This window comes from Saimiri boliviensis, chromosome 19 (assembly GCF_048565385.1).
Source record: "Saimiri boliviensis isolate mSaiBol1 chromosome 19, mSaiBol1.pri, whole genome shotgun sequence".
Taxonomy (NCBI): Eukaryota; Metazoa; Chordata; class Mammalia; order Primates; family Cebidae; genus Saimiri; species Saimiri boliviensis.
The window spans coordinates 38428253-38550705 of NC_133467.1; the positions used below are offsets into that span (position 1 = coordinate 38428253).

The window sequence follows — 122453 nt, forward strand, 5'->3', positions numbered from 1 at the left end:
GCTGGTGCAGCTCTCTGCCCTTCTCCCTGCTTGAAATGTAGAGGGCGGCTGAGAGGGCAGCAGCCCTCCTGCGCTGATGATGGAACAGGCAGAGTGAGGATGAGAAAAACCTGGTCTGGGTACTTGTCGACATCATTGAACCTTTGACTCTTGCCTACTGCTGAACTTATTAGGTGAGAAAAATGACCCTATATTTAAGTCAGCGTACATTTGGTTTTCTGGGCCAGGCACAGTGGCTAATGCCTATAATCCCAGGATCACATGAGGCCAAGAGTTTGACACCAGCCTAACCAACATGGTGAAAACTTCATCTCTACTGAAAATACAAAAATTAGCTAGGCATGGTGGTGTGCACCTGTAATCTCACTAGGTTGGGAGGCTGAGGCAGGAGAATCGCTTGAACCTGGAAGGCCGAGGTTGCAGTGAGCCAAGATCACGCCACTGTACTGCAGCCTGGGTGACAGAGTGACACTCTCTCAAAAAAAAAAAAAAAAAATGGCTGCACAGTTCCAGACATCACATTTGGGTCCAAATCAGAAACAGGGGGCCTACCCCAACCCAATCTGTTGCCCCTGACTGTTTTTTTTTGTTAAGAAAAGCAAAGGTTTTTGTAGAACCCCCAGCTCTCTTTTACCTCTAGCTCATGAACAAATGGCTGCCCCTAGCTGCAAGGAAGTCTGGGAAATCAGGGAAAGCCACTGTTATAGTTATAAGCCATTGTTATAGGCCCAGATCAAATTCCATCCACTACCTGGGGCTGAACCCACTGCTGCCCGCAGCAAAGAAGAAAAGGATAAGGTTAAGCAGGGGACAAAGACGACCTGCCACCACCATCCTGCTCGGCAGAGTGGAAGCATCGAGGCGCTCCGACTACCCTCTTCCCAGGTCTGCCTGGCAAACCCTTTCTAATCCATCACATGCCAGTTCTCACGGGATTGCCCTCACTCTCCCAGGCAAACCTGGTGCTTTTTCTTCTGTCTCCATCAGAGGTATGCAATTGCCATTATAGCAACTGATGTAATGTGACTGCTCATTCGGTTAGGCAGACACGCATTCTCACTGCAAATGCTTGCTGAGTGCCTGCTATTTGCCAGAGACTGCTAGGAGTCAGGAATTCAGTAGTGAACAAATTAGACTTGCAGGTTTGGTCCCTGCCCTCATGGAGCTTTCAGTCTAATAAGTGAGCTATTCAGACAGGTAAAGTTATGGGGAAAAAGAACCCCATCTCCTCAGACTATAAATGACTCTAAAGTGGGACTGTCTTTATGTCTTGCCCCAGGACATAGCACAGCATCTCACGCAAAGCAGATGCCCTATGAACATGTGTTAAATTCATTCTTTACTCAGGAAGGCATTGAAATGTACCTTAAGTATAAATATTTTTAAAGAAATGTATTTCTTATTTCTACCAGGAAAGCCCCCAAGAGTGAACCATCATACTCTCCCAGTATTAACACCATCTTGGAAAACGCCTTGCTCTCTCCTCACATTGTTCCAGGTCTCTTACCCCTGGGAAAGTTCTCGCGGTGTCTAACACAGCACTTCACATCAGAGATCCTTAGTAGATGTGTGTTTTTTGCTGAACGGTTCGTTTGAATTTTCTAAAGAAAGATCATCTTATTGTCAGTGCCACAGCTCCCAAAGTGTGATTCTGAAGGCATTTAAAATAACTCCTCAGGTTCCTGTTCCGTAGCTTATTATGTGTAGCTTTAATAGTTCTTTAAACACCCTGTTTCGTTGCCCTTTCTACTACTGCAGGGAATGGCAGCTGGGAACGAGGCCGACAGAGACAAGGGAAATACAAATAATACAACCCCTGCTTTGGTCTGGGCTTCTGTTGCCATAGTGATGTTGACAACTAACGCACAGGTGAGAGACTCTTTCCACAGTGGAGCCAGTGGATCATGCAAGCCAGAGGGGTAGGACAGAACCACGAACGACCCCCACACCTCCTGGGCCTGAAAAGGACTTCCTGAGGCCATCCGCCCACTCCCATACCTCTTACCTGAGATCAAAATGGGCAGCAAGTGCCCAAAAATCCTCAAGAACAAAGCCTACAACTCCCAAATCCCCTGCTGGGCACATATTTCACAATATTCATGACCCTGAATGGGTTTTCTGTGGCTAATCTCACATTTTCTTGATGTCCTTCCAGCCCAATTCCTCTTACAATTGCTTCTATGGAAATCAAAGTTAATCATCACCTTACACTCTGTACGGTAACCCAGGAAGTAAGATAAACAAGAAAACAAAACCACAGCTGAAGCGTGGACTCGCTTCTTTCTGTGCTCCCGTGGTCAGCTGTGTTCTTCTCAGGGGGTGGGCTCGACAGCCCACTGACCCTGCAAGAGGCCCCTGGCCGCCCTGAAAGCGGAAACAGGCCTGCTGCCTCACGCGTCAAAGTGGGGCAGAGCAGCCCTCCCATGAAGGATGGCTTCCTCCCCCTGAGTGAAATAAAGCAGGGAGAGCAGGAAGGTCTGTGTTTAATGAATATCTTTAAAAGCGTTTGCGACAGCAGACAGAACCCAAGGCAGCTTGGAAACCCACAATAATAGCAGTAGGGCTCTCATGCCTCCAGATGACCCTGCAAAACAGAAATGGTTCCACTAAATTAGGAGTGTGGCCTTTTCCCACCTCACTTTTTTTTAATCTTAGCTTTCAAAATCATTTCAGCAATCATTCTGCCTGAAAAACGTGTGGTGGCCTTAATGGCACAGCCTGGCTCAAAGGTGAGGCCGGAGTGGGAAAGTGGCCAATACAAGACGCAGGGAAGAGAAACTGCTCCCACCCCTTCCAGAAGCAATAGCGCCCTCTTCCCTCTCACACCAAGGTCACGCGGCCACCGGCAGGAACGTCATCTTAATGCTAACGGCCCCCTCCCCATTTCCCTGTGGCCATCTTTACCCCTGAACTTCGTACTCCCACTTCCGCTCTCTTAATCCATTCCACATTAAGAAGCTTCCTGCTACTGACAAGTTAGATCAACCTTGGGCCTCTCTTCACAGTCCCTAATTCCGCAAAACAGTATCAAGAAAACTCAACATGTGCATTAAACTTCTCTTTACATTCTCCACTTGATTTATTTCACACCATGGACCAATAAACCAGAGCTTATTTTCACAAGAGTAAAGAAGCCTCTGTAAGTGAGGTTAACACCCACCCCGAGGCTGGATTCTGTCTGCTCTCTCCCAACAGCTGAGCATCATGGTTTTGCTAATTAAGCCACTCTCTTGTCTTTAATTAGTTGCATGTGAATCTTGTTGGGAAGTCTTGGATCCGTGAAGTAGTCTGGGATAAAAATCAAAAGACATCATCTATATCCAAAGGCAAACGACTTACCCCTGGAAGGAGACAGCTCACTCCACCAAAAAAAGTTAGCCTGGCTTGGTACTAGCAGGACTGCTAAGGTGGCCCTGCTTTACGGTGCAATATGGTAAAATGAGCGGTCACTGCCCCCGCCCAAGCAGTTCTGAGCCTGCCAGCTCCAACGTTCCCAGGAAGGGTTCGCAGAGGCTGGCTGCCGCCCCTCCAGGCTGTGCCTGCCCCCACCCGCCGACCCCCACCTACCCCGTGCCGCACCGTTTGCTCCTCCGCCTGCTGACGCACAGAGAGCCATCAGAGGGCTCAGGGATTCTCTGGGTTTTCTGCTCCAGGCCCATCTTGGGGCCCAAATAAATGCCAAGTATTATTCTTGTCTCAGCTCAGCTTGCCAGCTCCTGTCTCTGAGCTATCACGCCTTCTCTGAGAATACCCTCTCAGAGGAGAGCCAGGCTCTCGCAGGATGACGCCAGATGAGGGTTTTTATACACCCAGCATACTGTGAATCAGAGGCAGCATCTGCTGTGCTAGCAAAGGCGTATTGAGATTCTGTTAGCAATGGTTTGAGGTCTGGGATGTAACCAATTCTCAGGGCTAACAGGACTGAAGAAATTATCCAACCCATCCCTTTCCCTCTAAATACCATTGACCTTAAGGCATCTCGGGCAGCCCGTCCATTAGAATCACCGGGGGAGTCTTTAAAGCTACGGATGCTAGGCCCCACCCCAGACTAATTAAATAAAACTCTCTGGGGGTGGGGCCTGAGCATCAGTATTTCTAAAAGCTCCCCAGGTGATTCTAATGCACAGCTAGGGATGAGAACCCAGCTTTAAGATTCCCAAGGGAAAAGCTGCCAATATGTTCCTTTGGGAATCTCAAAATTCTTAACAATCCTCACTATGAGGAAGTTCTGCCTCATTTCTTACCTGTCCTCATTTTGAGGAAATGATGATGGAGGAAAGAAAAAGCTGAAAAAAAGCTCCCCTGGGGGACATCAGGTGAAGGAGTACCCCAGACTCTGCAGGGAGAATCCTGGGCTTATTCAAGTGTAAACTCACAGTAATGCTCCCTGCCCTGGCTTTGTCAGATACCCAAAACTGAGGCTGCCTTACTCACCTGCAGCAAACTGTAGGATGTTGTCTGGTCTTTTCAAAAAGATTTCTCTGGAAAACATGAAGGGATAGGATGGGAGGTAAAGCAGACTTTAAGGCAGGCTGTGCCTACTGCTTCAGGTCCTGTGCTTTCACATAGACGAACCGAGACACAACCATCTTGGCAGTTGATAAACCCACAGGTTTCTGACAAAACACCCTTTCATTCGTGATTTTCCTTCAACTCCATATCTAAGGCAAGGAGCAAAGCATCCTAAATGGCAATATCCTAGGATATTGCTTACATCACAAAAGAGTTGTGCTGCAGCCAAGTGGGGCTTGCCATTCCTTCAACAACCTTTTCAGAATTCATTTATTTATTTATTTGAGACAGGGTCTCACACTGTCACCCACCCTGGAGTACAGTGGTGGGATCAACCTCCCTGGCTCAAGAGATCCTCCCATCTCCAGCCTCTCAAGTAGCTGGGACTACAGGCATGTGCCACTGCGCTGGCTAATTTTTTTTTTTTTTTTTTGAGACGGAGTTTCGCTCTTGTTACCCAGGCTGGAGTGCAATGGCGCGATCTCGGCTCACCGCAACCTCCGCCTCCTGGGTTCAAGCAATTCTCCTGCCTCAGCCTCCAGAGTAGCTGGGACTACAGGCACGCACCACCATGCCCAGCTAATTTTTTGTATTTTTAGTAGAGATGGGGTTTCACCATGTTGACCAGGATGGTCTCAATCTCTTGACCTCGTGATTCACCCATCTTGGCCTCCCAAAGTGCTGGGATTATAGGCGTGAGCCACCGCGCCCGGCCTGCTGGCTAATTTTTTTGTAGCAACAGGGTCTTACTACGTGGCCCAGGTGGTTTCTAACTCCCAGGTGCAAGCGATCCTCCTGCCTCAGCCTCCCAAAGTGCTGTGTTTACAGGAGTGGGCCAGGATACCCAGCCTCAACAACCATTTTCACTGAACCAGATCTCTGGCCAGGGGCAAGAAGCAAAGATGAAGAACATGCTGCCCAGTCCTTGAGGGGCCCACGAGTGGTGGGAGATACGCACCCTCACGATGTCCTGAGTAAGCTTAGCCGTGAATTCAAGGGCAGAGGGAGATACAATAAACAGAGCTAAAAGATGGACCTCAGATGGCTGTTGGCCCCTCAATCCAGAGAGGAGACACCTGCAGGGCCAGTGGCGCTGGAGAAATGAAAATGCCTTATATCGCACAGTTTTATGGTTCATAAAGTATGTTCACACATATTGCCTCACTTTACAAGAACCCTGTGAAACAGCAATTATTTATGCCCATTTTACATCCAAAGAAATCAAGCCTTCAAAAGATGAATGATTTGCCCAAGTTCACAAACTTAGTAAATAAAACAAAAAGGCCCCAGGGTCGTGAGACTCCAATGTCAGTGCTCTCTACAATATGTTCTCTTGGCCAAGGCCTCCCCACTCCCCAGGAACCCCGCCCTCCTAAGCTTCGAGAATTTTGCCCCCCTTCTCCTTCAATTCATTTTTTGTTTTTGAGACGGAGTTTCGATCTTGTTACCCAGGCTGGAGTGCAATGGTGCGATCTCGGCTCACCGCAACCTCCGCCTCCTGGGTTCAGGCAATTCTCCTGCCTCAGCCTCCTGAGTAGCTGGGATTACAGGCACGTGCCACCATGCCCAGCTAATTTTTTGTATTTTTAGTAGAGACGGGGTTTCACCATGTTGACCAGGATGGTCTCGATCTCTCGACCTCGTGATCCACCCGCCTCGGCCTCCCAAAGTGCTGGGATTACAGGCTTGAGCCACTGCGCCCGGCCCCTTCAATTCATTTTGATCATTGTTGAGCACAAGTTACAAATACGTCATTGCAACTAGATATGAGGGATTGCTTTTTTCAAAATAAAAATATAGCCCTACCTCAAAGAACTTACAGGCAAGTAAAAAGGAACAGGTTAGTTTCCAAATGTCTAAGAGGCCAAGGAAGCTCTGGCCAGTGCTAAGGAGGGGTCTGAAACAGTGCTCTGGGAGATCAGAGTGGGGAGAGAGGTTACAGAGCGGGAAACCCCAACAGTCTTCACAGAGCAGTTGGCATTTGAGAGGACCCTTGAAGTTCACATTGGATTTCAGTCAGTGGGATGAGGGTTAAGGGACAAGAACATTCCAGATCCAGGGAAAGAACAAGAGCAAAAGGCCAGAAAGAGAAACTGTATGCTGAAGACTATGACTTCCTTGAGGGTAGGAAGTGGGTTGTAGACACCTTTTATCTCAAGTGCAAAGAGCACTCAAGAGGTATCTGTGCCTGAGCTCCATGGGGTCAGCGGAATGATCAGAAGTGTGGTCTGGCTGGAGTAAGGGAGGCATGCAGGGAGTAGTGGGAAACAGAAGAGGTTCTGCTATGGAGGGCCTTGAATGCCAGGGAGAGACATTTATACTCAATTCAAAAGACGATGGAAATAGACAAAATACGGTATAACACGTGATGGAATATTACACAGCAGTTAGAATGGAGGATCGAAAAGATGCTACAGAGCGAAAGGAACCAGGCACGAAAGAGCACACGTTGTAGAATTCCATTCACATAAAATACAAAAGCTGGTAGAAGTCAGCACACTGGCTACTGTTTTAAGGGGAGTGACTGGGAGGGGCACAAAGGGTGTGAGGTGCTGGTAAGGTTCTATTTTGTCATCTGAAAACAACAGAACCATGTGTATTTTCAGCCTGTGAACGTTCATCCAGCTTAGGATATGTCATTTTTCAGCATATTTCAATAGAACGTTTAAAAACGAACCCAAAAAGGCAATGTCGTGGAACTACTGAAGATTTTTCCAGCCAAGCAGGGACATGATCACTGCTGTATTTGGGGAAAATTCACCTGCTGAGGTATTTACAAAAACAGATGTCTAATAAAGACCTTATACAATTTCTTACCTGGCTATCATATCTGCAGCATAAAACCTGAGCTTTCTGGGTGCCTTAAAATAAATCAGATTCCTACTTTTTCCATTTTTCAGATCCAAAACTTAAGGTGTTAAGCGTTTGGTATGGGCCGGGCACCGTGGCTCACGCCTGTAATCCCAGCACTTTGGGAGGCCAAGGGGGGCGGATCACGAGGTCAAGAGATCAAGACCATCCTGGCCAGCATGGTGAAACCCTGTCGCTACTAAAAAAATACAAAAATTAGCTGGGCGTGGTGACGTGCACCTGTAGTCCCAGCTACTCAGGAGGCTGAGGCAGGAGAATTGCTTGAACCCGAGAGGCAGAGGTTGCAGTGAGCCGAGATTGCGCCACTGCACTCCAGCCTGGAGCCTGGTGACAGAGCAAGACTCTGTCTCAAAAAAAAAAAAAAAAAAAAAAAAAAAAAAAAAGAGTTTGGTACACTGCATTTGCCAGTATAGGCTGGAGAAGTGTGGCTGAATGCCATAAGTCATTAGGATCCAAAAAACCCAAGTGGGGAGTTTGCTTCCCACAAAGAACGCTTCAGAGTTTCTTTCGGCTTGAGATGAATCAAGAGCGGAGATCTGCGCAACAGACAAGGACAGGCACAGTGCTCAGGACTCTGCTCTCGCTTCTCCCTTCCTCTTTTCTCACAGGAAGGACCGTGTGAGGTGGCCAGCAGGGACAGAGGCTGACTCTGGTTCATCCTGGTACCAATCAAAGAAGACAATGACGCCAAACAAACAAAAGTAAACCCTCAAACTTCAAGCACTAAACGCTCAAGCTCCACCCCGGAAAAGGGGTCAGGAGGATTTCAAGTAGAGTAGCTTTAGATACAGCAAAAAGAAAAGCCTGGTGGTGTAACTGGCCTTGACAGGAGCATGGTAAGAAAGGAAAGGTAGTATCTGGGTGTCCCCACAGCAGCCAGTCCCAGACACCCAGGCTGCTCCTGGAAACTGTTCCTAGACAAAGGGAGAGGCAACGCCATCCCTGAGAGGAGACTGAAACAACGCCTTCATTCACCTCCCCCAGCGTTCTAACCCTCTTGTCTGTAAGCAGTGCAAATATTGATTTAGTTCCAGCTTTCACCTTCTTTCCCCAGTCTCTCTGCTGGAACTGCTTCTAACCTGGAGTGCAAGGTCCCCAGGATAGGAACGATTATCAGCTTAATTCCCTTTAGAAGAAAAGATGCGGCCGGGCGCAGTGGCTCAAGCCTGTAATCCTAGCACTTTGGGAGGCCGAGGCGGGTGAATCACGAGGTCGAGAGATCGAGACCATCCTGGTCAACACGGTGAAACCCCGTCTCTACTAAAAATACAAAAAATTAGCTGGGCATGGTGGCGCGTGCCTGTAATCCCAGCTACTCAGGAGGCTGAGGCAGGAGAATTGCCTGAACCCAGGAGGCGGAGGTTGCGGTGAGCCGAGATCGCGCCATTGCACTCCAGCCTGGGTAACAAGAGCGAAACTCGGTCTCAAAAAAAAAAAAAAAAAAAAAAAAAAAAAAAAAAGATGCAAAAGGTGATGGCCTGATCCTCAGGTCTGATATTGACAGAGGATTCCTAAACTATCTTTTGCCCAAGCCACATCCCTGGCCAACCTTCAGAACTGGAAAGGTTTCAGTTTTCTGTCTCCTTCCCCTATCTGCCCTCTGAGAATCTGCTGCCACTTGGAGAAATGTCTATAATATGAATAGTGAGTTTAAAAAATTTTTATTTTATGAGACAGAATCTTGCTCTGTCACCCAGGCTGGAGTGCAGTGACACAATCTGGGCTCGCTGCAACCTCCGACTCCCGGGTTCCAGTGATTCTCCTGCCTCAGCCTCCGGAGTAGCTGGGATTACAGGCATGCACCACCATTCCCGGCTAATTTTTGTATTTTTAGTAGAGACGGGGTTTCCCCATGTTGGCCAGGCAGGTCTCAAACTTCTGGCCTCAAGTGTACCACCCTCCTCAGCCTCCCGAAGTGCTGGGATTACAGGTATGAGCCAACGTGACTGCCAGGCCAACTTCTGAGAAGACAAAGGCAGGCCCTGCGTCTGGCTAAGCCCATAGCCCAGGGGGAAAATGGGGACGGAGTGCTTACAGCACAATACAATGGAAAAACCAGGGGTTTGAATCCTGGTTAAGCAACTTCGGGAAGGTACTTCACCTTTCTGAGCTTAAATTTACTCACTTGTAAAATGAAAATGACAATAAGCTATCTTTTGTGGAGGTGCTGGGAGGATCAGCAAAAGTGTTCCAAGATGCCACACACGCGTGGGCACCGAGAACACAAACACGATTCCGCCAGCTCGGAGCTTTGGACCAGTAACTGAAGATGGAAGCGCAATTACAGTAGAGTGTGGTAAGTGCTAATGTAGGGAAACAGAACAGTGCCTGGAGATGGGTGCCATTACAAAATCTTGTCTATTTGTCTATAGCCAAACAGCATTTGAGATAGCGCTATTGTTTTCACCCACTGATACTCTGTGTTTTTTTCTTAATTGTCTGCCTTTCATCCCATTAGGTTATGTTTCCATTCAAGCAAATGCCAGGTTGAAAGGAGGGTTGGAGGAAGGGAAGAACATATTCCAGGATCCGCTGGTAAATTGTCTTCTCTTCCCCAAGAAAAGAGTGGCTTCCGACCCTTGGAATTTCTCTAAAGTAATGTTTTCAGGTAGGGAAGGGCCGACCAGACAACTGATTTTTGTTTTAAGTTCGACGAGTGATTTCGTTAAGCTCCTATGGTTGAGAACAGTGTTCTACACCCAGTGGCTGCCTCTTGGGTTTCTCAATGCCAAATTCCCTCTTCCAAGTGTCATAAGGTATATATTTATCCTTATGTCTTAAAAATAGGCATATTTTTAAGAATTTAGGGATAACTGAAGGAAACCTCTAGAGATAACTAAGAAAACTCCGGGTACCACAAATCCCAGAGCCTGGAAAACCACCTACCTGAAGAAACCACTTATAAGCCACTCTACTTCTTTGTGGGTCCTTAGATACTTTTCGTTAGCAATCCGAATCTGGATCTGGGGGGCAAGAGCAAAGGGTCACCTCCATGAGGGGACAGATTCAAGGTTCAGCCCTGGAGATGTGACAGGGCTGCGAGAAACAGGTGCGCATTTAACCCACGTCTTTCCCCAGGATGCTTGAGAGTTTAAGCCACCCATCTTCTTACAGGTAAAACATCATTCCGCCGCCTGATGTTCAGGCTGAGGGGTCTTAACTATGGTCGGATGTGACTGGCTGTAATTTCGGCCCATTTCAAAGGCCACGTCCCTGAGGTTGTTCTTCCTGCGCTCTAGATGCTCGTGGGGCTCTGCGCTGGGCCCAGAAGCCCAGAAGTCCGCCCGGGGTCTCCCCTGTGCCCTCCCCACTTTATAACAGGCTCCCGCTCCCCTTCTCGCGGGCGGCCCTCTTCTCAGTCTGGGGCCCTGGTACTGGGGAAGCTGCACTTTGGTGGACGCCGGGTAGGGGCGCTGGCGCACCCACCTTGAATTTTCTCAGCCGCTCCAGGTGAGCGGGGCTAAGCACCCATGGGTCGAGCAGCGGCTGCGGGTCCGAGGGCGTCGCCATCTTGCTGCGGTCGTCAAGGCGACGGGCCGCGGGCTGGCGAGGCCCCGCCCCAGACCCCGCCCCAGACCCCGCCCTGCCCGCAAGCCCGGCCCCTTCAGCGAAGCGGGGGCGAGGGGCTCAGGGAGCTGGGGGAAAGGGAAGGTCCTTAAAGGATCGCCTTTCCTGGATTGGAGGACTGATTTATGGACTTAATTGTATGCGGAATGAGCCCTTCTTGACCCCACCCAACCTCCGTTTTTTTTCTTAGCTCTATTGTAAAACAGGAAAAAAAGGTCTCCCAGAGTCTAGTTCCAGACACCCCCACCTGCACAGAAGCTAGAGGAAGCCTAGAACCTGGGAAAGAGAACCCAGGCTTCTTCCCTTCCCACTAGCCCAGAAGCCAACCCGTCCCTCTGTCCTGTAGGCATTAGACGTTGGAGCCGTGGATTCTTCAAACAACGTGGAAGCACCCCAGAACAGAGAGAGTGAGAGAGTGAGCTGAGTTCTGCAAAGGAAGGAATGTTCTCTCCCGCTAAAGATGCTGGAAAGGACCCGGGGGACATTCTGCCAGAATTTCCCCTCTTGGACTGACTTTTTTGTGTAGATTAACTTTCTCTTCACCCTGGGCTCCTCACAAATTCTAAATTATTTTCTTCCACTCCCAACTGAATACGGGAGGAGAAAGGGAATTCGATCTTCAAGATTTGTTCTTCTAGTATCTAATTAAGAAGAGAAAGTGAAACATAAAGCCAGAGAGCTGAAAATAGCCACGAGAAAGGGCATGAGCCTGTCTGTCAATACGCACATGCCGAGCTCCTAGCCTCGCAGAGATCGTGCTCAGCAGAGGCCTTCCGAGATGCAGGAGAAAAGAGGGAGGCTGTTTTTTCAGATTTGTGAACAACTGCCCCAAGGAGCAAGAAAATAGCATGAGAAACAAGCTCAGCATTCTGCCCCAGCTGTGGTGGGGTTGTCATTGGTCTGCCTCTGTCCTTTCCAGCAAAGACTGAGGAAAAGAAAGTATTGGCAGTTCCCAAGCCAGGGAAAACCACAGGAAGTAAATTAGGTAGTGGGCTACAAGCCTCTTCCCAGGAACCCTATCTTGGTTAGAGATCATGTTGGTTGCTTCTCTTTTTTTAGGAGAGAGAGTTAACAGAGTGAGAGAGAGACAGGCTGCCATCTGTCAGAAGTGACTTTTTTTTTTTTTTTTCCCAGCGGGAGCAAGAGGTTAACCAGAGATAATGGTTCCTGTTGGCCAAGATCTGTCTCTTCTCCCTACACTCCCTCCAGAGAAGCTAATGGTGGTGGCCCTCCAGAGCTGTGCTAGCCAATACAGTCACCTCTAGCCACCTGTGGCTCTGGAACACTTGAAATGTGGCTGTAGGTGTTAAATGTGCAGCAAATGTAAACTACACACTGGATTTTGAAAGCTTAGTATAAAAAAAACTCATCAATAACATGTAATTGATTTACATGTTGAAATAGTATTTTTGATACATCAGGTTAAAAAACATTGCCGGGCGCGGTGGCTCAAGCCTGTAATCCCAGCACTTTGGGAGGCCGAGGCGGGTGGATCACGAGGTCGAGAGATCGAGACCATCCTGGTCAACATGGTGAAACCCCGTCTCTACTAAAAATACAAAAAATTAGCTGGACATGGTGGCACGTGCCTGTAATCTCAGCTACTCAGGAGGCTGAGGCAGGAGAATTGCCTGAACCCAGGAGGCGGAGGTTGCGGTGAGCCGAGATCGCGCCATTGCACTCCAGCCTGGGTAACAAGAGCGAAACTCCGTCTCAAAAAAACAAACAAACAAACAAAAAAAACATTTATTATTAAAAGTAATTTCACTTCTTTATTTTTGCTTTTTTAATATAGCTACTAGAAATTTTTTAACCATATATGTGGCTCATATTATATTAGACAATGCCAGAGCCTGGACCAGCAGACCTACACACACAAACACACACAGCCATGAACAGTGTTCTCTACCGCCCCACCTCCAAGTATAAAATGATTACTATCCTCCCTCTGTAAATCTATGATCTTCTTGTGCTTCAAAAATCAGTCAAGCCTTTCTTCACTGATCACATCCTATAGACCAAATACCCATATATGAGAGGGGCTACTTTATTTATTTATTTATTTTTGAGATGGAGTCTCACTCTGTTGCCCAGCCTGGAGTGCAGTGGCACAATCTCAGCTCACTACAACCTCTGCCTCCCAGGTTCAAGCTATCCCTGCCTCAGCCCCCCTAGTAGCTGGGATTACAGGCATGTTCCACCATGCCCAGCTAATTTTTGCATTTTTAAAGTAGAGACAGGTTTCGCCATGTTGGCCAGGCTGGTCTTGAACTCCTGACCTCAGGTGATCCACCCACCTCAGCCTGCTGAAGTTCTGGGATTACAGGCATGAGCCACCACGCCCGGCCACTTTTTATTTTTTTTAACAGCGTCTCAGTACTCATTATTAAGTACTGTGTTGGCCTGTTTTATTTTCTACTTGAGGTGGAAGCCCCTTGAAGGCAGAAAGGTCATAGAATCAATTCTTTGTGCACTCTCATCAATTCTGCTGCAGATGTCTTCACTCTGTATTCAGTCAGTGAAGCCAGTTATTTGATGCCCACACATACCGCCACATTTTGCCCTTTCTGAAAAATATCCCAATCATCCGACATTTCTCATTTCCTAAGAATCTAAAACCAGGATCAGAGCTCTACCTTTATAAATTCAATAATCTTTGTATGTAGGGCAACCTAGCTTTGACTGCAGAGGAATAAAAAAGAGGGTGAGCTTGCAGGTGGTGGGCAGAGAAAGTAACTTGGAAGCCTCTCTCCCTCCTATACAGAAACTCCCCAGAATAGGCATCTGAGTCTCAGGGTTCCCCTGTCTTTACCTCACAGGACTCCCATCCCATGACCTGAAAGAACACCAGATATGTGTTCACAGACACTCAGCAAGGAGAGTCTGATGAGAGGTCCCACTCTTCTCCCCTAAACCCTGCCTCTTCTCTCAGACTGACACCTTCAATCCGGAGACCACAAACTAAGCAAAGGACTAGAGGCATTTTGCTGCCTGCAGCTGTCTCCCCAATAACTGACTGGGAGGAGGAGTGAGGGGAGTTCACTTTAATTCATTTTTGCGAATGTTTAATATTTCAATTAATATGATTAGCCCCAAGGCTGAATGAGCAGCAGGGCGGCAGATCTGCTGAGAAGACATAGAGTAATGAGATCAACAGGGCCATAGGGTCTTCCCCTTCTCCATCCTCAGAGGGCATGATCTGTTTAGCATCTCCATAAATACCAAGATCAGATTAGAAGGCAAGGAAAGGAGCAGTGGGGGTGGGGTAGGTGAGTGGAAAGTTACTTTCAGGATGTGTTTGCCCTTTGTGATTCCCTGGCTCTGCCACCACTCGTTTCTTCTGAGCACCCACCACTGAGTCCTGTAGCACCTACCCCCACTGCTACCCCATTTTAGGGGACCCTGCAGGGGGGGACCTGAGCATCCATGTGATGAAGTGTAATCAAGTCTACACCCACACACATTCCCTCAAATGCAAGCACCTGTGAGAGTGTGGCTCCAGGCCACAACAAAAAACCAGGCCAAGGAAAGATGAGAGGTGATAACAGAATCAAGCCAAAAAAAGAAGGGCTCTCTCTCACCCAGGGCTTAAATGGAGACAGAAGAGGAAAAAAGGCCAGACTTTACCACTGCCCCCATTCCTCAGAGGAACGTTTGATGTAGGAGTTAAATGCGTGGACACAGGAGCCAGACTGCCAGGGCTCCAATCTCAGCTAGACCTCTTTCTAGCTACATGGCTTTTGGCAAGTTATTTCAGCTCTGTGTCTTGGTTACCTCTTCTCTATTTGGAGATAATGACAAAATCTACATCATAGGGGGGTGGTGAGGGTTTAGGAGTTAGTAAATATAAAGCACTTGGCACAAAGCCTGGGACACTGTAAGAGCCATGTAAGCACTGGCTGTTACTATTATTTCCCTTCCAGAAGAGAAGCCTGCCTGCCGTGATAGCTCAGGAATGGAGGCTCCTGGGATTCGGCTGGGACACAGTTCAGAGACAGGAGTGCCTCTGTGGAAACAGCAGCCCCACCCCGGGTAAAGAAGGGAATGACAGGAAAGCAGGGTGCTCTACAAAAGCCTAGAGCCCCAGGAGACCCCCCCATTGCTGAGCGCTGACGAAAGCAAGGGCTGGCACCACTGACAAGGTTTGATGTCTGCAGATAATCCCTGCACTGAGGGCATGCTCTCAGTGGGCCCAGTGCATGGAGGGGTCTAGCTCCCTCCAGGTCCTGGAGCCCGCCCATCATAGAAGTATCCATGTTCAGGGGAGCAATGGTCCCCGAATGTGCCTCCGCTGCTCCTCTGTGCTACCTGACTCAATTCGAGTCCCACTCAAGGAACCCCACTGAAGAAAGAAGCAAAGGAAAGAGTAATTGGGTTTCTGCATCCTAAGGGGGGGGCTTGACAGCTGTGGTTCTTCCCACTGAAGGAATCAGGAATCCACTGTGTCAAGAGGTTTTTTGCATAAAGTGTTTGTTAAGCGCCTGTGAGCAAGACAGGGTGCTAGACACTGTGAACAGTAAGATGCTGAATTAAACGGTGTCCTGGTCTTCAAGGAGCTTACAAGTGAGAGCGCCTGCCGCGCCGCCTCCACGGCCTTCCTGCCCACGCACTTATACACACAAACCCCCCAGAGGGAGAGAAGGGGGCGTCGGCAAATGCCAGAAAGCTATCGTTTTTCTTGATTTCTTTTCTGGAAAATATGCAGTTCTCTTTCTGCATTCGTCTCATCCTGCTCTCTCCTTCCCCACCTCACTTTCCATTTTTCCTCTCTGCATTTTTTTCTTTTTCCCCCAGACTCTGCGACCCGTTTCCCTCTCCATCTACACCTCCTTCCCCTTCAGCCTGCCCAACCGTCCTATCCCATTTTCTTTCCCCTGACTTATTTCCTTGACTCTTTACTCTCGGGGCTCCCCAGATGCCGGGCTCCCCTCTTTCCCCCCAACCCCCATCTCCCGAGTCTTCCAGCACCGGGGACAGCTCCAGCCCCCGGAACAATGGACCCCACTTTAGGGTTCCTCTATAAATTCTCCATCTCAGTGCTTTGCCCAACTCCTGACTGGGGAGTAAGATGGGGGAAGGGTTATTATCAACAGGACCAGCTGCTCTTCTGGGGGCGGGAAGGGAGTCAGGAAGGATGGCGATAGAAAGAGGGCGTGGCTCTTGCCTGGATTGTGCGTCCCTCTCTAGGGTAGAGAATTTGTATTCGACCCCTGAGACTGACATCACTGATGTCAGGGGAAAGGAGGTGGGAGTGGGGAGGGGGGTGTGGAGGGGGGAGGTTTTTGTTGAGGAGAGCGCGGCCGGAGAGCAGAGCTCCGGGACCCAGGTGACCGGGAAAGCAGGCAGCCCCAGCGGCGGGAGCAGCCGGCAGCAGCCCAGGCCCGGGGACCGGGGTGGGGGTGGGAGGGGGGCTGAGGGGAGGACCTGAAGGGGGGCGGCAGGGCAAAAGGGACCCCTGGAGCCCTGCCGCCATCAGAGATCAAGCATCTGGCATCAGGGATCTTCGGACCCAGCAGAAGGATCCGCCACAGGGGAGGTGTCCTCCCCAGGGAAGCCAACGAGAGATTCACCTGCCCCACATCAGGAGTGGGCCCCCGTCACTGACGCTGCTGGCAACCATAGCAGGCCCCTTAACCCCTCAGCCTCCTCCCCATCACCCTCCTCAGGCCCTTTCCCCGCCTCCAGCTCCCATCTCAACTCCCAGTTCCCAGCTCTCTAAGCCCCAGCGCCCAGGCTACCACCTCACCCTCCAGGTCTTGGCCACACTCACCCCCATCCTGGGACATTTGCCAGATCTCTGGGAGGGAGATCATTTGTTTGGGCTATGCCCCCTGGTGGCATGACAGCATCTGCCTAGACCCCTGACCCCTAGCCTCAACTCCCTGGGCCTCCTTTGTGTGAAGAGCCGCCCCTCTGCTCAGCAGCGTGGTTGGGGGCCAAAGGGAAAGCCAGCCCTGGCTGGGCCCCCGGCCCCCACCACTTGTCTCCTTGCTGGGCAGCTCCCCTTGGCCTTTGGGCCTCTCCCTGCTCCCCTCGGCCCCTCCTCCTGGGCCGCCTCAATGAAGGAGCCGGATGCCATCAAGCTGTTTGTGGGGCAGATCCCGAGGCATCTGGAGGAGAAGGACCTGAAGCCCATCTTCGAACAGTTTGGTCGGATCTTCGAGCTGACTGTCATCAAGGACAAGTACACCGGGCTGCACAAGGGTGAGGGTCAGGCAGGCTGAGAGGCTGGGGTGGGCTGGGAGGCTGGGGGTGGGGAAAACTAGGCTGGAGGGGTGGAGTGGCTGGGAAGGGCTGACGTGGAAGGAGAAGAGTTCAAGGCTAGGGGAAAGTGGATGGAGGAGCTGAAAAAGAACTCAGCTAGAGTGATCAGGAAACCCGGGTGAAGGACTAAGGAGGGCCTCTTTTGGGTGAAGAGTTGTCAGGAGGGCTGCAAAGATGTGGATCCCAGACATGGTGGCGGGGGGGGGGGCGGTGTTGATGTCGTGTGGGATGAACTCAAGAAAGAACGGAGGGACAAGAGAGCTGGTTTGGGAGATAAGATGCTGGGCAGGGGTGTGTGTGTGTGTGTGGCAAGACTGAGAATCTGAGCAGCCCTGGATAATATTGGGATGGGGGTCAAGACCCAGGGTCAGGTGCTCAACGTGGGAAGCATGGAGCTGGACTGGGCAGGGAGAGAGGGGACTGGAGAGAGGGACTAGGAAGAGCAGCATGAAGGCTGGAGATTGCTAACGATCTGGAAAGTGTGGGAGGCTTAGGAAGTTAAGAGAGTGAGGAAAAAGGGAGGGTGCTCCTCAGGCCTATCCGAGGGAGGGCCGAGGGCGGAGGGCGGAGGGCCGGGCCATGTGGCTAAGAAGCAGGGGGTTGGGGGGGCGGTCGGTGTCAGCACTTGGAGATCTCCATGCACCAGGGATCCCAGGGGCCACATTAGCTCCCCCTCCACCTGGCACAGGGAAGCAGCACTTGTGTGGCTAACTTCTCTTCCCTTCCCTTCTCTATTTTACTCTCCACCCTCCACCTGCCTATGTGGGAGTGGGGGAGAACTGAGGAAATGGGGAAAATGGGGGAAGAGAGGGATGATGGTGACCAAGATGGAGGGAGGTGGAGGTGAGGGAGAGAGGGAAAGGAGAGCAGCTCAGCAGGAGAGAAAGTCACATTACTGGTACTTGTCTGGCGGTCACATGCCCCTTCTCCTCTCCCCACACAAAGCCCATCTCCTGACAGCCCAAGTGTCCTCCCTCTTCCATCACCACCCGTATTTAGGCCTCCGGTGTCTGCCTCACTTCTGGGGCAGTGTGTCTACCCCTTGGAGACACCTCCCCACCCCAGCAGGCAGAAGACGACAAGAAGGGAAAGCTTCCCAGTCCTCAGTCTTTGGAAGGGAGCCTTTCAGAGAGGGGAGATGGAGAACTCACCCCCCCACCATGTGTCTCTGCCCCTGCCCCTCCTCAGGATGTGCCTTCCTGACATACTGTGCCCGGGATTCAGCCCTGAAGGCCCAGAGCGCCCTGCACGAACAGAAGACGCTTCCAGGGGTGAGTCCCACCCTTTGCAGGGCCGCGGGCTGGGAAGGGCCATGGAAGTGGCAGGAGGCTCACCACCCTCCCAAGACACTGAGTATATTTTCCACCTCCTCTCGTCACCAGGAAGTCCTCCTCTCGCTCTAGCATCCGTCTTTCTTGCTGTAGACGCATGTATTTCTTGTTACCCAGAGAGAAGGAAAGCAGCGATTAATGGAGTAAACGCGACTTTTGCCAGGAGCAGATGATGCCCCTTCCCCAGTTCCCACCCTGTCCATGAGGCTACACTAGAGGGAGGACTTGCTGGTTGGAAGGTGTGGGGAAAAGTCTCTGGATACCAAGTGTGGCTCAGGGTGAGCAGCAGGCACCCAGGCACTTTTTTGTCACTCTGGAAAGGCAACCTGGTTGGCTATGAGATGAGGGAGGAGTGCCTGCAACTTGAGAACAGGCGGCTGGTGCTGACTAGATTGGCATCTCGGTGCTGGTTCTTGAGCTCGGACAGGCTCCTTTCTGTCTCCCAGGAAGAGCCCCAGGAACAGAGCCACAGAGCATCAGGGCAGAGCAGGGCCTGAGCAGGTCTGGGCTGGAGGTAGGCCTGGGAGTAGCTGGCAAGGGCAAGGACAGACGTTGTAAAGGATCAGGCCTGATGCCACCAAGTATGCCCAGGGCCTCGGAGGTGGCCCGTCTCCTGCAAGATCCTATCTCTTTGTGTCTTCTTCTTCCCAGCCAGCCTTGCTGACTGTCCCAAGCCTGGGCTGGCAACTGAGGGCAGGAAGAAAGAACCCTGGACTGTCCCCCTCCCCCAGTCACAGAAGCTGGGGGGAAAGGATGCCCCCACTCCCTTTGCTCTCTGTCTGCTATGCTTTCTCCCAGACTGTAAATCCCCAGCAAGTGCCTTCCTGCGACCTAACTCCGTCCCCACCTTCAGCAAACATTTGCTCAGCAGGGTCTGGGTGCCAGAGACACATCTGTCCCAGCCTCTACTCCTCCCACATGGGAAGTGGAGAATGCTGCTGCTTACCCATCTCTTTCTAAGAGGGAAATAGACAAAACAGATGGGGAAAGGGTGGGTGGGGACCTGGGAAAATTAGAACCGCTGCAACCAACCCAACTTCGAAGTCCACCCCCCGGCCCTTCTGTGGCCTCAACCTTTGAGTACTGCTAGGAAAGCAAAGCCAACAGCGGCAAATCCACCAACACCTCCACCCCCAATGGTCTTACCCCAGCTGCTGGCAAGTATAGCCATTGCCTGCCACAGCCAGGGTTAAGAGCTGGTGCATGTGTGTGAGCAGGCTACAGGATCCAAGGCGAGCGTGTGTTTGTGCGCAAAGGCACGTGAGCTCCTGACAGGTCAGATGTGTGGGGTGAGGGCACATGCATCCCTGGGAAGACTGGTCCCCATCCAGTCCCAAATTGCCTTCCCTGCTTTCCTCTGTGGAGGCCCCTCACAAATCAACCGTTTTCATCTCCATTGCTGTTTGTCTTTCTCTGTTGTCTCCGTCTTGGAACCCCTGCAGAAATGAGAGAGGGTCAGAGGAAAAGGTAGAGAGGACGGGAGTGGGGACATGGATGAGAGACAGCCTGGGGATGGGCATGAGCCCCAAGGGCCATGTGTGCCAGCTGCAGGCATCTACCCTGGCAGCTCACGCAGAGCTCCATCCTGGGTGTGGAGAGCCGCGGCCTGCTCTTCTTGAGGAAGTCCAACCCAGGGTGGGGGTGAGGAAGAAGGGCACCCCAGTTAATGATTGTCTAGCCCTTCTCCAGAGTTCCCAGGTGACACTGAATTCTCCACTTTGGCCCTTGCCCCAGGGGACAGAATCCAGAAGGACCTAACAGAGCTTCCAGTAGGACACATGAGGGGTCCATCCTCCAAGAGGGACCCCCATCCAAGGGGTTTGAAGGAGCAGACCCAGGGCAGTTGTGGGGACGTCTGTGACCCTTTGTCTCCCCCAAGTTGTCTCCTGCCACCTGCATTCCCCCCTCAGTGTGTTTGCACGTGCGTGTGAATGCATGTGTGTGCACACACGTGTGTGCAGTGTGCCAGCTACTGCATAATTATGTTCTTCCTGTGTTTAGTCTCCACGCTTTCCTACTGCATGTTTTTTTTTCTAATGGGAGACATTTAGCCCCCTCTCCTTGCTCCCCATCTCTGTCACCCCAAAATCTAGGAGGCACCACAATGCTAGGGTGATATATTGGGCTGCAGAGAGAAAAAGCGTGGGGGCTGGGCCTATAGCTGTTGAGCCCATTTCCTGTTCTCTCCCCTAAAACTCCCAGGAGTGGCTCTGCCGCAGGTCCCTGAACTTGTCCTGTGAGCAGGGTGTGGCCTCCTGGAGGTGGTGGAGTGAGGGTTGCCCTCTGTCCAGCTCTTCCCTCTTCACCCTGAACCAAGATCCTATTTGGGGGACACAGGCCTTCCCTGTCTGCCTGCAGTCAGGAAGTTGGATTCTGGCCCATGGAGAGGGCCTGTGAGTGGTCTGGGACACCCAGAACAAGTGTGGAGCCAGGAGTGGCAGGACCCCAGCCTATACCCTCAAAAGAATTGGATTTTGTGAGAACCGTGAGCTCTTCTTGGAAGTGGGGTTTTTACTATTGGCGAGAAAGATGAGGGCCTTAAAAGTGACCATGGTGGAGTAGCTCAGCGATACTGGTTTGGGTATAAATAGTCCCTTCTTCTTTGGGAGGCCCGAGGGAGGGCTTGTCACCTGGTGGGTAGTAGCTAGGGAGGAGAGGCGCTGAGGCTGGTTGCCAGGTAAACAGGGCACAGCCGGACTCAGGGGAGGGGGCAGGTGTGCCCGAGCTGAGCTAACAAAGCCTGAGCTCCCCGCAGGAAGTGCCAGGCCACAAAAGAAGGAGGCTGGGAATGGGACACTGGGGTGCCAAGGGTCCTGTCTGTGAGGGTGTCAGGGGAGCCTGCTGTCAGCATAGTCCTTGCGGTGGTCTGTACACTTGTGTGTCTCTTTGTGAGAATCCACATCCACGGTGGGTATTTCTCGAGATGCTCTTTTTGTGCCTGAGTGCCTATGCTGGGAGGGAACTGCATCCTTTCTCTCTGGGTCCCAGGTTCCCATCTCCATCTAGAACAGCAAATCCCCAGGCCTGCTGGGAAGGGGCCAGCACCAAGTATAAGAATCCTGCAACCCTGGTTCTGATTCTGCTTCTTGTGGGGTGTGGGTAGGGATGAGTGCCTGGCTGCGGAGGTGCCCATGAGGGAATTTCCTGAGAGCTTTGGCTGGAGCACAGGAGAGAAGGAGGTGAAAGCCCGTGCACCCCGAGCGTCTGGCCCCAAGCTTTGCCTGCGCACGCGCACATGCACACACACGCCTAAGGAGATTGAGCCTCGAATGGGATAATCCCAGATTGACGGGCGATAAAGCTGGGGGCAGATTGGCTGGAGGATTTGTGTGACTGTTACCCTCCCTCCCCACCAGCTGCTCTCAGATCCAGAGATTTGCGGTGGTGGGGCCCTTGGAAAGGGGTGTCAGTTGAGGTGGGGCTTCGATTTGGTCCGAGGCGGGGAATACCTAACTGGTGGAATCGGCCAGACTGACTGGTGTGATGCAACACTGGGTGAGGATCCAGGGTGAGAAGGGGCAGGGCCAACGGTGGCCTCTGCACTTCTTGGCACTAAGTGATGCCACACACAGGATCTCCACATGCTGGAGCCCTGGAGCTGACGGGAACCTGAGTAGACATCGCCTGGCCCATCCCCTTGTTTTACAGATGGAGAAGCAGAGGCCCTGAGGGGACAAGCAGCTTGTCCAGGGTCGCCCAGCTAGCAAGTGGCATGGCAGGGCAGGGTAGTCCTCAAACTCAGGTCTCCTGACTCCCCGTCCAGTGCCTTTCCTGAGGATATCTCTAGCCTCACCCTCAGGATGTAAATGGATGGTTTAATTTTTTTGGTCACTGGAACTACTGCCCCACGATCAGATGAGTGGGGCAACCAGGTGTGGTTCCAGCTGTCAGAGTCCTCAAGAGCAAAATATTTTCAGACATTAAATACTAAGTCCTTCTCCTCTTTCTCCAGTTCCTATAATACTCCCCACCCTGGTTAAGAAAATCAACCTGCAGGAGTAATTTCCAAGTCCTCTCACCAGACAAGAACATGGAGAATGGAACTAGGAATTTCTCCATTTCCACTGAAGACTGAACAAAGGGAGATACTGCAGGGGTCGGGGAGAGGTTAGAGCTCTGGAGGACTTCCGTGCACAGGGTAAATTGTGAAAGAGCACGGGACAGCAACTCCTCCTTTAGAGCCCTCCAGACACCAAGGATTTGCTCCGGAGGAGGCAGAAGGGATGGGATGGTCCCTGCAGGGCCTGCGCCGAGAGCCTCCCTCCAGAATCAGGAAGCTTTTCTGGGCCCCTCCCCCACCTCCCAGCCCCCACCAAATCCTCCACCCCCAGCATACCCTGTTCCTACCCCCCACCCCACTCCTTCTCTGGGTGTGTGGAGCAGCAGAAGTGATGACGTCACCACGGTCGCCAGGGCGACGGGGACGGATAAATCAGGCTGAGTGGGCGGTTGCCATGGTGCGCATTCTCCCGTTGCCACGGAGACTGGGCATCTGCTCCCTTTGTGCTGCCCGAGTGCCTTCCCCCTGGGGTCAAGGGGTATAGGGGGGCAGAAAGAGAGGCAGACACACCTCTAGGGGTCGGAAGGAAGTCCGGGCCTCTGTGGGGTTTCCCTCAGTCTCCAGTCCTCCTTGGGGCTTCTTCACAGAGTGGCCTCTGTTGTGCCCACTTTGTAGGATTGAGGCAATTCTTATTAAATCACCCCTTGGTCGGGCTCTCTCTCTCAGACCCTGGGTCCTATGCCCAGGCCCCCTCCTCCCACTCAGGAGAGCAGCACCCATCCCTGGCTAAGTCACCAGAAGCCCCACCTGAGCCTGGAGCTGTGCCCATGAGCATCTCCCTCCACATTCTCTCTCTGCGCCTCTGATCCCCTCAGGCCCTAATCCTGAACAATATTAGGCCCTGTCCCTTCCTTCCCATCAGAAACTTAGAGGGCCTGGGGCTTGCCCCACTAGTCTCTCTGCAGGGCCTGGCCTGGAAGGGCTCTTGGGTGTTCAGAGGAGGTCCCCAGCAGCTGCCTTCTCTTCTCTCCTTCAGATGAACAGGCCGATCCAGGTCAAGCCAGCCGACAGCGAGAACCGAGGAGGTAGGTTCTATGTCTTTGGACTCTGTCCCTCTCCTCCCACCCCCGGGCCCAAGGCCTGGAGTCGTCAAGGGGTAGCCTTTCTTGAGGGAGAAAGCCTGATGGCTCTGAAGAGTCAGTGTGGTCAGAGGGGGTGAGATCTGGGGGGTAGAGATGTCCAAACTGAAGCCCAGGTTGGAGTGCAAGTTCTTCAGAGCTGGGATGAGCACCCTCTGTAACTGTACCCCATTCTCCAACCATCAGCCCCTTCACACCCTAGAGCCACCGGCCCCTAGGGTGATGAAAGTAGTGTTAGGAGCTCCAGGGAAGGGCGGAAGGAGAAGGGCTGGGAAGGCAGCCGGGAGGCCCCGAACATGCCCTCCTCCTGTGCCCTACCCCCCAGAAGACCGGAAGCTCTTTGTGGGGATGCTAGGGAAGCAGCAGACAGATGAGGATGTCCGCAAGATGTTCGAGCCCTTCGGGACCATAGACGAGTGCACTGTGCTCCGGGGGCCAGACGGCACCAGCAAAGGTAGCCGCCCACTGCCCCTTCCCCACCTGGCCCTTCCGCTTCCCATTCCGCCATCAGCAAAGGTAGCCGCCCACTGCCCCTTCCCCACCGGGTCTTTCCCGTTCCTGTTCCGCTCCCATGGCTCCCTGAGCATGGGGTTCCACCGAGGGGACCCACGGGGATGGGCGCTTACCCCTCCCCTCCTCCATCTCAACCTCTCCAGGCTGCGCCTTCGTGAAGTTCCAGACCCACGCAGAGGCCCAGGCGGCCATCAACACCCTTCACAGCAGCCGGACCCTGCCAGTGAGTCCCGCTCGCCTACCCCCTGGCCTCTACTTCCTACCCCGCCCACCTGCCAGGCCCTGGCCCAGAGGAGGAGTCCACTCAGGATGGGCTATTCGAATTTATTGGAAAGGATGTTCTGGCAGAAGAACTAAGCTGCCTAGGAAGGAACACCCTCACATTTCAAATGACATTTTCCCACCTCCCCCTCTTCCCCTATTCCCCACCTCCACCTTCAGCCAAATTCCCTCACATCCCTCTCCTGCCTGCTCCATTCCCCAGCCCTCCCTTCACCCCATCTCTTCTCCAGCCTTCCCAGAGCCCCCACCCTCATCTGCTGGGGCACCAGGATGCTTGCTTAGAGGCCCCACGTGCACCCCTTCTTCCTTGCCCCTGCACAGCAGCGTTAGGTCAGTGACCACTCTAGGTCAGTGACCCCAGCAGAGCCCACCTCTAAATTTGAACTGGATGGCTCAGAAGGCTATGCATTTCCCATAACTCACAGCTCTTCAGCAAAGGCTGGGCAAGCATTTCACAGGGACTTTGAGGGGACACAGCATTGGGTAGAAAACTGTGTCCAATGACCCTATGCCCCTTCCAGCTTCGAGATTCCGGGATTCTACCATTGGAGCAAATGCTCCAATTTGGTTTCTATTCAGCTCAGACTAGTACTAAGATTTGAGGCACACCATGAGGAGTGGGATGCCGGGGCAGGAGCCGTGGTCAGGCACGCAGGGCAGCTGCAAGGGAAGACGAACCTGAGATGAAACATTTGCTGCAGCCACCCACGGTGGGGATGATTTCCAGTTCAGAGTCCTCACAGAGAAGCCAATGGTGCCCTTTACATTCCAGCAGGCCTTTCACTTTGCAAGCCACGTGCCTTCACAGACCTCGTTTTTCTTCTAGCCTCTTGCATATCCTACCACAGAGAGAGGGTGGGATTAAAATCTCTCCATCTGTCATATGCAAAATGGCGGCTGCCCTCTCAGAGAGGCCAAGCCATGCCAGGGGGTGGGATGGAGGAGAGGTCCTGAGGAGAGACCCTGCCTGCGCCTCTGATCTGCATGTGGGCCTGGGCCCAGGGTGCCTCGTCCAGCCTGGTGGTGAAGTTTGCTGACACCGAGAAGGAGCGAGGTCTCCGCCGCATGCAGCAGGTGGCCACCCAGCTGGGCATGTTCAGCCCCATCGCCCTCCAGTTTGGAGCCTACAGCGCCTACACCCAGGCCGTGAGCATGCCCCTGATGCCAGGCTGGCCCTCCTGACCCCTGTATCTTGCTCCCACCCTCCCTATGCGAAGGTCCAGGTTTGGGAGGGAGCAGGTGAAGGGGTACCGGGGGCCTGCCCCACTCTCCTCTCCCCTCCCACCAGCTGATGCAGCAGCAGGCGGCCCTGGTAGCGGCTCACAGTGCCTACCTCAGCCCCATGGCCACCATGGCTGCCGTGCAGATGCAGCACATGGCTGCCATCAATGCCAATGGCCTCATCGCCACCCCCATCACCCCATCCTCAGGTATGGCTTCAGCAAGGCCGGGCAAGGGTGCTAAGCATGGTAGGAGCGGGGAGGGGCACAGGGAAGCCTCGGGGTCTGGGAGGGACTCAGGGGTCAGAGTCCCTGCTTCCTCCCTTCTGCCTGCTGACTTGCTGACTGGTCCTCTGCCTGTGTGTGTGTCTGCTCCTCTGCTCTGTCTCTATCGCTTTCTCCTCCCCAGGAACCAGCACCCCTCCTGCCATCGCTGCCACGCCTGTCTCTGCCATTCCGGCTGCCCTGGGTGTCAACGGCTACAGCCCAGTGCCCACCCAGCCCACTGGGCAGCCTGCCCCTGACGCTCTGTATCCCAACGGGGTCCATCCCTACCCAGGTGGGACTCTCTGCCTGCCCACCCCGTCCCAGCAACCAACCAAGCCACCATTCCCACTGGGGAGACACGACACACCTTCCCTCCCAGTTTTGGGGGTTACAGATGCTTCCTCCTGCCCTGTCCATCCTGGCGGGGATGATTGTTCCTGTTGGGCTCCACCAGGAAGCTGAGGTATAGAGCAGTGAAGCAACCTGTCCAGGGTTGCAAGGCAGTCAGACTCAAGTCTTCCTAATGCTGGGCTCTTGCCCCTCTTCCCACTGCTTTGTGCATTTCCACCTTCTCACTTCATACTCCATGCCCAGAGAAGCTCTGCTCCTCACCTGCCTGGTCTCGGCCCAGAAAAGCCCTGGGGGCTCCCACTGTGTGCCAGGCCCATGCTCACGGTCTGTGCTGCTCTCCCCAGCCCAGAGCCCCGCGGCCTCCGTGGACCCCCTGCAGCAGGCCTACGCGGGGATGCAGCACTACACAGGTGAGGTGCCCCTGCCCAGGCCCCTGCTCAGGTGGGAGAGGAAGCAGGAGGGAAAGCGGCCCAGTAACTGGGTGTGGGCTTCTTGGCTCCCTGCCAGTCACCCTCTTCAGGCTTTACTGACAAGGTCAACTGTGAGGAGGGATCTTTAAGGGTGGCACATCCAGGGGTCTGAGGCAGCTCCTTCCCCGACAAATTCTCAGCCCTGCAGGTGCCACTGGCCTGGGCCAGGGGAAGGGAGACAGGATGGGCTGGGAGGGCCCAGGAGTCAGGGAAGCTCCATCAGCCCTCTCTGTTCTCCCCACCCCAGCAGCCTACCCAGCAGCCTATAGCCTGGTTGCGCCTGCATTCCCGCAGCCCCCAGCCCTGGTCACTCAGCAGCCCCCACCACCCCCTCAACAGCAGCAGCAGCAGCAGCAGCAGCAACAGCAGCAGCAAAGAGAAGGTGCTGGCTGGGGCCTTGGGAGACGGGAATGCCCTTGTTATGGGCTCGGGGACTCCCTACTGCCCTGCCCTGAGCCCAGCTCTTGGCCCGTGTTGGGATGAAAGCAAGTGGGGAGGGGGTGGCTGGAGCCTTGGTCCACACTGTCGGGGGATTGGGACTGGAGGGCCTTCCCAGGATCTGCTTTCCCCGGGACCTGTGCTCCTGGAGTATGTGCCTCCCAGGCACTGAGCTCTTCCATCTCTGCTGCCACCCAGGCCCTGATGGCTGCAACATCTTCATCTACCACCTGCCCCAGGAGTTCACTGACTCAGAGATCCTCCAGATGTTTGTCCCCTTTGGCCACGTCATCTCAGCCAAAGTCTTTGTTGACCGGGCCACCAATCAGAGCAAATGTTTTGGTAAGAACAAGATATGGCCCATCTTTTGCCGAATTCCCCATCGGGGGAAGGTCTAACACATGTGAAGGCATTTATGGTCACTGTGGACCCAGTATTTGAAATCCTGATTATCCAAGAGTACAAAAGAACCATTTGACACACCCAACATCTCACACCAGCTGTTGCCCAGGCCCATCTCGTCTTCCTTCATCTTTTCCCTTAAAAACTGGCCAAATTCATGCCCTACAAGGTCTGAAATAGGCTCGTGGTCTGGGGGTGTTTCGTTTTCAAAGGGGGCGCTTAGGGAGTAGGTTTTAGCGCCTTCGCATATTTGAAAGGCTGCCTCAGGGGAAAAGGGAATGTTGCCTGCTTCAGAAGCCATTTAGGGTCTGGAAGTGGCTGTTTTCAAAGGGCAGGCTCAGAGCTATCCAGGCCAAGGAAGGGGTCACCAACACAGAATGCTGGGAGGCACGTGGTAGTGTCAGCGGCTGGATTGGATTAATCCATTCAACGTCAATTGAATTTCTACAGCATGCTGCTCTGTGGCAGGCAGCTTTCTAGGCATTTGGGGGACACTTGGGAGACATAGGGTGGTGCTGGAGGTCTCCTAAGCACAGGAGAGCAAGATGGGGCTGGGCCGGGCCTTATGCCCCTCTCACCTCAGGCTTTGTGAGTTTCGACAATCCAGCCAGTGCCCAGGCTGCCATCCAGGCCATGAATGGCTTCCAGATCGGCATGAAGCGCCTCAAAGTCCAGCTAAAGCGGCCTAAGGATGCCAACCGGCCCTACTGAGGGCCCCCAGGTGGGTCCCGCGCCTCTGTTGTGGCCTCCTTCCCCAGCTCCACACTGCAGCCAGGGCCCTCGATCCGACTCTCCAACCTCAGGAAGCCCAACCCACCCTTGACTCTAAGCACTTGAAGCAGGGGATTGGGGCAGCTCTCTCAGCTGTTTTTCAATAATCTGAGTCACTCTTTCTCTCTCTCTCTCTCTCTCTCTCTCTCTCTCTCTGACACACACACACACACACACACACACACACAAACACACACACACACACACCCTGTGACCCCAGAAAGAGCCAAGTCTTTGTCTGTATCTGTGTCCACTCCCTGGACCTTCCACAATATCCGGTCTTGTTCGTCTGGTCAGTGTCCATGTCTCTGTGTGTCTCTGGCTTTCCTTCGGGTTGGAGTGGAATTAGGGGAACAGGACTGGAGGATTAACGGGGCTGGTGGAGAGTGCCAGAGGGCCCTAGAATTCTTGGTCCTAGAATCTCTGTTGTCCTGAAAAGTAAGGACATCTGGCCCTTGTTGCCCTGGACTGCAGGTGATTTTTCCCATGTAGCAGCAGACCCATGGGGCAGCAGAGTGCACAGGACAGACTGGGGGAGCCCATTTCCAGGCCTCTTGGGAGTCGCTCTGGTTTAGGTGGAAGAGGCTGAAATGTCACGCTGCCTGTGAAGTTTACCTACCAGGTCCCTCCACCCCATTGCTGGCCTCCACCTCAACCTCATAGCCACAAAGCTGGAAGCCTTGGTTACTTTCACACTGTTTAATCTCCTTCGGACCAAACCCTTGAAAACACACAACCCAAGAAAAATACCCACATTTTCTGTTTCTCCCCTTTCCCCCCCAATCCTGGCTGCTTAACTCCCCCCACCCTGGGGGCCCCCCCAGCCCAGGGCCCGTGTCCATTGTCGGCCGAAGCCCCCATCCCCGGACCCCTGCTCCGGGCCCCTGTAAGTTGCATGGAACGAGCGTGTTGTCTTTGGAGCCGATTGTCTGTTATTTGGGGAGGGGCCGCGGAGGGAAGCACCCCCAAGCCCAAGGTCAGGGCCGGGGGCAGCTCGCGGGACGTGCTTGGTCTGCAGTGGTTGGTGACTGTGGTCTGTGTTCTATGCATTTCTCTCTTGCTTTCTGTGTTCCTTTCCAAAAAGGAATGAGAGCACTACCTGGGGGCTGGGGGTGCTCTCACCCCGTGAGACTCTACCCCTGAGCCCTGACCTAGGCTCCACCCTGGCCTTCTCTGCGGATGCTCCCTTTCTTTCTCCAGGTGTCTGCCTCTCACATGCACCCCCTTCTCGGTCTCTCTCTCCATTTCTCTGCCTGCCTGTCTGTTGTCATCTCTGCCTCTCCCCCTACCGTCTTTACTTTTCTCACGGGCTGTTTGACTATTTCCTTCCTGATATCCTCTGGTTTCCTCTGTGGTTCGCCCCTTCTCTCCTGTTCCTCTGTCCCTGCTCTCATGGCTGGGGGGTGCGGGCAGATGGTTTGGACTGAGGCCTTCCCGACGACCTGCCTTCCTCAGGCAGCCCCATCCTAGATGCTGTCACCCACCCCAGAGTCCTCCCCTCCCCCAGAACCTGTGACCTGCATCGGTGGTCTCTTACCCATGCTTCACCCGTGTTTCTTCCTTCACAGGTCTGGAGATCCAGAGGAAGGGGCGCCTCACACCCTCTTCCCACGACTGGCCCCGGCCCTCTCTGCACACCTGCCCAGGGCCTTGACTGGGCTCTGGGGCAAACGCTGCTTCGTGGCCCTGAGGGGCACAAGACACCAGCCCCTCCCACCCCTTGCCTCTCTGAAGGGCCGGCTTCCTCCTAGGTGCCCTTTTGGCCTTTGTGAGGGAGCGAGGAACAGGCTTGAAGGTTCCGGGGTACCTGCCTTCTGCTGGGCTCCTGTGACAGGCCTTCTGTGCCCGGCATTTGTACTTGCCTCCCCCACCAGTGGGCCTGTTCTACCCGTGCAGGCCTCGGGAGAGCTGCAGGTGCCTGCCACACACTCCCAGCCCACCTTCACCCCAGCCTCTTCCCCACACTAGGGGTTTCTTGGAAGCTGGCTCTCACTCCCCTCCACCCTTAGCTTAGAGGTAGGATATCCCTGACTGCTGGGCTCCCAGCCCTAAAACTCACTGCCTCCCCCAAGGGCCCCCTCTAAGGAGGGTGTGGGGGAGCCCTGAGGGCTGCCTCTCTGCCAGTCAGCCACAGAGACCCTCCTCCTTTCACGAGGAAAAGACCTTTCCCTGAACCCCTAAAAATGTTTACAGTCTCTGCTGGTTCCCTCCGTGTAAATACCACTACCACCCGTGCGTTATCCAGCCCGCCCGGCCTGGCCCGGACGCTGCCATCTCTCTTTCTGGGAGTTTAGACAATGTTGCCCTTGGATTTTTTTCTCTCTCTCTTAATTTCTCCCTTTGCTTTGGGGGGTAATCGGGTATTGGGAGGAGGGGTGTGGGGAGGGGTAAAGGGGTTTATTACCTGATCATTTTCTTTAGAAAGAGGTTTTAGGGAAAAGAAAATGGGGTGGGGGTGGGAGTGGTAAGGGGAGACCGGGGAGTCAGTTTCAGACAGTTCTCTATGCTTAACTTATTTATTTATTGCATTTTACTTTTAAAGAGTTGGTCTTTTCTGTCTAAATAAAGAAAAAAGTTTAAAAGCATCAAATAAGAGTCTTGGAAGGTTGAGGGTAGGGGACTTTTCCCTACCCACACTGGGAAGTGGGAGGGAGGTAGAGAATGAGGTTTGAGAGAGAAAATTCCATTAGGGAAGGCTGGGCCCTTGCTTTAGAGCAGTATCCAGGCCTTGCTCATGGCTTCATGATCCTATCCTGCAGCCCTTCTTTGGGGCTTAATTCTGGAATGTCCTGCAGAGTTGGGCACAAGGAGATCTCCTCTGTCCAGGGCTCTCCTCTGTATCTAGCCCTGTCCCTCTGAAGGCGGAGGACTTGCAGTCTCATGTCTGGACCTCCATTTCTGCAGAGGCCAGTGTGGATACTGGGAGCCAGTTGTAACACCACCATTTACTAACCACTGCTCCACATGTGATTCTGTTCCAGGCCCTTATTGTGCATTTCTTCATTTTACCACCCAACAACCCCGTGAGGCAGGATATAGTTTCCTTTATTTATTTTGAGACAGGGTCTCATTCTGTCACTCAGGCTGGAGTGTGACAGTAATTCATAGCTCACTTTGCCTCAAACTCCTGCCTCAGGTGATCCTCCTAACTCCCAAGTAGTGAGGACTATAGGTGTGTGCCATCATGCCCAGCTAATTTTAAAAAATGTTTTTCTTGGAGACAGGGACTCGCCGTGTTGCCCAGCCTGGACTTGAACCCCTGTCCTCAAGCAAACCTCACCTTGGCCTCCCAAATTGCTGGGATTACAGGCATGATCCACCATGCCCAGCCTAGGTAGGAAATAATTTTATAGACGGGAAAAGGAGGCTTGGAAGGTTAACTAACTTACCTGGAGTCACGAAGCCAGTAAGGCACAGCTGTAGGAGTTGAACCCAGTTAAGACTCCAAAGCCCATGATTTTCTCTTCTTACCTGTTCTTTGACCTGAGGCAAAGATCCCAAGAAGTAGCAAGCAGGCTTAGCAGTGAGTCCTCAGGTAGAGGGTGGACTGCACAAGCCCTAAGGTCCCTCTACTTCCCAGATTCTTCTCTGTGAGCTGCTTTAGGGCAGATTTAGGATCACACAGGTGTTGTCTTTGACTTCATAGCACATGTGCTTCTGGGCTGCTACCCCACCCTTAGTATGTCCCTTCTTATAAACTTGCTTAACTTCCAGCTCTGATCTGGCCTCAGGCCAGAATTCTGTGAAGGCACAACAGTAAATCCCAACTCACCCCCAGATCCCTGCTCTGTACTTCTACTTCTCTTAATGGACTCAAACTTAGAATAGTTAAAAAGAGAAACAAAATGTGAAATACTATGCAGATATATATGTATTGTTGGACATTGTTTGTGTGTGTGGGGGGGGGCAGTGTCTTTTGGATTGGTAAAGATCAGAAATGGGGCCTTACAAAGGAGAAGAGTCCAGCCGGTATTTTTAGCCAAGTAGACAGCATCTGAAGTCTCAATGACACAGAGCTGTAATTGTGTGTGCGTGTGCTCAGATGCTCAGAGATGAGGAAAAGCCTGTGTAGCAAGGGGGACAGGAGTCAGCCCTGCAGATTAATATCTATAAATTTCCCCAAGAGCTGCCTCAATTTAGGATAGAAAGATGGAAGGTGGGTTTGAGACTAAAGGCCATCTCCCAGAGTGATTCACTGACCTGGGGGGTTCTCTCCTAGGGGGCGGGGGTGGCAACAGGACTGAGAAGCCCCCTCCTTCCTGGCATCTTCACAGACCTCAGGCAGTGCCTCTCGAGGTGTGGCAGCCCCTCCCGAAACACCAATGGCCACCTTTATTGTCTGTTTCTTCTAAAATAATCAAGTTATGTTCAAATGTTAATGGCAGCATAAAGGGAAGAGAAGGAAAGTAACTTCTTGAGCCTGAAGAGTGGAGCTGACTAATAGAAGGGATAGAAGGGACCTTTCAGTTGGAGAAATGAAAGCAGAAATTTAGAAATATATCCTCAGTTAGGGAGATTAAGGTGATGAGACGACAGCTGGGGGGAAATAGCCCTAAATAATTCCTTCTACATGTCCCATCCACTTTCTGTATTTTTAAAGCTTTGGAAGCATAAACGTAATACCAGGTTTCTCTATCTCTTCGGGTTGCACCCTGCTGACCTCAGGGCCAGCCTCTCTGACTTTCAGTATTTCCTTTGTCTTTAAATTCTCCTGCTAAAATTTCAAAGCCTTTTACAGCCTTGGCTTCAGGTATTTGTTACGGAAGCAGTTCCCACTCATGGCCAAACCTCATTCTCTTCTACAAATCTGGTAACTTGAATAGCCCTGATGCTAGCTCCTGATTCTAAGACGACCCTTGGTCTCTGGCCCCTTTCAGTCTATTTCACAGAGCAGTCAGCTCCTTCTTGCTCCTCATAAACCTGGTTTCCCTTTAGTATATCGCATCCTCTCATCTGCTTGATGAAAACCAAGTCCCAGAGCTAACGTTTCTAGCCTAATTTTCGTCCCGAACTCAATTTTGGTATTCCTTTTTCTCCCTCAGTCTTCATCATTAGTAAGTAGCACCACTATGTACCCGCTCAAGCCAGAACTTGGATTACACCCTTTCTCTCACGTCTCCTCCCCGATCCAACTGCAAAGCCCCACTGAGTCTACCTCTAAAGCATTCAGCTGATTTACTTACTCGTGTCTCTGCGTCCCCACAGCCATCAACACTGTCCGTATCACACTGCTGTCATCTGCCTCTGGTTTCTTCTCCTGCTTTCCTACAATCTGTTCTCCCAAGAAGCCAAAGAGTTGTCTTTTAAAAGTTAATTCGCCAACATTTACTACCTGCTGTGCTTTGTGCAGCACTGTATCCTTGTCACCCTACACAGTACTCCAAACATTAGACATTGCCTAGAAAATAAGAAATGGGCCAGGCGCGGTGGCTCATGCCTGTAATCCCAGCACTTTGGGAGGCTGAGGCGGGTGGATCACTTGAGGTCAGGAGATCGGAACCAGCCTGTCCAACATGGCGAAACCCCGTCTCTATTTAAAAAATTAAAAATAAAAAATAAAATTAAAAAAAAAGAAATTAAGAAATGACTGTTGGACATCTATACTGGATTTGCCATCCGTATCTAAATCATCATAGGTTCAAAGCTAAAACATTTTCTTCCATAAAGTCCCAGCTCTCATATTTCTATCTTCTAGTCACATAGACATAAAACCTGAAGAGTTTTTACTACGTTCACATAATTTCAATGGTATTAAATCATTAAAGATTTTACTTCCCCACTTTCTCCTATCATTTCCCTCTTTTCAATTATCACTGCCTACATTTATTAACTGAGTAATCATATCAATTTCCTAATTGGTCCTTCTGTCTATGTTCTGAAGCAGCAATCTTTCTAAACTGCAGCTAACAAAAACAAAAATTCTCTGTTTTTTTTTCAATAGAACACCTCGGGCAGCCATCTTCAGAGCCTTACTTTCCACTTAATTCCAGCACATACCCAAATGGGACTCTTCATTGTCTTTCTTTGGGCAAGTCTGGGCCCTTTTCTCCCATGTCTTTTCATTCCCAATGACTACAGTGTCTGGCACATAATGGCTCAACACGTTTGTTGAATGCCTTCTTGCTGAAATCCTTCTTCTCAGGCTAAAACAGTTCACCTTACACACTATGCTCTTCATGAAAATCTTAGCGGCCCTCATCCACAGGTCTATCTCCTTCCTTTTCTAGTCCTCATGACACTTAAACCTTTCACTGCTGTGTATCGTGGCCATATGCAAGTGTCTTCTTCTTCTGTGAGCCTGTAAGCTGGCAGAAATGTTTGCTTTTGTGTCTGCTGCAGTATCTCACACAATCTCCCCACCCCATCCCCAGTAGCAGATACCTAATAAATGTTTGACTTTAACCACTTAACTCTGATTCTGGAATTCCACTTTTTTCTTCTTTACGGATTCTTTGCTTATGAAAGGCAACATTTCTCCCCCTCCACTAGCATAGTAGTGTTTCTTAGATTTTAAATATCCAAAGCTAACGGATGGGTGAATGAATGAGACCCTGAATAACGTCTCTTCCCAAACTGCCAAACAAAATGCCAGAATGGTCCTTCCTCTTATGGTCACCGATTAAGGGTCATCAATTAGGGAACAAAACCATGTGGCCGGAAGTTGTAAAAATAATAATAATAAATGAAGCTTTATAAAAAAAATTAAAATGTCTCACCCACCACAAATGCTGAGCTTTTCAGACCAGAGTCAGTTCATAAATAAAGATGCAGAGAGGAACATGTACTCCTGAGAGTAGGTAATTAGGCCCCAGCACCTGACATGCCTCTGTAAAAGCAAAAGGCAGTAGGACCACCGTTCTCAGGAGTGTGAGCACAGGGGAGAGTATGGCCACCCAGAGTACCTAGTTTTGTGCTGGACATTCAATAGTCATAATGTGTTCCTTTCAGTCCAGATCCCAAGGAGAAAAACTTTCCCGAGTTACCTGAAAAAGCATACACATGTTGCTGGGGGTGGGGAGGAGGGACCACTGCTGAGATCTGTCCCAAGGGCTCTGCCAGGCTCTATCTCCATAGGCTGGGAAAGGAATCCTGTCAATCTTCAAAGGATTTTTGTGCAAGCTTGCAGATAAGATGGGCAAGCTCAATCACCTCTGAGATCTGAAGGAGAAGAAGGAGTTTTCAAAGGAGCCACTGGGAAGAGAACTGCAAACCAAGGGCCCCCCGTGGATTCTTTCCCCACCCTTCTCCATTCCCTGCCCTCAAAAAACTGCCCCACTAGTTACCTGGGAAAACCAGTTAGATGTTTCTTCCTCTTTTCAGACTGACCACTCTAACTCAAATCTCAAAAGTCCCTGTTCACTTCTGCCCACACAACCCAAAGGATTTGTAGTCTAGGAAACCAAAGAAGTGTTTGATCAATAAATCAATTTATTTAAAAGAATATGTTACAATTAATTACACTAAGTGACATTACCAAACAATTTTAGAGTGGTTAGCTCTAGAACAAGGAATGAAAGAAACACTGTTAGCCATTATTTTGTCTGTGTATTTTCTCTTCACATTTCTTAAATCACAAATAAAAAATACAAGATACTGCAGTGAAAATACAATTAGAGTTTCTCTCAAATAAATTAAATGTGCGTGGCCTGGGAAAGACTGAAGCCCAGCTCACTGGCTTAAAAGGGGGTCATGATATAAAATTAATGTCCAAGTTTAGCAGGTGGCCAAGTGCCCCCACCCCGTATCACTCCCCTCTGTGAATCTACCCCTTCCCATAGCCCTGACCTTCCCACATACCCTAGATTATTGCTGAGGAGTGAGCTGAGGCTGTCCTGGCAGCAATGAGGCCTGGCGTGATGGGCTCAGGTTTAGGGGAAGAGGAAGTCAAGAGGTGGACCTGGAAGATGGGGAGCTAGAGAAGCACAGCCACTGCCTCTCTTCTTCCCTCTCTCCGAGTGTTCTATCCCATCATCCTCCAAAGGAAGCTACTGTGACACAAGGAAGCTGGTGAAGGAACAGCTGTATGTTGGGGTCAACACATCAAAGAGCTTCTACTGCTGAATCAATCTAGCCAAATAGTATATTGGAGAGAAGGGAGGGCACAGCAGCCCCTCCTGGTCTGGAAAATTTAGGTCAACTAGGACGAAGTCCCCTTCAAGAAAACTGCCTCCTAGGAGCCCAGCCAGAAGTTGGCAAATTCTGAGATAGGAGAGCAAAGTGTCATCTCCTGTCAGTGCCCTATTTCGCTGCTCCAAGCATTGGGTTTGGAGCTACAAGAAGGGATAACCCAAAGCTACTGGCCTGGGTAACTAAAGGGTGAAACTAAATGGGCCAGGCATGAGGATGATGGAATATTTATCTAATTCCTCCCTGAGAGCTCGGTCCAGGCCTAGGAGCTGCCCTGAGCACGCACATATCTGTACCTGTGCTTCAGCCTAGGGTAAGAAGAGGGTGGGAAAACAGAGAATAGAATAAACATATAAAGAGTAGAGGGCCCAAAGCATGGCCCGAGGGAATCTTTCTGCAGGGACAGGGTTCTCAGGGTCTACGTTTGCTCTGGGGCCATAAAAAGCTCTGAGCTTCTACCCCAGAGGATAAAAACCAAGTGTGGAGGGAGGCCGATGAGAGACCAGGAGGATCCTGCTGGTTCTGCTAGGAGGAAGCTGGGGGAATGGGGAGCCCCCTCTTCCCAGGAACAAATTGCAAAAGAAGTCTGGGTAGAAGCCTCCCTGGGCAGAAGCTGGGACTAAGGACAGTAGAGATTACAGAAGGGAAGTGCAGAGGAAGGGGAGAGAGAACAGTCACAACTAACACTGCTTCATGCAAAGAAGATCCTACAGGACCTGCACAGCCACAGGGAGCCCGCCTCCGCCATCCAGGGCCGGGTATGGGCGGAAGAGGAGAAGGCGCTGTCCTTCAGGGTTGCCCTCCTTCCCCACCTCCTTGCTGCAAGCTGGATGCTTTGTTAGTGGACACTTTCAAGACAGGGCTGTTCCTAAATTCTGCCAACAGGCCAACTACCTATGGGGTCCTCACCTAATCTCCAAAGCACCAAGTGAATGCTATCCCAGAATGGGAACACAGCACCATCTCCCCACTCTAAGGGACCTCCAAATCCCTGTCTCATATCCGAAGGTTAGCATTTGAGCTGTCGTATGGAACCCCAGATTTGTTCATTACTGTCCCACTCTGAGTGGAGTAGGGGCAAATTGCTATTTTTACAGTTTGAACAAAGCTGGTGCCAAAAGTCTCTTTAGCATCTAGGAGTAGGAAATCAACATGTCTTCTTTTCAGGGTCCTTTGGCTCATTTTAAATTCGTTTAAGCCAAAAGAAGTTAGTTCTGTGTCAAAGTCTTCAAATTAAGGATCCCGCTGCAACTTTACACGTTCAGCATTCTTATGTTTGGTAGCAGCCGCCTGTAATCGCAGCTACTGGGGAGGCTGAGGCCAGAGAATGGCTTGAACCCAGGAGGCAGATGTTGCAGTGAGCTGAGATTGCGCCACTGCACTCCAGCTTGGGTGATAGAGCAAGGCTCCATCTTGGGGGAAAAAAAAAAAAAGAGAGAGACTTTCCAACCACCCAATGCTGCTCAGTGGAGTTGACTACAACCATTCATGACTGTCTCCCAGTTAGAGCCAAAGAGGCCATGCTATGAAGGTTTTGTTTGGAAGGGGGAGCAGGGAAAAAGAAAAGGCTCAAAGATGTGTTTTCGCTGCATCTGAGCCTGACTTGGTGCTTCTTATGTATTATCTACAGAGCTTAGGGGCTGGGGATATTGTCCTACCCCAGTTAGCTCTGGCTTCTAATCCGTGGATGCAGCTCTTAGGTCTCAAAGGGTCTAGCTGCAAGATCAGATGAGGAACTCTTTGAGGGACAGAAAGCAGAAAGGTTTTCCTTCAGTTTCCATTTAACTAAAACTAATCTAAATCAACCATATTCCTACTACTCCTTCCTGGGTCCTCAGCTGGCTTGGATGGGGCTATAGTTTGGTTGGCACAGACCACTGACCCATTGCAAGTTTCCCCAAGACCTTGCAGGTATATTGGATCCCTCCCCATCACTACTGTTTAAGGAAGTCACAGAGAATGTCACAGTTGTGGGTGGTTATTGGTCAGGAATGGAGAAGGTAAAACCTCATGTACTGCTTGCTTGCTTTCCCCTATGTAAGTCAACCTGTTTGCCTAAGGTATCAGCTTAACTCTGGTCCCAAGTACTATCCCTGCTGCAAAAAAGGCAGGGAAGGACACAGTGGCTCATGCCTGTAATCCCAGCACTTTGGGAGGCTGAGACAGGAAGATCACCTGAGGCCAGGAGTTCAAGACCAGCCTGGGAAACATAATGAGACCCTGTCTCTACAAATAAATTTTTTTAAAGAATTAGCCAGGTGTGGTGGTACATACCTGTAGTCCCAGCTACTCATGAGGGTGAGGCAGAAGGATCATCTGAGCCCAGGAATTCAAGGTAACAATCAGCTATGATCATGCTACCACACTCCAGTCTGGGAGACAGAGTAAAATCCTGTCTCCAAAAAAAAAAAAAAAGAAAAGAAAAAAGAAAAGCAAGCAAAACAGGAAATTACTACCAGCTTCAGGTTCCCAACCTCCTGAGCCCACCCGCAACTCCACTCAGGGCCAGTGGAGGGAAAGCATACTGGGGCCCTAGGAAAGCAGGAAGGAAGTACAGAATGTGGCTAGAAAGCCAGGAGTGAGAGAAACAGATGGATCAGAAAAACTGTCACAGAATCAAGAGACCACACCAAGACTTCAGGCTCTCCCTGCAGAACTACAGCCCATTACCTTGAGAAACACACCTCTTTCTCCTCCCCAGCACCCTCTTGGAAGATAAAGAAACTATACTTCTTGCTCCTCAGACTCTATGGTAACCCATGAGCCAGAATCTATACTCAATACGAAAAAGGGGCAAAAATCCAAGCAGGTTGTAAACTTTTCGAGTCCTTCATGAGGAGAGGTATTTTCCCTGTAAAATTTTTTTTTTTTTTTTTCCTTTTTAAAGTTTGTTTCAAAATAAAGAGAGCACGAGAGAGGTCATGGATTCTAGTGAAAGGGGTGTAAAAACACAAGCTAAAAAAGGTACTGCCATCAATATGAAATTTAAAAAGAAATATATATATGTATATACGTGCAGCTAATTTGTGTATATATAATTTTTACATACATACATATATATGTCTGAACAGTGCAAATGGATGAAGTTCATAGTTCCAGTTTTAAAAATATAGTACAAGGAGAGGCTGTTGGCATGAGGCCCAGATGAAAGAACAAAGATACCTTTGGCAAGCTGGTTGGGCTTATTTCTTTTCCTGTCTTAACTCAGTTGACTTCTGATGCTAACCGATCTGCTGTTCTCTACCACCTCGATTCCAGAGACATGAAATTCAGAGGGAGTTATTAATAATATTTAGTTTAGGGCTTTTGAATATAATGACTTTTTAACTTTTTCTCTTCTTTTGTGTTAATGGTTACTCTGTCTGACACGGGACATGAAAGGAGTCAGAGGATGGGGGCAAAAGCAAGGGAAGGGGATAAAGAAAGGCTAGGTGGCCATATCTCTCTGCTGTGACCTCGCCATCTGGAAAATGTTCTGAAAGGAAAAAAAAAAAAAAGAGTTATTGGGAAGCCACATCTCTTATCTGGAGACAACTCCTCAAACGGAAGCTAAAAAGGCATGCCTGGATGGCTCAATCTGATTGGTCCCACCTGTCCTGATAAAACTTCTCATCTAGAACCACAGCCTTTTAGAGCCGGCAGGGACCTTGGATATTAATTACCTGGTTCAGTCTTCCTGTTTTACAGAAGAGAAAACTGAGAACTGGGGAGGTTGATTTACCCAAAATTACACAGAGGGAAAAAAAAAAAAAAAAAAGAGGAGAAAACCCAGATAAATTCCCAGAGCCCAATGTTCTTTCTACTGTACTAAGAATATAAGTTTTCACGTTCTTGACTTGACCTCTTTATCCTTTCAAAGATTTTCCTTGAGAATAAGTAGCTAATTATTCAGAAATCTTCCAATTTCTTCTCCAGCACTGGCACGTACAGACAGCAGTAAAGCAATAGCAAACACCTTTCCTCACATACACATTCTTGATTCACCTAGAAAGACTGCCAGGACTCATCCAGTCAGACGGCTACAACTGAGGACAGCTGCCCCTGTAGGTCAGGAACAACATGGAGGGTGATCTGGTTTAAAAAACTGGCAGAAGAGGGTCCATGAAGTCATGAGAAATGGAAGAGCCTGTAGCCAACGTCCACCCTCTAGACAAGGGAAGAAGCAGGGCTTTTTTGCACAGCCCGTTCACCATCCAGAGGCCAACCTTGCTGGAAGAATGTCCTGGCTCATATGAGATAATCAGTCTCTAACTAATATTCCTAGAAAGACAGAGATGGAGGTGAGGGTCCCAGGTATTTGGCCACAGGCCTATAAATTTTAAATAAACAAAAAGATGAAAAAGTCAATTCAAGGATTGTTTAGGATTACCTCTTTTCTCCACTTGAGCTCGCAGAACACCCTCTCGAAGCACTCATGCATGTAATTGAACTAAAAAAAAAGGTGGCGACACAATGACTTCTCAAGAGCAGGCACCTCAGGACTGTGCCTTTGAACTCCCGTCCCCTGTCATCCCATCTTCCAAACTCAGTCTAGAGAAAAACCCTGACAAGTACCACAAAACCCAGGCCTGGTTCATCCATTATTCTCTAGCTCCTTCTAGTGGTAACTACAAGCCAAGTGGGATTGGAAATTGCCAATCCCAGTCAGGCCTAAAGGAAAGATAGGATGAACCTGGGGGCTCCAGGGTTCAAACAGGTTCAGATCTCAAGACCACTATCTCCATCTCCCTCTCCATTTATGCATTTAGCTGAAAAAACAAAAACAAAAACAAAAACAAAAACAAAAAAACTAAGCCCCAGCTACTTTCCCTAAATCGTACTCACATATGGCGTGAAGATTTTCACCCATCGGGGCTTCTTCTCTCCTCGTGCATATTCGAAACAGAAGGCCATCCCTTCTTCATCTGTGTCCCATCGCTGCATCTCATCCCATTCAAATGCGATCACCTGGTTCTGGACAACCAAGACAAGGTAGTAAGGTACAGTCTGTGTTTGAGAGTGCCAGAGAACTGAGGTAGGGGGTTTTGGACCAGGTGACAGAAGAGAAATGAATGGAGATGTCTGCATTGCTTCAGAGAGAGGACTATGACAGAAGAATACAATCAGTGGAGGCAGACAATGAAGTTGAGGATCGGTGTGGATTCCGTGTTTATTTGCCCCCGTCAAAATACGGTTTTGATTTCATTTCCCCCTAAAAAGGAATTAAAACATCACAACCAAGTGAGCATTGAAGTATCTCAGGTCCTCGAAGCCTGAGCCCTATGCTGAACACTCACCTCCAGCTGTCCTTCCTCAGTGCAGGCATGCAGTTTAAAGTGCGTGATGCTGATGGCTGTGATAACGTGCCCCTTCCTCCTGGAGTCACAGGCACAGTGGGGAAAGATGATTTCATTGTAGCCCTCACAAGTCCTTAGCATGTTAAGGTACTAGGAAAAAGGGAAGGAGAAACAGGGTTACTATGTTACTAAACACAATGAAGAGCTAATGAGATGTGGTGCAAGGAGAAGAACAGAGAGCATTCTCACCCAACAACCTGAAGACCTGGCCTCTGGTCTTGCACCCATCTGTAAGTTGGGACAGGACTCCAAGACAATTCTTTTCTTTCTTTATTGAGACCGGGTCTTGCTCTGTCACTTAGGCTGGTGTACAGTGGTGTGATCTTGGCTCACTGCAACCTCAACTTCCAGGGCTCAAGCAATCCTCCCTCCTCAGTCTCTAGTGATCCTCCTGCTTTGGCCTCCCAAGTAGCTGAGACCACAGGCACCCACCACCATACCTGGCTAATTTTTTGATTTTCTGTAGCGACAGGGTCTCTCTATATTGCCCACACTGGTCTTGAACTCCTGGACTCAACTAATCCTCCTGCCTTAGTCACCCAAAGTGCAAGGGTTACAGGCGTGAGCCACCATGCCTGGCTAGCAATTCTTTATCCCACTTCCAAATTCTGCCTTCATCCTTTTTTAAAATTTTTGCCATAAGTAAGGAAACAACACTTTCATACTTCTAACACTCCTTTCTCTACTTAAGAAAGATACACAGATGCCGGGTGCAGTGGTTCATGCCTGTAATCCCAGCACTTTGGGAGACCGAGGTAGGTGGATCATGAGGTCAGGAGTTCGAGACCAGCCCGACCAACATGGTGAAACCCTGTCTCTACTAAAAATACAAAAATTAGCCAAGTGTGGTGGCACATACCTGTAATTCCAGCTACTCGGGAGACTAAGGCAGGAGGATTGCTTGACCCCGGGGGGCAGAGATTGCAGTGAGCTGAGATTGTGTCACTGCACTCCAGCCTAGGCGATAGAGCAAGACTGGGTCTCAAAAAAAAAGATACACAGATGAAAACCAGAAGATATACTATAACCAGGATAACCAGGACTTATAGTGCTAGAAGGGATCTCACAATTCTACTTAGTCTGATCCTCTATTTTCATTGTAATCAAGGTATGGGAATCTAATCTATCCTTACAATTAAGGAAGGGAGTAAATATTTTGCATTCCTTTTCCAATCGAAAGTTACAATGAGCCGGGCGCGGTGGCTCAAGTCTGTAATCCCAGCACTTTGGGAGGCCGAGGCGGGTGGATCACGAGGTCAAGAGATCGAGACCATCCTGGTCAACATGGTGAAACCCCGTCTCTACTAAAATACAAAAAATTAGCTGGGCATGGTGGCGCGTGCCTGTAATCCCAGCTACTCAGGAGGCTGAGGCAGGAGAATTGCCTGAACCCAGGAGGCGGAGGTTGCGGTGAGCCGAGATCGCGCCATTGCACTCCAGCCTGGGTAACAAGAGCGAAACTCCGTCTCAAAAAAAAAAAAAAAAAAACAAAAAACAGAAAGTTACAATGATCTGTGGTAAGATCTCATATTTATAAAATGTTAAAACTGAAAGAGACTTTAACAATGAGTCATTTTATGGGAACTCGAGAGTACGATGAGACTCGCCTGCAGTCACAAGTCATAATAAGTGGCACAACCAGGACTAGAACCCAGGTTTAATTTCCAGGCCTCTGTTCCTTTTACTACCACCAACTAGTCCCCAGATCAATCCTATTGTACCCTGGGTCTCCAGTATATAAGCTTCCTTAAAAAGCATCTGGACCAAAATGAAGTGGCACATATGACTCTCACAGTTACGATACTGCAAAACCAATCTGGAGGGGCCAGGTGCAATGGCTCCTGCCTGTAATCCCAGCACTTTGGGAGGCTGCGGCAGGAGAACTGCTTGAGCCCAGAAATTTGAGACCAGCCTAGGCAACACAGTGACACTCTGTCTCGACGAAAAATTTCAAAACTGTCTGGGCATGGTGGTGTGTGCCTGTAGTCCTAGCTATTTGAGGGGCTTAGGCAGGAGGATAGGTTGAGCCCAGGAGATCAAGGCTGCAGTGAGACATGGTAATGCCACTGCATTCCAGCCCAGGCAACAGAGCAAGACTCTACGTCTTTATTTATTTACTTACTTATTTGAAACAGGAGTCTCACTGGAGTGCAGTGGTGCAACCATGTCTCACTGCAGCCTCCGCCTCCCAGGTTCAAGCAATTCTCACATCTCAGCCTCCTGAGAAACTGGGACCACAGATGTGCACCACCACACCTGGCCAATGTTTTGCATTTTTAGCAGAGACAGGGTTTCGCCATCTTGGCCAGGCTGGTCTCAAACTCCTGGCCCTCAAGTGATCTGGCTGCCTTGGCCTTCCAAAGTGTTGGGATTATAAGTGTGAGCCACCATGTCTGGCCAACAAGTGCAACAGTATTTCAATCACATCATTTTCTTCCCTCCCTCCTCCTCTTTTTTTTTTTTTGAGTTTTGCTGTTGTTACCCAGGCTGGAGTGCAATGGCATGATCTCGGCTCACCGCAACCTCCGCCTTCTGGGTTCAAGCAATTCTCCTGCCTCAGCCTCCCGAGTAGCTGGGACTACAGGCAAGGACCACCATGCCCAGCTAATTTTTGTATTTTTAGTAGAGACGGGGTTTCACCTTGTTGATCAGGATGGTCTCCATCTCTTGACCTCATGATCCGCCCGCCTCCTCCCAAAGTGCTGGGATTATCCCTCTCTCCTTCTATCACCCTATTCCACCTTCTCTTTTTTATTGTCCTTCCTAGATCAGTGATAAACATGGATACTGCTTAATCTTGCCATTGGCACTGTAAACAAAACAAATCCCTGACTCCTATATTCAAGCCCAGCGGTTATAATAAACAGCAAAGCTTGGGACACAGAGGAGTGATTAAGAAGCCCAAACTGCCCTGGGCTTGAATCCTGACCCCATTACTTCCTAAGTGTGCAACCTTGAGCAAGTTAGTTTCGTCTTCTGTAAATGGGAAATAGTAATAGCATCTATACCACAGCGTTATTTGCGAGCATTAAATACAGAGTATTTGGCAGAGCATGGTGGCTCACGCCTGTAATCCCAATACTTTGGGAAGCTGAGGTGGGAGGATCACTTGAGCTCAGCAGTTAGAGACCAGCCTAGGCAATATAGTGAAACCCCATCTCTACAAAAACAAACAAACAAACAAACAAAATGTGCTGGGTACCTGTAGTCCCAGCTACCTGGGAGAGTGAGGCAGGAGGACTGCTTGAGCCCAGGAGGTCAAGGCTGTGATGGCACCACTGCACTCCAGTCTGAGCGACAGAGCAAGACCCAGTCTCAAAATAAAAGATAAAAATAAAAAAGGTATTTAACATAGTACTCAGCCATAACTAGGCATTTAATAAGTGGCAGCTAAGAAAAACTTTTTTAAGTATCTGGAAATTATTTTTAAAAATTCCTGGGGTAAGCTTCAAGTAAGTGACAGTAAAACAAACAAACAAATCTCCTAAGGGGAAAAAAGCATGTGAATGAGACAGAAGCAACATGAATGGCAGAAAGTTGAAGGCTACTGAAGCTGGATAATGGGTACATGGGGGCTAACTGCATTTTTCTTCCAACTTCTTTATTTTCTTAAAAATTTACACAGCCAGGTGCAGTGGCTCATGCCTGTAATCCCAGCACTTTGGGAGGCTGGAGGAGGCAGATCACATGAGGTCAGGAGTTGGAGACAAGCCTGGCCAACATGATGAAACCCCATCTCTACTAAAAATACAAAAATTAGTCAGGCATAGTGGCATGTGCCTGTAATCCCAGCTATATGGGAGGCTGAGGCAGGAGGACTGCTTGAACCTGGGAGGTGGAGGTTGCAGTGAGCCGAGATTGTGCCAGCCTGCCTGGGCAACAGAGCAAGAGTCCATCTCAAAATAAATAAATAAATTATACACACACACACACACACACACACACACACACACACACTCTATATATATATATCACATTTTATTGTGTGTTTGTGTATACATATACACAACAAAATGTTAAAAAGAGCACCCTGGCAATCAGGCCTCTGGAACTCAATCCAAGCCATCTTCCTAACATAGTCATCAGAAACTTTACATGCTCAGTAAGCAGCAATTCTGCTCCAAGATGCTTAAGACCTCTGCAAAACTAATTCTATTCATGTCCTTTAACAAAATAGGATTATATATAGCACATCTGTTGAGAGTTCTCTTCATTGGGAGGCACCACTATGCTTTGACAAATATTTCTGCCATAATCAATTGGGAGTTTTACTGTAATAGATCTTTTAAAAAGAGAGAAGCATGCAAAGGCAGGGATTGGTAAAAGAGACCAGAAGCAGGGTGGAGCTCTGAGTATCTTAAACTCTCTCTTTGTGACCTTGAGTGAGTTACTCTACCTGGGGTCTTCTCTTCTGCCATCTGGAAATAAAAGACATTGCTGGCATACTCTCTTCCCTGATGCAGGGAAAATATATGCACTGGAGCCTGAAAAAAAATGGGTTCAAATCCCATTTTCAAATTCTAGTTCCACTTCTGACAAGCTATGTGATCTTGGGTAAGAATCTTAATCTCTCAGACTCCACTTCTCTGTAAAGTAGGAATAATACCTGCAGGGTTGTTCCAAGGAGAAAACGAGACTTCATAGACAGTGCCTGGACCAGTCAGGCACATAATACATGCTCTCTGCATCCCCTCTGTACCAGAAGGCTGATTTATCCCTCCGTGTTCAAGAATGTAGTCCTTAGCCGGGCGCGGTGGCTCAAGCCTGTAATCCCAGCACTTTGGGAGGCCGAGGCGGGTGGATCACGAGGTCGAGAGATCCAGACCATCCTGGTCAACATGGTGAAACCCCGTCTCTACTAAAAATACAAAAAATTAGCTGGGCATAGTGGCGCCTGCCTGTAATCCCAGCTACTCAGGAGGCTGAGGCAGGAGAATTGCCTGAACCCAGGAGGCGGAGGTTGCGGTGAGCCGAGATCGCGCCATTGCACTCCAGCCTGGGTAACAAGAGTGAAACTCCGTCTCAAAAAAAAAAAAAAAAAAAAAAAAAAAAAAAAAAAAAAAAGAATGTAGTCCTTGAAAGCAAAAGACCTTCAGGCGACTTCTTAATGCCATAAGTTCTAAAAATAACCCAAGTGAAAACTAAGGGCACCTGTGCCCTTAGTGAGCCGTAAAGGTAAAGTCTCATTGGGAGACAAGGTTTTCAGAGTGCTCAGTTTGGGTAGGATTTATCTCCAGAGATTCTGGCTTGGTAAATGTAGGCTGGAGTCTAGAAATCTGCATTTTTAAGCAGCTTCAAAAGTGATTGCCATGTAAGCAGACTAGGACCATACTTTGAGAAAAACTGACATACATACTACCTTGTGTAAAATCATTACAAATTATGTAGAGAAACACAAACTATTTATCTGCTCAACAATGGCAAAATCAGGCCACTTCAACATAAGAAATGCATAATTTACACATGTCTATTGTTTGTGTGAGGAGAGAGAGGGAAAGGGAAGGAGGGAGGAAGGAAGAGAATAGAAAACATCGTTTCTTGTATATTACATTCTCAACCATCCAAATTTGAGATTCAGTCTAACTTTGTAAGTATAAAACAAAAATCTTTTTGATCACACTGGGTACTATGCACAGATGTGAGCTCTCTTCTGTATTTGGAGATTTGGAGAATAGGGAAACTTACAAAAACCTTATTTATCTTCCAAGAATCCTGGAGTGGCCAGGTGTAGTGGCTCATGCCTGTAATCCCAGCACTTTAAGAGGCTGAGGCAGGTGATCACAAGGTCAGGAGTTCCAGACCAGCCTGGCCAACAAGGTGAAACCCCGTCTCAACTAAAGATACAAAAATTAGCTAGGATTGGTGGCACACACCTATAATCCCAGCTACTTAGGAGCCTGAGGCAGGAGAATCGCTTGAACCCGGAGGCAGAGGTTGCAGTGAGCTGAGATTGCACCACTGCATTCCATCTCCAGAAAAAAAAAAAAAAAAGAATCCTGGAGTATTTTTTCAAGATTCTACTTAATAGCTGATAATCTGAGTATCACCACTTTACGGAAAAGAAACTAAAACTGAGAAGTTCATTGTATTGCCGAAGGTCTTACAGTGATGTGACAACTACTAATTGTAGTGGCCGAGCCTACACCTAGTTGCTATGGTTAATGACATCAGGGCCGATGGGCTCAGAAGGGTTCATTTGAGAAGTTTCAATGTATTGGCCATGACCTAATATTGGCTAGGCTAATGCCTTTGAATACTGATACTTGAATACATATTATACTTATAAAATTCAAACTTCGATGAGATTTTCTTCAAAATCTGACTGTAATATCATGTGACTAGTACATAGTAATATGTTGGCACTAAGTTTTTAAGACAATTCCACAAATGTTTAAGCATATTTTATACACATGGCAAAAGACCATGAGGAAACATCTGTGTATCAACTATACTCGAGTTTTTCCCTGGGTGATTACAAAATATAAACAAGTCTAAAAACGACTTCATAATAGATTACTGTGTTTATTAAATTCAGATTTTCTAAATTTTGCCACCGCACAACGCAAACCTATTTATTACTTTCACACCTTGCACTGTGCCTGGCACATACTTGGTACTCAAGAAATACGTTTTGTTGAATGCACAGATGAAAAGACAGTGTTTGGAGTACTGTAACTGCAAAGAAACGGTATGTATTCCACACTGGCATGATCAGAAGACCTTATGAAATTATTTTGATTGTATTAACTTTTCAGGAACAAGAAAACTTCGTTGGCTTTGGCAAAGGCAAAAGATTACTGCAGAAGTTGATGGCCCTTTAGTATTTGGCCCTTTTCACCAAAAAGATTCAAATGTATTAGAATCATGCATTAAATAAATAGAAGACAATGCTATTATCTTAAAAAACAAGTGGAAGTTATGTTTCAAAATTCTGTCTCACACATAGCAAAATCCTCCTAACCAAAATTCTGCCGAGATTTAATTACATTTAAAATATTTTGCATTTTCTATTTCAGCCTGCTGATACACAGAACATTGGTAAGATGGCTCCTGGATCTTCGGTAATTTTCTAAGGTAAAGAGATTTCTTACTTTTCATCATATAAGCGATTAAAATAACCAATTTAGCTAGATACAAGGCTAAGTTCAATGGCTGACTGGTTTACATTCTTTTTTCTTGGGTTTTTTTTTTTTGAGACAGAGTCTCACTGTATCCTCCAGGCTGGAGTACAGTGGTGCAATCTCAGCTCACTGCAATCTCTGCTTCCTGGGTTCAAGCGATTCTTCTGCCTCAGCCTCCTGAGTAGCTGGGATTACAGGCACATGCCACCATGCCCAGCTAATTTTTATATTTTTAGTAGGAGACAGGGTTTCAGCCTGTGGCCAGGCTGGTCTCAAACTCCTGACCTCAAGTGACCTACCAGCCTCGGCCTCCCAAAGTGCTGGGTTTACAGGCATGAGCCACTATGCCCTGCAGTGAGAATCAACATTCTCTCCTGAAAAGTACACAGAAGGTAGATAATAAAGATGGACACTAACTTAAAATAGTTAATGCCTTTTTGACTTTATGATAGGGTGAAAGCAATGTGTGTGCAGTAGACACTGTACTTCAATTTTTTTTTTTTTAAAGTTTTCTGCTGTCTTTACAAGTACCTCAATTTTTATTTATTTGTTTTTTTCCTGAGACGGAGTTTCACTCTTGTTACCCAGGCTGGAGTGCAATAGTACGATCTTGGCTCAACGCAACCTCCGCCTCCTGAGTTCAGGCAATTCTCCTGCCTCAGCCTCCTGAGTAGCTGAGATTACAGGCACGTGCCACCATGCCCAGTTAATTTTTTGTATTTTTAGTAGAGATGGGGTTTCACCATGTTGACCAGGATGGTCTCGATCTTTTGACCTCGTGATCCACCCGCCTCGGCCTCCCAAAGTGCTGGGATTACAGGTGTGAGCCACTGCGCCCGGCCGGGTACCTCAAATTTTTGTTCAAAGTTTAAATAACTGTAGGCCGTGCATGGCGGCTCACTCCTGTAATCCCAGCGGTTTGGGAGGCCAAGGCAGGTGGATCACTTGAGGTCTGAAGTTCAAGACCAGCCTGGCCAACATGGTGAAACCCCATCTCTACTAAAAATACAAAAATTAGACAGGCGTGGTAGCAGGGGCCTACAGTCCCAGCTACTCAGGAGGCTGAAGCAGAACTGCTTGAACCCGGGAGGTGGAGGTTGCAGTGAGCTGAGATCATGCCACTGCACTCCAACCTGGGTAACAGGGTGAGACGCAGTCTCAAAAAAAAAAAAAGCTTTAACTTTCTTCTAAAATAGGCTTTGTGTTAGACAATTTTACCTGACGGTAGGGTAATATGTGTTCATTTTCTTTGTTCATTTAAGGTAGGCTAGGCAAAGCTATAATGTTCGGTAGGTTGGGTGTATGAAATGCATTTTTTTTTTTTTTTTTTTTTTTTGAGACGGAGTTTCGCTCTTGTTACCCAGGCTGGAGTGCAATGGCGCGATCTCGGCTCACCGCAACCTCCGCCTCCTGGGTTCAGGCAATTCTCCTGCCTCAGCCTCCTGAGTAGCTGGGATTACAGACACGCGCCACCATGCCCAGCTAACTTTTTGTATTTTTAGTAGAGACAGGGTTTCACCTTGTTGACCAGATGGTCTCGATCTCTTGACCTCGTGATCCACCCGCCTCGGCCTCCCAAAGTGCTGGGATTACAGGCTTGAGCCACCGCGCCCAGCCTGAAATGCATTTTTTATTCAGTATTTTTTTTTTTTTTTTTTTGAGACGGAGTTTCGTTCTTATTGCCCAGGCTGGAGTGCAATGGCACGATCTCGGCTCACCGCAACCTCTGCCTCCTGGGTTCAGGCAATTCTCCTGCCTCAGCCTCCTGAGTAGCTGGGATTACAGACACGCGCCACCATGCCCAGCTAATTTTTAGTATTTTTAGTAGAGACGGGGTTTCACCATGTTGACCAGGATGGTCTCGATCTCTTGACCTCGTGATCCACCCGCCTCGGCCTCCCAAAGTGCTGGGATTACAGGCTTGAGCCACCGCGCCCAGCTTTTATTCAGTATTTTTAACTTAAGTTGTGTTTATTGGGATGTAACCCCATTGTAAGTTGAGGAGCATCTGTAATTGAAAAAACTTCAACTACATGTGAATCTTCCAAGAGAGAAATTTTAAAATGCTATAAGAAAATTTTATTTTTGACAATTTCCATCCCTGTATCTACGGCAGATACAAATTGAGAACTAATTTAAAGCCATTTAAGGAACACTCTAGGCAGTCCTGTTCAACAAAACTTTCAATGATGATAAAAATGTTCTATACCTGTGCAGTCCAATACGGTAGCTACTCACTGTGCACATATGGCTGCTTAGCATTCAAATGTGACTAGAGCATCTAAGGAACGGAATTTTAAATTTTATTTAATTTAAATAAATTTAAATTTAGATATAAATAGCCACGAGACTAATAGCTATTGAATCAAATAGCAGAGTTCTAGGATGATATACTAACCAAGAGAACTACAGAGCATAAATGTTTAAGCAACTTCAGAAATGGAAGCTGTAAAAACAAATGATTTTGTTATTGCTAAATCATGACTAAAATAATGTCTAATGTTAAAAATCTAGGCCGGGTGCAGTGGCTCACACCTGTAATCCCAGCACTTTGGGAGGCTGAGGCAGGCAGATAATGAGGTCAGAAGTTCGAGACCAGCCTGGCCAACATGGTAAAACTCCATCTCTACTAAAATACAAAAATTAGCTGGGTGTGGTGGCAGGCAACTGTAATCCCAGCTACTCGGGAGGCTGAGGCAGGAGAATTGGTTGAACCCAGGAGGCAGAGGTTGCAGTGAGCCAAGACCACACCACTGCACTTCAGCCTCGGCAAAAGAGAGAGACTCTGTCCCCCGCACCAAAAGAATAATACAATGATGTACCAATATACAGTAATTTAAGATCTTTGTGTGTTAAATGGAGAAACACGACGGACTTTGCATCAAGGTCCCTATTTTCCCCTCCTTTTAAAAAATTTTTGTAAGTCACTAACCAGTCTGTAATCCTCTCAAAAATGACTGGAACCACGGGTTTAAAAGGGAGGAAGGGGTATTTTATAAAAGGATTATGAAGACATAAACTTACCATGACCATTTTTCTTTGTTCGTATAGCTTCTGTAATTGGTAGGACTTTTCTTCTGCTTTGATGTAACCTTTCTTCACATCATCGACCGCCTATCGTTAAAACAGAAGTAGAGAAGAAAGGAGTGTAAAAATCATTACTATGTACATTCTTTTTTTTTTTGAGACGGAGTTTCGCTCTTGTTGCCCAGGCTGGAGTGCAATGGCGCGCTCTCAGCTCACCGCAACCTCCGCCTCCTGGGTTCAGGCAATTCTCCTGCCTCAGCCTCCTGACTAGCTGGGATTACAGGCACACGCCACCATGCCCAGCTAATTTTTTGTATTTTTAGTAGAGACGGGGTTTCACCATGTTGACCAGGATGGTCTCGATCTCTTGACCTCGTGATCCACCCCCCTTGGCCTCCCAAAGTGCTGGGATTACAGGCTTGAGCCACCGCGCCCGGCCACTATGTACATTCTTAATGAAAATCGGCACAGATACATTTTCAGCAAATCTCTTGTCCACTTGAACTACCATCATTAACAGTGAACTCTGTCACATGTCCAGGGATATGGTCTGGCTCTGTGTCCCCAGACCATATTGAATTGTAATTCTCATGTGTCAAGGGAGGGACCCAGTGGGAGGCGACTGGATCATGGTCTGGTTTCCCCATGCTGGTCTCGTGATAGTGAGGGAGTTCTTGCTAGATCTGATGGCGCTTTTTTGTTTGATCGTTTTGAGATGGAGTCTGGCTCTGTCAACTAGGTTGGAGTACAGTGGCACAATCTTGGCTCACTGAAACCTCTGCCTCAGAGTAGCTGGGACTACAGGTGTAAGCCACCACACCCAGCTAATTTTTTATTTTTAGTAGTGACGGGGCTTCACCATGGTTGGCCAGCCTAGTCTCGAACTCTTGACCTCAAGTGATCACCTGCCTCAACCTCCCAAAGTGCTGAGATTATAGGCATAAGCCACCGCGCCTGGCCTAGATCTGATGATTTTAAAAGTAGCAGTCCCCCCTGCCTGCATTCTCTCTCTCTTACTGCCTTGTGAAGAAGGTGCCTGCTTCTCCTTCACCTTGTGCCATGATAAGTTTCCTGTGGCATTCCCAGTCATGTGAAACTGTGAGTCAATTAAACTTCCTTTCTTTATAAATTACCCAGTCTCAGGTAGTGCCTTTATAGCAGTATGAGAACAGACTAATACATCCAGTAACAGGTATACTTACTGGAATAACTAGCATTTAAAGAATATCTAGCATATGCTCAAGCACTGTTCTAAATATGTTAGAGATCTGGTTTCTCATGTCAAGAGACTTAAATATCAGTTATTTTATACCTGTGTAAACAATTAGAGAGCACTGAAAGATGTTATATAATGCTGTATTAAAGGTAACAATTAAATAGCAAACAAGTGTGGTACAGACAGTGATATGTGCAGCCAGAATGGATGCACTTATTGGTAATTATAGTTATCAGGGAAGCCTTGGGTGGATCCACAGAGCATAGACTGAAGAAGAGAAATTATAAGCTAATGTTAGGAAACAGGAATGAGTCTGTGCTTAAATACTTTGAGAAAATTGATTTACTTAATTTAAATAAATAGGAGACAATGAAAGATAATGCTGGATAGGCAGACGAACAACTGATTGTAAAAGATTCTAAAAAGCAGGCACAGGAATTTAGTTTTAAGGAAACAAGTAACAGGAAGCTAAAATAAGCAATAAAAAAAGGTTTCTTCTGGCCAGGCATGGTGGCTCATGCCTGCAATTCCAGTACTTTGGGAAGCTGAGGTAGGTGTATCTCCTGACGTCAGGAATTTGAGACCAGGTTGGCTAACATGGTGAAACCCTGTGTCTACTAAAAATACAAAAATTAGCCGGTCATGGTGGTGAGCACCTGTAATCCTAGCTACTTAGGAGGCTGAGGCAGGAGCATCGCTTGAACCCAGGAGGCAGAGGTTGCAGTGAGCCGAGATCATACCACTGCACTCCAGCCTGGGTGACAGAGCGAGACTCCAGCTCAAAAAAAAAAAAGGTTTCTTCTGTATTAAAGAAGAAATTTATGTTTGATTTCTTGTTTGAGGGCCACATGAATTAAACTGAAGAGAGAATGAAATAAGGAAGATCAAAGATGTTATGGTACTTAAGGTAGAAATCATTTCCCAGAGTCTTTGAAAGAAAAATAGTTGGATGGGCAAATGAGTTCAAGATTAAGTCAAGAGACTAATTCATCATTTAGCTCTGTCAGCTACCAACGCGCACTTGCGTAAGTCATGTAAACCCTTTCACTGTGTAAAACTGGAATATCTCATAGATGGACCACAAAAAGATGACAGATGTTATGAGTTTTGTAGAGTATATATAAGTAGCTATTATTAGTATCATTTAGCTATTAAGTTCTTCTAAGAATCGCACAAGGATATGAATGTCCTGCCAGGAAGTGACTAATAGAAAGATTATGCCAGTCTCTCCCCAGTCTTGGCCATACAAGTGAGGGCTCAGTTAGGCACCGAGGATTACAGCCACAGAAGGGAAGGGATGTTCAATAAGAACCACCATGCAATGTCAATGTCCTGAAGAACCTGAACGCTTGGCTTTTCATCACCAAAAGACTGTGTTGCTCCAGCCAAATTTAAACCAATTATTGACAAGCTGGCAGAGAAGTAGGAGGGGAAATAAAAAATACTGGTCTATTCAGTTTCCAAAGTAACTTACAGTGTTATTTAGTTCAGGGAAAAGGCTTTACAATTATTTTGCCGTATTTCTGTATTGTTTAGATGAGAATAAGAATATAAGAAAACTGCCTTTCTGTTTTGTTTTTACTCCCAATGCCTACTATGTCTGACTCACAACAGTACTAATATTTGATGAACACTTCCCCAAGGCAGAGGTGAGTCAGTGCTTATCTACTCCAGCAACTCCAAGGGAGCTCTTTTTTCACATGGGCAGTAAAAATGGTCTTCTTTCATTTCTTTTTTTTTTTTTTTTTGAGACGGAGTTTCGCTCTTGTTACCCAGGCTGGAGTGCAATGGTGCGATCTCGGCTCACCGCAACCTCCGCCTCCTGGGCTCAGGCAATTCTCCTGCCTCAGCCTCCTGAGTAGCTGGGATTACAGGCACGAGCCACCATGCCCAGCTAATTTTCTGTATTTTTAGTAGAGACGGGGTTTCACCATGTCGACCAGGATGGTCTCAAACTCTCGACCTCGTGATCCACCCGCCTCGGCCTCCCAAAGTGCTGGGATTACAGGCTTGAGCCACCGCGCCCGGCAGGATTTTTTAAATGTTGTCCTTCTATGTACCCTTTTCTCACGAAGCTCTAAGAGGACTTGCTTCTTAGATGGCATTTCTGGACTTGCCCTGGACCAGAGGAGAGCCCAATCCCCTGAAGGGTGAGTTCCAGGCCAGGCAGCATTCACCACAAGCTGACTGAAGAGCCCTTGGGTCTTAAGGGAACACTGGCGGGAATGTGGCAGTACTCCCCATGGGCCTGAGGTGGGTGTGGCCATGGGGTAAGGCTCCTCCGCCTTTGAAAAGAAGAGAGAAGAGTGGGAAGGACTGTATCGAGTGGTGTGAATGCCAGCTCAGCAGCAGTACAACAGAGCACCAGGTAGACTTCTAAGGTTTTTGACTCTAGTCCCTGGCTCCCAGATGTCACTCTGGACCCTCCGGGGGTCTGGGGGAACTCACCACCCTGCAGTTTAGGACATAGGCTTGGCTGGCTTTGCCACCCGCTGATTGATTGTAGCAAACAGAGGCAGTGGCCAGGGAGTAGCTACCGCAGGCCTTAGGCAAGACCCAGTGCTGTGCTGGCTTCAGGTCTGACCCGGCATAGTCCTAGTGGTGGTGGCTTACAGGGGTGCTTTGTGCTGCTCACCCCCAACTCTAGATGGCTCAGCATAGAAAAGACTACATTTGTTTGAGAAAAAGTAAAAGAAGAGAACAAGAGTCTCTACCCGGTAATCCAGAGAATTCTGGATCTTGTCCAAGACAGCAAGGCAGTACCTCTCTAAGAGTCTACAAGAACCATAGCACTATTGGGCTTGAGGTCCTTCCTAAAGCAGATATAGCTTAGATCACAAGACCCAAGTCCTTTCAAATATCTGGAAAGCCTTCCCAAGGAGGACAGGTACGAACCAGGCTGGACTGCAAAGGCTACAATAAACATTTAACTCTTCAATGCCCAGACACAACAAACATCTACAAGTATCAACACAATCCAGGAACTAAATAAGGCACCAGGGACCAATCCTGTCGAAAAAGAGATATGTGACCTTTCAGACAGAAAATTCAAAATAGCTGTTTTGAGGAAACTCAAAGAAATTCTAGGTAACACAGAGAAGGTATTCAGAATTCTATCAGATAAATTCAACAGAGATGCAGTGGACCAAGACTACACCACTGCACTCCAGCCTGGGTGACAGAGCCAGACTCTGTCTCATTTAAAAAAAAAAAAAAAAAGAGGTTGAAATAATTAAAAAGAATCAAGCAGAAATTCTAGAGCTGGAAAATGCAATTGGCATACTGAAGAACATCATCAGAGTCTTTTTTTTTTTGGAGATAAGAGTCTTGCTCTGTTGCCCAGGCTGGAGTGCAGTGGCACGATCTCGGCTCACTGCAACCTCTGCCTCCTGGGTTCAAGCAATTCTCCTGCCTCAGCCTCCTGAGTAGCTGGGACTATAGGCGCATGCCACCATGCCCGGCTAATTTTTTGTATTTCTAGTAGAGATGAGGTTTCACTCTGTTAGCCAGGATGGTCTCAGTCTCCTGACCTCATGATCCACCACCCTGGCCTCCCAAAGTGCTGAGATTACAGGCGTAAGCCACCACGCTTGGCCCATCAGAGTCTTTTAATAGCAGAATTGATCAAGCAGGAGAAAGAATTAATAAGCTTGGGGATAGGCTACTTGAAAATACATGGAGACGACAAAAAATAGTAGTAAAAAACAATGATGGAGGCCTACGGGATTAGAAAATAGTCTCAAAAGGGCAAATCCAAGAGTTACTGGCCTTAAAGAGGAGGCAGATAAAGAGATGAAGTTTACTCAAGGGGATATTAACAGAGAACTTCTCAAATCTAGAGAAAAATACCAATATCCAAGTACAAAAAGGTTATAGAACACCAAGCAGACTTAGCCCAAAGAAGACCACCTCAAGGCATTTAAAAAATCAAACTCCCAAAGGTCAAGGATAAAGAAAAGATCGTAAAAGCATCAAGAGAATAGAAACAATACACAATGGAGCTCCAAGACATCTGGCAGCAGACTTTTCAGTGGAAACCTTACAGGCCAGGAAAGAGCGGCATAATATATTTAAAGGAAAGAGTTTAGTCTATTGATGAAGGAAAAAATCCTTATACTCTAGAATAGTATATCCAGGGAAATTATCCTTCAAACGTGAAAGAGAAATAAACTTTCCAGACAAACAATAGCTAAGGGATTTTATCAACACCAGACCCAGCCTACAAGAAATGCTAAAAAGAATACTTCAATCAGAAAGAAAAGGATGTTAATGAGCAATAAGAAATGAGCTGAAAGTATAAAACTCACTGGTAATAGCAAGTACACAGAAAAACACAAAATACCCTAACACTGTAACTATGGTATATAAACTATACATCTTAAGTAGAAAGACTAAATGATGAATCAATCAAAAGTAATAACTACAACAACTTTTCAAAACATAGTACACTAAGGTCTAAACACCAACAACAAAAGTTAAAAAGCAGGGGGATATATTTAATGCATGGAGCCTTTATTAGTTTTCTTTTTGCTTGCTTGCTTGTTTATGCAAACAGTGTTAAGTTGTTATCAGGTTAAAATAACAGATTATAAGATAGTATTTGCAAGCCTCACAGTAACCTCAAACCGACATACAACAAATACATAAAAAATAAAAAGCAAGAAACTACATCATATTACCAGAGAAAATCACCTTCACTAAAAGGAAGACAGGAAGGAAAGGAAGAATGAAGAGAAGATCACAAAACCACCATAAAACAAGTAACAAAATGGCAGAAGTAAGGCCTTGCTTATCAACAGTAACACTGAATGTAAATGGACTAAACTCTTCAATCAACAGAGTGGCTAAACAAATAAAACAAGAACCACTGATCTGTTCTATAAGAAACATACTTCACCTATAAAGACATGCACAGATGGAAAATAAAGGGATGGAAAAATATACTCTAAGACAATGGAAACCAAAAAATAACAAGGCACTATACTTAGACAAAATAGATTTTAAGACAAAAATACAGGACAAGACAAAGAAGGTCACTATATAATGATAAAGGGGTCAATTCAGTAAGAGGATATAACAATTTAAAATATATGTGCACCCAATGCTGGAGCACCCAGATATATATTTAATATCTAAAGCAAATATTATTAGAATTAAAGAGAGAGACAGACTCCAATATAATAATAGCTGGAGACCTCGACACCAAACTTGCAGCATTGGACCGAACTTCCAGACAGAAAATCGACAAAGATATATTGGACTTATTCTGCATTATAGACCAAATGGAGTGTTCTGTAAAAATATCTATTTATAGAACACGTCATCCAGTGACTGCAGAACACACATTCTTTTGAGAGTGATTCAGCACAGCACATGGATCACTCTCAAGGACAGACCAGACAAAGACACATCAAAAAAGACATCAAGGCTGGGCACATTGGTTCACGCTTGTAATCCCAGCACTTTGGGAGGCTGACGTGGGGGATCACAAGGTTAGGAGTTCAAGACTAGCCTGGCCAACACAGTGAAACCCTGTCTCTACTAAAAATACAAAAATTAGCTGGGTGTGGTGGCGGGCGCCTGTAATCCCAGCTACTTAGGAGGCTGAAGCAGGAGAATCGCTTGAGCCTGGGAGGTGGAGGTTGCTGTGAGCTGAGATCATGCCACTGCATTCTAGCCTGGGTGACAGAACCAGACTCCAACTCAAAAAAAAAGATACCAAACCAGACACATCAAAAAAGACAAAACCAAAATCAGACAAAGACACATTAAAAAAGAAAACTACAGCCCAATATCACTGATGAATATTAATGTGAAAATCCTCAACAAAATATTGGCAAACTGAATTCAACAATATATTTAAAAAATCATCCATGAGCAAGTAGGATATATCTTTGGGAATGTAAGGATGGTTCAAAAGCACAAATTAATCAGTGTGACAATTGACAATGTCAATCAACAGAATGAAAGACAAAAACCATATCATTTCAATTGATAGTGAAAAAGCATTTGATAAAATTCAACATGCCTTCATAATAAAAACCCCTCAAAAAACTGGGTAGAGAAGGAACCTGAATATAATAAAAGCTATATACAACAGACTCACAGCTAGTATCATCCTGAATGGGGAGAAATTGAAAGCCTTTGCTCTCAGATCTGGAACACAACAAGAATGCCCACTTTCACCACCGTTACTCAACATAGTACTGTAAGTCCCAGCCAGAGCAATCAGACAAGACATAAAGGGCATCCAAACTGGAAAGATATATCCAAAGATATAAAGGGCATCCAAACTGGAAAGGAAGGAGTCAAATTATCCTTGTTTGCAGATGATATGATCTCATACTTGGAAAAACCTAAAGACTCTACCAAAAAACGGTTAGAACTGATAAATAGATTCAGTGAAGTTGCAGGATACAAACTCAACAATAAAAATCAGTAAGATTTCTATACGCCAAGAGTGAACAATATGAAAAAGAAATTAAAACACGATGAAAGAAATTGAAGAGGACACCCACAAATGGAAAAAGTATTCTATGTTCATGGATTGGAAGAATCAATATTGTTAAAATGTCCATACTATATAAAGTGATCCACAGATTTAATGCAATTCCTATCAAAATACCAATGACATTCTTCACAGAAATAGAAAACAACTATCCTAAAATTTAGATAGAATCACAAAAAAACCAGAATAGCCACAGATATCCTACGAAAAAGAAGAAAACTGGGTGGCGTGCTCCTGGCACACATCCGTAACCCAGCATTTTAGATTAAGGCGGGAGGATTACTTGAGCCCAGGAGCTCAAGACCAGCCTGGGCAACACAGCAATATCTCCCACCTCTACAAAAACTTAAAAAATCAGTTGGACATGGTGGCGTGCACCTACAGCCCCAGCTACTGGAGAGGCTGAAGCAGGAGGATAGCTTGTGCCCAGGAGCTTGAGGCTGCAGTGAGCTGTGATCATGCCACTGCACTCGGGTCTGGGTGACAAAGCGAGACCCTGGCTCTGAAGAAAAAGAACAAAACTGGAGGAATTACATTACCTGACTTCAAATACTACAGAACTCTAGTAACAAAAACAGCATGGTACTGGCATAAAAATGGACACACAGATCAACGGAGCACCATAAAGAACTGAGAAACAAATCTACATACCTACATATAAAGGGCATCCAAACTGGAAAAGAAGGAGTCAAATTATCCTTGTTTGCAGATGATATGATCTCATACTTGGAAAAACCTAAAGACTCTGAAGAGACTCTAACTCATTTTCGATACAGGTGTCAAGAACATATACTGGGGAAAAGACGGTTTCTTCAATAAATGGTGCTGGGAAAACTGGATATCCATGCGCAAAACAATGTAACTAGACACCTAACTCTTGCCATATACAAAAATCACATCAACATAGATTCAATAATTAAATCTAAATCCTCTAGCTATGAAACTACTACAAGAAAAAAATCAGGGAAACTCTCCAGGACATCAGTCTGGGCAAAGATTTCTTAAGTTAATACCCCACAAGCACAGGCAACCAAAGCAAAAATGGACAAATGGGATCACATCAAGCTAAAAAGCTTCTGGACAGCGAAGGAAACAATCAACAAAGTGAAAAAGCAACCTGCAGAATGGGAGAAAATATTTGCAAACTGCTCATCTGACAAGGGATTAATAATCAGAACATATAAGGAGCTCAAAGAACAGGAAAATAAAGAAATGCACACCAAAACTGCAATGAGATATCATCTCACCCTAGTTAAAATGGCGTATATCCAAGAGAGAGGCAATAACAAATGCTGGCAAGGATACGGAGAAAAGGGAACCCCTGTTTACTGTTGGTGGGAATATAAATTAGTACAACCACTACGGAGAGCAGTTTGGAGGTTCCTCAAAATACTAAAAATACAACCATCATACAATCTAGCAATCCCACTGCTGGGTATATACCCAAAAGAAAGAAAATCAATATTGAAGAGATATCCACATTCCCATGTTTGTTGCAGCACTGTTTACAACAGTCAAGAGTTAGAAGCGATCTAAGTATCCATCAACGGATGAATGCATAAAGAAAATGTGGTACTTATACACATTGGAGTACTATTCAGCCATAAAAAAAAAAAAATGAGAGTCAGTCATTTGCAACAGCATGGATGGAAGTGGAGGTCACTATGTCAAGTTAAATAAGCCAGGCACAGAAAGACAAACATCACATGTTCTCAATTATTTGTGGACTATAAAAATCAAAACAATTGAACTCAAAGAGATAGAGTAGGATGGTTACCAGAGGCTGGGAAGGGAAGGGTAGTGGGAAATTTGGAGAGAGGTGGGGATGGATAATGGGTACAAAAAATATGTAGAATTAATGATAAGGCCTAGTACTTTGATAGCACCATAGGGTGTCTATAGTCAGTAATAATTTAATTGTACATTTTTAAATAACTAAAAGAGTATAACTGGATTGTTTGTAACATAAAAGATAAATGTTTGACCAAAACAGTGGCTCACACCTGTAATCCCAGAATTTTGTGGGGGCCGAGGTGGGTGGATCATGAGGTCAGGAGACGAAGACCATTCTGGCTAACACGGTGAAACCCCATCTCTACTAAAAATATAAAAAATTAACCAGGCGTCGTGGCACGCACTTGTAGTCCCAGCTACTCGGGAGGCTGAGGCAGGAGAATCACTTGAACCCAGGAGGCGGAGGTTGCAGTGAGCTGAGATCACACCACTGCACTCCAGCCAGGGTGACATCTCAAAAAAAAAAATAAATAAATAAAAAATAAACGTTTGAAGGGATGGATACCCCATTTTCTGTGATGTGATACATACCACATGCCTGTATCAAAACATTCCATGTACTCCAAAAATATATATACCTACTATGTATCCACAAAAATTCAAAATAAAAAATTACATATTTAAAAAGAGAAACAGCTCTGAAAATGTATTCTACAAAAATAAGGGAGTAAAGCAAAACAAAACAATGTACTCTAACATGGGAAACAGGAGGTGGTAGTGGGGAAGTGAATGTAGAGTTTGTGAGGGAACTCATTAGGTGCCAACTTACGTACTAAAGGAAAGACAAAACACAGAAAGCTGGAGTAAAAATACATAAGAAATTTCCCTAATATAAACTATGTAAGGCAAATCAAGAATGGTATGTTATCAGCCGGGCGCGGTGGCTCAAGCCTGTAATCCCAGCACTTTGGGAGGCCGAGGCGGGTGGATCACGAGGTCGAGAGATCAAGACCATCCTGGTCAACATGGTGAAACCCCGTCTCTACTAAAAATACAAAGGCCAGCTGTGCTCCAGAGTGGAGAGCTGCCACTTCACACAGGGATAGAGGAAGAGGCTCCACAAAAGATTTCTACAGAAAGAGGAAATTCATGGGACTACCAGATGGGTCTGAATTGAATGTCTTTAGAGGAGATTTAGACAACTGGTGAAGAGTATGGAGCTAAATTAATTATAAGTACACAGAAAATTAAGCAAATGAAAAATGAGGGGAATAATTAGCTGGGGGAAAATAAAAATCTTGTAAATTTCACTATTTACAGATTCATAATATTGTAAACACTGAATACTGACCTAACAAATATTATAATTTGACTGTGTTAAGGGGTAGGGAGAGATGAGAAAGGTATGGGCATATGGTAAGAATGGGGGAGGAAAGACGGCTTGTGTCTCATCTTCAATAGTGGGAAATTAAGAGATGCTGCTGGAATCTGAAAAATTACGTAGGAGCAATATAACCAAGTTATAATGGAGACATAGAAGAAAACAAACAAAAACAAAGCTAAAAGAGGTGAAGGTGGTTGCCTATGGGTGGGGGGAGATGGAAATAAGCAGGGGCAACTGTTTTTCATAATAAACTGTGCAGAACTATTTAGATGCTTTAAACTCTGTGTGTGTATAATACTGGTAGAAAATTTTTGAACAGGTACACAGCCACATGTTCATTTACTATTGTTTAAAAATATTAGAATACATATTTTAAAAACTCCAGGATAGCTTTGCTTCTAAAACTGATTTATTTATCTTTTGTGAAATGGGATAGAACATTTTACAAATGTAACTCAAGACCCAGGAGCAAGGCAGCTTACCTAGGAATTCACAGAGAATTGGCAAAGTACCAACTATATTCAAACATAAAAAGCCGTTGTGCCTTTCAAGAAGATCAGTTCACCTACCTGATGAAAGAAATAGGTAACAGCAAGGTCATTGTCATTTAAGAGGATTTCTTCTTCTGTTGTAAAAAGCCACTTTCGAATGGTCAAGCAGGTACCTGGCACAGCTGATGTATAATTCTGAATGTAGAGTTTGTGAGGGAACTCATTAGGTGCCAACTTACGTACTAAAGGAAAGACAAAACACAGAAAGCTGGAGTAAAAATATATAAGAAATTTCCCTAATATAAACTATGTAAGGCAAATCAAGAATGGTATGTTATCAGCCGGGTGTGGTGGCTCAAGCCTGTAATCCCAGCACTTTGGGAGGCCGAGGCGGGTGGATCACGAGGTCTAGAGATCAAGACCATCCTGGTCAACATGGTGAAACCCCGTCTCTATTAAAAATACAAAAAATTAGCTGGGCATGGTGGTGCGTGTCTGTAATCCCAGCTACTCAGGAGGCTGAGGCAGGAGAATTGCTTGAACCCAGGAGGCGGAGGTTGCGGTGAGCCGAGATCACGCCATTGCACTCCAGCCCGGGTAACAAGAGCGAAAGTCCGTCTCACAAAAAAAAAAAAAAAAAGAATGGTGTGTTATCATTAACCAGAACATGAGCTCAAATTCATCAAGGAGTTCTGCCTTGGGAGCACAAAACAGCCATATCTGTCCAGCTAAATAGCCCTTCTAGCTACGACCATGACCAGTTAAGTCTCAAGCTGATTGAAACCTATCACTTGAATGACAGGTTGCTGTGGTCTGGATATTTGTTCCCCGACAAAGCTCATGTTGACATTTGATCCCCAGTGTTGGAGGTGGGGCCTAATGTGATCTCTGCACACACCATGAATGGAAGAAAGCAGCCTGAGGACCTTACTAGATGCCCAATCTTGAACCCAATCTTAAAGATGCTTGGTGAACAACAGCTGAAAACCAGCAGAATTATGAGCCAAATAGATCTTTTTTCTTTATTAACTACCCAGCCTCAGGTATTCCTTTATAGCCACACAAAATAGACTGAAACACAAATCAGTTAACGTAACTTTGCAAACAGCACAAACTCCAAATTTAAAATATCTGATCCGTTAACTAGTACATTACAGCTAATGTCCACTAAATATCGTTAAAGCAAGCCTCTCCTCTTACCCAGCTATGTGCATTCACAGTCTCTCATGTGGCAATTCTCAATGAGCTGCTTTTACTGTTAAGGCCAAAAGGTTCTTTCCAGACTACCTCCAAAAATCCTACAGCATTCCTCAAAGTGAAAAGTGTCTTGTGAGTAATGTTACTTCCTAACAGCCACCCAAGCAGGATAAAAAAAAACTATCACTTTTAATTTCTAAATTGCCTTTCTTTGGAAAGGCTGAGTTTTCTTTTCTTTCCTTTCCTTTTTATTTTTATGTGTTATTTTTTTTTGAGGCAGGGTCTTACTCTGCTGCCTGGGCTAGGATGTAGTGGTACAATCACTTCCTAGGCTCAAATGGTCCTCTTACCTCAGCCTCCAAGCTTGGACCACCTGCATGTGTCACCATGCTTGGCTAATTTTTAAATTTTTTGTAGAGATAGCAGTCTCACTGTGTTGCCCAGGCTGGTCTCAAACTCCTAGGCTCAAGCTATCCTCCTGCCTCAGCCTCCCAAATTGCTGAGATTACTTCCTCTTTCAATGTTTACCTGGCTTTATAACACTACAAAAGACAGATTTAGTATTTTCCATTTTATAGAAAATGAAAATAAAACTTAGGAAAAAAATAAGGTTAGAATCCAAATGTCCTGGTACCTTAGCAATCCTCTGTAATGTAATTAACATCTGCCTAGTTACATTGCGGTGAGTTGGGAAGAAAAAAAAATATTAGGGATGCTAATAAAATGGTTACTTTCAGGGAATCGAAGTTATTCTACCTGGATCTGAGATGGCAAGGCAACCTAAATCCACCAAACTCACCCCCTTTCTGGGATAAGGAAGGTCTGATCAACCAATATTATCTATATCAATTATGGCCTTAACCCTGTATAAATATATGTGACATGGAAGAGACCCATAAACGGTTGGAAATCTATGCTATTCAGAGAAAGCTCTCACTCTCTCCTCTTTGTAGTCTCAATGCAACTAATATGATGGTGATCCCTAGCTTTTATAAAATAAAAGGTAAGAGAAACTTCCTGTCACCACGCAATAAAATTTCCTTGGAAGAGGAAATTTATTTATACAGAAACTTAAATGTATGCATTAAAACAAGGCTTTGAAGCAATGTATATCTTTCCAACTTAAAACAGAAAGCTACTCTTAAGAATCTTTACAAAAATCCTAAAGTACACTAAAACAACGTGTGGCTAAGTAGAACATCCCATCTTTTTAAGCCTGTTTTATTGGAATATATGAATTTTGAACCTCAGATTTAAAAGAACCTCATGAAAGTATCTGCCGATTCAGTGCTGGTTGTAACCTATACGTACAAAAGAGGAAAAGGAATCAACAGTGATCAGACATCCTTATGACCTGAGTTTAATGCGGTATGCTTGGTCTGATTGTTACAGATGGTTCTAATGAGCGGGATCTCCCCTTGTCTTGAAGTTCTTCTCTAGGTAAATAGTTTCCTTCTGACAGTATTAGAAAACAAAACTTAATTATCAGCCACTGGCACTTACCAAAGGAATGATTGATCACTTCAAATAAGGCAAAGTAATTCACTGTCGTACTGTCCATGCCAACCTTTGCTGCAATAGCCTAAGGTTAAACAAGATACATTAAGTCAGACAATGCTATAGGAAAAGGCAGGTGTCTGCCTATGGAGGAAGGAAAAGGTAGAGGTTCTGCCATCTTGGTCTGACAAAAATTATATTCATGTGCATAGCTAGGCTTCTTTGTATGTATGTGTACACACATTCATGCATACATACATATGAAAGAAAAGGGAAAAAAACAGCTGTATCTGACTCAAACACCTATGATCTCTAAATATGAGATTCTCCCTTCCAATGCAAGCTGATAATAGTCTCTCCTTAAACATCAGCTTCCGGCCGGGCGCGGTGGCTCAATCTTGTAATCCCAGCACTTTGGGAGTCCAAGGCGGGTGGATCACGAGGTCGAGAGATCGAGACCATCCTGGTCAACATGGTGAAACCCCATCTCTACTAAAAATACAAAAAATTAGCTGGGCATGGTGGCACGTGCCTGTAATCCCAGCTACTCAGGAGGCTGAGGCAGGAGAATTGCCTGAACCCAGGAGGCGGAGGTTGCGGTGAGCCGAGATCGCGCCATTGCACTCCAGCCTGGGTAACAAGAGCGAAACTCTGTCTCAAAAAAAAAAAAAAAAAATTCAGCTTCCCTCTCTGAATATGACTTCATTCTTTTTTAACATCACTTACAAGAAATGTACTTAATAGCACAAATCTTTTTTCTTCTTCTTCTTTTTTTTTTTAAGAGGGGGTTTCACCATGTTGGTCAGGCTAGTCTTGAACTCCCGACCTCAGGTGATCCTCCCCCTTGGCCTCCAAAGTGCTTGGATTACAGGCGTGAGCCACCGCGCCTGGCAAAGGCACAGATCTTAAAAAGAAAACAAATTCTTAAATATCCAGTTTCAAACATTCAGCCTACATTTAATACATTAACACAAAAAACCATATATTTGATTCTAGAGCTTAAAATATTGTCAATTATATTCTGGCTTCACAAATTATTTTTGTTTACTTTTTAGATGATCCATGTCTCATGTTGGGATCATTAGGCACCTCCATTTCACAAGAATTACCATCATAATATCAACATAAAATAGCAAAATGCTGGGACAACAGAGGCATATTGAACAAGAATCACTCATTCTCTCTAGAAACTCAGGTCCTAACAAGACAAATTAAAAAGAAATTGGAAGATTCTGTGTGCGAATAAATGACAATTACATACAAACAACAATAAAACACAAACCAGTAGTAACAAAATTTCTTTGCAAGATCGATCTCAATATAAGTAAGGTATTTATTTTTCATGCCATTGTTTTGCTAATAAAGCAAAGATAAAACTGTTGAATATTAGTATCTCAGTCAACCAAATATGACTATATCCCTTCTCACATCTGTTCACATATGAGGCCCAGGTTCATCCATGATGTGACAGAGGAACTGGACACTGTAAGTATTCCAAATTATCATTCTACACTGTACTGGATAGAAGCTAAAATGCTTTCAAGGTTTAGAAAATAATTTATAGCCGGGCGCGGTGGCTCAAGCCTGTAATCCCAGCACTTTGGGAGGCCGAGGCAGGTGGATCACGAGGTCGAAAGATCGAGACCATCCTGGTCAACGTGGTGAAACCTCGTCTCTACTAAAAATACAAAAAAACTAGCTGGGCGTGGTGGCGCATGCCTGTAATCCCAGTTACTTAGGAGGCTGAGGCAGGAGAATTGCCTGAGCCCAGGAGGCGGAGGTTGCGGTGAGCCGAGATCACGCCATTGCACTCCAGCCTGGGTAACAAGAGCGAAACTCCGTCTCAAAAAAAAAAAAAAAAAAAAAAAAAAAAGAAAATAGTTTATAGACAGAAGTCTCAGTAATGGGATTAAGATGAAAGTGTAAAAAACCTAGAGGAACACTGGAAAAAAGCAATCAAAACAAAACAAAACATCAACAAGCTGTAAAACTAGTACTTTCCTTAAAATTCTCTACCATTGGGTAATTTCAGAAATGCCTGAGATCTTGCATATATCCTTTACCATAATATACAGTGGATGAATAAATGTATGGAGGATAGTTTTTTAACGTTTGCTACAAAGGAGAAATATAAGCATTAGTACCCAGAAACCTGCTTGTCTCCCTGAAAATTCTGATCAAGTCAGGATTAAAGGCCAATGAAAAGGCATACAGGCATACCCAGCACGCAGATCAGATCATAAATACAGTTTCTCACTAGAAGAATGGGACTCCTTGGGGAAATGGCCTATTCTAGATATCAAGGGTAGGGAATATACAAAGATGAGGCCAGGACATCTTATTGTGCCAAAAAGTAAGGATGCTATCATAAAATATTAGGTTGCATCAAAAGCATACAGGAGCAGACATGAAGGAGCTTTCACTGGCCAAAGACAGAACAGTCTCAGCATCAAAAAGATAATATATGCTACTGATTAAATCACATTGAATCTAAAAACCCATGATACTAAATTATGATATATAATAATTTTATTTCATAATGCATTCTATTTATATATTAAATATATTACTTGTATGATTATGTATTAATATATAATTATAATACATAATTTATTATATATTATTTAATATGTAACCCATTATCTTATATATTAATTATATAAATTATATTAATACATAATGATTTATTTACTCTGAAAATTGGCAATGAAAAGAAAGGATTAAACACATATCCTGGCCAGGCGAGGTGGCTCACGCCTATAATCCCAGCACGCTGGGACGCTGAGACAGGCAGATCGCCTAAAGTCGGGAGTTCGAGACCAGCCTGGCTAGCATGGTGAAACCCTGTCTCTACTAAAAATATAAAAATTGGCTGGGTGTGGTAGCAGGCCCTTGTAATCCCAGCTACTCAGGCAGCTGAAGCAGGAGAATCGCTTGAACCCGGGAGGCAGAGGTTGCAGTGAGCCGAGAGCGTGCCATTGCACTCCAGCCTGGGCAATAGAGCAAGACTCCATTTCAAAATAAATAAATAAATACATACATGCATAAATACATACATAAATAAATATGTATCCTGTCTTTCCCACAAACTGTATTTCAAGATAATTAAATAGCCTTAGTTGATAAGGAAAAGTTATTTTAAGAAGAATTCTAGCTAATCAGTGTGAAGAAATGAGAGTATCAGAAAATCAGCACTTTGTAATCTTTAATGAAATCACTGGTTAAGGCAATAATCATCAATGGATACATTCATTTGATAAAAGATCAGTGGTGAATTTTACAACAGAGATCAGATTTCACCACCTAAACCTACTGGTTAACCTTAGTTAGTAATACTGAAATGGGATAACCCAGTATTGTATACTTGCTGTTGAGAAGCAATATAAAGTATATAGCACCAACTACGAAGTATTATCAAAAAAGCAGAACCTGAATCTAATGGAGCCTCTAGAGCAAACTTCCATTTACAGAAAATATAGAGACACAGCAGACATATTAAATGACACCACCAGAAAACAAACAGATACATTCAGAACGTGGGGCATTCCACAGGACACCGACCCATTTCTGTAACAGAACAATGGCATGAAAACAAAAAGCTGGGGAAGCAGGGGACTGTTCTATATTAAAACAAACAAAAATCAAACGTGATCTAAGGACTTTGTTTAGATTCAGATTTTAACAAACCAAATGCAAAAAAATCATTTTTAGACAATTGAAAAAATGTGACTATGGAGTAGTTTTTAGGTAATACCAAGGCAATAGAGCTAATTTTTAAGATTTGATAATGGCACTGTGGTTTTGTAAGAACAAAGTCCATATTTTTAGATGCACACTGAAGTACACATGGGATTTACTTTTAAATACTTAAAGGAAAAGAAAAAAGGGATGCATAATGCAAATGTGGCAAAATCTTGATAATTATTAAATATGAATGATTACTATATGGAGATTCATTATACTATTCTGTTTTCATGTGTGTTATAAAGTTTTTTAACCATTAGAAAAGGGGGGGTTGGCTGGGCACGGTGGCTCATGCCTGTAATCCTAGCACTTTGAGAGGCTGAGGCGGGTGGATCACAAGGTCAAAAGATCAAGACCATCCTGGCCAACATGGTGAAATCTCATCTCTATTAAAAATACAGATTTATCAGCGCATGGTGGCGTGTGCCTGTAGTCCCACCTACTCAGGAGGCTGAGGCAGGAGAATAGCTTGAACCCGGGAGGCAGAGGTTGCAGTGAGCCAAGATCACACCACTGCACTCCAGCCTGGGTGACAGAGTCAGACTCAGTCTCAAAAAAAAATGAGGGGTTAATCACTACAACCTGGGATATTTACCGTACCTTTCTTTTAAGGAGGGTAAAGTACTTTCACATTAATAATAACAATAGTAGCTAACATTTAATAAACTGATTATGTGCCAGACACTCTAAGCACTTTACATGTATTGACTCATTTAATCTATCTTCCTTAGTTTCATACCATCCAACATCAAGTCTACTTGTTCATTTAATTTACCTGATATACTTGGTCTGTAGTACTGTTCTTTTTAACCCTGACTGTAACCGTTGTTCCATCTGGTAATGCTACTCTCAGCTCTACGTCAGACACACCATTGTAGTTCTGGGGGAAAAGACACAGAGAAGGAATTTATGACTCAGTATATCTTCACTCTCCCTGTAACAAGCTAGCTAGACAATAACCTAAAACATGATAGGAAGTGAGTTCCAATGAAAAAGGAAAAAAGTCAATACATTTACAAGTCATAAAGCTGACTGCAGGGCTACAGCAGAAGTTAACCTTTAAGAGAAGCAGGGAGAAAAGAAATATGTTGAAGCCAATGTGTTCACATTTCAAAACAGAAAACTTGCGTGAAACAGTTTAGGTCAAACACAGATGAGATTTTTGATTCACTTCCCTCTGCCCATTCAGAATTCACAAGTGAGAAGAGAAAATAACTGAAAGCAGTAGTTTCTATGTATATTCTCTGGTATTAATGGCTAGGCATGTGGACTGGATCCAGAGATATCCTAAGTTCCTTTCTGAACCCTGAAATAATCAGAATATTGTTGAAAGAAAAAAATGGATACCTGAGTCTCATCCATTTTTCCTTTCAAAGTTAGCCTGATGTTCAATTTTCTTCTAGCAAAAAGTAAACAATTCTTATTCTCAATTCAAAAGAAATCCTCTTACTGCTTTTGATGATTAACACATTCCTCTAACCTTGTAATTTTTGACCTTGTAATTTTTACTAGAAAGTTATTTCAGAACAAGTCCATTTTCATTTACCACTTTTAAAAAGGTACTATTCATGCCTAAAATGATCATAACCATTGATTTATTGTAAGTCCTTGCCTGTAAGAAATTTATAATCTAGTTGGGAAAATAAGGCATATATATACAAAGTAAGTCGTGGATAACACACTACTGTATTAACATTAAATATTCATTCTTCTATTCAATTAATATTTATTAAGCACCTACAACATGCTTGATACTGTGGTAAGGCACTGGGAATATAAAGATGATCAAGATTTAGCTCTTACCTACAGGTAGCACACACTCTTGTAAGCTAAAACATAAAGCGACAATCTGATTACATGTATAAAAATTAGAGAATGAGATAGCAACAGGTCATCATTGAAAGGAATTAATTGCAAAAATTTTCGGTGGAATGAAAAATTGGTAACAAGTCGTCAGGGATGGCTTCAAAGAGAAAGTGAACGCAGGTCTTAAAGGACAGGTAAGTAGGATACATATAAAAAGGGAGTAGAAAAAATGTAGTCTTTTGGAAAGCTTATGGAAATTTAACCCATAATCAATACCTTTAATTTATTTCCCCCACAAGAAGCCCAGTGGAAAATAGTCACTAAAGGAGGTATTCACCTACCTCATCTGATTCTGATAGGAATTCCTGCATGATGTCACTCTCACCAATTACTCGTATTGAACACACTGTAGAAAACAAAGATAAAATCTGGCATAAGGCCTTAAAATCAAGACTATAAAGTCAAAGACATATCAAAGTTTAAGTTTAAATCATAATGAGGCAGCATACCATACCTGGCATGTAAGATTTTAAGGCATGGCATTCATCTAAATATGATCAGAACAAGGAAATAAAAGAAAATACAAAGATGTAGCTTGCTAAAAATATTAAACATAACCAGAAAAGAGAAATAAAACTTCAGTAAATAGGCTGGGCGTGGTGGCTTATGCCTGTAATCCCAGTACTTTGCGAGGCCGAGGTGGGTGGATCACAGGTCAGGAGATCGAGACCATCCTGGCTAACACGGAGAAGCCCTGTCTCTACTAAAAATACAAAAAATGAGCTGAATATGGTGGCAGACGCCTGTAGTCCCAGCTACTCAGGAGGCTGAGACAGGAGAATCGCTTGAACCCAGGAGGCAGAGGCTGCAGTGAGCCGAGATCACGCCACTGCACTCCAGCCTGGGCGAGACGACAAGACTCTGTCTCAAAGAAAAAAACAAAGTTCAGTAAATGTAAGTTCACAGTCTTGTGTGACTTATGAACAAGCTAGAACAACAGAACATGGAGTAAAGAGGCCGTGGTAGGGAAAGATTCATCAGTAATAAACCAAACATAAAATTGAAATACTTAAGGAAAAATATTTATTTGGCCTAAAAACAGGCCAGTCAGAGAACCACAGAAATTTAAAGCCATTTTGGGAAAACTGGGGTAGGTAATTAAGAATTCACATCATTTCACCCCACTGACTTTAGCTTCCAAACAACCAAAAAAAAAAAACAGTGGGGGAAGGAAAGGAAGCGGGTTGGTAAGGTAGGTAGCTAATCCTCTAAATTTAAACAACTTAATTTCCTGACACTCTCATGAGAATAGTAAATTAAACTGATGATTTTACTTCATTTGATTTTTTTAAAGCTGTACCTTTTCTCATTTCCCAAGGGCTTTGTTCAGAGAGGCCAGCACATGTTAGAAAAAGCTAAAAACAGACAAGGAAGTTCCACTATCTTCTAGGGGGAAAATGGGTTTCCCCATAGAATAAGGCTCCCTATATGAATGAACCTACCTACAAAAGTTTTTAAAAGATTCAACTAGGTCAGTTAGTTACGGGAAACAGAATGACTAAATATCACGTAAGCCCATTATTCTGCTAAACTAGTATTTTAGAAAAAAACCTATTAAAAAGCTACCAAATTATGTAACTTTATAATGTAGCAAGGAAAGGCCTCTTCCCTGAGCCACAAGATGAGCTATCTTATTGAGGAGATCTGTGTCATCTTCCTCCCTTTCTAGACAAACAAATGTTTCAGCATCCATATCCACAGACTCCTGATGCATCATTTGGAGACAGTGAGATAACAAGTAAATTTTAATATAGGGCCAGGCACAGTGGCTCATGCCTGTAATCCCAGCACTTTGGGAGGCCGAGGCGGGCAGATCACCTGAGGTCATCAAAGTCATTCAAGACCAGTCTGGCCAACATGGAGAAACCCCGTGTGTGCTAAAAATACCAAACATTAGCCAGACATGGCGGTGCTCGCCTGTAGTCCCAGCTACTCGGGAGGCTGAGGCAGGAGAATTGCTTGAATATGGGAGGCAGAGGTTACAGTAGGCCAAGATCATGCCACTGCACTCCAGCCTGGGCAACAGAGCAAGATTCTGTCTCCAAAAAGAAAAAAAAAAAAATTCAAGACAGAAGTATTAGTATCTACCTTTAGCCTGCTTAGAACAAGGGTACTCTAGATTACCTACAACTCAGCAAACCTATCTATAAATACCTGTAAAATAAATAAAGTTTTCATGTAGGATACACCAGTGAGCCAAGAATCATTTTAATAAAAATGTCTTAAATATTAAAAATGCCTTAATATCGCCCACTTAGTTCTCAAATCAATTCAGCATATTGCTGAGTCTACTATGTGTTTGCTGGCAGATAATATAAACCTAAAAACAAAAGTCCATTAGGGATCACCAAATGCATCAAAAACTAAATTTTCATTTTTCTGTTAAGTTAAGCATTCAACAAACCAATGAAACAGGCTACTGATCACTGTACTGGACATTTCAGTCTTCCTTCAAAGCTCCAGATCATTCAATACTTACCGTCAGAAACCTGACTTATATTCACTATTCAGTTTCAGCAAATTCGGCCATGCAGTTTAAAAGTTACGTATCTAGAACCTACGTCTACTCAGTATACTAGGGTTTGATAGTTTGGCTTACCTTTTTCTAGATATTCTTCCAATCCCCGACGTCGGGCATCTAATTGTTGTTCTGATAATGAAAATGGCCACTTCCCTGGGAGTCGGGGAAATGTAAAGTTGGCAAACTCTCTCTTCAGGTTCTGGTGTAGGATAGCAAACTCCCGGTACCTCTTGGAACACAGCTGCCTCCCTGCCATGTAAACATTGTATACCTGGTGAAGGAGAAGAACAAAAGAAATGCAGACTCACTACAAATTAAATCACAGAATCATCTAGTCAGGCTTAGACTGATATTGGTTAGTGCATTCTGCTATGTACTTAAGCAGAAAAAACCACTTAAGGCTGGGCGCGGTGGCTCAAGCCTGTAGTCCCAGCACTTTGGGAGGCCGAGGCGGGTGGATCACGAGGTCAGGAGATCGAGACCATCCTGGTCAACATGGTGAAACCCCGTCTCTACTAAAAATACAAAAAATTAGCTGGGCATGGTGGCTCGTGCCTGTAATCCCAGCTGAGGCAGGAGAATTGCCTGAACCCAGGAGGCGGAGGTTGCGGTGAGCCGAGATCGCGCCATTGCACTCCAGCCTGGGTAACAAGAGCGAAACTCCGTCTCAAAAAAAAAAAAAAAACAAAACCACTTAAAAGTAAGACTTACTTTTGACAGACATGTATAAAGTTATATGTATAAAAAAGAACTATCCCCTTTTCAAAAGGAGCATGATCTTGTTTTTGTTTTTTGTTTTGAGATGGAGTCTCACTCTGTTGCCTAGGCTGGAATGCAGTGACCAATCTTGGCTCACTGCAACCTCTGCCTCCCAGGTTCAAGCGATTCTCCTGCCTCAGCCTCCCAAATAGCTGGAATTACAGGCATACACCATCACACTTGGCTAATTATTGTATTTTCAGTAGAGAAGATGTTTCACTTGTTGGTCAGGCTGGTCTGGAACTCTTGACCTCAGGTGATCTGCCCACCTTGAATAATCACACCCAGCAGGAGGAGCATGATCTTATTTTTGCTATTAAAATGACCTCTAGCATACTTTTAAATATCTTCAAAGGCAATTATCAATGTTAAGAGTGGATTTCATTTTCAGAAAGTTAAAAGTCATTTGAAGCCCATGTGGTAAATACCGTGAATGAACAAGCAAGCAAATTTGAAGGGAGATGAAAACCCAGGGTTGATTATAAAGCAATGTAACTGATATTTGTGTGTGGCCTAACCTGGCTCTTAAGTTGATTCCAAAGAAAAGGCCTAAAAATGATTTAATCAGGCTGGGCACGGTGGCTCACATCTGTCATTCCAGCGTACTATGGGAGGCTGAGGCAGGCAGATCACTTGAGTCCAGGAGTTCAAGACCAGCCTGGGCAAAATGGCAAAACCTGTCACTACAAAAACAACAACAACAACAACAAAAATTTAGCTGGGCATGGTGGCATACACCTGTAGTCCAGGAGGCTGAGGTGGGAGGACTGCTTGAGCCAGAAGGCTGAGGTTGCAGTGAGCCACAATCGTGCTACAGACTGTGGACAACAGAAAGAGACCCCATTTCAAAAAAACAAAATAAAATGATTTAAGCAACAGTGGAATTTTTGTTAGGAAACAGATAATGTGAAAAGCAAAATAAAAGATAAGCTAAGACCTTGATAATAATTTAATTCAAACCATATAGTCTCTGCCTCTATCCCACATCCCTATATCCTTGCTTCCCTGACCCCAAAAAGTTATCATATCCAACCATGTTCATGATTCCCTTACTTTTTATGTTTTTTTTGCGTTTATATATAATCCTTAAATTTTTATTTTTATTTTAATTTAATTTAATTTTGTTTTATTTTATTGTATTTTTGAGACAGAGTCTCGCTCTTGTTGCCCAGGCTGGAGGGCAGTGGCGCAATTGTGGCTCAATGCAACCTCTGCCTCCTGGGTTCAAGTGATTCTCCAGCCTCAGTCTCCCAAGTAGCTGGGACTACAGGTACGCAACACCACGCCCAGCTAATTTTTGTATTTTTAGTAGCGACAGGGTTTCACCATGTTGGCCAGGCTGGTCTCAAACTCCTGACCTCGGTTGATCTGCCCACCTTGGCCTCCCAAAGTGCTGGGATTACAGGCGTGAGCCAACGCACCCAGCCTTTTAATTTTAAAGGATATTTTGGTTTAATAAAAATAGAGTATCAAAATGAATGAGACTTTAAAGCACTTACTTTTTTCACTTAATATTATACTATGGTCTCATCACAACATTATGTCTTTGGGGTTTACTCTGCTGCATACAGCATTTTGTTGTTGTGTGAACATACCATAGTTGCTCATTTGTTTGTTTGTTTTAAATCTGTTCTCCCACTCATGAGTATTTGGGTTGTTTCTGGATTTTAGCTACTGTGAATAATGCTGCTATTAACATTTGTATACATGCCTCCTGTTGTAGATGCAAAAGATATTCCTCTGAGTATATCTTCTGAGCATAACCCTAAGTGAACTGCAGTTATATGCATATTCAACCTCATGGGATAATGCAAAATGTAAGCTAAAGTGGTTGCACCAATTTGTTCTCTTTCAGCAATATATAAAAAGATCCTCTTAATTGTGCTAATGGAATTGGTGTGAAAAGATTTCTTACTATGATCCTAATTTACTTTCCCTAATTACTAATAATGTTGAATGTCTCTTCATATACTTATTGACCATGTGAGTATCATTTCTTGTTAAGTACCTACTTAGGCGTTTTGCCTACCTTCATGCTAAGTTTTTGTGCTTTTCTTATTGATTTATGGAGTTCTTTATATATTCTTGACACTATCTGTTTCATTGGGTGTATTGTGAATATCTTCTTCCACTTTGTCACTTTATTTGAGATTTTTTTGAATTCTACAAAGAATCCAATTTATCAATCTTTTTATAACCATTTTATTTAAGGTTTTTTGAATTCTAGAAAGAGTCCAATTTATCAATTTTTTTTAATAACCAACACTTTTTGTATCTCAAGAAACTGATTCCAAGATCTATAAGCTATTCACCAATATTTTCTTTTCTTTTCTTTTTTTTTTTTTTTTTGAGACGGAGTTTCGCTCTTGTTACCCAGGCTGGAGTGCAATGGCGCGACCTCGGCTCACTGCAACCTCCGCCTCCTGGGTTCAGGCAATTCTCCTGTCTCAGCCTCCTGAGTAGCTTGGATTACAGGCATATGCCACCATGCCCAGCTACTTTTTTTTGTATTTTTAGTAGAGACGGGGTTTCACCATGTTGACCAGGATGGTCTCGATCTCTTGACCTCGTGATCCACCCGCCTCAGCCTCCCAAAGTGCTGGGATTACAGGCTTGAGCCACCGTGCCCGGCCACAATATTTTCTATTAAGAGCTTTTAATTTTTTGTTTTGTCATTTAAGTCCTTAATCCATCTGGAATTTATTCCTCTACATAATAAGAAGTAGAGTTTCATTGGTATTTCTTTTAAAGCCAAGAATATTTAAAATCAACTTTTAATCAAATTATCCCTAAATAAAAATATCCTTTTACAGAACAATCTGTGGACTTCCAGGTGGTCTGTAATTAACCTCCCATTAAATACAACTAGAAAACTAGACACAACATAGGAAACAACTATTTTTAGTCCTGGACAACAGACAGCTAAGAACTGTGATCCCTGAGAAAAGGGAAGCAAACAAGATGAGCGCTGGTATCATCTCAGCTTTCTGCCTGGAGGTAACTCCCAAACTGCAGCTGAATAGTTTGGCAACTTCACTGAGTTGAATAAACAAAGACTGAAGTTCAAGGAGCCCAAAGCAGCTAGAATTTGCAGGGCTTAGCATGCAAGAGGGAGCTAAAGCCAAGACACAGCTCCAGAAATCTGTATTAAGTCCCCTTGAATTTTGACTTAATAACAATCTAAGGAAAGAACTATTATCAGTGGGGAGTGGTAAATAAACAATTCCCAGAGTTCACACGGGTTATGGAATCATTCAACTTCCCTTGAGCCAGAATAAAGAGACCTCCCTAAATCTGCATGGAATTCAGAAGGAACTCAAAAAGACCATGCTTTAGAAGTTAAGCTAAATTAGTTCTAGAGTAAAAGGTACTCTAAACTACTCAAAAAGAGCTTAAAAGCAAAGCTAAAAAGGATCAAAGTAATTTGTAAGTAACTTAACCGTATGCCAGAAAAAAAAAAAGAAATCCAACACTCTACTCTTTAAAGAAATATAACAAAATCTAGCACCCAGTAACTCTGCATTCACAATATCCAACATCCAATCAAAAATTACTAGACATATAAAGAAGCATGAAAATTTGACCTATAACCAGGATAAAAATCAAGTCAGTAGAAACAGGCTCAGAAGTTACCAAGACAAAAGACAAGGACATTAAGCAGCTATCATGTATTAAGAAGTGTATTAAAGGCCGGGCGCGGTGGCTCAAGCCTGTAATTCCAGCACTTTGGGAGGCCGAGGCAGGTGGATCACAAGGTCGAGAGATCGAGACCAACCTGGTCAACATGGTGAAACCTCGTCTCTACTAAAAATACAAAAAATTAGCTGGGCATGGTGGTGCGTGCCTGTAATCCCAGCTACTCAGGAGGCTAAGGCAGGAGAATTGCCTGAACCCAGGAGGCGGAGGTTGCAGTGAGCCGAGATTGCGCCATTGCACTTCAGCCTGGGTAACAAGAGCGAAACTCCGTCTCAAAAAAAAAAAAAAGAAGTATATTAAAAAGTGGGATCTGTAAGAGGTAACTAGACTATAATGGCAAAACTCTCATGATTAATGTCATTATTGAGGCAGTGTGTTATTTACCTGAGGAGTTTGGTCCCCCTTTTCTGTCTCACATGCACCTCCTCACCATGGAATTCCTTCCTCCACGTTATAACACAACAAAAAGGCCTTCACCAGATGTGGCCCCTTGATATTAGACTTCCCAGGCTCTAGAACTGTGAGCCAAATAAATCTCTTTTCTTTATAAATTACCTACAATCTGTGTTATTCTGCTAAAGCAGCAAAATCAGGCTAAGACAGGCAGTAAATCCTCTCATCTATAGGGCACAGGTAAAGATCCACTTCTTCTGGGAAAGGAGTAAAAGTAAAATACTCTCTACTCCTGGGGAGAGGCAGGAAACCATATTAGGCCCAGGTTCCTATACTGTCACCAAGCAGAGATCTGCTATAGTTGAGGGAGGGACAGGAAACTCTTTCCCAAGACTAACCACAGATACAAGGCAGAGTTTGGCTGCAATAAGAAGGAAGGGCAAAAGAACTAAGACACAGAGACGCAGACTCTGCTTAAGCCTAAGGTTGAACCACGCATCTACCTCCACATGAGTCTAGCCCAAGTAAAAAGCAAGAGCAGGCTCCTGGTAGCAGAGGGGTAAGAAAGTAAAGAGAGAATTTGTCTGTGGTACTGGTATGCACAGGTGGTTGAAAGCTTGAGGACAAAACACTGAAAAAACCTTCCAGGCTGGGCACAGTGGCTCATGTCTAGAATCCCAGCACTTTGGGAGGCCAAGGCAGGAGGATCACTTGAGCCCAGGAGTTTGAGAATAGCTTGGGCAAAATAGTGGAACCCTGTCTCTACAAAAAGTAGAAAAATAAAAATAAATAAAAAATAAATAAGCTAGGTGTGGTGGTGTGTGCTTGTGGTCCCAGCTATTTGGTAGCCTGAGGCAGGAGGAATGCTTAAGCCCAGAATTCAAGACTGCAGAGAGCCATTATTGTACAACTGCACTCCAGTCTGAGTAACAAAGTGAGACCTTGTCTAAAAATAACCCCCAAAAACAAAACAAAAAATAAATATTTAAAAACCTTCAGGACCCCAGCACAAGGAAATAGCAACCCATTGCTAGAGAAACTTGAGGTCTATAGCACAGTAAAGGTAATGATAGCCATAACAAAATCCAAACCCAGCTTAACTGACTAAATTCCGTAACAGAAGAGTATTGTCCATTTCCAAGTTCAAACACTATTTTACTTCGGTCATCTCTACTATTATTCTACACATGACGCTTGGCATTCAGTTAAATATTACAGGACAAAAATGCAAGAAAAAAAATAAAACCCAACATTATGTGAAGAGATAAAACAGTCTCAGAGATGACCCAGACGTTGAAATTATCAGGCAGTATATTACTAGACTAACAGTGATTAATATGCTAAATTAAAGATCTCATGCAAAAGGAAAAGGCGAAAATATACAAACAGATGCGAATTGGGGAATTTCAGCAGGTTGAAAATTACAAGCAAGTATCAAACGGAAGTGACAGAAATACAAGGAATGGCATCAGAGATGAAGAGTTCCCCTAACAGTCTCATCAGCAGACTGGACACAGCTGAGGGAAAAAAAAAATCAGCAAACTTAATGACAGGTCAATAAAAATGGTCTAAATGGAAATGAGAAAAGAAAGAACTAAAATAGAATAAAACACCCAAAAGCACTAGGACAATATCAAACAGTGTAAAACAGAGGTAACTAGAACCTCCAAAAAGACGAGAGAAAAGAATGGGCTGAAAAAGTATCTGAAAACATACTGGCTAATAGTTTTCAAAAAAATAATAAAAGATATTAAACCACAAATTCCTCAAGCAGGATAAATAAGAAACAACCACCTAGACACATAAAAATGAAACTTTGAAAACCAAAGGTAAGGAGAAAACACTGGGGGTGAGGAGCAGTGGTTCATGCCTGTAATCCCAGAACTTTGGAAGTCTGAGGAAGGAAGACTGCTTGAGGCTGGGAGTGTGACAACTGCCTGGGGAACACAGCAAGACCCCTCCTCTACTAAAAATTTTTTAAATTAGGTGGCCAGGCATGGTAGCTGACACCTGTAATCCCAGCATTTTGGGAAGCTGAGACGGCCAGATCACTTGAGGCCAGAAGTTTGAGACCAGCCTGATCAACATGGTGAAACTTCGTCTCTACTAAAAATACAAAAATTAGCTGAGTGATGGTGCACACCTGTAGTTCCAGCTACTTGGAAGGCTGAGGCAGAAGAATTGCTTGAACCCAAGAGGCAGAGGTTGCAGTGAGCCAAGATGGTGCCACTGAACTCCAGCCTGGACGACAGAGTGAAACCCCATCTCAAAAAATATTAATTAATTAAATTAAATATAAAAATTAGACAGGAATAGTAGCACATGCCTGTAGTCCCAGCTACTTGGAAGGCTGAGCCAGGAGAATCACTTGAGCCCAGGACGTCAAGGCTGCAGTGGGCTATGATCACAGACACTGCACTCCAGCCTGGATGACTGAGTGAGACCCTGTCTCTGTTTTTTTAAGAGAGAGAAAAAAGAGCTGGGTACAGTGGTTCACACCTGTAATCCCAATACTTTGGGAGGCTGAGGCAGGTAGATCACCTGAAGTCAGGAATTCGAGAGCAGCCTGGCCAATACTGTGAAACCCCTCTACTAAAAATACAAAAAATTAGCTGGGCATGGTAGCAGGTGCCTGTAATCCTAGCTACTAGGGAGGCTGAGGCAGGAGAATCACTTGAACCCGGGAGGTGGAGGTTGCAGTGAGCTGGGCTCACACCATTGCACTCACTCCAGCCTGCACAAAAAGAGCAAAACTCTGTCTCAAAAAAAAAAAAAAAAGAGAGAGAGAGAGAGAAAACTTTGAAGGTAGCCAGAGAGGTTAAAACTTTCCACAGAAAAGACCAAAAACTAAAACAAGCAGGCATCTCACAGAAACTATGAAAACCAGAAGACTGGAGAGATTTTTTTTTTTTCTTTTTTTTTTTGAGACAGAGTTTCACTCTTGTTACCCAGGCTGGAGTGCAATGGCGCGATCTCGGCTCACCGCAACCTCCACCTCCTCGGTTCAGGCAATTCTCCTGTCTCAGCCTCCTGAGTAGCTGGGATTACAGGCACGTGCCACCATGCCCAGCTAATTTTTTGTATTTTTAGTAGAGAAGGGGTTTCACTATGTTGACCGGGATGGTCTTGATCTCTTGACCTCGTGATCCACCCGCCTCGGCCTCCCAAAGTGCTGGGATTACAGGCTTGAGCCACCGCGCCCGGACGATTTTTTTTTTTTTAATTGAGTCAGTCTCACTCTGTCTCCCAGGCTGGAGTACAATGGTGTGACCACAGCTCACTGCGGCCTCAACCTTCTAGGTTCAAGTGATCCTCCTGCCTCAGCCTCCCAAGTAGCTGGGACTACAGGCATTGTGCCACAACACCCAGCTAATTTTTTATTTTCTGTAGAGACAGTCTCACTATGTCATCCAGGGTTGTCTCAAGCTCCTGGCCTCAAACAATCTTGCTCCCTCAGCCTCCCAAAGTGCTGGAATTACAATAGAGTGATTTTTTTTAAGTACTAAAAGAAAAAAACTATCAACTCAGCATTCTATGCCCTGAAAAAATCTTCCGAACATAAAGGTGAAATTAAGCCTTTATCACATCAACAAAAGCTAAGAGAATTCACTGCCAACAGACCTGCACTATTAATGCAAGAAATATTAATGCAAGTTCTTCAAGCAGAGGGAATCTAATGCCAGACAGAAACTGGATTTACACAAAGGAATAAAGTGCATAAGAAAAGGTAAATATGGGCCAGGTATGGTGGCTCACACCTGTAATCTCAGCACTTTGGGAGGCCAAGGCGGGCAGATCACCTGAGGTCAGGAGTTCAAGACCATCCTGACAAACGTGGAGAAATCCCGTCTCTACTAAAAAATTAGCCGGGCCGGGCGCGGTGGCTCACAAGGTCAAGAGATCGAGACCATCCCAGTCAACATGGTGAAACCCCGTCTCTACTAAAAATACAAAAAATTAGCTGGGTATGGTGGCGCGTGCCTGTAGTCCCAGCTACTCAGGAGGCTGAGGCAGGAGAATTGCTTGAACCCAGGAGACGGAGGTTGCGGTGAGCCGAGATCACGCCATTGCACTCCAGCCTGGGTAACAAGAGCGAAACTCCGTCTCAAAAAAAAAAAAAAAAAAAAATTAGCCGGGCATGGTGGCGCATGCCTGTAATTCCAGCTACTTGGGAGGCTGAGGCAGGAGAATCGCTTGAACCCAGGAGGTGGAGGTTGTGGTAAGCTGAGATCGAGCCATTGCACTCTAGCTTGGGCAACAAGAGTGAAACTCCTTCTCAGAAGAAAAAAAGAAAAGAAACCCAGTTTAATCATAAGTTATAAATAGGCTAAATGGAAAAGATAGCAACAAAAACAATAACCAAAAGAAAGGTGATATGGCTATTAGTGGCTATATGTTAATATGAGAGAAAGTCTTCAGAAAAGAGAATATTACCAGGGATAAAAAGAGATATAGATAGAGATTTATAATATATAAAGAGATAAATAATCTTAAAGGAATCAGTTCATCAAGACATAATATTATACATAAAGAAAAACCAGATGGAACTCCATTTCAAGTAGTACATACACTTCCTGTAGACCAGCCCTTCCACTAAAACACTACAAAAAATGCAAAAACAATTATCTGAGGAGTCTGAATTACATATTAAAAGCAGGCCGACTGTGGGGGGATCTCAAAACGTAGAGCAATGATCGGTACAGGACCAGGGACATTCCTGCATTTAGAGGGTTTTGGTCTGCTTATGAGCATTAGTTAAAAAATAGCACAATTTAAGTAACTAAAACTCAGAACCTGACATCTTTCTGGCTCAGACATATAGGGAAAAGACTCTAGGTAGGCATGGTTGCTACCAGAGTGAATGGAGAATTCAAGACTAGAGCAATCCAGAGAAGGTGATTCCTTAATTCTACGAATGAACACCACATGTATCTCAGACTAATCCCTTCCTGAATGTATACAGATTCAAAGTAGCACAGCAAAGACTGAAAGAATTAAACAGATTTGAAGTATTACCCACAGAAGGAGACACAGCTTACAGCTTACTGCCAGCTAAAACAAAAACATCAATACTTCTCAGAGAATATTACAGAACCCAGAGTCCACACAATGTAACATTCATAATATCCCAAGATATAATCCAAAATGACTCAACAGACAAAGAACCAGGAGGATGTAACTCATTCTCAAGGGAAAAAACATTTAATAGAAGCCAATCTCAAAATGACACAAACGTTCAGAAATGATGAACATAATGAACAGATCAATAAAACGGAATAAAGAGTTCAGAAACAGAACCACACAGTCAATTGATTATCCACAATGATGTCAAGATATTTCAATGGGGAAATAATTTTCTTTTCAACACAGGTTGCTGACACTGGATATCCATATAAAAACAAAATCAAAAACAAAACCTTGACCTGGTCAGGCACAGTGGCTCACTCCTGTAATCCCAGCACTTTGGGAGGCTGAGGCGGGTGGATCACTTGAGGTCAGGAGTTCGAGACCAGCCTGGCCAAGATGGCAAAACCTCGTCTCTATTAAAAATACAAAAATTAGCCGGGTGTGGTGGTGCATGCCTGTAATCCCAGCTACTCAGGGGGCTGGGAATCACTTGAACCCAGGAGGCGGAGGCTACAGTGAGCCAAGATCTCGCCACTGCACTCCAGCCTGGCTGACACTGGGGGGAAAAAAACTTGACCTTTATATATCACAATATAAAAAAAAAAAAAACACAACAACAAAATCCCTGAAAGTGGATCACAGACCTAAACATAGGAGTAAAAACTATGGTACAGTCACTATGGAAAACAGTTTGGCAGTTCCTCAAAAGGTTAAACCTAAAGAGTGACCATATAATCCAACAGTTGTATTCCTAGGTATGTATCCAGGATAAATGAAAACATACATCTAGACAGAAACGTGTAACGCAAATACCCATAATAGCATTATTCATAATAGTCAAAAGTGGAAAGAACTCAAATGTCCATCGACTGAAGAATGGATAAATAAAAGTGTTATATCTATATAATGGAATGTGAAAATGAAGTACTGATGCATGCCACACTTAGATAAGCCTCAAAAACATTATGCCAAGAAGCCCGTCACAAAAAAAAAAAAAACCCCATGATTTCATTTCTATGAAATGTCCAGAATACGCAAATCTATAAGACAGAGGATAGATTAGCGCTTGCCTAGAATTGGAGGGGATGGGAGGTTTGGGGAATGATGGCTACAGGGAATGAGGTTCTTTTTGAGGTGATGAAAATGTCATAAATTTGTTTTATATTTCCAAAGTGCTAACTTTGAGTCATAAGGCATGTAAGAAGTTGAAATCAAGGTCACATCCTAAAAGCAGAACAGACTGGATGTTGAACACTTTTGGGAATTACCTAAAACTTCAGGAACTTGAGAAAAGGAATGAAACTTCTAATTGTACTTTTATTAACTTATTTATTCTTTTTTTTTTTTTTTTTTTTTTTTTTGAGACGAAGTCTCACTCTGTTGCCCAGGCTGGAGTGCAGTGGTGTGATCTCAACTCACTGCAACCTCTGCCTCCCAGGTTCCATTCTATGAACATACTATAAATTGGCCAGGCATAGTGGCTCACCCCCTGTAATCCCGGCACTTGCGGAGACTGAGGCAGGTGGATCATGAGGTCAGGAGTTTGAGACCAGCCTGGCCAATGTGGTGAAACTCCATCTCTACTAAAAATACAAAAACTAGCTGGGCACAGTGGCATGCGCCTGTAGTCCCACTCAGGAGGGTGAAGCAGGAGAATCACTTAAACCCTACAGTGAGCCAAGATAGCGCCACTGCACTCCAGCCTGGGCGAAAGGGCAAGATTCCATCTCAAAAATAAAATAAAATTAAAATTAAAAATCAAGTTCTTGGGCCGGGCGCGGTGGCTCAAGCCTGTAATCCCAGCACTTTGGGAGGCCGAGGCGGGTGGATCACGAGGTCAAGAGATCGAGACCATCCTGGTCAACATGGTGAAACCCCGTCTCTACTAAAAATACAAAAAATTAGCTGGGCACGGTGGCACATGCCTGTAATCCCAGCTACTCAGGAGGCTGAGACAGGAGAATTGCCTGAACCCAGGAGGCGGAAGTTGCGGTGAGTCGAGATCGCGCCATTGCACTCCAGCCTGGGTAACAAGAGCGAAACTCCGTCTCAAAAAAAAAAAAAAAAAAAAAAAAAAAAAAAATCAAGTTCTTACAAAAAAAAGATAGTTAAAACTATAAAACTTCTGTAAGAAAACATAAAAGACTGGTGTCTTTGGGTTAGGTAGATTTCTTAGACACAAAAAGGCATTATCCATAAATTTACAAACTGATAAACTAGACTTTATCAAAATTTAAAACTTCTGTTGTTTGAAAGGTACTTTTTTAAAAAATGAAAAGGCAAGTCACAAACTGAAAGAAACATTTACAAAACATCTGTCTAAGTCCTTTTTTTGTTTGTTTTTGAGACAGAGTTTCACCCTTGTTGCCCACGCTGGAGTCCATGGTATCATCTCAGTTGACTGCAACCTCCACCTCCTGAAGTTCAAGTGATTCTCCTGCCTCAGCCTCCCAAGTAGCTGGGACCACAGGCTCCTGCCACCACACCTGACTAATTTTTGTATTTTAGTAGAGATGGGGTTTCACCATGTTGGCCAGGCTGGTCTTGAACTCCTGACCTCAGGTGATCTGTCCACCTTGACCTCCCAAAGTGCTGGGATTACAGGCAAGAGCCACTGTGCCCCGTTTATCTAAGTCCTTTTTCAAGCTACTGGAAAACATATCATTCATTCATACACATGCACACATACACACACACACACACACACACACACACACACACACACACGCGCGCGCACGCGTATGGTAAAGGACTTATAGAGCCCAAATATATAAAGAATCCATCCCTACAACAAAATAATAAGACAAACAACCCAATTTTTTAAATGGGCAAAAGAATTAAACAGCTACTACTTAATCAATGAAGACACCATTAAACACACAAAAATCCGCTCATCATCATGAGTCATTAGGTAAATGCAAATTAAAACCATGGTAAGATACCATTATGTCCATGAGAATGGCTAGAATTAAAAAGACTGAAAATATCAAGAGGTTATGGAGCCACTGGAACTCTCTCCTGCATGTGAGAGTGTAAAACTGGTATAGACACTTTGGAAAACAGTTTGGCAGTTTTTTAAGGTTAAACTTACACCTTTTTTTTTTGAGGCAGAGTCTCACTCCATCACCAGGCTGGAGTGCAGTGGCATGACCTCGGCTCACTGCAACCTCCACCTCCCGGGTTCAAGCAATTCTCCTGCCTCAGCCTCCCAAGTAGCTGGGACTACAGGCACGCATCACCACACCCAGCTAATTTTTGTATTTTTAGTAGAGACAGGGTTTCACTATGTTGGCCAGGATGGTCTCGATCTCTTGACCTCGTGATCCGCCCGCCTTGGCCTCCCAAAGCGCTGGGATTATCGGCGTGAGTCACCTCGCCCAGCCAGTTAAACTTACACTTACTATAAAACCCTGCAATTCCATTTCTTGGTATGTGCTCAAGAGCAGTTAAAACATGTATCTATATAAAGACCTGTATATTAATATTATTTCACAGCAGCTTTAGTCATACTAGTCCAAAACTGGAAGCAACCCACATGTGCATCAACAATGAAGGGATGAACAAACTGTAGTAAATCTATATAATGGACTACCACTCAGCTACTAAAAAGAGACAACTAGGGCTGGGTGCGGTGGGTCACACCTGTAATCTCAGCACTTTGGAAGGCCAAGGCTGGCGGATCACGAGGTCAGGAGATTGAGATCATCCTGGCAAACATGGTGAAACCCCGGCTCTACCAAATATAAAAAAAATTAGCTGGGCATGGCAGTGCACACCTATTGTCCTGGCTACTCAGGAGGCTGAGCCAGGAGCATCACCTGAACCCGGGAGGCGGAGGTTGCAGTGAGCCAAGATCATGCCACTGCGCTCGAGCCTAAACAATAGAATGAGACTCTGTCTCAACAAAAAAAAAAGGGGGACAAATCAAATATTTGCTATAAATAACAATGTATACCCATCTTAAGGACTACACTAACTGAACAAAGCCAGATACAAGAGAGTACATACAATATGATTCCATTTATTTGACATTCTGGAAAAGGTAAAACATGGTGACAGTAAGCTGATCCGTGGTTGACAACGGCAGTGGTAAGGGGTGAGGACTGACTGCAAAGGGAATGAGGGAACTTTTGGGGGTATGAAAATGTTTTAAATCTTCATTGTGGTGGTGGTGGTTACAAGACTATGTACACTTGTCAAACTTGTAAAAGTGGACACTTAACATGGGTGAATGTTAATACAAGTAAACTATGTTCAATAAAGTTGATTTTAAAAGTACAATTAGCGGGCTGAGTGCGGTGGCTCACGTCTGTAATCCCAGAACTTTGGGAGACTGAGGTGGGCAGATCACCTGAGGTCAGGAGTTCGAGACTAGCCTGGCCAACTTGGTGAAATCCCATCTCTACTAAAAATACACAACTTAGCCGTGTGTGGTGGCACGTGCCTGTAATCCCAGCTACTTGGGAGGCTGAGGCAGGAGAACTGTTTGAACCCAGGAGGTGGAGGTTGCGGTGAGCCAAGATCATACCACTGCACTCCAATGTGGGGGACAGAGCAAGACTTCATCTCAAAAAAATAAAAATAAAAATAAATAAAGGTACAATTAGTAAATAGTATCATTCCTTTTCTCAAGTTCCCAAGTTTTTAGGTAATTCCCAAAAGGCCTCAACATCCGATCTGCTCTACTTTGAGGACATGACCTTGATTTCAACTTCTTACATGCTTATGACTCAAAGTTAGCACTTTTGAAACATAAACTCTAAATTCTGTTACAGAAGTCCATGCTGAAATAAAACCTATATGCTATCATCTACAGCTAAATTACAGATGCAAGCAAGCATTATTTGATCCTCTGCAACTTTCTAGCTTCCTTGCCTTTCTTATCTCTTCACTAAAAAAGAATTTACCGTAAATGTAAATGACTACCACAGCTTGTTCCTATGCAGAGGATAAATCTCAGTTTTAGAGACGTACTTTAGTCAACTGTTCAGCTTTAAACACCTGTAGTCTGTTTGCCAGCATCTAACAGAACCCGCTGCATTTTCTGCTAAGAATAATGAACATTTCTCATTACAGCAATACTCCACAAATAATTAAAGGCAAATAAAGCGTATTGCAACCAAGAGAAAAATTAAGTAGACTGAGCTATCCACGGCAATTAGGCTTTGAAGAACAAAGGCATTCAGGAAAGAGTCTAGCACACATCACTAAAAATTCAGGATGGGCTTTCCTGCATAACCACAACAGCAACAGACTGGAAATGTGTGAAACAGCTCATGGGAATTGCATTCAGGAAACTCATGGGAAAAACCACAGTTAATCATTCACACAGATACCTCCAAAGAAAATGAAAAGAACATGATGTGGAAAGAAGAGTAGAGACATCCAAGTTCTGAAATGGGCAAACCTCTCTATTACCCAAATATCTCTGAGGAGCTATCTTTTTAAATTAATCTTGCCCTGTAGCTCCATAGAATCGATAGTAAATAAGAGACTACTATTAGCAAAGAGAAACAGCAACCAACAAAAGAAAGAAAAAAAAAGAAACTAAACAAACAAAAACTCGCACACTGACAACAAACCAGAATGCAAACTTGAAACTAACTGAAAATAAAATGGAATTCTACTTAAGCTGAATAAGCCTCTTCTCCATTACTGTAGTTCACCCCCTGCCGTAAGTCAGGGTCAGTGTCTTTTATTTACGTGTGAACTCATCCTCCTGGCGGACAAACGGACCCAGGTCGCAGTCTTTTATCTACCACTATAATATTTGCATCATTATAAGACTAGAGGAAACAAAAGCTAGCTGTTTGAGGATGGAGTTGGGCTGACACTCACCACAAACTTCTCACCATTCTGCTCCACATGTTTGTATCTGGGGACCGATATGGGCACTGCTTGCTTTTCTGTGTAATCATAAAATGATTGTCCCAACGAGTCGTCACTGGGATCTAGGTTATCTGCCTCATGAGGAGGTACAGATAACACTGTCAAGATCAATTCCTTCTCGCCTGCTCGGATCAGGTCCACCACCTGCTTGTGTGTCGCCCCCTCAACATTCACGTGGTTCCTAAGGGGAAAAAGGGAAAAAGACAATCCCATAAACCAGAAGGGTCCAAACACCTTGTATCTCCACCCTCCTGCCCCCACTCCAGTGTCACACAGTATGAACCATGAAATCAAAGGATTAATTTGGTTCCGGAAAAGCTGTTTATGTTTTTACAGTTTCTAACATGAAAAACTTTGTGAACTTATGACGGGGAAAAAATGGAAAGAGGTGAAAAGACCTCCCCCTCCTCTCTACTAATATCCCACACATAGCTTCAGGAAGCACATGGAAAGGGGGTGAAGCTGAGGAAGAAACAAAGCTTTTTAAGTTAAACAGTCCAATTTCCTCACCCTAACTAAGCATGGACACAATTCATTCAAATGGCGTTTGACAGCCCTGCCACTTGAATTGTACTTTGTCCTTTTTAAACCTCACAGGAATTCTGTTAAAAGAACCTTCACAAAAGACACTCCCTTAATTTGTAAATAGAGACTCAACAGAAGTTAAGACTGAAAATAATTCCTTTACATTTACATCCAATTTCTCTCTCCGTATCTCAAATCAGTCAACTTAATTTTCCTCTATGCCAAGTTTCATTACCTTGGGAGCTAAATGGTATTACTCTTCACACACTAGTTTCCCCTTCAATTAACCTCTCAGGATTCTATCAACTTTTTTCCTGCTCTATGCTACCTCATTTAAAGCCCTGTGTAATCGGTCCAAACTAAAAAATATACACCTCAGGTTAGAGTCGGTCAACCTACTAATTTTCCTTCCTGTTTTACTGTGTACACAAGGCTGAAACAAGGCAAACAAAGTACAAAGTTTAGAAGAAGTATTTTGTCAAGAAAGATGCTGAGTCTCACAAAACTCACTCAGCAAACCAAACTACCTTCCGAGAATGCCAATCCAGGCTGCTATCTCAGCAAAAACCACGGGGCAGCTGGCCTGGAGGCTCCCTCCTACGGCTACCCCAAGAGAGGTAGGAAATACACACCTGACCTCTAATCAATCTAACATTTAAAGCTTATCTACCCTTTAGAGTTAAATTCTTTTTCAGTCCTGTTCTAAACCATTAGGGGTTTTCCTTCCTGAAAATGATGCTAAGTTTAATAACAAGCCTTCCATAAACTTTGCAGTCACTGAAATTGTCTCTGTCAGAGTCTGGTATCTGAAACATCCATTTATATAAACAGAACAGGCAGGAGATCCCCCCCAGCTAGCCTCCTGGGATTTAATTTAGAGTTTAACAATCTAGCCAGTAAATTCAGCACTTCTGACATTTCACATCCTGAAAGTCTAACTTATACACAAAAAATTCAGTAGGCCCTTATCACTGATGGAAACTTGGGCTTTTTATTCAGATCAGTCAGACTTGTGATCAAAAAACATGATCAACACTGATCATATAGCAGGATGGTAAAATGGAAAGAAAATAGGTTTTGGAGCTAGTAACATGAGTTCAAATCCTGATCCTGCCTATTAGTATCAGAATTGGTCTTGACTGAGTTTTAACCTTTCTTAGCCTTGCTTTCCACATCTGTAAATGCAGACAATACTAAGTTCCTAACAGAGATGCTGTGGAGATTAATGTAATAAAACATGTAGGACAATTTCTAAACATTTATATCAGAAGGTTTAAGAAGTAAAGAGGTAGGCCGGGCGTGGTGGCTCACGCCTATAATCCCAGCACTTTGGGAGGCCAAGGCGGGTGGATCACAAGGTCAAGAGATCGAGACCATCCTGGTCAACATGGTGAAACCCCGTCTCTACTAAAAATACAAAACATTAGCTGGGCATGGTGGCGCGTGCCTGTAATCCCAGCTACTCAGGAGGCTGAGGCAGGAGAATTGCTTGAACCCAGGAGGCAGAGGTTGCGGTGAGCCGAGATCGTGCCATTGCACTCCAGCCTGGGCAACAAGAGCGAAACTCCGTCTCAAAAAAAAAAAAAAAAAGAAGTAAAGAGGTACTATGTATATAGATATTGGTTAAAGAAGAAATGGAAGTCTTAAGTTAGGAATTGGCAAAAGATTTTATCTAATTATTTGGCCTCACTAGTTTTGAGAAAATGATTTGATGGTAGAAGAAAAAAATGAAAAACCAAGTTTAGAAATCATCAAATAATTTCATCTATCCCTAGGAACCTTAGCTAACTCATGAATATCCTTTTTTTTTTTTTGAGACGGAGTTTCGCTCTTGTTACCTAGGCTGGAGTGCAATGGCGCGATCTCGGCTCACTGCAACCTCCACCTCCTGGGTTCAGGCAATTCTCCTGCCTCAGCCTCCTGAGTAGCTGGGATTACAGGCACGCGCCACCATGCCCAGCTAATGTTTTGTATTTTTAGTAGAGACGGGGTTTTACCATGTTGACCAGGATGGTCTCGATCTCTTGACTTCATGATCCACCTGCCTCGGCCTCCCAAAGTGCTGGGATTACAGGCTTAAGCCACTGAGCTTTTTTTAACACATTGACAAAAGCTGACACCTTAAAGACTCGACAAAATATTAACATCTTGAACACAGGCTGGGTACGGTACAGTGTGGCTCACACCTGTAATCCCAGGTGTAGTTGCTTTAGTTCAGGAGTTAGACACCAGCCTGGGCAACACGGTGAAACCCCATCTCTATACAAAATATACCAAAATATTAGTCAGGCCTGGTGGCACGTGACTGTAGTCCCTGCTACTCATGAGGCTGAGGTGGGAAGATCACCTGAGCATGGGAGTTTAAGGCCGCAGTGCGCTATGACTGTGCCACCGCACTCCAGCCTGGGTGACAGAGTGAGATCCTGTCTTAAAATAAAATAAAATCTTAAATACTAAAACAAAATTTCTGTTAATACTATCAATTTTGTGAAAGGCACATTTGTGAAAAATAAAAACTGATGCTCAAATCTTACTTTTCAGTTCCCTAACTTTTTTTCCCTTTAAAGAATTTTTTTTTTTTTTTTTATCTAGGGTACTCTGTTGGTAGACTTGGGAGCCACTGGATCTACAAAATTTGTATGTAAAATTGTATTTGTGTGCATATTATGCATTTTTTTTCTGGGGAGTTTCCCTAGCTTTCATCAGCTTCAAAAAGGAGTATATAAACTCCAAAAAGATTGAGAACTATTGCTTTCAATACACACCTCCACTCATTCAGTTTTCAAATCAAAATACATTGTTCCTTGGGTCACTCACAAAAATAAACCCTGAAAATCATCAGAGAAACTTAAGTGAGACTTATACCAAGAGCAACTAGGGTGCAAGGGAGCTCACCTACGTTTCTCTTCTTTATTAGTAAGACCAAGTTTCAAACTGACTATAATTCCAAAAACCTCTTCTAAAAAAAGAGAGGCAAAAACTTCCACTGACATATTCTAAACAGATTTACTAATATTTTATCTGGTTCAGCTATAGAAGGAATGCTATACATTCCAAGACTTACTACAAAGTGGAAAATTCCTTCATTCTTCAGAGAATGAAATAAGGTCAGTAAAAATCCCAGGATGTGTGATTTGAAAAAGGGCCCTCCCTCCTCAAGAATTAAGAGGTCCTGGCCGGGCGCAGTGGCTCAAGCCTGCAATCCCAGCACTTCGGGAGGCCGAGGCGGGTGGATCACGAGGTCAAGAGATCAAGACCATCCTGGTCAACATGGTGAAACCCCGTCTCTACTAAAAATACAAAACATTAGCTGGGCATGGTGGCACGTGCCTGTAATCCCAGCTACTCAGGAGGCTGAGGCAGGAGAATTGCCTGAACCCAGGAGGCAGAGGTTGCGGTGAGCCAAGATAGCGCCATTGCACTGCAGCCTGGGTAACAAGAGCGAAACTCCATCACAAAAAAAAAAAAAAAAAAAAAAAGAATTAAGAGGTCTTCACAGGCATTAAAATGTTTATATGATATACTCTTTTTACAAGAAGGCTACTATACCAGACTCAAATTCGGTGTAGCCCCATACTTTGTACAATTTTGAAGACATAATTTAACGCAAATTATAAATTCTCCAACAAGGAGAAACTTTCAGCAGTACAGACTTCAGGCTCAAAGTATGAGTTTGGGAGTCAAACAGACTTGGGTTTGAGTACCACTTTTCTGTTTAATGAATAAGCCCTTAGGTAAATTACTCAATCTCACTAAATCTCAATTTCCTAATCCATAAAATGGGGCTAATAATACGGTTTGCCAATGGAGTTGTTGTCAAAGTTAGAATGAAATGAAGCTCTAGAACATGGTAACCACTCAAACGGTAGCTATTGTGTTATAGTATTTGTATCAACTGGGTAAACAGGTTGGTAGCATTTTCACACCTCCCTGATGATATAAACCTTTTCTGCCACCAATTTCCTTTGCCTTTCTTCTATCTTTGTAACGTAATTTAGTTAGAATTCATTTGAAAATAAATGATTAAGCTCTCAACCAATGATAATGGGGTTCACAAATAGCCACCTTCACAAGACCACTGGGTCAGTGAAGCACTTAATTCTCTTAACACACAAAAGTGATACTGACTGCCTGGTAGGATCTACCAATTTACACCACTTTTATAAAAAAAAGGCAGTAGCCTAAATACATCATCCAAAATAACTAACACATATGTGATTAAGCAAATACAGCAAAACGTTAATTACAGAATCTAGGTGATAGATATACAGGTATTCATTGTATGATTCTTTCAATTTTTCTGTATGTTTGAAACTTTTCATAATAAAATGAAGGAAAAAATAAAGGGGGTCAAAAATTCCAACAACCCACAAATAAGATCAAAATTTTGTTTTCTTAGGCAGATGGTATCTACTTTATTTTATGTCTTTGGCATTATAAAGACACACTTCATAATTTAAATAAAATCCTTACTTTTACATAAGACCAACATTTAGCCCCAATAGAGAGAGGCCTTAAGCTAGCTAATGGAAGTGGCTTCAAATAAGACTTCTATTCAACCAAAGTTAGCCAGCTAAGGAAATTGAAAAGCTAATATAAACATTCCCAGAAGCAGGAGAAAAAGCTCTCGTCAGGATTTGTATACCACTTGTGAAGGAAGCTGTATACAATGAAAACTAGGTATGGATGGAAATATGACAAAGCCAATCACTATATGTACTACAGCAAAAAGCCATTCTATATAGTAAGCAAAATACTATTTTGACCCTCTGTGCCATGCAAGAAACTAATAAAAAGGTAATTAGTCTCTCAGAGGCAGCCCATTAAAAATAGATAATAAACTCCTATAACTGCAAGTGCTAAGCCGTACATTTCGATTTTGTAGCTGGCTACATGTCTACACAATGGCTACACATCTACAAGAATGGCTAAAATAGAGTGGCAATATCAAGTTTTGTCAACTATGTGGAACAAGTTCAATTCTTATATATAGCTAATAAGTGCATAAAACAAAAACAATCTAGTAGTTCCTCATAATGCTAAACATACATTTACCACAAGACCCAGCAATTCCACTCCTAGGTATAATCCAAGAGAGGTAAAAACACATCCACACACACAACTGTAGTTGAATGTTCTCTGTAGCTTTATTCAAAATAGTAAGAAACTGAAAAAACCCAATGTCTATCAAAAAGTAAATGGATAAACAAGTTGCGGCATATTCCACTTTTATTGGAGTGTCACACCAATAAAAGGAAGAAGCAATAAAAGGAAAAACGACTCATATCCACAACAACATAGGTAAATCTCAAAAATACACTGGGGGCTGGGGAAGTGAGACAGAAAAGAATCTGATTTGATTCCATTTATTGGAAGTTCTAGAATAGGCAAAACCATTCTTTAGTGGTGGAAATCAAATCAGTGGTTGTCTGGAGGAGAAAGGATAGTGGCATAAAGACTGTTAAGTCTCACGCCTGTAATCCCAACACTTTGGGAGGCAGAGGCGGGGGCGGGGGGAGGGCGGGATCGCTCGAGCTCAGGAGTTCAAGACCAGCCTGAACAACATGGTAAAACCCTGTCTCTACAAAAAATACAAAAAATTAGCTGGGTGTCCTGGTGCAAGCCTGTGGTCCTGGCTACTTGGAGGCTGAGGCAGGAAGACTGCTTGTACCTGGAAGTCAAGGCTGCAGGGAACCAAGATCTCACCACTGCACTCCAGCCTGGTTGACAAAGAGACTGTCTGAGGGAAAAAAAAAAAAAGTGATGGAACTGTCTATATATTGACTGGGATAGTGGTTAAATAGATGTATACTTTTGCCAAAACTCAAACTCTACACTTCATATGTGTGCATTTGACTGCATGTAAATTAAACCTCAGTAAAGTTGATATAAAAATAAAAATTATTATATAATATCCACATCTGTAAGTGTGAAATAGGAATCTACCATCTGAGTGAACAGCATAACCCCTATTCTACTTTTAGATTGCTTTGAATTGTTTTGCTATTATGAATAATTTTATTATTAAAGATCTAGTAGATGAAATCTGTACATATCTGCAGCATAAAACTGCTTAAATAAAATACATGCTTTTTCCTTCGACTCCCATATCTTTGTGGAAAATAAGCTAAACTTTGGATATTTCCACGTCTTACAAGGTTATTTCATGAAAGTAATGAAAAGAAAATTAAGCCACAGCTAGTTTGCCCCTACTTCTGCTTTGGCTTCTTTGTCCTAATCTCCAATAAATAACAGAACACATATTTCAAGCCTAGTATAGTTAAAAACCTCAGCAACGTAGCCAGGTGCAGTGGCTCACGGCTGTAATTCCAGCACTTTGGGAGGACAAGGCGGGCGGATCATGAGGTCAGGAATTCGAGACCACCCTGGACAACATGGTGAAATCCTCTCTCTACTAAAAATACAAACATTAGCCAGGCGTGGTGGTAGATGCCTGTAATCCCAGCTACTCTGGAGGCTGAGGCAGGAGAATCACTTGAAACCAGAAGGCAGAGATCGCAGGGAGCTGAGATGGCACCACCGCACTCCAGCCTGGGCAACGAGAGCACAACTCCATCTCAAATAAACAAAAGAAACCTCAGCAACAAATTATAACATTAAGTCAGATAGCAGCAGCATCTCAAGTTTATCAAAGCCATAATGTAAGGAACAAGAGTTAAATTCACCAAACACTGCAAAAATACCATTATAGTCCATTACAAATAAAATTCAGATTCTATTTCTTAGGAGGCACAGATTTCACCTGTTAGATTTTTAAGGGCCAGGCACAGTGGGGCTCACACCTATAATCCTAACACTGTGGGGTTTTTTTTGTTTTTTCGGTTTTTTTTTTTTTTTTTTTTTGAGACAGAGTCTCACTCTGTCACCCAGGCTGGAGCGCAATAGCCCGATCTCTGCTCACTGCAACCTCCACCTCCCAGGTTCAAGCGATTCTTCTGCCTCAGCCTCCTGAGTAGCTGGGATTACAGGCGCGTGCCACTGCAGCCAGCTAATTTTTGTATTTTTAGTATAGATGGGGTTTCAACATTTTGGCCAGGCTGGTCTCGAACTCCTGACCTCATGATCCACCCGCCTCGGCCTCCCAAAGTGCTGAGATTATAGGCATGAGCCACCACGGCCTGCCTCTAATCCTAACACTCTGGGAGGCTGCAGTGGGAGGATAACTTGACGCCAGGAGTTCGAGACAGCCTAGGCAATATAGTGGGACTCTGTCTCTACAAAAAATATTTTAAAAATTAGCCAAGCCTGGTGGTGCATGCCTGTTGTCCCAGCTACCTCAGAGGATCGCTTGAACCCTGGAGGCAGAGGTGGCAGAGGGCCAAGACTGCACCATTACACTCTAGCCTGGATGACAGAGAGAGACCCCATCTCAATGAAAAATGAAAATTAAGCATTCAAGATTGCAAAGCCGGGCACGGTGGCTCAAGCCTGTAATCCCAGCACTTTGGGAGGCCGAGGCGGGTGGATCACGAGGTCGAGAGATCGAGACCATCCTGGTCAACGTGGTGAAACCCCGTCTCTACTAAAAATACAAAAAATTAGCTGGGCATAGTGGCACGTGCCTGTAGTCCCAGCTACTCAGGAAGCTGAGGCAGGAGAATTGCCTGAACCCAGGAGGCGGAGGTTGCGGTGAGCCGAGATCGTGCCATTGCACTCCAGCCTGGGTAACAAGAGCGACACTCTGTCTCAAAAAAAAAAAAAAAAAAGATTGCAAAGCATTTTTTTCTGACCAAGTATTTGAAAAATAATTTATTCAGCCAAATAATATCCAACATTAGCAAAACCTTTAAAGACACTGAAGTAAATCAAACATATGGTCTATAAACCTCTTAAAATATTTATGAAAACTATATGCAAACATGGGAAAGTTCTTATGTTAAATGCAAAAATGAAGATTACAAATCGTTTATATTTTTGCCCATAAGGTACATTATGTAAAACACAAAAATTGTTGAGTTAGGGTGACTGGAACTATGTTTAAAACTTTAACACACTATTATATCATCTTCTCAATTACACAGAGCTTTTTAAATGAACTCCCTACCTTCTCCACAACACATCTTGAAAATCTAGAGATCTCTGAAATTGAAGGAAAACAGACTCCTGGCATATGAGAAGAGAGACATTTCCTTTGACTTTTCACTGGTTCACTGCTCAGGTGTTCATTACAGCTGTACTAGAAACTACACTGTAAAGATAAGAAACTACTCTATCAAAATGTAAAGTCTGTCCTTTCTAATTTTTGCATTTAAATCAGATGATTCGTCCAGTTTGTCTCCTTTTCATTTAACTCTGCCTCCTTGCTATCTTACTTAGATAAACAAATTGAAGAATATTCTTACTAATTATCTAAGCAATCATACCATACTTTGCCTTTAAACTCTTGAGATATGAGATTTAGACATGTGTAAGCAATGAATGCAGCCAAAATAGGTGAAGCTTGAACAGATCTAAGCAAAATTCCCATTCTGGACCACCAAATATCAAAGACATTTGGAATGCTGTTTTAGAAATAATAACATGTTGTACCTCACATCGTAGAGCATCTAATTCATTGATAAATGATAAAAGCACAACAAGAGAAAGTAAATGGCCAAAATGTTCCAAAATGCTTGCATTTTCTAATAAATAGTAAAATCTGGTCAACAACTTTTAAAATAAAAAATTACTACCTTAATTACTTTTAGGATCAAATTCTATCATCTAGAATATGAGACAATGGTTTTCTAAATAGGTAAAATCCCTTTAGAAAGCAATTTCACTGGCAATATGCATCTAAATATATGAAAATGCTCATAATCTTTTAACTAATAATTGTATTACTGAGAATTTATCCTAAGGCAATGACCAAAATATGAGCTTCGAAAGGGCAAGAATTTTACAATGGCATGCAGAACACTCTCAAGTATCTCTTATAAGAATAAATTAAATAATCCTAAACACAAAAAAGTTTTTTGAGACAGAATACTCGCTTGGTCACCCAGGCTAGGGTGCAGTGGCATGATCTCGGCTCACTGCAACCTCCGCCTCCCGGGAACATGTGATTCTCCTGCCTCAGCCTCCTGAGTAACTGGGATTACAGGCCCATGCCACCACCACCATGCCCGGCCTGTTGTTTTTTAAACCACTTTTTTTTTTTTTTTTTTTTTTTTATGAGAGGGAGTTTCGCTCTTGTTACCCAGGCTGGAGTGCAATGGCGCGATCTCGGCTCACCGCAACCTCTGCCTCCTGGGTTCAGGCAATTCTCCTGCCTCAGCCTCCTGAGTAGCTGGGATTACAGGCACGCGCTACCATGCCCAGCTAATTTTTTGTATTTTTGGTAGAGACGGGGTTTCACCATGTTGACCAGGATGGTCTCGATCTCTTGACCTCGTGATCCACCCGCCTCGGCCTCCCAAAGTGCTGGGATTACAGGCTTGAGCCACCGCGCCCAGCCTAAACCACTTTTTATTTTACATTTTTTGTATTAAAAAATATGGAACGTCAGCCGGGCACGGTGGCTCACGCCTGTAATCCCAGCACTTTGGGAGGCAGGCAGATCACCTGAGGTCAAGAGTTCGATACCAGCCTGGCCAACATTGTGAAACCCTGTCTCTACTAAATATACACAAAAATAGCCAGGCGTGGTGTCTCACACATGCAGACCCAGCTACTTGCAAGGCTGAAGCAGGAGAATCGCTTGAACCTGGGAGGCAGAGGCTACAGTAAGCTGAGATTGTGCCACTGCACTTCAGCCTTGGCAACAGTGTGAGACTTTTTCTCAAAAAACTTTTTTTGTGTTTAGGATTATTTCAGTTTATTCACAAGAAATACTTAAGAGTGCTCTGCATGCCATTGTAAAATTCTTGCCCTAAGAAGCTCATATTTTGGTCATTGCCTTAGGATAAATTCTCAGTAATACAATTATTAGTTAAAAGATTGAGCATTTTTATATCTTTAGATGCATATTGCCAGTGAAACTGCTTTCCAAAGGGAAAATATATATACAGACATATATGTATACACATATATATATGGAACATTTCATGAATCTGCTTGTGATCCTTGCACAGGGGCCATGCTAATCCTCTCTGTATCTTTCTAATTTTAGCATATGTGCTGCTAAAGCAAGCACCTAAATAAAAAAAAAAAAAGCTAAGCAAAAAAAAAAAGCTAAGCACAAACACATCCATTATTATTTAGGTTGTTTCCATTTGTCTTTATAAAAAGTCAATAGAGGGACAGAAAGCCAAGACAATTACAGTACAATAATTGAATAAACTAGAAAGCAATCATTTAAAATTGTAAACATGAAGAACAAAATAATCTAGAAATATGTTTAAGCCAGTGCTATGACAAAAGTGGATTACAAAAATACAAATCTATAAAACTTCTAAAAGGAAACACAGGAGAAAATCTAGGGGGTTGGCAATGAGATCTCAGATACAACACCAAAAAGCATGATCTATGAAAGAAAAAAATTGCTAAGTTGAACTTTATTAAAATTAAAAACTTCTGCTATGCAAAAGGCACTGTTAAAGAGAATGAAAAAAAAAAGAAGACTAGAAGAAAATATGTGCAAAACACATATCTGATAAAAGAGTTGTATCCAAAACACACAAAGGGCGAGAAAAACTCAACTGGACAGATACCTCACCAAAGAAGATACAGATGGCAAATAAGCATATAAGATGCTCAATATCATTCATCAACAGGGAATTGCAAATCAAAACAAGATACCACTACACACCTATTAGAATGGCTAAAATCCAAAAAACGGATAATACCAAATGCCAAATGCTAGTGAGGATGTGGAGCAACAGCAATCCTCATCCACTGCTGCTGGAAATACAAAATGATACAGTCACTTGGAAGACAGTTTGGCAGCTTTTTACACAATCTTAACATAAAATCCAGCAATCACATTCCCAGATATTTACCCAACTGAGTTGAAAACTTACATCTACACAAAATCCTGCACATAAATTGCTATAGCTGCCTTATTCATAAGTGCCAAAAAACTGTAAGTAACCAAGATGTCCTTCAATAGATGAATAGACAAGCAATCTGTGGAACAGCCATACAACTAAGTATTATGCATCTGAAAGAAGAAATGAGCCATTAAGCCATAAAAGGCCGGGGCAGTGGCTCACACCTATAATCCCAGCGCTTTGGGAGGTCAAGATGGGCATATCACCTGAGGTCAGGAGTTTGAGACCAGCCTGGCCAACATGGTGAAACACCGTAACTACTAAAAATACAAAACTTAGCGAGGCATGGTGGCAGGTGCCTGTAATCCCCGCTACTCAGAGACTGAAGCAGGAAAATTGCTTGAACCCAGGAGGTGTTGGTTGCAGTGAGCCAAGATTGCACCACTGCACTCCAGCCTGAGTGACAGAGTGAGACTCCATCTGAAAAAAAAAAAAAAAAAAAAAAAAAAAAAAAAAAGGCCAGGGGCGGTGCCTCACACCTATAATCCTAGTACTTTGGGAGGCCCAGACAGGCGGATTGTCTAAGCTCAGGAGTTCGAGACCACCCTGGGCAAAATAGTGAAATCTCGTCTCTACTAAAATACAAAAGAAATTAGCCGGGCATAGGGGCAGGAGCCTGTAATCCCAGCTACTTGGGAGGCTGACGTAGGAGAACTGCTTGAACCCAGGAGGCAGAGGTTGCAGTGAGCCAAGATCATGCTACTGCACTCTAACCTGGGCAACAGAGCAAAACTGCATCTCTACAAAAAAACCAACCAAACAAACAAACAGAAAAACAGTCATGAAAAGACATGCAGGAACCTTAAGTCCATGTTGCTAAGGGAAAGAAACTAGTCTGAAAGGCTACTATATATTTACGATTCCAATTACATGACATTCCAGAAAAAGCAAAGATCAGTGGTTACCAGGGTCCTGTGGGTAAGAATAGGATGAATAAGTGAAGCACAGGGAATTTTTAGGGTAGTGAAATTATTCTGTATGAGACTATAATGGCACATATATGACATAATGCATTTGTCAAAACCTATAGCACTTTATAGAACAAAGAATGAACCTTGGCCAGGAGCAGCTGCTCACACCTGTAATCCTAGCACTTTGGGAAGTCAAAGTAGGTGGATTGCTTGAGCCCAAGAGTTCAAGACCAGCCTGGGTAACATGGCAAAACCCCATCTGTATTTAAAATAAAATAAAATAAAGTAAACCTTAATATATGCAAATATTTTTAAAATCAGGAGGTTGGAAGAATCCCTGACTGTGGCAAGAGAACGTAACTGTACTTCAAAGATATTTTTAAAAACCTCACTAAAGTGAGTGGAGAAAAAGGTATGGATCTAAGTGACTGAAAATGAAAAGAGTCTGTAAGACTAAACGCAAAAGGGACTACTAATAAGTACTGTACTAGAGCCAATAAAGCTGTTCTCCACAAGGGTACTGGTTAACAATTATGATACTGCTAAGCAAGCGTACTGGAATTGAACAATTAAATAAATGGATGGCAGATGGAAGAAGCCAAATTTCTCACTGTGGGAATGGAAATTCATAGATCATCAAGGGGAGGAGGCTAGAATGATCCACGCGGTAATGCAGTAGAGATGGAGAATCAGAACTCATGTTTAATTTAAGACAGAGGGTTACATAGAGAAGCATTTATAGATATGTATATACACAAGGGTTAATACACCCACATATATTTCTCTGCTCTGTCAGCCAAAATGACCTAAAAAGAAACCACACCCTAATGCCCAGATCTTAGTTTGTAATTCTAATAAACGAACCAGGGCCCTTTAAAAAATGGTTGTTTCTAGGACTACAGCAGGAAATATATAAGATGAGCCTGGAGCACTTTGCAGTAGTAGAAAACAAAACAAAAACTATCTTGTCTCTCTTCAGTCATGATTTAGTGTAACCATTGTCCCGCCTTAGCAACTGCCTAAACACAAATGAGCAGAAAACAACTACCTCAAAGTTAGAGTCTCAAAATTACAATCAATTTCAGCTTTCTCTTCCTGACTTTATCTTTTATTTTTTGAATCTCATGCTACAACAGTATTCACTTCTTGATTTTTAAAACCATTGTCATAAAACTTTCCTTTTTTTTTTTTTTTTTTTTTTCTGAGGCGGAGTTTCACTCTTGTTACCCAGGCTGGAGTGCAATGGTGCGATCTCGGCTCACCACAACCTCCGCCTCCTGGGTTCAAGCAATTCTCCTGCCTCAGCCTCCTGAGTAACTGGGATTACAGGCACGTGCCACCATGCCCAGCTAATTTTTTGTATTTTTAGTAGAGACGGGGTTTCACCATGTTGACCAGGATGGTCTCGATCTCTCGACCTCGTGATCCACCCGCCTCAGCCTCCCAAAGTGCTGGGATTACAAGCTTGAGCCACCGCGCCCGGCCCAAAACTTTCTTTTAATGCCATAATTCTGACACATTATTGTTACTAAAAGACAATGTAAAAGTGTCTGGGCTAAAATAAGACCAAAAATAAAAACAAACCAAAAACACCCTCATCTAATTCTAATTAGGTCTCATCTTTGGTAAATGAGGGGGAAAACAAAAAAATGTTAACCACATACAGACCAAATTGAACAAATTTCCAGGATTCTATGGAGAGAGCCTTACTTCCCAAATCCTTTGGTGCCTTTTTTTAAGTGTGAAAAGATTCAATTTTGTTTTTCTTTTTGAGACAGAGTCTCACTCTGTTGCCCAAGCTGGAGTGCAGTGGCCTGATCTCAACTCACTGCAACCTCTGCCTCCCAGATTCAAGTGATTCTCCTGCCTTAGCCTCCCTAGTAGCTGGGATTACAGGTGTATGCCACCACACCCAGCTAATTTTTTTTTTTTTTTTTTTTTTTTTTTTGACACTGAGTCTCCCTCTGTTTTCCAGGTTGGAGTGGACTAGCTCAGTCTTGGCTTACTGCAACCACTGGCGCCTGGGTTCAAGTGATTCTTTGGCTAATTTTTGTATTTTTAGTAGAGACGAGGTTTCACCATATTGGCCAGTCTGGTCTTGAACTCATTTCCTCAAGTGATATGCCCACCACAGCTTCCCAAAGTGCTTGGATTACAGGCATGAGCCACTGTGCCCAGCCAGATTGAATCTTTATACCAATATTGTTATTTTATTTTATTTTATTTTTAATTTTTGAGATGGAGTCTCACTCTGTCACCCAGGCTGGAGTGCAGTGGCACAATCTCAGCTCACTGCAATCTCCACCTCCTGGGTTCAAGTGATTCTCCTGCCTCAGCTTCCCAAGTAGTTAGAATTACAGATGCATGCCACCATGCCTGGATAACTTTTGTATTTTTAGTGAAGATAGGGTTTTGCTATGTTGGCCAGGGTAGTTTCAAACTTTTACCTCAAGTGATCTGCCCGCTTTGGCCTCCCAAAGTACTGGGATTACAGGCATAAGCCACCATGCCTGGCCAATATCAATATTTTTAAAGCACCTACATCCAGAAGTTTAACACTGGGAAAAAGGGAGTATTCATAACAATAAAAGTTGGTTCTGGCAAAGCTGAGAAACTGAGAAGTATGTTAATAGGCATCTGGTCTTCCCAAAAAGGGAAAAAAAGAATAACTTCTCAAATAACCTGCTTACCATCACTGGGACTTTTTACCTTTGACAGGGTGTTCTATTTACAAAGAATCCTGCCCGAGGCAGAAAAAGTACAAGTAAGACTCATCTGTTCTTCAATCTTAATACCTCTAGCCAGAAGTAACAAGGGTTTACTACTTGGGAAGAAAGAGTTATAGATTCCTCAAACCTTCTAACTCCAAGGCAATCAGTATACAAATATAATCAGGTAGATTTATTTCTGAATAAATGAATCATATTTGTTACTCAGAGAAAAAAAGCATAATAAGGCTTAAGGCTTTAAGATATTTAAAAAATAAATATAAAAATATAATCAAGCTATTCAGAAAAAAACCCCTCATTTATTATCTGATAATTACCTGTAAAGCCAATGTAACCACTTGTCACTAACAATAAAAACAAACTCATCCATTTCCCTCTTAGAATACAAAATTCCAGTCTTAGAATTTTAGGCCAGGTGAGGTGGCTCACTCCTGTAATCACAACACTTTGGGAGGCCAAAGTGGGAGGGTAGCTTGAGACCAGGAGTTTGAGATCAGCCTGAGGAACACAGCAAGACCCTGTCTCTACAGAAAATGCTTTTAAAAATTATCTATGCATGGTGGCACACTCCCACAGTCCCAGCTACTCAGGAGGCTGAGGCAGGAGGATCACTCGAGCCCAAGAGATCAGTAACTGCAGTGAGCTATGACTGCACCACTGCACTCCAACACAGATGACAGAGTGACATCTTGTCTCTAAAATAAATAAATATATTTTTTTTTAAATGTAAGTATGATGTCTTTCTCACATGTGAGAGGCTAAAAAATTACCATTCAGGTCTTAAGGCAAGTTCTGATAGTCCAAAAAATACAACACTGATTTATTTTGCCTGGATATATTTTTTTTTCATTTTTATCTTTAAAAACCTTGATTAGAGGCTGGGCGCAGTGGCTCAAGCCTGTAATCCCAGCACTTTGGGAGGCTGAGGCGGGTGGATCACGAGGTCAAGAGATCGAGACCATCCCGGTCAACATAGTGACACCCCGTCTCTACTAAAAAATACAAAAAATTAGCTGGGCATGGTGGCACGTGCCTGTAATCCCAGCTACTCAGGAGGCTGAGGCAGGAGAATTGCCTGAACCCAGGAGGCGGAGGTTGCGGTGAGCCGAGATCACGCCATTGCACTCCAGCCTGTGTAACAAGAGCGAAACTCCATCTCAAAAACAAAAAACAAAACAAAAAAAACCTTGATTAGCACAGAGCAACCCTATAGTTCTATCCTAACATAGAGTAGACATAACAGTGGATTACTTCTTTGTACTACAGGACAATGAATGTTAGAAATGGGAAAGGGTGGCCAGGTGCAGTGGCTCACACCTGTAATCCCAGCAGTTTGGAAGGCTGAGGCAGGCAGATCACGAGGTCAGGAGATAGAGACCATCCTGGCCAACATGGTGAAACCCTGTCTCTACTAAAAACAAAAATAAAAATAAAAAAACTAGCTGGACATGGTGGCGCATACCTGTAATCCCAGCTACTTGGGAAGCTGAGGCAGGAGAATAACTTGAACCAGGGAGTCAAAGGTTGCAGCGGGCCGAGATGACACCACTGTACTCCAGCCTGGCGACAGAGTGAGGAAAACAAAAAAAAAAGAAAGAAAGAAATGGGAGAGTAAGGCCTGGTGGCTCATGCCTATAATCCCAGCACATTGGGAGGCCAAGGCAGGAGGATCATTTGAATCCACAAGTTAAAGACCAGTCTGGGCAACAAAGTGAGATCTTGTCTCTGCAAAAAAATACACAAATCAGGTTGGGTGTGGTGGCTCATGCCTGTAATCCCAGCATTTTGGGAGGCTGAGGCAGGCAGATCATTGAGGTCAGGAGTTCAGGACCACTAAGGCCAACATGGTGAACCTAAGTCTCTATTTTTAAAATACCAAAAAAAAAAAAAAAAAAAAAAAAAAATTAGCTAGTATGGTGGCATGTGTCTATAATCCCAGCTACTTGGGACGCTGAGGCAGGAGAACAGCTTGAACCTGGGAGGCAGAGATTGCAGTGAACCAAGATCATGCCACGGCACTCCAGCCTGGGTGACAGAGGGAAACAATGTTTCAGAAAAAATAGGTAAATTAAAAAAATATATATATATTAGCCAGGTTTGGTAGCGCATATGTGTGGTCCCAGCTACTTGGGAGGCTGAAATGGGAGAATCACTTGAGCCCAGAAGGTTGTGGCTTCAGCAAGCTGTGATTATACCACTACACTCTAGCCTGGCCAAGAAAAATAAATTAAATTTAAAAAATTTTTTTTAATGGCAAAGAAAGTTGCTAATAGCCATGATGATTTTCCTAAAGTGATTCATTTTCCTCCTATAAGTTTCTGAGGACCCCCACTCAGTTGTTCACCAGCAAAACACAACTAGTCCTAAATCATTTCCCAGCACCAACTCAGTGTTTGAGAGCTGCTACATCTTGAATCACTGCCAACATGGCCAATTGAAAGGCTATCCCTAAATGATTTTAACTTGGTATACTGACCACAGTGAAAGTTAACTAAATAAAATCTGCATTCGGATCAGAATGAAATAAAAATAAATAAATAAAATAAAATAAAATCTACTTGCTTTATCAACAACTTGGTTTGCAAGTCAGGTAAATCATCAAATGGAAAAAAAAAATCTTGATTCTTCCAAGTTCTATTTCACTACTATTTCTGAATTACTACATAATGTAATTAAAAGCATGATTCCTCGCGTGACCTGGTAAATTTGTTCTGAGGCCACAGCCTGCACCCTGAATCTCAACCACCCATTTCCTATATATTCAATTCATCCCAAGTGGTACCGTACATGAATGTGAATAGATAGTGTTATCTATCACTACAACTGAAAAAACAGCTGAAATACCTTCATTTATGAAAGACAGTCTTTACAAATTAGTAAAGAGATATACCTTTGAAGAGATATGACCCTTTGAGGATCAAATACCGTCTTTTAATACAAATTAAATTTCAGAAATTTCTTTTGGAAATAAGAAACATAAAAAAAAAAAAAAAAAAAAAAAGAAGAAGAAACATAGACTCCAGTTTCTGTAAGTCTGTAGTCTATTCCAACAAACTGAGGAAGAAGAAAGGTACAGTTGGACCTTTTCCGAATCAGGAATGTAAAAGATAACTGGGCAGAACAGGGAGATCTAAAATAATCTACTAGCACATAACACAAAGGAAGCTTCAGTCTCACATTTCCTTGATACACAACGTCAGGTAGAACAAAACTCATTGCTATTTCCAAGTAAAGACAGACGCAGGAACAAACATTCTAGATGATTAAACTGATCAGCAAAAGGAGAAAAAGTTTCCAAAATTTTCAGAGGCCATCATGTTTTCCAAGACCTCCAAATACTCATTTAATCAATCTCCCAATTTTTAAAACATACTAAATAAATATAAACAAGACTAAATAGACACAACGATATAAAAGTACTGTGGTATGGGTGGGGGGAGAGAGATGACCTCCTAGTTAATAATCTTACAGAAAGTTTAGTAAGAGTGATCAGCCTCTTGAAAGCAGCTGGGAGAGCATGCACCAGAGCAGCTGACTCTCTGCAGACTGCCTGTACTTTTCCAGAGAGAAGTAAGCTAATTCATTGTGTATCGAGCCGGTAGAACACATAGGCCTATCATTCTGGTCTTGCTCTGAGGTTTGACACAAGAATCTAAAAAGTTTCAGACAGCTTAACCAAAAACAAACCATTTCTTTTTTTTTTTTTTTTTTTTTTTTTTTTTGAGACAGAGTTTCGCTCTTGTTACCCAGGCTGGAGTGCAATGGCACAATCTCGGCTCACCGCAACCTCCGCCTCCTGGGTTCAAGCAATTCTCCTGCCTCAGCTTTTGTATTTTTTTTTAGTAGAGACGGGGTTTCACCATGATGACCAGGATGGTCTCGATCTCTCGACCTCGTGATCCACCCGCCTCGGCCTCCCAAAGTGCTGGGATTACAGGCTTGAGCCACCGCGCCCGGCCCAAACCATTTCTTAAAAGATGTTTTCATATCAATGGAAGTTCACTGGAGGAAGTACACGTACGAGTACTCAAATACAACTCCTTATTCAGCAACTCAATACCTTGCAGAGAGGCACATTTCCTCAACTATTATGAGAACCTTATTTAGTTGGCTGGGAGCAATAAATAATAAACAAGAGACTAGACACATACTACCAAGCATCTGACTAAAACCGTATCACAAAATGTAACCCTGGAATACTCCTAGTATTATGAGCAAAAGCAAAAATTCACTCTGTGGTCACCACCAAGTCTTAAACTTATTTGAAGGAGCTTCACATGAATTTTCATTTTGAAGGTAGGTATTAAGTGTAAACTTTAGTACCACATCACGTTCCCCACTCTGTCTTCGGCCCCCTCCGCCCCCAACATGCAGTATGCCAAAATGAAAGATTTAAATTAAAAGAAGCATCTTCAAATCAAAGGAACACACTTGGAGGAAAGTACAGCTACAACAGAACAGGCCTGTAGCACACAGGGATGAAAGCTGTCAACTGTAAACCTAACAGTAAGTTTAGTCATTTAAAACATAAGAGAAAGAGAAAGGATAACTGAGAAGCTGGATTCGATTGTGAAATAAAACACACACACAAGTTAAAAGCAACCAGCTCCTCACCAGCTGTTCCCAGTTCTGAGTGTCAGAGCTTCTTTGTTCTTAGCTCCCGTCTTTATATAGTACAAGACAGTCCAAGAGACTGGATGCTCTGAAATTCTTCTAATTCTAATAGTGATTTTCCTCTTTTGCCTTGGAAAAGTTATTCAACCTCTTCTGGTAAATAATTATATAAAACTTAATTCACAGCAAGTCCTGGGTATTCATGCACACCCAGCTATATTCTGAGCTCGTCAAGAGAAAAAAAAAACCAAACTTTTTGGCACTATATTCAAAGCCATCTTTTTAAAATCTTACTGCAACCTTCCTTTCCAGTCTCTATCACCACAAATGTCTGCAGACAAACAGCAACTTTAAACCCCTCGCTAGCCTAAGAACTTTTCACATTTTCCCCTCTTTGGTCACAGTTTTCCTCAACCTATAAAATCCTTGCCCCTTCTCTGAAGTTGTATCTGTTCTTCAATGTTTAAAAGCCTTCTATGAGCTGTCCCCTTACCAGTCATCTTAGGCATATTCACTCCTTCCTCTGTACCCTGATCGTGCTTTTCATTTCTCCCCATTACTTCGTTTAGCTTTACACACAGAAAACTGTTTACCTGTACCTTCCCTACTGCAGTGTAAGCTTCTCAAGGGCAGGGATGCTGAGACCCTGTGACTCATGCAAGCTGAGCAGTACCTTATACACCGTGTGTGCTTACTTGTGGAACCAGACTGAGTATGAAATAATATTTAGTGGACCAGTAACAGGAAAAGTGATGCCCTAAATTACTGTTTTTCAGACAGTGGATCACAACCTGATGAGTTGTGAAATTAATGTACCAGGCCAACACTAGCATTAAAAAAACTGAACAAAGAAACTCAAAATAGGAACAGACTAAAAAATACCACAGTGGGCCTGGTATGGTGCCTCACACCTATAATCCCAGCATTTTCGCTGGGCATGCTGGCATGCGCCTATGGCCTCAGCTTTCTGGGAGACTAAGGTGGGAGGAAAAAAGAAACCCCCCAAAAAACCTACTGGTATCAAGCACTCTGGTGTTTTGTTTTATTTTTGAGACAGGGTCTCACTCTGTGATGTGATCGTGGCTCACTGCAGCCTCCCAGGCTCAAGCAATCCTCCCACCTCAGCCTCCTGAGTAGCTGGGACTATAGGCACGCACCACCACATGTGGCTAATTTTTCTACTGTTTTTGCAGAGATGAGGTTTCACCATGTTGCCCAGGCTGGTTTCAAACTCCTGAGCTCAAGTGATCACCCACATCGGCTTCTCAAAGTGCTGGGATTACAGGTGTGAGCCACCGTGACTAGCCAGTGACTATAATTTTTGTGAAGCTTATTTTTCAGGTGTTTTTTTTTTCTTTTGCATATATATTAGCTTGTAATATAAAATGTTATCTCTTACTATGAGTTGCAATTTTTTAAAAAGTATCTTAAAACCTTCTAAATTTTTTTTTCCAAATGTGGGCTGAACTGTACCAACCCATCCAGAGCTCTTTCTTACTGGACTGCCCGAGAAGTACAGAAAACATCTATATAGCTTCGAGTGGAAGACAAGAATGAACCTAACTGGCTCTAACCTAAACCGCCACAATATCCTTTGTCAGCAATGCCATCATCTAATGAATGAACTCGCCACAGATCATGCTCAAAAAGCACTTTGCAGTGATCATAAATTAAGTGTTGCCTTGCCAATTAAGTCTCTCTGCTTATCTACAAGGTCATGAGAATTATACCCAATGGGACTTATCTTAAAAAATCATTATCCTTGAGAGCATGGTAACAGACCTCATCTGAAATAAACTAGTTAGTGGTGGCTGGAAAGAGAACTGTTCTTCACAATAACTTAAAAGACCCAGACAAATCATTAATGCTACTAATAAAATACATTTTCCTGGTGCAGCAATCTGTGGAAGTGATTTCTGAGGGGAAAGTAACGTTATTTTCAAATTTAGTTTTATTTGTTTGCAACCTCAACTACCTGTGAAATTAAAAGGAATTTTAAAAGGACTGTTCTGCTATCTTCACTGATAACCAACAGAGTAAAGATAGCAACAATAAAGGCAAAGAATACCTGCATTAGTCCCTTGTGTCTTATCCAATTTAACGATGGGTAATAAATAGCCAGCAAATAAAGATACAAAATAGTTACATTTCACAATAGTAAAACCAAAGTTCAACTGCTATTGAAGTTTACAGGAATGTAACAGAATTTTAAGTTAATGGCCAGGTGCAGTGGCTGATGCATGTAATGCCAGCAGTTTAGGAGGCCAAAGTGGGCAGATCACTTGAGGCCAGCGGTTCAAGACCAGACTGGGCAACATGGCGACCCTATCTCTACAAAACAAAGTACAAAAAAATTAGGCCAGATGTATTAGTGCATACCTGTAGTCCTGGCTACTCAGAAGGCAGAGGTGGGAGGATCACTTGAGCCCAGAATTCAAGTACAGCCTGGGCAACATAGTGAGACTTCCATCTCTTTAAAAGAAAAAAAAACCTGTAAAAAGAGAAAATATTAAAGATCTAGAATCCAAAAATCTGGATTTAATTCTGGTTGCCATTCATTGATACAACACTCAGTTTCCATTTGCTCTTATAAAATAGGGATAATAGGCCAGGCATGGTGGCTCATACCTGTAATCCCAGCACTTTGGGAGGTGGAGGCGGGCAGATCATGAGGTCAGGAGTTCGAGACCAGCCTGACCAACATGGTGAAACCTCATCTCTACTAATAATACAAAAATTAGCCAGGCATGGTAGCACATGCCTGTAATCCCAGCTACTCAGGAGGCTGAGGCAGGAGAATCGCTTGAAGCCAGGAGGTGAAGGTTGCAGTGAGTGGAGATCACACCACTACACTCCAACCTGTACTACAGATTGAGATGCCATCTCAAAAAAAAAAAAAAAAAAGGCCGGACACGGTGGCTAATGTTTGTAATTCCAGCAATTTGGGAGGCCAAGGCAAGCTGATCACGAGGTCAGGAGTTTGAGACTAGCCTGTCCAATACAGTGAAACCCTATTTCCACTAAAAGATACAAAAATTAGCTGGGCCAGGTGGCACATGCCTGTAATCCCAGCTACTAGGGAGGCTGAGGCAAGAGAGCTTGAACCTGGGAGGTGGAGGTTGCAGTGAGCTGAGATCATGCCACTGCACTCCAGCCTGGGCAAAGAGTGAGACTTCATCTCAAAAAAAAACAAAAGCAGCCGGGCGCGGTGGCTCAAGCCTGTAATCCCAGCACTTTGGGAGGCCGAGGCGGGTGGATCACGAGGTCAAGAGATCGAGACCATCCTGGTCAGCATGGTGAAACCCCGTCTCTACTAAAAATATAAAAATCAGCTGGGCATGGTGGCTCATGCCTGTAATCCCAGCTACTCGGGAGGCTGAGGCAGGAGAATTGCCTGAACCCAGGAGGTGGAGGTTGCAGTGAGCCGAGATTGCACCATTGCACTCCAGCCTGGGTAACAAGAGCAAAACTCCATTTCAAAAAAAAAAAAGAAAACAGCCTAAAAAGGTTGAGAATACCCAAAATCAGAACGCCTCTCCCTCTACAGGGGATCACAGTTCCTCATCAGCAACGGAACAAGGCCTGATGAAGAATAGGTGTATTCAATTAACAGCAGCAGGCTTTAAAAGGTGGATGATAAGAAACTTCCGTGAATTAAAAGAACTTGTTCTAACCCAATGCAAAGAAACTAAGAACTTTGAAAAAAGGTTTGATGAAATATTAACAAGAATACACAATTTATAGAGAAATATAAGTGAATTAATGGAGCTGAAAAACACAACATGAGAACTTCGCGAAGTATGCACAAGTTTTAATAGCCGAATTGATCAGGCAGAAGAAAAGATATCAGAGGTTGAAGACCAACTTAATGAAATAAAATGAGAAGACAAGATTAGAGAAAAAAGGATAAAAAGGAACGAGCAAAGTCTCCAAGAAATATGGGACTATGTGAAAAGACCTAACCTACATTTGATAGGTGTACCTGAATGTGATGAAGAGAATCAATCCAAGCTGGAAAATACGCTTCAGGATATTATTCAGGAAAATTTTCCCAACATAGCAAGGCAGGATAAATTCAACTCCAGGTAATACAGAGAACACCACAAAGATATTCCTCAAGAAGACCAATCTCAAGGCATATAATCGCCAGATTCACCAGGGTTGAAATGAAGGAGAAAATACTAAGGGCAGCCAGAGAGAAAGGTCAGGTTACTCATAAAGGGAAGCCTATCAGACTCACAGCAGATCTCTCAGCAGAAACCCTACAAGCCAGAAGAGAGTGGGGGTCAATATTCAACATCCTTAAAGAAAAGAACTTTCAACACAGAATTTTACATCCAGCCAAACTAAGCTTCATAAGCGAAGGAAAAATAAAATCTTTTGTGAACAAGCAAGCACTCAGAGATTTCATCACCACCAGGCCTGCTTTACAAGAGCTTCTGAAAGAACCACTACACATAGAAAGGAACAACCAGTATCAGCCTTTCTAAAAAATACCAAAAAATAAAGAGCATCAACATAATCAAAAATTTACATCAACTAATGGGCAAAACAGCCAGCTAACATTAAATGGCAGTATTAAACTCACATATATTATTATTAATTCTAAATTTAAATAGACTAAATCCCCCAATCCAAAGACACAGACAGGCAAAGCCAAGACCAGTCGGTATGCTGCATCCAGACCCATCTCACATGCAAGGATGCACAAAGACTCAAAACAAAGGGATGGAGAAAGATTTACCAACCAAATGGAGAGCAAAAATAAATAAATAGAAAGCAGGAGTTGCAATTTTTGCTGATAAAATAGACTTTAAAGCAACAAAGATCAAAAGAAGCAAAGAAGGATATTACATAACAATAAAAGGATCAATGCAACAAGAAGAGCTAAAGATCCTAAATATATACGCACCCAATACACGAATACCCAGATATGTAAGAGACTTAGACTCCCACACAATAATAGTGGGAGACTTCAACATCAATATTAGACAGATCAATGAGACAGAAAGTTAACAATGATATCCAGGACTTGAAGTCAGATTCGGAACAAGTAGACTTAATTAATATTTATAGAATTCTCCACTTTTAATACACAAAATATACACTCTTATCAGTACCATATCACACCTATTTACAGGTTTAAATGAAATATTGGTTGGCTGCTTGTTAGTTATTTTCTTCCCTCATTTTTTTTCCATGTCTCTATTATTAAGCACAATTATAGGTATAGCCATTTTTAGACTGCATTCTAGCCCGGGCAATAATGCAACAGCCCCGTTCTCTCTCTCTCTCCCTCTTCCTCTTCCTCTTTCTTCCTCTCCTTCATTTTTTTTTTATTCTGTTTCTTTCTTCTTTTAAAAAAAAAATAATAGATGGCCGGGCGCGGTGGCTCAAGCCTGTAATCCCAGCACTTTGGGAGGCCGAGGTGGGTGGATCACGAGGTCGAGAGATCGAGACCATCCTGGTCAACATGGTGAAACCCCGTCTCTACTAAAAATACAAAAAATTAGCTGGGCATGGTGGCGCGTGCCTGTAATCCCAGCTACTCAGGAGGCTGAGGCAAGAGAATTGCCTGAACCCAGGCGGAGGTTGCGGTGAGCCGAGATCGCGCCATTGCACTCCAGCCTGGGTAACAAGAGCGAAACTCTGTCTCAAAAAAAAAAAAAAAAAATAATAATAATAATAATAGATATAATACTCATATATTCACTAAGTATTTATTGAAGGATACTTTCCATGTGCCACCAGACATTTGGCTAGTGATACAACACACACATAGTATTTGATGTAGTCCCTGCCCTTGATGAACTTATTATCTTCCTATTTCACAGGGCTATGTGAAGATCAGACATAAAAACAGTACAAACTATAACAAACAATACACACTGCAAAGTGGTATAATGATTATCACTATTAATATTAACTTGCTCTACCTCTTAACATCCACCTTTATTTCAAAACCTTAGCAAGAATTTCGGCTGGAATTTGAGGGCCTAACAATTCATTATTTGCTGGTGTAGTCTTAGCTCATTACTCTCAATATAAAAATGAAAATAAAACCAACTGAGAATCCAAAGCCTACAACCTACTACATCACCCTGGGCACGTAACTGGGCATGTGGGTTGCATTACCTACATGGGACAAAGAAGTAAAAAAGATTTCTAGGCCCTATGAAAGATCTACTGAATCATAACCCTTAGAAGGTGAGCCTAAGAATCTGTACTTTTGATAAGCATACCCAAGTGCTTCTTATGTACCTTAAAGCCTGAGAACCACTGACATAAAAATTTCCTTTGATCGGCCGGGCGCGGTAGCTCAAGCCTGTAATCCCAGCACTTTGGGAGGCAGAGGCGGGCGGATCACGAGGTCGAGAGATCGAGACCATCCTGGTCAACATGGTGAAACCCCGTCTCTACTAAAAATACAAACATTAGCTGGGCGTGGTGGCACGTGCCTGTAATCCCAGCTACTTAGGAGGCTGAGGCAGGAGAATTGCCTGAACCCAGGAGGCGGAGGTTGCGGTGAGCGGAGATCGCGCCATTGCACTCCAGCCTGGGTAACAAGAGTGAAACACCGTCTCAAAAAAAAAAAAATTTTCCTTTGATCAATAACCATGATTTCATTACTTCAAACATTACCAAAATCTACCTAGAAAATATCAGCGAAATAGAATTCAGTTACAATTTCGAAAGCAGCTCTTGAGACGGTACCTTGTCTATGACACATGACTCACACTTAACTCATAAAAATACTTATGGCACCAGCCTCTTTATTCATTTTCAAACTCTCACACAAAATGAAGTAAAAAAAACTGACTCTCAAAAAACAAATTGATATATACAGTTTTAATTTATCTTATGACTTTAATAAGGGAAAGCTGACAGGTCTATTATCTAGTGGCTATCAAAGAGGAAAACATATACACTGACTGGCATAAATATATCATGATTTTGAATGCTTGCAAGCCAATCTTAGTGGTCCGTGCTCAAACTAATCCCTCAAAAATACAGACAGTTTTATATCCATATCCACCGCACACTGAAACCTTTCAGCAGCATCTCTCAAGAAATCAATCAAGAGTCCTTGGAACTACTTTAACCTAAAGAAAATTAACCTGAAGTCAAATGTTACTTCATATACTATATAATTAGTGCAAAGACATATTTATTTTGGTTCTGTTTGTTGAAAGCATTCTTTACTCATTAGCCTCCAGGTACATACACATCAAAGGGAAGACACTTAGTATATGTTACACTGGGAAAAATTACAAGGTGGAAACTAACATTGCTAGTCAAAAAAACTTTCCATCTGCAGTAAAATTTAGAGCCCAGAGGGTTTGTTCATACTGCAGTACCAAGCCCTGCAACATGACTCCCAAACCAGTTAGAATCTAGACAGTTTTGAAAGGAGAAAGGGCAAACTGAACCATAAGTACTCCAATTTAGTTTCAGGACTAAAGATTAGAACAGAGTCTTAGTAAGCCGACTTTAAAAGGAACACAAAGAAGCTGATGCTCTTCCTTGTGTACAAGTTTGTATGCCCTTAAATCTCAAAGTTACTCTGTTCTTTCGCATCTCTATCAGTTGTCCAAACAACTGAAAAATACGAAAATTGTAAAAACAATTTCAATAGAAGAACCTAAAATAGGGAAAACTCTTAAATAGTAATTATCAAGGTCCAAACATTCACCTACGTCTTTTTTTTGTTTGTTTTTGGGTTTTTTTTGTTTTGTTTTTTTTTTGAGACGGAGTTTCGCTCTTATTACCCAGGCTGGAGTGCAATGGCATGATCTCGGCTCACCGCAACCTCCGCCTCCTGGGTTCAGGCAATTCTCCTGCCTCAGCCTCCTGAGTAGCTGGGATTACAGGCACGCGCCACCATGCCCAGCTAATTTTTTGTATTTTTAGTAGAGACGTGGTTTCACCGTGTTGACCAGGATGGTCTCAATCTCTCGACCTCGTGATCCGCCCGCCTTGGCCTCCCAAAGTGCTGGGATAACAAGCTTGAGCCACCGCGCCCGGCCTCACCTACGTCTTGATACAAACTACATCCATACAATGATAATCCACCTATCCCTAATTCTGATCCCACCTGGCTCTTAATCAACATGCAAAGCTTTCCTGGGACAACACACGTTAACTTTAAGAACTTGGATGACAGACAAAAGCTCTAAGGAGTATTGCCTAAAAAATGCTTCAGGAAAATCAGCATCAACCTAACCAAGATGGAGACAAGGGGCAAGTACAGATTATCCCTGGAGAACCACATCTATTTGACTGCACATTTCCCCTCTCACTTGAAACCCTAAAGAGAAGGTACAGACTATGAAAGAAACAAAATACAAAGACAACTGAATAGTTGAGGTCTCACAGAATTTACCACTAGCTTAGCTTTGGGTTGCAATTATCATTCCCCTATAGTACCAAAGAAGGTTCAAAGAATTTGGAAATCAAAATACATATAGTTGGAAGGGTGAGAAACCAATGCCAGGAAGATTTCTGATCATCACAACCTTCCAAAGATGTCTTCTGGGCAGAGTGATCTTTTCCCCTGCCCACTAAAAGAGACGAACTTCTCTACTTCCACCAAGGATGTGCCAAAAGTCATGTTTTTTTCTCTAGAAGGCAAAGATTGCCCAGCTTCCTACTGTGGAACTTAAGCCTAGGGCAAGTCCTTTTACCTTCCCTAGGGGATCATCTGAGGTCTCCTTTACAGTTTACAGAAGCCACATTAAAGGCAAGAAGCCACTAACTATGTATGTTGGGATGTGTGTGCACAGCTGCAAAGATAGATCACATTAACTATAGTCTCCTACAGAATTATTCATTTCGGTTTAGTTCCTTTAGATCCTGTGAAGAGTAAACAATTTAGAACTTTATCATAAATTTATAATCGTAAATGCTTTAGTTTTAAATTTAAAAACAAGAAGCTGAATCCAAAGTTAACTTCCAAAGGGAAAGGAAAATGTCAATTCCAAGACCACCTATTGGAAGAAACATCAGCCACAAATTTTGAGTTATCTAGAAAGAAAATAATTAGGTGCCCAAGTATAAGAAATCTGAAAATCATTGTTGTAATCCCAGCACTTTGGGAGGCCCACAAGGGCAGATCACCTGAGGTCAGGAGTTTGAGACCAGCCTGGCCAACATGCTGAAACCCAGTCTCTACTAAAAATACAAAATTAGCTGGGCATGGTGGCACATGCCTGTAATGCCAGCTACTCAGGAGGCTGAAGCGGGAGAATAGCTTGAACCCAGGAGGCGGAGGTTGCAGTGAGCCGAGATTACGCCATTGCATTCCAGCCTGGGCGACAAGAGCAAAACTCTGTCTCAAAAAAAAAAAAAAAAAAAGAATATATTGTCAGAGAATACTAGGAAACAGTATGTGGGATATTAATGAAATAAGAAAGCATCTATTTACAGAAAGGACAGAAGAAAGGTATACTATCTCCAAACATTAGACAAATAGTTGCCTAAGTAAGCAACTATTTCTTCTTCTTTTTTTTAAAATCAGCTTTCCCAGGTTAAAACCAACTATTTCTTGAAGTGGAAGAGATGAGGAAACAGAATGAGTGGATACCATAGAGTAAGAATGTCAAGAGTAACGGCAGGGAGCACAAGACGAGTAAGAAGAAATGGACTTCTTCACAAGGCAGATTTTCAAGATACTGTCCCATTTGCAAACCTACTGTTTTACAAGAGGCAACTGAAGGTTGTGGAAATTACAATTAAAATAAAATTTGTAGAAACAGAAAGATTTCACGTGGGCAAATCAAAACATGGAGGAAGGGAGTAAAAGTGTAAAAAAGGAATGCCAAATGTAGATTCCGTCAGGAGAAGAAACGCAGCAGGGAAGACCGCTGGGGAGAACTGAGACGATGCGAGCACACACCACCTGCAAGCCAACCTGCAACCACTATCTGAATTTCAATGCAAAGCACAAAAACGCAAATGTAACACCTAGATTAGGGTAGTGGAGGAGGTGTGCACAGAGACTGCAAGACAGACAAGGCAGCATCCTGCAAGAGCATGGAGGGAATGTGGTGGGGAAGGAGTAAGAAGGGGGAGGGGCTGCAGCAGGGGAGAGAGGGTGGGCTGCAGCAGCAGAAGGCGCCTTAAAAAAAAAAAAAACAAAAAAAAAACAACAGTAGAAAGAAGGAGAAGTAGCCTAGGGGAGAGAAAGACTAGGACAAAGTCCAGTGTGGGATCACAGGAGGATAGAGTAGAAGAGGCAGCAGAGAGAGGCTTGCCTCTTCTACTCTATCCTTGCCAAAGACTCAAAAGCGCTTGCAGTTTGGGAGGAGGAGGAGTTCGAGGGCTCTACCAGAAACCTGACTAGAAGGAGGCGAGAGGATAGAGCAGGAGTGAAGGCGGGGTGGGGGGGGGGCCAGGGCAGGGATGCTATCAGAGGGCTGTGCTGATGGAGACACTAGATTCCAAATTAGGGTGTGATACAGTGCCAACCGAGAAGAGAAACTACAGCGTCAAATTCCACGCCCCCCACCCCAAAGGCATGCAAGGGTCAGAAAACAAGGTAAACTCTTGGAGTAGGAATACAAAAAGGAGAGGTGGAAAGGGGCGCACGGTGGGATGGAAAAATGTAGAGGAGGCTTAACCATAAGGAGAGGATAACTAAGGAAAGAAAAAGCAGTGGAGTGGGGAGGGAAGGTGTTTCCGGAGGAAAAGTAGGAGCGGAACAGAGGTCCTGCCTCGTTGGTCTGGAGGGCAGAAGGGGCAGTTTACCGGGGGCCGGGGGGACGGGCGCTGGGAAGTGGTGGAGAACGAGAAACTGCGATGCTGAATATGAGAACCTGGGGAGGGCAGGGTACTGGCTGGGTCAGAAAACAGAACGCCGTCAGTAAGAAACAGATGAGGTTCCTTCCGAGCAAGGCGAGGGGGAGTGAGGAGCAGAATGCAGCACGCCAAACGGGAAAGCAAAGGGGCGGAGTAGAGCCCGGAGTAATCGGGGCAAGGGGAAGAGCACTGGGGGCGCAAGGGCATGCGCTGGAGACGATGGGGTGGGAGACTGCCGTCGCGGAAGCCCCGGGGCCGGTGGGGGCAGGGCTGCCCACCAGGAGGGGCCCGGCTGCGGAGGCCCGAGGGGCGGGGGTCGCGAGGCCAGCTGGGAGCTCGGGGGAGGTGCGGCCTGGGGGTGACAAGGGTAGAGGGGAGGCAGGGGCAGGAGGAGGGGCGCGGGGAGGGTGGGGCGCCGGGCAGCCCCGATACTCACACCTCCAGGATGCGGTCCCCCTTGCGCACCCCGGCCCGATCGGCCGCCCCCCCGGGCAGCACGGCGCTCACATGCTGCAGCGGCGCGTAGAGCTCTCCGTTGATGCTCCGCAGTTGCCCGCCCTCGCTCACTTGGCCCCGCACGTTGAAGCCGTAGCCGGACTCGGACTTGACGATGCGCACGACCCGCGGGCCGCCGCCTCCCCCGCCGCCGTTCCCGGCGCAGTGGAGCCCAGAACCCCCGCCGCCGCCGCCGCCGCCACCTCCGTTCCTGTGAGGGGCTGAGGGGTGAATCCCTTCCCCGTCCTCGTCCGCCATCTTGCGAGCAGGCGAGCCGTACCCCCGCCCCCTACGCCTCCAAGGCCTCCCGGCGCGTGCTCGCCCTGCCCGGCAGCCGCACGACCCCCTGACGCGCGCGCTCGATCCGCCGGCCGCGGGACCGACTCGGCCACCGAGCTGTTGGCGCGAGGTGAAGGGGAGGCAGGGGGCGGGGGTAAAGCGGTCGCTCAGGCACCCTGGGGCCTCCTGGGAAATGTAGTTTATGGGCAGCGGGGGCAGGGAGCGGTCTGGGCCCGGGCCGAGCCGAGGTTATATGACGCAGTTGGGAAGCAACGCCTGCCGGGAGTTGTAGTTTATCTTTTATGCTAGGTTAAGAGTTTGATCTGTTGGGTGGGGAACGTCTAACCCAGCACCCAGCGTGATAAAATGATTCAGCTCCTGATGCAGACCAAGGTTTCCCCCTACTTTCATTTCATAACCTCTAAAAAACAATAATGTTAAAATAACGTTTATGATTCAACACAATCTTAAATTATATCAACTCATGTATTTACACAGCAACTGATATATTGACCAGGGCCCAGCAACCTGTGAGACAACCGGATCACGATTAGCTTCCCTATTTTACCTTATTAGGAAACAACCTTAGAGTGCTCAAAGTCATCCAGCTACTAAGTATCGGGAACTAAGGCCAGTTATTTCACAACTGTCTTGTCCTGTATTGCAACTACAGTCATGTGCCACATAAGAACATTTTGGTCTACAATGGACTGCAAACAGAGGGAGGCCCCATAAGATGATAATGGAGCTGAAAATGTCTATCACCTAGTGACACAGTAGCCACCATAAGGTCATAGCGCAACTCATTACTCACAGGTGTAGGATGATGCTGGTGTTAACAAATCTACTGCACTGCCGGTCATGTGAAAGTATAACGCATTGGCCGGGCGCGGTGGCTTAAGCCTGTAATCCCAGCACTTTGGGAGGCCGAGGCAGGTGGATCACGAGGTCAAGAGATCGAGACCATCCTGGTCAACATGGTGAAACCCCGTCTCTACTAAAAATACAAAAAATTAGCTGGGCACGGTGGCGCGTGCCTGTAATCCCAGTTACTCAGGAGGCTGAGGCAGGAGAATTGCCT

The 122453-nt window shown here is 44.5% G+C and overlaps 3 protein-coding genes and 1 non-coding gene across 15 annotated transcripts; 1 reads left to right on the forward strand and 3 right to left on the reverse strand.

The window, feature by feature from the left end:
- Positions 1-2328: 2328 nt before the first annotated feature.
- On the reverse strand, positions 2329-10917 carry RIIAD1 (regulatory subunit of type II PKA R-subunit domain containing 1). 2 transcript variants are annotated; one of them, XR_012514980.1, is made up of 5 exons: positions 10810-10917; positions 10270-10346; positions 4435-4481; positions 3161-3288; positions 2329-2584 (listed from the first exon to the last, which is right to left on the reverse strand). XR_012514980.1 is itself a non-coding variant. In XM_074389618.1 (4 exons), exons 1-4 carry the CDS (start codon positions 10891-10893, stop codon positions 3218-3220), a joined length of 279 nt encoding a protein of 92 aa, XP_074245719.1. In that variant the 5' UTR covers positions 10894-10917; the 3' UTR covers positions 2591-3217. The 2 variants fall into 2 exon arrangements, 1 of the variants encoding a protein (XP_074245719.1); XM_074389618.1 differs by lacking the exon at positions 2329-2584 and having other exon boundaries at positions 2591-3288.
- Positions 10918-16223: 5306 nt separating this feature from the next.
- CELF3 (CUGBP Elav-like family member 3) lies at positions 16224-33673 on the forward strand. Of its 7 annotated transcripts, none has more exons than XM_010329684.2 (14): positions 16224-16276; positions 17049-17154; positions 18403-18485; positions 23582-23630; positions 24010-24138; positions 24341-24420; positions 25482-25625; positions 25768-25909; positions 26109-26258; positions 26662-26727; positions 27035-27169; positions 27424-27567; positions 28211-28348; positions 29967-33673. In XM_010329684.2, exons 4-13 carry the CDS (start codon positions 23582-23584, stop codon positions 28336-28338), a joined length of 1167 nt encoding a protein of 388 aa, XP_010327986.1. In that variant the 5' UTR covers positions 16224-16276; positions 17049-17154; positions 18403-18485; the 3' UTR covers positions 28339-28348; positions 29967-33673. The 7 variants fall into 7 exon arrangements, with proteins under 7 accessions (XP_010327986.1, XP_039315741.1, XP_010327983.1 ...); XM_039459807.2 differs by having other exon boundaries at positions 24013-24138; XM_010329681.2 differs by lacking the exon at positions 16224-16276 and having other exon boundaries at positions 16290-17154; positions 24013-24138.
- Positions 33674-35803: 2130 nt separating this feature from the next.
- On the reverse strand, positions 35804-121517 carry SNX27 (sorting nexin 27). 5 transcript variants are annotated; one of them, XM_039460027.2, is made up of 12 exons: positions 121035-121517; positions 89981-90212; positions 74246-74438; positions 71928-71992; positions 70556-70660; positions 66043-66121; positions 63421-63584; positions 52007-52096; positions 41802-41951; positions 41350-41478; positions 40895-40954; positions 35804-40000 (listed from the first exon to the last, which is right to left on the reverse strand). In XM_039460027.2, exons 1-12 carry the CDS (start codon positions 121349-121351, stop codon positions 39953-39955), a joined length of 1632 nt encoding a protein of 543 aa, XP_039315961.1. In that variant the 5' UTR covers positions 121352-121517; the 3' UTR covers positions 35804-39952. The 5 variants fall into 5 exon arrangements, with proteins under 5 accessions (XP_039315961.1, XP_039315962.1, XP_074245715.1 ...); XM_039460028.2 differs by having other exon boundaries at positions 35804-40785; XM_074389614.1 differs by having other exon boundaries at positions 121106-121185.
- On the reverse strand, positions 100585-100691 carry LOC120360216 (U6 spliceosomal RNA). Its single transcript, XR_005576794.1, has one exon. It is a non-coding gene; the product is annotated as a U6 spliceosomal RNA (small nuclear RNA).
- Positions 121518-122453: the final 936 nt, after the last annotated feature.

Bases quoted from the DNA above. Each gene is read 5' to 3' on its own strand.
- SNX27 (XM_039460027.2), bottom strand. From the start codon at position 121,351: ATGGCGGACGAGGACGGGGAAGGGATTCACCCCTCAGCCCCTCACAGG. The intron at 90,213-121,034 runs GTGAGTATCGGG...TTTTCCCCTTAG, and splicing joins GGGGACCGCATCCTGGAGGT to GAACCACGTGAATGTTGAGG. The intron at 40,955-41,349 runs GTGAGTACGATT...CTTTTTTTTTAG, and splicing joins TGAAAATCTTCACGCCATAT to TTCAATTACATGCATGAGTG.
- CELF3 (XM_003941923.3), top strand. From the start codon at position 17,010: ATGAAGGAGCCGGATGCCATCAAGCTGTTTGTGGGGCAGATCCCGAGG. The intron at 24,139-24,340 runs GTAGCCGCCCAC...CAACCTCTCCAG, and splicing joins GCCAGACGGCACCAGCAAAG to GCTGCGCCTTCGTGAAGTTC. The intron at 24,421-25,481 runs GTGAGTCCCGCT...GCCTGGGCCCAG, and splicing joins ACAGCAGCCGGACCCTGCCA to GGTGCCTCGTCCAGCCTGGT.
- RIIAD1 (XM_074389618.1), bottom strand. From the start codon at position 10,893: ATGGCGACGCCCTCGGACCCGCAGCCGCTGCTCGACCCATGGGTGCTT. The intron at 10,347-10,809 runs GTGGGTGCGCCA...CTTGCCCCCCAG, and splicing joins AGCGGCTGAGAAAATTCAAG to ATCCAGATTCGGATTGCTAA. The intron at 4,482-10,269 runs GTAGGTGGTTTT...CATGTTTTCCAG, and splicing joins CTTATAAGTGGTTTCTTCAG to AGAAATCTTTTTGAAAAGAC.